Raw genomic sequence first — 112,522 nt, forward strand, 5'->3', positions numbered from 1 at the left:
GGGTTAAAGCCTGGGAATTTGCATTTCTAGTAGTTTCTCAGGTAACACTGATGCTGTTAGTCCTGAGTCCACACTTGGAGAACAAATGACATGGTGAACTTCAAGGAAGCACAGACAAGTAACCAGTGGAATGAACCTTTTTGAGGGCCTTTTCTTTTTTATAGTTTAGCCAGATGCTTACTCCAGATGTATCTTATTTGTTACCTGTTGTTGATGTTAACCTTTCATTGTGATGAACTAGACTACTAAGACAACAGTTTTGGGGAATTTTGTATCAAGCAAGAACATTCTAGTTGTTCTCAGTAGCTAACTGCTTTTATGTTTTTGAAATGAAAATGTCACAAAGACATGAAATGTTAGAGAATAAGAAATTAAAAACCTGAAAATCAGAATAATTGACTGGGAATACTTTTGCTTCCTCTGGGTAACTCAAATATACTTCAGACACAAAATGTTAGGTAATATCTGCTGAGAAGCAAATGCCAATGTATGAATTTACTCAAGACAATAACTGATCATTAACTCTGTTTTGGGGACCTGGTAGATTAGCTATATGAGAACAGTAACTGTCTTGTGAAATAATAGTTATCTAAGGGATACATAAATTTAGACACAGGAAATACTATGGAGGGAATAATATGGGCTCAGAACCCTAGTCCAAATGAAATAGTGCTTACTAAAGACTACAATCAAAGAAAGGCAATTTGATTCAAATTTGACTTTTAAAACTTTTCATAATAGGTAATTTTGCTAACGTGTCAGTGGGCCCAGAGCCTTCAGCTGTTCTTCTTTGTCCAATTATAAATAATGGCCAAATGCCAATCATAAGAATGTATCACATTAATTGCTATACTTAGCTTCATATTTAAGAAAACTTTAGAGTACAGTTGCTACTACAGTGAGAATCTCAGTAACTCAAACTTTATGATGAAAATTATTGCAGCCTTTCTCAAGATCATTTTTTTTTTATTTTTTCATACCTTTTTTTCCATTTTTCTTTTTTTCTCCTTTATTTGTTGTATTTAAACTTTAGGAAGAAAGTTTAGTGCTAAACATTAACGACTAAACAATGCAGGAAAATGAAAATAAAGGACCCCAAATATCAACAGAATTTAAGCTGACTGGCAAAGGGAAAGGCAGTGGCCCGTCAGCCACTGAAATTTGCAAACTTCTTTTTTTAATTCTGTTGTTGTTGGTAATTTACACCTGCTAAAGTAAAAGAGTCACACAGTTTAGAATAATAAGTAAAAAACTAAATAACTCAGTAATCAGAAATAACTATTGTTAATGTTAGATGAATGTCATTCCAGGTATCTCTACATACACAACCCCCACAGAGAGAGAGAGAGAGAACTTTTTAAAAAAGGATCATCGTGCTAGTTTTAATTCTTTCAGTTTAAATTTGCTTGAATTTAACAGAAATAAGAAGAGAAGCAGAATAAATCACCAAACCTCAGGGAAAAAAGCTTCTTCACCACAAGAAATATTAGTTCTTAAGAGGTTCCTATAAAGTTAAGGAAAAAGAGATTTTGATAAATACTAATTGTTGTAAATAAGGAATGCAATTTTAAACTATTAATTGGCCTTCTGTAGTCAATGATGCTGAAATTGGCACTTCATACTTCTACCTCTTGATTAGTTCATTATATTTGCATTCTTTGTTTGTTTTTGAGACGGAGTCTCACTCTCACCCAGCTAGAGTGCAGTGGAATCCTCATAGCTTATTGCAACCTAAAACGCCTGGGCTCAAGCAATCTTCCTGCCTCAGCTTCCCAGATAGCTGGGACTACGGGCGTGCACCATCACACCTGGCTCATTTTTCTATATTTAGTAGAGACATGGTCTGTGCTCTTTCTCCACTGGTCTGGAACTCCTGACCTCAAGCAATCCTCCTGCCGTGGCCTCCCAGAGTGCTAGGACTACAAGCAGGAGCCACCTCGCCCGGCCTATATTTGCATTCTTAAGGTTTATAAAGTCAGTGTTCAGGTTAAACAGCTGATTAGGTAGAGTGCAAGAGAGAAGTGGTGAAATAGAAGATACCTGTGAAGAAATTACCCAGAATGTAGCACAGATGGTAAAAATCTAGAGAACATGAGAAAAGATATTAGAATGGTCTGACATACATAATGTCCAATAAGAGTTCCTGAAAGAAAGATAAAACTGGGAAGGGGTCATTTATGGACTAAACATTTGTGTCCCCCCAAAATTCATATGTTGAAATCCTAATTCCTAACGTAATGATATTAGGAATTGGGGCCTTTGTGAGATAATTAGGTCATGAAGGTGGAACTAATTTCATGAATGAGATTAATGCCCCTATAAAAGAGACTCCAGCAAACTCTCTCAGTCTCCTCTCTGCTATGTGGGAGTACAATGAGAAGTAGAGAGTCTGCAACCCAGAAGAGGGCCTTTACCAGAACCCAACCAGGTTGGTACCCTGATCTCAGACTTCCAGCCTCCAGCACTGTGAGAAATAAATGGTGTTTAAGCTATCCAGGCTGTGGTAATTTGCTATAGCAGCCTAAACTGACTAAGACAGGGTCATATTCAAAGATATTATCTGAAACTATTTCTGCATCACTGAAAGACATGGATTCTCAAATTTAGGTAGCACACACATCCTAAATAAGATAAACAAAACAATTTTGTAGAACAGGTTATGTCGTTTTGAGATGCATATTTAATTCTACAGCACCGTGCAGCCCTAGAAAACATTTGCTCTGCATCCTCTTCTAAAATTTGTCAAATATCCCTATTAGAAAGAAGGAAAAAGGAGTAGTGGAGGTGGAGACACCTCATGAATGGCACAGGTTCACATTCAGTAGGGATGCAGTGTACCAGGTGACTTAATAACCAGAAAATGAGTATAATGTAGTAGTATATACCCTTGAATAGCACCAAACGTGCAAGAACTTATCAGAGAGGGTTTCGGCCATCTTTGGGCCCCAACTACTTAGGGACTGTGATGAAAGGAACATACTTTAACACATTTTCAGTAAGCAATACTTCTTCCAACCATCCCAAGCTCATTGACTCCAGGTTAAGAAACTCTAGTTTACTATTTGCTAGAAACTTCATCTCACTAATTCTCAGAATTCTCCCAGATTGCAGGTGAGGAAGCTGAGGCTAAAAGATGCTTAAAACCAAAAAATGTCATAGGACTTAGCAAGTAGCAGAGCTCTATGACTCAAAAGTCTGAAATTTTAGCCACCATCAATGTTTCCCAAAGCACAGACCAAATAACCAAATATCTCCTGCATTAGAATCACCTGGTATTGTTTCTGAGGCTGTATTTGACTTCCTCATTACCAACACGGGGGAGCAGGGTTTAGAAAATGAAACTGTAATGAGCTTCCCCCGTAACCATGGAACTACCTACACTATCTTTTTAGGTCTTATACTTTCATCAATTCTTTGGAAAATAATATTTTTCTGACACATATGCCCATTTTGAGAATGCAAAAAAAAAAAAAGCCCCACTGGAAAGTTTTAAGAAGATTATTTAAATCACCTGTGATTCTACCAAGTAACAAAAAGCATTTATAATATTTGGTGTATTTTCCTTCCTTCTAGTCATACATATTACAAATTCGTATTGTTCTATTTTGTAATTTTTGCTTTCACTTAGTATGTTGAAAATATTTCCTCATACCATTCAAAATAAGGATTCTAAACCTCTGTATTCTGTTACATGATAATCAACCTAATATTGAATGCCCCTTTCTAGGAGAAAAACAACACTTTTTTTCAAGTGAAAGGGACTGAATGTGAAGACAGTCTTATATGGCTGGAGAAGGGTGGGCAGGACTCCAAGGGAAGGAAACGCATAAAGGGTGGGTTCTGATTTGAAGGAATCAGCCCCTACCAACATAGCTAAAAGAGAAAGAAAAGTGCAGGGGGAGCTCCTAGAATGAAGTCTGCCAGCAAACTCTAGGAGAAGTGATTTCTAATGCTCAGTTTTGAGTTTTCCTTTTTTGTGATAGCCTGTTGAGCCACTAGAATCTAGCATTAACATTGCTCTGTGGGTGCTCTCTGGGGCATGACTGTGAGGACCTGCCACAGGTGGTCTATGTCAGGGTGGGAGTTTGAGGATCCTGGTTTCTAAGCAATTTCTCAATGAACTTTTATCATGTCACATTGCTGGATTCAAGGAGTCTTTTATATCTTTTATTAAAAAAATGTAGTTTCACCCTGTATTTTATTGCTTTAGAAAGAAAATATAGACTGATGGCACGTACCATTTTAAAGATTACTCTTAAAAAAAACTTCTCTTTCCTTTTGAAGAGAGGACCTCCCTTTAAAAACAAACCTTTCTCACAGAGAACCCTTATCCTACACAAATAGATAACCACTCTTACAAGCCAAGGAAGTGATCCTTTCAGGTTCTTTTAGTTTTCTTGACAATATCAATGGCCAGTGCGTGGAGCTGTCCAAGGTTTCATTTCTAGCCCTTCCTGTTCCTGACCCCTTTAATCATCACACAAGGAGGCAGCACAGAGTAAGTAGTAAAGAACAGCATTGACTGGTGTCAAACTGCCTGAGTTAGAGCCCCAGCACCAGCATTCGACAGCCGTGTGATGTTGAGCAAGTCATATAACCTCTCTGGGCCTCAGTTTCCGTATCTGTCAAAACAGGGATGATAATAACAGTATCTAACTCATAGCTGATTGTGAGGATTTAATCAGTTACTCTTTGTAAAAGTATTTATTACAGTGCCTGGCAAATAGCAAAAAAGGAATTTTTGGGTTCTCTAATTTCTACCATAAAAGGATTTTAAACAAGGATTATTGTACTCCTCAGCACTTTTGCTTTTGTAAATATTGCCCTGGCAATCATGAATACAAGATGGGGAGCATGAGGAGGTAGAAAGATTGCTCATAGAACTACGACTTAGGGCATCTAGTCCTGGCTCTGTCATTGACCAGCTGTGTGACACTTGCTAAGTTAACTGACCTCTCTGAACTCAGTTTTTTGCTCCCTAAAAGAAAGGGCTTAAGCGTCAGTAAATAACCTCTATGCCTTAGTATTCTGTGAATCACATTCCTGGAATGTAAACTGGAAAAATAATATTTGGCGCCTACCATTAATCGGAGGGTGATAGCTGGGAGTGGGCAGGAGATTGGACGGCCAGTAAGTGGCACCGGGAGAACCAGGCCTGATGTATGCCAGGAATCTAGGCAGGGGGTGACATTGGCACTTCTTGTTGCAGAGCCTAAGCCCTGCCAGACTCACCCTGAGGAGTTGTCACGATGGTTTGCTGGAAACCCCCTTTCTGTTGGGAGGATTACTGGGTCACGGTCTCCCAAGGACACGGAACACCTTGCTCAAGAGCTGGAGCGGCTCAGCACCAGGCGTAAGTTGATGGGAGCTGCGTGAGCCGGCTTTCGGCGGTGTCGCCGCTCGGGATCCGTGCTCTAGGAGGGGTCCTCTCTGCAGCAGGCCCAGACCCCCTCCCGGAGCGTCAGCAATGGGTGTCCCCGCGCCGCGCCTCCTCCCTTCTGTCTCTCCCTCCTGGCTGCCATGGAAACCGGCCCACGAGGTCCAGGCCAGCGTCCCTGAGCCGGACCGGCCTCCCGTCCCCTCCTCCCCCGGGCCGGCCCTCAGCTCTGGATTGGTCCTTCAGGAAACGCCGCGGGGCGTCTCAGTCACCTCGGCAGAGCCGGGGCCGAGGCCGGTGGGCGGGACTTGCCCGGCCGCCGTCTGTCAGGCCGGCCGTCCCCGACAGCTCCGGGAGAGCCAGGCGCGACCGCGGCACCCTCGCACCCGGACACCCACGCGCCGCCCCACAGCCCGCGAGCCGGCCTTGCCGCGAAGGTAAGCGAGGCGCCGCCAGCACCCCGACCCCGCCGGCCTCTTCCTCCGCCAGGCTGCAGATCTGGGCGGCTCTTCCCTGCCACCCGAGGGAGAAAGGCAAACAGAGTTCTGGCGGAGGGTGCGCGGGAAGTGGGGTCAGGGGAAGGTCAGGCGCCCCCTGGCGCGTCCCCCCCCCCCAGCCCGGGCCCAGCAGCGCGTTAGAGGAGCGACGTTAGCGCCAGGGCGAGGGCGCGCCCGCGCGAGTGCCCCTGCCGTGTGCAGCGCCCTGTCTGTGTGCGCGTGCACCCGCGTCCCTGTGTGGCGTGGGCACCCGCGCCTGAGTGCGTACCCTCGCGAGTGCCCCTGCCGTGTGCAGCGCCCTATGTGCGCGTGTGCACCCGCGTCCCTCCCTGTGTGGCGTGGGCACCCGCGCCCGAGTGCGCACCCGCGCGTGAGCCGAGAAGGGCAGCTCAGCACCTCGCCGTGCGCACACTGGGTGCGCGGGACCCAAAGCACGAGTCCAAATCTGCATAGTTTGCAACAAGGGCTGAGGATCTGCGTGACCTCCCCCACGGGCCGGGGCTGGCGGTGGAGGGAACTGACTTCTAACAGCTGGGACCCTGGGAAATGAAACCAGCCGGCACACCCCACACCACAACGCCCCCAAAGAAAGGTACTTCTTTTGAAAGACCGCGCGAAGTAAGGGAGAGCCTCTTTTCCTCTTCTGGGTATCCCTCCAGGAATATCAGAAGCTCGAGGACTCCACGATGTGACCAAGAAAGGATCACAACTGGGTCTTTAAAATGCCATTTCTGATCAGTTTCTGCGTGCCTGACGATCTGGGCACATGGAGAGGTCAAGGCAATAGATAAAGATGCTCTTAGCTCTAATACGGGCAGCAAAGATTCAGCTATCTGCAGTTTTTTCCTTTTCCTTTGCTTTTTTCCTTTCCTCCCTTCCTCCTCTTCTTCCTTCTCCCTCTTCACTCGTCCCTCCTCCTTCGTCTTCTTCCTCCCTCCTCCTCCTCCCCTTCTCTCTCACTTTCTCCCTCTCTCTCCCCCTTCTCTCCCCTTTTTTCGTCCTCCTGAGTATAGTAGACAAGAGGGCTCTCTGTCTACCCACCCTCCCCCACCCCATTCCTCATCCCTTTTCAAAATAAGGGCGAATGAATCACATTCTATGCTCTCACCCGTACAATTCAGACAAGTTTGGAAATTAAACAAATCTCGTTTGCACACGAGGCCACGGGAATCCAAAAGGGAAACAAACAAAACCAGATGAAAAATTTATTTCAAGTTAAGATTTCAAATGAGAATCCAAAATGAGTATTTGCTTATGGTAATATGATTTTTTAATGATTGAAAAATATGTATCACACAAGCTTGTACCATCAGTATTCAATGTGCTTCACAGAAGCACTTCAAAAGATGGTTTCTGTTAGTGTTGCAAAAGCACTTCTAATTTTGGTTGCCATGGTAACTGAAGAAGTTGCCCTGCTATTGAGAGGGTTGCCTGGCTGGAACCAGGAACTGTTCTTGAGAAGACTCCTCATGTCCTCTTGTGTCAACATGGTAATAATTGAGCTTATAAAAAGGTACTTGGGTTTTTTCCATAAAGTACTAAAATCCCAAGGCATGCTGTTTTTTAATTTTATCTTTTTAGAGTTTGCAATTTGTGCCACGGATCTTCCCTCTCAGACAAATGAGAGTAAACATTGCCCTCCAGCAAGTCAAATAGCCCCAAACAGTCATTACCCAGCTCTCTTCCCACAGCTCACTGCACTAACAGAGGACAGAGGAGAGTATTAGATGTTCCAGGAATCCTGGCCCAGGCCCAGATTTCCGTCTCCATTTAGCATTTAAATTTGGAATCCTAATTAGCTTACTAATTAGGAGATGGGGAGATGTGGGTGGGGGTCCTGGAAGAGAATATTGGGGGAAAAGCCGAGTCCAGCTCTCCATGGACTGGTGTTTGGTATGTTATTGAATTTGCCTAGTAAACCCTCATGGGTTTATTTTTGGCTTGACCACTGTTAAGTGGGTAAGCCTGGAAAAACCTTCAGAGAGGCCTCCTTCTGTGTTAGGAAAAAATGTGGATTGGATATTCGGTTTGAGGTGTGTACTTTTTTCTAATAACTAAACTGCTTTTAAAATAAAGGCGAGTTTGTATGAAATCTAACTTCCCCAGTAATAACTACAGATAGTCCATAGAGCCCTTTGTGTTTTCAGTTGAGCCTTAAGTTTTTAGTTAAGAAGGTTTAATTTGGGGCAAGCAATGGTACCATTTAAAATACTTTTATCAGCAAATGTTGGTGTCTTTGAAGAACCACACTTCTTTACATATCTACAATTCCTGAGCTTGGAATCCTATAAATCAATTTTACACATTGATAGCATGTGATTGGAAAATTTGAAAGCCTCCAGACTTATACTTTCTTTTGTTTTCGGTTTTGTCTTTTAGAAAGGGGGGTCTCACTGTGTTGCCCAGGCTGGTCTCCAACTCCTGGGCTCAAGTGATCTTCCCGCCTCAGCCTCCCTAGTAGCTGGGACTACAGGTGCATGCCAGACTTACAGTTTTAAAAAGAGAAAAGCAAATTTTTTTGTCTTAGTAAGTTAATGTTTTTAAACACAGATATAGTTCCATCTTAAGAAACTTAAAAATTGAAATAAATATTAAATCCAACTTCATTCTTTGAACATGATCATTGTATTTATCTAGGGATCAAACAGCATTAATTCATTGGCTGGTTTTCTTTCAGTTATTGAAAAGACAAACTTCATAAAATACATTTTATTCCATATCTTGTCATTTCCTATTGTCATTCTAGAATAAATTCTCCAGCATTTAAGTTATAAATTTCGGGAGAAGAAGAAAACATTAAAATTACTTATGAAGATAATAGTCTACAACTTTAAGCACATCATAGTTCTTAAATTGCTTTCTCTAAAGAACTTCAAAATTAGCTCAGCCATTATTATACAGCATCCTGAGGAATGTTAACCAGTTCTACAGATGGGCAAGTTGCATTCAAAAGACAAATGATTTCAGCTAACCACTTGGAAAATTAAGAGATAAAAATCTAAATAATTCGGCAGGTCTATGAACAGGAGCATTAGCCAAGACTGATAAACTAAAGGTGGGAAGAGAGATGGGGTGCAGATGGTGCAAAGAATTTAAGCTTAGAGAGAAAAATAAAACTTTAATGAGAAAGAGCCTCAAGTGAGGAGAAAAAAATTTAGAAAAAGAGTATAAAAGAGGCTGGGCTTGGTGGCTCACACTGTAATCCTAGCACTTTGGAGGCTGAGGTGGGAGGATCGCTTCAGCTCAGGAGTTTGAGACCAGCCTGAGCAAGAGCGAGACCCTGTCTCTTTACTAAAAATAGAAAAATTAGTCAGGCATTGTGGTACACACCTGTAGTCCCAGCTACTCCAGAGGCTGAGGCAGAGGATCTCTAGAGCTCAGGAGTTAGAGGTTGCTGTGAGCTAGGCTGACGCCACTGCACTCTACTCAGGGCAACAGAGTGAGACTCTGTCTCAAAAAAAAAAAAAAAAAAAAAAAAAAATTAAAAATAAAGGTTAGTTTCTAATTTGACCTTTGCTCAAAAAAAAAAAAAAAAAGGAATGTAGAAGAGAAAGCATCACGTATAAAGAATTGCACAGAAGAAAAATCAAGTTGCAGAACAAGAAACTAAAAAGAACTTTACTCTTCATCTTCCACAGAGAACATTGACGCTTATCCAGAAAGCCCTAGGTACCCTATTTAGCAAAATCGTGTAACTTAGAGAATCCCTGGGAGGTCTGAGCAGACCTTAGTGCATTCTGGCTCCCTGCCACCTGTCCCAGTGGTGTTGGCTAAGGCAGCTTTCCCATCTCCAGGTCTGCCAAATTAGCTGCTCACTAGACCTTTTCTGTCCAATCCTTACGCCAACCAAGAAGTTTTCTGCATCTCTGTTTGTCAGGGTCATTTGCTTGGGATAATATAGAGACACACTTGATTATGTAATTGTATCTTAATTTTTTTTACTTTTAAAAAAGTGTTAAATTATTATCAAAATCATATATTCATCTAATTTTATGAATCAGAGCATATTAAAAAATTATAACTAAAATACAGTCCCGTGCCCCAGGTACAATTACTTTCTTGGCTGTTTGATCTCTTACCTGCCTATGTCCAAATAATTAGCTTATGTTACCAGTTCTTGATTTATCAACTTTAGACAGAATCTATTGATTTATTATAGTGGAGAATACAACTCTGTTACCCCACCCCCACCCATTTCCTCCATTTTTGCAATATAATGTTTGGAAGGAAATCAGCCTGAGCACCATTAGCAAAGCTCTATTCATTCACAAATGCCAGGCATGAGAAAGCTCCTATGAGCATCTACTTTGGAGAGAGTGGGCTAAATGTTTCATAGGACTTTAGCCAGAGCAGCTTTCAGATATAGTTGTTCAAGGATGGCTCTTAGATGAGGGAGGGATTGTTTTTGGAGATTAGCAGTCATTGTTTGGGTAATTTGGATTTTATGGTGGTGGGGAGGAAGAGTTAGGGGGTAAGATCATGTGCTAGGATAGTGAGGAAGAATAGCTGCAGAGGACAAGGACTTGCATGGACTATCATGGAAAATATTCAGTCCTTCTGTGTTTCTCATAGATTATATCATATTTTAAATTAAATCAATATTGAGTTTACATTGCCATAACTGTGTAATTGTTCACTGCAGATCCAAGTTGTGAATTATGATTATATTTTTTGTGCAACTTTTTTGGAGAAAATAATTATTTTTTCATTTGCTTAATTTTTAGGAGCCTAATGCTACTTCTTCCCACATACAGTATTGTAATGGCTCTGTAAAACACCCGTCATTAGTATTTTCTTCAAAATACATGAGGCAATCATTAGTTCCTTCCCTACCTCAGCCTTCCAAAATGGAGTTTTCAGTTCTCCCATCTAAACTGTTATTTTCTAGCCGGTGCACATTGGCATTCTGAGATTTCTGTTCTCTTCCCCTCTGTGTAGACTCCCTGTTCTCTTGTTTTCATCTTTCTTGATTTACTCCCTCATTTTATGGAGCACATGCTCTAGTAGCATCTCAAGAAAGGGCTATGGGAAGTAAATTTTTGAGACCTCGCTTGTCTGAAAATGTTTTTATTTTACTTTCTCACTTAACTGATACTTTGCCTGGGTATAGGATTCTAGGTTGGAAATTAATTCCTGCAAATTTCTGAAGGCGTCGATTCATTGTTTTCTAGCTTCTAGTGTTACTGAAAAGTTCAGTGCCATTCTCATTTTAACTCTTTGCATGAAATTATTTTTTTCTCTCTGGAACTTTGTAGGATTCTTTCTTTTTATGAAATTTCACTAAAGTATGGATTCACTTTGTATGGATTATGTTCATCTACCTAGTGGGCCTTTCCAACCTGGAAACTCATGCCCTTCACTTCTGGGGATTTACGGATAAGCATACTTGGAAAGTTGTTCCATTTTGTTAGTTATTTTTCCTTGTAGCATATTGATTGTTGTTGATTGGATCAACTGAGATCTTTTAAGTTTGAATGACTTGGTTGCTGCCCTTTGGAATCACATATACTTGCCAGACCATTTTGCATCCCCATTCTGTTTTCTCATTAGATTATGTCTTTAAAAAAATTATTTCTACTCTCATTTGTATAGGAATCATACCCTTAGCCTTACTAATAGTTTCAATACTCTTAGTGGAGTTGCTTTATGGTACATGTTAGTTGTAAAACATAACTCAAAGCACAAAGACAGCAAATTTGCTATAGACTAATCAATAATGTAATGACCAAGTCTAAAATGATGATGCACATTTCATGACCTTTCATGCTAACTATTGGTATTCTAAAGAGTAAATATTTCTCTGGAACATTGGTGTGTTCACCCTCTCATTTTACAGTTGAGGAAATAAATCCAGAGATGTTAAGTTTAGGGTCACTCAGCTACTCAGTGAGAACATAATCATCTCTCCTGACTCCTTTTTAAACACTCATTCTTTCTCCCTGCCTTTTCTCCTTCCTTGGCTATCTTGTCTTACATTTCTTTTGTTTTTTTTAGACATCAATTTTTCTTTATTACAAAGAAATATTATGTTTTATTATAAAACATATTATAAAATATGTATATTACAGAGGCTGAAAGTAGTAGTGGTTAAGCCCTAATTCTGGAATTAGCTTGCTGGGTTTAAATTCTGGCTGTATAACTCACCTACTGAGTAGTCTTGGGCAAAGTATTTAACCTCTTTGTGTCTCAACTTTCTTGGGTGTAATAATAGAACCTACCTTCTTAGATGTTGTGAGAATTCAGTTAATTCATACAAAGCTCTTAGAATCCAATAAATGTCATTATTGCTGGTATTATTGTCAAAAATACAGAAATAAATATTAAAATGAAAAAACTAAATAAAAGAAAAGAATAATCTACAATTCTATCTCGAATACCATCTGTAATCCCAGCTAGAGAGGTTAACATGGTTAACATTTCAGGGGGTTGTGTTTTAGTAGTTAAAAATAAAGGAAAAAATTGGGATATTGTACATATAGGTTTATTTGTTGCATTTTCCATTTATCTTTATATTTTGAGCTTTTCTCTATGCTATTGAACATTTAGTATTCTTCTGTATGGTATATTCGTTTTCTGTATCAATCATAACACAGAGCTTAAAAATTAGGTTCTCAATAAGTACTGATTAACTGGAAAGCCAATTCTTTTTTCTGGACCCTTTGGGCTTGGAACAGGTATAAAGAATGTGAGAAGCCCCCCTACAACTAAGACAGGTCCTAATTTTCTCTGTATAATAAAAGCATTCCAGAGATGGCACCTGAAAACTGTGGACTATGACAGAATGAGGGAATACTCATGTGAGCAGGTGATGGAGGAGCATAGGGGAGGTGTAGGCCAGAAGCAGAATGGGGCATGACTCACTGGGACCAGCAAGTCTGGAGGTGTGGGTGTCCCCACCCACACAGCAGAGGCCAAATGGAATGCAGGTCTGATATTTTGGCTTTTCCTTGGAACCTCAGGGACTGGATAAGGCTGGGAAGCCACTGAAGAGCCTGCTGTGTGCAGACATCTCCTAGAATATTGGGCTGCTTCCATCTTTCCAGTCTCCTCCTGGGAGATCTGACCCGATCTGACTCTTCTACAATAGGTGATAGTTACCACCTGCTTCACTCACATAAGACATATGTGGCCAGAAACAGCTGCTTGGTGATGTTTTCAGGATTTTAAACTTAAACCTTAAGCAGCCCCAGTGAAGATGCATGCTTCTTGAAAGCACTGCATGAAACATTGGGACAAATTTCTATTAGTGGGTTTGTGTTCTGTCGTACTGCACATGCTACAGAACTACCATCTCCCCAGGAACCAGAGCCGCTCCTCAGAGGAGTGTGGCCTAGGAAGCGGGCTTTGGACTGAGAGATTCAGAAGGTGAAGAGAAGTACTTCTGTCTGGCCTGAACTCAGACTTCCTTAGGAGCCAGCCTCTCTGTGCAGCAGACCACAGCCGTGTGAGAACTGCTCTGTGTGGTTTGGTGACTGCTGTCTGCCAAGTAAAAATTTACCAGAGCTCCAAAACAATTGAATTGGTTAACATATGTAGAAAACAGGATGCAAAAATTTTAAAGGTTGCAATATAAGAGTTGATTCTTGGCTTCACCTGTTTGTCTCAGTACTAGATTATTCAGTGAGAGTTGCAAATCAGTTGCTTAAGCCTTTTTGTTCAATGCTAGATTATTTGGTGAAAGTTGCCTATCAGAACAGAGACTAAGATTCAAATACAGAAGATTAGTTCCATTCTTGGCTAATAAAATACATTCCACGCGCCTGTAGTCCCAGGTACTAGGGAGATTGAGGCAAGGGGGAATCACTTAAGCCCAGGTGTTTGAGGTTGCAGTGAGCTATGATGACACCATTGCACTCTAGCCAGGGGGAAAAGAGCGAGACCCTGTTTCAAAAAAAAAAAAAGAAAGAAAGAATGAAAAACAAATGATTTTTAAAAAGCCTTTAAAACTTTTCTGAACTTCTTATTTAGTCAAATACCCCTTCAGATAATAATTAACAGCACCAGCTCTTGAGCTCCTGTAGAACATAGAGGTACAGAATTTTCTACCCTGTATATTGCCCCAAACTCAATGGTTCCTAACCCCTGGCCTCCCCCCACTTTACTTTCTATTTCCCTGACCTACATTTCTGCATTTTTCAGAACTTGTTTAATCACATTTGCAAATTCCTTCAGGCCTCTTCTCCTTCCAAGTGTTCTCTTTTGGGCCCTACACTTTCTGTACCTATCTCTAGCTTAGCCTTTGTCCATTATATTTAAATTATCTGTTTATGTATCTACCTGGCCCCACTAGCTGTACATTTAGTCATCTCTACGTTGTTCATAGGGAGTACTTGTACAATTAAGCATGAAGTAGGCAGGAGCTTGAAAAAACTGTTTGCTGAACTGAATGTTTCATCTTGACACTGGAGGAGTATTGCATTGTAGAGTGAGAGGGTAGCAACCTCACATCGCTTAGGGTAGGAGTGAGGGCAAGGAAGTAGGGGAGAAACTGATTTATGTTTTATCCTCCTACTTTCTTGCAGCATCTATTGAGTGAGGATTGCTGGTGATAAGCACGGCTCCTGCTCACGAGATCACGTGAAGCTGCGTCATCTGATCTGTGCAAAGCAAAGACTCTGAGGTCAGATAGGCCTGAGCTTGAAATTAAATATTTATCACCTGTATGAGTTTGGACAAGTTACCAAGTCATTCTGAAATTTATTTCTTCATCTGAAAAATGAGGACAATAGCAGGTACCTTTTAGGGCTATTGTAAAGATTGAAGAAAATATGTATACGCTAATTGGAATAAAATAATAATGGCTATTTTTCTAAGTTAAGAATGCTTCTGGCTGCAAGTAACAAAAGAAATTTCCTATTTAGCTAAAAGTTTATTTTTCTTGCAGAAGAGGTCTAGATAGGCAATTGATAGCTTTGTTTTACCTGCCATCAGAGCCCTTATTTATTCCTGTCTTTCTGTTCTGCTATCCTTCCTTTTGCCCTCATATTTACCACTTCATGGTCTTTAGGTGGTTGCTACAGCTCCAGACAAGTTCCACATGGGAAGAAAGAAAATTAAAGGAGCTATGCTAGCTACAGCCATCCCCTTTTAACAGGAAAGCACAAATGACTGTAAACTCTTCACTAGTGTCTCACTGGCCAAAACTGTTTCTCATGTCCGTCCTTATCTGGGAAGGAGAAAGAGAAATTCAGCTTGGCAGCCTCTACAGAAGAAGGCAAGACAAGAATAAGAGAGATAGTAAAGGTGTTGAGTGAGCCAGTGTACAGTAATGTCTACTGCCCTATCACTTATCAATAGGGTGCCATATGTTCTTCAACCCCAGTTTGTCAGGATAGCCCTGGTTTGCCCCTGTTTTCCCAGTGTGACTATTAATAGCACCCTATTCTACTCTCACAAATGCCTTGGTTTGAATGATAGATTCTATGTGTACCCCACTTATTGAGCACTTGCTATTTATCATAGGTTCTCACTAAGTAGTAGTTATTAATAAGACAGAACACAACCAGCAGATAAGCAACAAGCCAAATTTACAAGTGGTGAATGCCTATGTGGTACAGGCAGGAGGTGTGCTGAGTTTACAAAGAAGAGAAGTGAGTGTGGATTGACAAATGAATTGGAGTGAGCGGGTCTGGACAGAGAGGGAGTGTGTGGGGAGATGTAACACCAAAGCCTGAGAAGTAACTGGGTCAGCACAATTTCAAAAATGAAAAAGTACACAGTTTATATGCCAGGGACTTTTCTTTGAGAAGACTAACAACAAATAAGCTTTAAGGCCCCCATTGTTTGAGTGATGAACACTTTGTAATATGAGGTATAATATGCTAAGATGTGATTTGTGTCTGATGACTGATGACACAAAATAAAACAGACAAATATACTATTTTTTGTCATCACAAAACTTATCACAAAAATTTCACACATGAGAAGAAAAGTGTTTTTCTAATTATTCTCTTGATGAGCATATAATAGAGTGTGACCTTGAGCTCTCTGGTAATGAATCCTCATTGATCAAGAGGAAATATTTACATCTTCCAAATTTTCTTTTGAGTTCATCTCAAACTCACTGGGATTACAGGCATGAGCCACCGCACCCCACCCCTATAGCTTTTATTTTTGAAATGAAAGATTTAGAATCTAGATAATTTGCATGTTCAGTCTGAACCAGTTTTTGTTTAGATTTTCCCCTTTGAAATAATTTTATTAAATCGCTGAAAATATAAGCATTCCAATGCCATACTGCCACTTTAAGGAGCATCCACATCATGGATGTTGATACTTAAATTGCCTATTGAGATGGTAATGCTGGACTGGAGTCTTCAAGGTGCCAAGGGATCTATTCCTGTCCCACTCTAGGATCCTATCCCTGACCACTTTTAATGTGGTTTGGAATTCGGAGGGAATGTTTTCTTCCCTGTAAGTTTTCATCTCCTCTGATCACTTATCTTCCTCATTCCTAAAATCTCATTTATTTTTATAAAGTCTTCCTCGGTAGATTTTGATTTCCTCAAATTTTCACTTACCAGAAGATAGAATCATCTGCTGAGCACTTCCTGCTTCAGCTAACTGATAGAAATGTTGGATAAGATTGCTCCCAGTTTCAAGCACAGGACAACCCATTGCCTTTTGGAAAGTTGCTTAAAACTCTAGCCTTCTGTGGCTGTTCTGAATGACTCATATGTGACAATTTTGCTCATACTTCTTGTAGAAAATATGAAAATATTTGCAATCCCGAAGTTTAGAGATGAGAGCAAGTGTGTACCAATCTACAGCTTGAAGTTGAAGCAGGTCTATTTGTGTGTATGTGTTATAGAACACAAGACTAAATATACCATTTTAAGCATATACACACACAAAAACAAATAAACAGTTGAGATTTCTATTGACATTCACAAAGTTTATTTGGGGGAGAGTTTATGTCTTTATGCTATTGAGTATTCCCTTATTAAACATGCCATGTTTTTCCCTCCATTAGATCTTGTTTATGTTCTTCAATAAGCTTTCATAATTATCTCTATGTCTCTCTTAGCTCCTTTGTTAGATTTATTCTTAGATACCTTATGAATTTTATTGCTACTTATGTGAATGGGACATGTTTTATTACTACATTCCCTTATTTACCAGATTATTATTGGTGAAGACAAATGTTACAGAATTTGCACATTAATCTTGTCTGCGGCAGCACTTATTGAACTTATTTTATGAATCTCCAGGGTTTCCAATATTCAAAATCTTTGAGGATAAGAACAATATTATTTCTTCCGTTTCAACATCTAGTTCTTGTCTTCTTTCATTGGCTGGGAGCTCCAATAAATATTGAATAGAAGCAGTGGTAGCAGTTGTTCTTGTTTTCTTCCTGACTTTACAGAAAATGCATTTAATGTTTCACCACTTAAAAAGATGTTTGCTGTAGGTTTCTCGCAGACAGCCTTAACTACGGTGAGCAAGTTTCTTTCTATACCTAGTGTGCTAATATTTTTATTAATAAAGAGTGTACAGTTTTTTCCAGTGTTTTTTTCTGCATCTGCTGAGATGACCTTTTGTTTTTTCCTTTAAATAATTCATGTTGAGGCCAGGCGTGGTGGTACATCAAAGCCTGTAATCCTAACACTCTGGGAGGCCGAGGTAGGAGGATCTCTTGAGGTCGGGAGTTCGAGACCAGCCTCAGCAAGAGGGAGACTGTCTCTACTAAAAATAGAAAGAAATTAGCTGGGAAACTAAAAATAGAAAAAATTAGCTGGGTGTGGCGGTGTGTGCCTGTAGTCCCAGCTACTTGGGAGGCTGAGGCAGGAGGATTGCTTGAGCCTAGGAGTTTGAGGTTGCTGTGAGCTAGGCTGATGCCATGGCACTCTAGCCAGGGCACCAGAGTGAGACTCTGTCTCAAAAAAAAATAAAATAAAATCATGTGTTGAATTAAATTCATACACCTTCTATTATTAAGCCATGCTTACATTCTTAGGAGAAATTCTGTTTGGTTATACTTTTATAAATAGACTGCTAGATTTGATTTAGTAGTATTTTATTTTACACTTTTGGTATCTATATTGGTGAGTGAAACCAGCTTTTATTTTTATTTTCCTGTACAGTTTGTTAAAGTTTCAAGAAGTATTTTATTCCAAGATGGCCTGAGTTGTAGTTCTAGCTTAAGGTAAAGCTTGTTTCTTCAAAGATGTGTACATATATACTAAGCATTGTTATGTATTTTATTTATTTGTAACTTCTATTGAGACATTTGGACTCATTTAGCAATAATGATATTAAATCAGGAATCATTTTGGACTTTAGCTGGACTTTAGGTTGCCATACAGTCGCATAAGGTTACATAGAGTTTCATCAAGTCAGTTTGGATACTTGCAATGCGGCTAACAAGTCCATTATAAAGTTGGAAATAAAAGGTAATTTGTGTATTTACTATCACCGATGGTCCCAATGGTTTATTAGAAACAAAGACTGGCAGGCACAGTGGTTCACACCTGTAGTCCTAAAACTTTGGAAGGCTGAGGCAGGAGGATGGCTTGAACCCAATAGTTCTAGAGCAGCCCGAGGAATGTGGCAAGACTCTGTCTCTACAAAATACAGGAAAATTAGCAGGGCATCTTCGCGTGCAGGTGTAGTCCCAGCTACTCAGGAGGCTGAGGCAGGAGGATCACTTGAGGCCAGGAGTTTGAGGTTGCTGTGAACTATGTTGATGCCAATGCACTGTAGCCCAGGCAACAGAGGCGAGACCCTGTCTCAAAACAAACAAACAAGCCCTTTAAATCGGTCCTCAACCTTTCTGGCACCAGGGGCCGGTTTCATGGAAGACAATTTTTCCCTGGTTGGGGGTGGGGGGAGGCGGAACTCGGGTGGTGATGCGAGCGTGATGGGGAGCAGAGCAGCTGTAAATATAAATACAGATGAAGTTTTGCTTGCGCCAAAGCTGCTCACCTCCTGCCGTGCGCCCCGCCCCACTTCCTAAGTTTCATGAAAGACAATTTTTCCACCGGGGGTGAGGGTGGCCGGTAGGGTAGGCTGAGCTGAGGCAGTGTTGCACAGGCGCAAGGGAGGTGAGTGGCGGTTGGGGACCACAGCTTTAAAGAATCTTTCTGATTCTCCTGCCTGCCCTTGCTACTCTTGCCGATTCATGCCATGCCCAAGCTGAAGCCAAACTTCACGGCAGAGGCCTATGTCGTAGAGCATTACATTCCACTGCAAACCAGGTGGAGGCAGCAGCTGGAATCAGACGGACTGAGGCCGCTCGCCAGCCTTGGCTCGTTGGCTCTCTGAATTCGGACAAATGCCTCAACCTCTCTAAATTTTAGCACATCATCACACAGTGGGAATTTTAATATCTGTCTTACAGAGCTTGTTATAACGATTAAATCAACAGCATAAGAGTATTTAGCACAATGTCTGGTGTATAGGAAGTGCTTAATAAAAGTAGCTTTTAGTATACTTTTCCTGTTGTGTTGAATAAAATGCTAGCGATATTACTCTAACACCAACTAAAAGAATAGCTACTCCAAATGCCCTTCAAAAGTTGCTATTAATTTGTGGTTTATGTTATAGCACCTTTCATATATTATGTTTTGTTTTTGTTTGTTTGTTTTTAGTAATATTTATTTGGTGCCTGCCATATCCTAAGTTGCACTAGATGTTGGGGAATATTGAAGATATGCAGATCAATACGCAGCAGAAGATCAGTCTTAGAGAGGCTAAACATAATTAGGATATGAGCTTCTATTCTATCCATTCCTATCATTGAAGAGTGAGCAGAGTTCAGTGGGAATACTGAGGCTGGAGCAGTTAACTCTGTGTGAGTAGAGAGGAGAAAATACAAAGAAGGTGATACTCCAGGATGGTCTTGAAGGCTGAATAACAAAAAGCAAGTGTGGTCCAGTCAGGGCAAACTGGTTTTGGAAAGCCACCCAGGCATGATAGAGGAGGTAAACCTTTAGGAACAAATTGCATAATTGAAGCAGATCTCAGAACTTTTCTTCAGGGCCTGATATTTAACTGTATGTCTTTGATCTTTGGGGGAAAGGGACTAGGATGCCTTGGAATCCTGGGCAAACACTGACCCTTTAGTGTCCTAGAGGTAGGGTTTAACTCACTGCTAATTAGTGTTGGCTTTGGCTCCCCTGGGGAAGTGTAAACATAAAGAAGGATAGCCGCAGGGAGAAGGGCAAAGGCAAGTGCATGGGTGTGTATATTTGCAGAACTGTTTGGAGGTTTGAAAATAGAGCAGGGATTATTTCTCATGTTTTAAAATAAAGCAAATTCTGCTGGAAACTACTAACACATCACACCCTAAAAATAAAAACAGAGGGAAATGGAGCCTCTTTTACTCTTGGTGTGATCATTTTAACCTCGGCTGCCTTCCAAGGAGAAACCATAATCAGGTTGTTTTTATTGTCAGTGAGCTGGAACAAATGCTGGTCAGTAAACATTCTGATGCCTCCAACTCACATAGCCTTCTTAGGAATGTCTGTGTACCCACATTTGGGGTGTGCTTCACTGGGAACCTTAGAGTGTTGTACAAAAGCAATGGGGCATCTCACCAAACCCACTATGTTTCAGAAATTTTCCAGCCAGAGAGGTGCTATGGTTTAGGGGCACTTATAACAAGCCTGCCCTTGTTGCAGCAGAAAACACTTGAAAGGGTTTTGGGGTTTTTGTTCGGTTGTTTTTAAATTTTTCCTTTTTCTTTTTCATCATAGAACAGTTGTTTGTAGTGAGCATTTTTCTTTTGGGGGGCAAAAAAGGATGTTTATGAGAGAAGAGTCTATTTCTGTATCTTCTGGGATCCATGCAACCTTTTTAAGTATCTGTACAGTTCAAGTCAATTCAACCAGCATTTACAGACTCTTCCTGGGTACTTGGTGCCCAGAATCCTGAAATGAATGAGATCGAGGGCCTGCCTGACAGAAACCCACATTACCGTAGGGAAGGCAAGCATGTATGCAAATATCTGAAACACCACACAGGATTTGATGATGTTGGAGGAAAACACAAAGTGTCATGGGGAAATACCAAAGGGAGAGCTGAATTCTGCATGGGGTATCAGAAAGAAAAGAGAAGAGAAAAGAAGAGGAGGGGAGGGCAGGGGAGAGGAAGGAGAATTTATGGTGAATTTTTGAACACTAGGTAGAATTTCAAGCATTAGATGGTTGAGATTTTAAAAAGGAATGGAGGTAAAACAAGAATTTAAAATAAATGTTGTACTTAGCAGCAAAGAAAACCTGTTTTAATTCATTTATGTTTTCATGTATTCCGTAAACATGTATTGAGTACCTATGTTGTGCCAGGCACTGAGTAGAGATGGAGATGAATAAAGCATCATTCCTCCCCTCACTACCCTCTTCATCTAGACAAGTGGACAGAGGTGTGTATACAAAAACTTATGGCACAAAGAGACAATTATCAACAGAGGGGCATAAAAGACTCTGGGGGCACCATGAACTTAAGGGAGTCAAAGAAGACTTCACAGAGGGCTAGAGATTTGGAGGTTCAGTGAGTAACGGTTTGAGAAAAATAGTCATGCAGAGGGAATGTCATGTACAAAGGCATAGAAGCATGAAACTGCATGGGATGTCTATGGGACCTCAAGTATCTTCATATGTCTCAAATATAACGTATATAGAGGAGGGTAGGTGCTATCAGGGGGGAAGAGAAATGAGGCTAGAAACAAAACCAAGAACTAGATCTTGAAGAGCTTTTTAGACCATGCAATGGAAATTGAATTTTATCCTGTAGGCTTTTTAATGAAGGGTTTTAAGCAGGCCAGTAATGTGGTAAAATCTGCATTTTGGACCGATCACACAGGTGGTTTCCTGGAGAATAAAGTTGAGCTTGGCAAGACTAGAAGTAGGAAGGCCTGTTAGAAGGCTCTTCTAGCCATCTAGGTACAAGGTGGGATTAAGACCGTTAGAGGCCATCACCCCTCATCATGACCACATGCAACTCAATTCAAGGAAAGCATAAAATCAGTCTAATAAAACCCAAGTTCTGACTTTTCTCAGGATGATTATCTAGGTGCATTGAAAAACATATTTCAAATGTCAAAATGTTTGCAGACTTTCTTTTCCCACCCCTTGGATGCCCTGGTCTGCTGGTGCCCTAAAGCATGTGCATCTCTAGCTGTTGTGGGATCCAGTCCTGCCTAGTGGAGAGCAGCTGCGGGAGAGGGAAGGCTGTGAATAGGTAAAAGAACGGGGGTATATTGAAATGGGAGGATCCACAGGATCAGGACTGGGTAAGGGGAAGAGAGACACCTGGGAGGGGACCTGGGTTTCCCACTTGGCGGACAGGTTGGTGCACCGCTTCTGGATTTCCACTACTCATCATTCCTGACCCCCGGCAGAGTCCCCCTGCCAGGCAAACATGGACCCAACATGCTCCTGCTGCAGAGTCCCTCCATCCTTGGCGCTTAGTCCAGGCTCTGGTGGGTATTTTAAAATGCCCTCATCTGAGGGCCCAAAATAAATCCCTCTGCAGACTTTAAAATCCTCAGGACCAGATTCAGCCTGTGACATAACCATGGTTTCAGCACTGCTCTGTTGTGAGGTTCCTAACTCAGCCTGGTTCAGGCTCAGGATAGCCAGGCCCAGCCCCCCACCCCCCCATTCCTCTCTCCCATCTCTCGGCCTCCCCGTTTTAGTGGCTCCTCCATACAAATGTACCCTGGTCCCCTCACTCACTCTGGGACTGTGGCTCAGTGACAAAAAGAGAGGATGCAGCCTGACAGAGACACGAGATCTACCAGTCTGGGAACAGGTCCCAGGCAGCAGCTAAATATATCTCTGGGATTGCTCCTGAATGTTCTGGAGCATGAAGGACCCTGTTGGGAAATGCATTTTCATCATGATCCTGGGTCTAGTGTTCGTTACACTGTTTCCTTTCAGCATTCTCAAAGCCCTGACTTCAAGAGAAACAAACAAAAACAAATTTAGAGTGTATACCAGATATATTCTCAATTTATAGCTTTGGCTTCCTCTCCATGTTGGCCTAGGGCACAGGCTGCTGTAAGTGCAATTTATTGTTTTTCATCATCAATATTTGAGCCTCCATCTCTGCCTGGGGGTGTATTCTATACTCAAGTGCTAACTGTGTCACCATTTCAACTACTTGACTTACATGCTATCTGATACCATTTCATCCTAAGTCATCCTATTTCTGGATTCAAAACTTGGAAAATCTCAGTTTTGGAGTGCTGAACTCGGCCATCCCAGGCAGCTGGGCCAGTTGATTGTATCAGGGACAAATCGTTTTATATACATGGTCATCAGAGACAGGCCACATTCCCCAATAGCAGTAGAGATAAACGTATATTTTTACCCCTTAAGCCAAGAAAATCTCTGTTGTAATTATAAATAGTCAAAACAACAACAGCAACAGCAACAAAAGCACACACAGAAGTGTACATCCTAAAATGTAAAGAGCTTCAGTTCTCTACCTGTACCCCAATTTCATTTCCCTCCGCCCTGGCAATGGTTGGGCACTCACTCATGCATGCAGAACTTTTCCTGCACTTTGCAGATATCTTTCCCTATGTATGAATATATATGTCTACTTATGTGAATACTGATTCCTATCGTGAAGTTCTCAGAAATGTGCCCACTTCATGGACCTCAGGGTTGTTTTCCCTACACACCCCTTATCTTCACAATTATAAATAATTCTTAAACTTTAAGCTACAGTTGTAGGGAGGTGGGGGTGGGAGGTAGGCGTGGGCTGAGAATCCACAGCAGAATCCTCTCCAGGCGCACTTCCGCATCTTTTCATGTTCAGTCGGTGATCTTTTTGTAGTTTTTCTGCATTTAAAAAATGTCTAGTCTCTAGAGCTCAAGCTTTGCTCACGAGCTGCCCTGTGAGATGACAGATCCTCATTATCTACTTTCACTTGCCTCCTTGGGGAAATTTTTTTCAGTCAGAAATACCGGGTCAATTAGCAAGCACCGTGGAACAGTGTGTAATTCTCAGAACTGGCTCCGAAAGCCCTCTGGCTCCCTGGTGGGCAGCACTTAAACTGCCTCCCCAACATTGTGTAATCACTTCTTCTTCCATCAGCCGCACTTGGGCTCCCGCTCTGGGGAAGAAAGCATCTCTAATTACATTTGCCTTTCTCTTCCTCACGCACACGGCGCTCCTCTGCTCCTCTGTGCAGATGCCTGCGCCCAGCCGTTTGTGGAGCAGTGAAGTCGCAGCCAGGGGAAGGCCTTTCCTCTGCTTTTAGAGAGCAGTTCCTTTTGTTTTTCCAAGTCAGGTAGGCCTGTGTGATCTTTGACTTCATGATTCATGTTCTTTAATGGGTTTACGTTATTATTTACTAATCTCCCTTCAGAGGTAAGGCCAGTTTGGTTTTGGCATATTTTCTCTTCATGAAAAGTCCAGAGTGACTGCCAGCACCTATACGATTTATGAATTTCCTGCCTCTCTAGAGGTTTTTCTGTTTCCCATCAAGATCAGTATTTGATTTAAAAAAAAGCAACTTTGCTTTGGTATACTTATTAGGTATAAACCTATAAAGATAAAGATACCCTTTGTTACCATTTTCTTTCCTGAGTAGCATTTAAAAATGTAGAGATGCTGTGTTTCATGTGGACTAAGTACCTCTTTTCTGAAGACCTCAGGAATGGTTGTCTGTGAGGCAAATCAAGGGAATGTTGTCTATGGAAACCAGTGAGTTTGTTTCTGTGTTAGCTCATGGCTGGTCCTAAGTGAGCCCCCTACGAATTTTGTACCTTTGTTCATGACAGTAGAGGAAAGAAAAACTACAGCAGCCGAGAAATCAGACACAATGGCCATGAAGACAAAAGGGCTGCCTTTTCCCGCTGGGATGCAGGATTTGAGCTCACATGTGAATCCCTTGAGATCAATGCATTTGATACCTTTCAATAATGCAATAAAGAAAGGCATCAGAGATTGGGTCGAAAGATAAATATTGGCACTTGATGCATGAAGCGTTTTTGGAAGAGGTGAGCCAGGACAAAGTGCTCTGATAACCATTGACAAGTCACGTAACCTCTGTGGCCTTTGTCTCCTAATCCATAAAGTAAGGGGGTGGAAGGAGAGGAGTGCTGAGGTGTCTTCCATTTCTAACACTCCATAATTGTGTAAGTCTTTGTTCTAGCCATTTTGGACAGTTTGGGCAAAGACCAGTAGGCAGGATCTAAATAAAAGTCAGAAAGTCATCACAGTGGTTAAGAATGCCAGTTGGATGGAAGATGAGGGCAGAGGTATGAATGGCAGAATGGGAATATGGATGGTCTGTGATCAGAAGGTTATATTTAATCCAAAAACATGGTCAAGATAGTAGGGAAAGGATTTTAGGAACAGCTGGCTGGGTGGTTTACATTAAGCGAATATTCTCTAGTATAAAATTTTAATTCCTTTAGTTATTTTAAATGTATTTAATGGCTTTATTGAGCTATCATTCAAATACTGTATGATTCACTCACTTAAAGTATAACATTCAATAGCTTTTAATATATTCACAGATTTTTTTTCCCCTCAGATTAAAAAAAATGTATTTTGTCACTTAAAGGGATAGCCAGTAGAATGGTAAAGCTGATTAAGTAGGATTTGGGGAACAGGGGTTTATATATTCCTGTCAAGAAAGGCATTTTTAAAAATCCTAGAATAAGATTACTGGGTTAGATACAAAATTGGTTAATGTTTTACAGGCTAATAAACAGTAAATTTTGGGGTTATCTTTTCTGTAGAACAGAAATAATTTTACTTATATTGGTAATGGACAAGAATCATTTGCATTGTTATCAGTTTTTTTTTTCATTTTTAAAAAATTTTTTGTTTCAGAGTATTACAGGGGTACAAACGCTTTCTTTACATAAACTGCCTTTGCATTGCCCAACAAGCATGCTCAACCCTAGACAGCATGCACCGCTTCCATTAGGTGTGGATTTACCCATACCCTCCCTGCCCACCTGTCTGACGCCCTATGAATGTTACATCCCATATGTGCACACTAGTGTTGATCAATTAGTAGCAATTTAATGGTGCCAAGGTCATGTAGATTTATGCCTATGTTTTCTTCTAAGAGTTTTATAGCTTTAGCTCTTACATTTGGGTTTTTGATGCATTTTGAATTAATTTTTGATTATGGTGTGAGGTGGGGTCTAACTTTATTCTTTTGCATGTGAATAGCTTTTTATTTTTAATTATGTATATTTTTTATTTTCTTGACAGTTGCCCTAAGGTTTACAATATACATTTTAATTTACCAGAACATAGTTTAGATTTATACTAATTTCATTCCAGTGAGATCTGGAAACTTTACTCATTTGTAGCTCCATTTCCTCCTCCTCTTTTTTGTGCTATTATTATTATATGTATTACATCTGTATGTGTTAAAATACAAAAACCCATTGTTATAATTACTTTATATGATTTTATATCTTTTAAATAAGCTGAGAAAAGAAAGGACAGCAAGCATAAGCAGACCTGGTGGCCATTCTAGGCCCAGAGAGTGCACAGATACTCTCCACTTTGCCCCTCATCAGATCTCCTCACCTGGGACAGTGTCTGTCCCATAGTGAGTGTTCACTTGATATACAAATAACGTCTCCATACAGAAGTTAATAAATGAACTCCCAGTGAGTGCCAATAAGATGTGGAGATGTGGAGATAAATGAGGAAGAGATTAGGAGAATATGTTGTGGTGATGTTGGGGAGAGGCGATATTCAGAGAGAAAAGTAAAAAGAGAGTGTCTTTCCAATTTAAATAGCCCCTTGAGGATAGGGCCTATGTCTTATGCATCTTATACCTAGAACAGTGCCTGGCACTTAGTAGATGCTTGATAAATGCTAAATGAAAGAATGAAGCATGCTACGGTTGGTGCAGGTCTTGGAGGATAAGGCAAGAAAGTTTCAGTCTCAGAAGTACCTCTGCTTCCCAAATGGATACTACCTACCTCTGCCTCTTCTCAGTGCCTATGGCTCTACAGTGGTGCTTTTTCTGGGCTCCTGAAGGCCATCTATTTTGTTTGTGAAAAAGTTCTTCTGTCCTCACCTTGTGCTTCACACCCCCCACTGGATTGTCTGCTCCCTTTGTGAGTTCTGAGCAGGATGTCCAATCACTGAAGGATAAGAAGTACTCTCCTGTTGGTTAGGACAGAACACAGGGAAGACAGGATGAATTTATCATTAACCAAATTGGTGCGGTGGGGAATGGTCAGTGAGAAGAAGGGGAAGAAAACTATTGGTGATAGACTAAGGCAACTGAGAGAAAACCTGTGATATCAAACATTTATGTACTCATTCATTCACCCCCACAAACACTTATTGCTTTGTATCAGGCTAGAGATGGCATATAACAAAGTGTTTGACTTTCCTTATACCAAATATTAAATTCTGGACTTTAAAAAAAATGTTATTTTGTTGTAAAAACATTCTGGAAGTACCTATATAGCATACTGTGGTGCTTAAGAATCCTGAGGCTGGCGCCTCCTCGCCTGGGCTTGAATTAAAGCTGGGTGGAGTCACCTGACACAGCATCTCCCTGTGCTGACTGAAGCCCCCTTTTCTGTAAAATTGAGATATTTGTACCTACCTGAAGATTAAGTGTTTAATACACGTAAAGCATCTAGAATAGTGCCTACAGCATAAAGTGTTATATGAGTAGCTATTATTAATATAATAAGTATTATTAACACATTGACTGCCACACACACACACACACACACACACACACACAACTTTTCCTTGGGGCCAAGGTGTTTTATTACAAAAATAGAAAAAAAACTTCAAAAACAAAATGATCCTTTCTAATTTAATGAAAAATTTGTTATTTTTTATTGTTTTCTGTGCATGAGTTATATGCAATTAAATTGTCAACATTAGTTGTAACAATAAGAACTTCAACAAGAAAGACTTTCATGAACCAACTGCAGGGTTTTGCCCAGGGGGCCACTCATCACATAACATGTATGCCACAGCTCAGCAATATGAGGTGCCTGCACACCTTGCGGTTCCCAAGGTAAAGAGATGTGTGAGTTACATATGCTTCATGAAGCCCAAGGCTCAAAACTAGTGTGAGTTAAATACAACTCACATGGCAGTTAATGTGTTAAACAAAGACCAGAATAGCTAGTTAATTGAGATTACCCAGTAAATTTCAATAAAACTTTAGATTTTCTGTTTTCCACACAGCCTAGCTACCTAGACATCTTCTGTAGTAGCAGCCTTTTGTGTATACATGTATTAGACAGCTTAGCCATTAAGAACCAACAACTCCCCTCTTATGTATGTTTGTTTTCTTTTGCTAAATGATTACTGTGGCAAAGAGCTGTTTTCTGCCTTAAAAAAACTAGCTCTACTTCAGAGGTTACCAGAACAGAGATAAAATTTTAAAGGTGGAAAACTGAACCCCCAGATGGATAATTCAGAGAGAAGGAAAGCAGTTGCTTTTGTTTCAAATTAGGTTGATATGAATGAATTCCTGCCTGAAATGTCAGAGCGCTGGCATATCAATGGGCTTAGGATTCAAAGGCACCAGTTAGAAAGATACAATAGAAAGGTTGAATATATTGTTTTATTTTTGTGACTGCATACAAGAACCTACACCCTGTCCCCTGGTTCCCACCCCAATGAAAGTGTCCCATAACCCACTTGCATTGCTTGGACCCCTGAGGTACAGTTTGCTTGCACAACTAAGATTTGTCTTACTGTAGAACTACAGGTCTCTTTGAGTAAATTTCTTTAGTAGAAACATAGAATATACATTTATTTCTTGCAATCCATGGGGGATTGGTTGCAGGACCCCCCTTGGATACCAAAATCCATAGATGCTGAAGTCCGTCATATAAAATAGTGTAGTATTTTCATATAACCTGCACGCACCCTCCTGTATAATTTAAATCATCTTTAGATTACTTACAATACTTAATACAATGCCTATGCATCACTTCATTTGCATGAATTCAACATACTACTCAAAGGGCGGCAAATTCGTTTTGTATTTTGGAACTCTGTGGAATTTTTTCTCCCAAATATTTTCAGTCTGTGGCTGAACAAATCCATGCATGGAGAACCCACAGACATGGAGGTGTTGACCTAAAACGAAGAGGCTGAGACACGAAATATGATTTATAGTTTACTTGAGCCAAAGTGAGGACAGCTGCCTGGAAGACTCAGACCCAAGTAACCTTAGATATGAGCTCCCTTTAGCCCTTGTTACAAGTAGGTTTTTATTTTTATTGTATTTATTTTTAGAGATGAGGTCTCTCTCTGTACCCCAGGCTGGAGTGCAGTAGCCCAATCATAGCTCAGCTCACCGCAACCTCGAACTCCTGGGCTTAAGCAATCCTCCTACCTCAGCCTTCTGAGTAGCTGGGACTACAGGTGCATGCCACCACACCCAGCTAATGTTTTAAATTTTTTGTAGAGACAAGGTCTGGCTATGTTGCCCAGGCTGGTCTAGAACTCCTGGCCTCAAGCTATTCTCCTAAAGTGCTGGAATTACAGCCACCACACCCAGCCTCAAGTAGGTTTTTAAAGGCAAAAATAAGAGACAGGGAGTGGGCAAAGTTGTTTGTTAGGAATTCTTACTGGTTTACAGAAATAACATTGATTAATGATTGGCTATACATTGTTAAGCTAGGTTGTGGGTTATAGTGTCTGGTGAGGCATTGCTAGGTTAATTTACAGCTGCTTGTGGCAATAGCAAGCAGTTTCAAGAAATGTAAACGTGGTTCAAGGCAGGGAGTAGAATGTGATTGCTGTCTCATTTTAATGCCTCTCTGGGCCTGATAATTTAAAAGGACTTTCATTCCTCAGATAAAAGTTCTTTTCTTTTCCCAGATAGCCAACCATATGTGTGGGTCAATTTCTAGACTCCAGTCTGAGCTATTGATCTATTTGCCTATCTTTACATACTGTTTTGATTATTGTAGCTACTGAGAATATAGTCTTAATAAGTCAAACGTGATCACCACCCTTAAGAAAGCTGACAATCTGATGAGAGAGACAGCCTGATATGTAAGTCATAACTGTCCAAAGTGGTGGAGAAAATCATGATGGCAGCACAGATATTGGAAGTACAAAAGAGAACCCCACCTGGTTTATGGTGAGTGGGGGAAGCTTCCTGAAAGAGATATCATGAAAAGAATTGTAAAGGAGCAGCAGGGGTTTGCAGAAGGTAGAAGCATGTCTGGTGTCTTCAAGTAAGAGTGAGGAGACCAGTGTGGCTGGAGTGTAGTGTCTAAGGGGGCGATTGAGAAAATTACCTTAGGGAGGAAGGGGACCACATTGGGCAGAGCCTTGAAGGCGCTTTTAAGGGTTTTAGCTTTTACTGTCATTGAGATGGGAAGCCATCGAGGGGTTTTGAGTAGAGAGGAGACATGATCTGACATCTTTTAGAAAGACCTTCCAGGATGCTCTGTTTGAAACAGACCCTGTTAGGGTGGGCAGGGGGCAGGTAAGGACAGAAGCTCTGAGACCAGCTACAGAGGCTGTAACTGTAATCCGATCAAAGCTGGTGGTGAGGGGTTATAGCTCAGTGGTAGAGCATTTGACTGCAGAGCCGATGGTGGCTTAAACTTTATGGTAAGTTCTTGAGTTCTGGATATATTTTGAAGGTAGAGCCAATAGGATTTGCCAACAGATTGAAAATGAGATATAAGATAAAACGAGGAGTGAAAGTTTTTGGCTTGAACTAAAGGATGTGTCGCCATTTACCAATATGGGGAAAACCGTGAAAAGAACAAGTCTGGAGAAGGAAATCAGAAGTTTGGTTCTCCTACTTTAAATATGAGAGATTACTCCCCAAAGAAAAGGTAAATTCCCCTAAAGAGGAACTAGTTGCAGGATGTGTGTGAAGATAAAGTTATCTTCTGAGTATCCAGTACAATGTACTCAGCATGATGCTAGTCAAGGGGACTGCAGAGGTTGCATGGACCCCTCAGTGCATCAGACCTGCTCTCCAGGGCAGCTTGTGAGGAGGCTTGACTCTCACAAATGAAATAGACAAAAATATGAAGTTAAGGACCAGATTATGGGATACAGATCTCAAGTGCCACAGGATAGTGGCAGAGGGAAATGTGTGTGGTGGTCTGGAGTAGTCAAAGAAGGTTTCTAGAAGGAAACAGGACAGGCCCATCTTCACAGGATGGGGAAGACTTAGCCAGAGAGGAAAAGGGGTAAAATTATAGGGATAAGCAGGCACCATGCAGGACACGGATAGTCCATGCCTGACTGGAAGAATTGTTGGGAGCACTTAAAAAGAATTGGTTAAAAACAAAAAAAGAATTGGTTCCTGGCACATGGTAGGCACTTGATAAAAGACAGCTAATAATATTTCTTATATTGGAGGCATAGATAAAACTGTGTAAAACTCTCCTGACTCTAACCCCACCTAGCATGTCAACATGTCTCCTACTCCTGCGATGCCCTTTGCCCTTTCTCCTTTCCTGGGTTGTCTTCTAACAATTCTATTAGAACACTTTCAAATTTGACTTTCTAAGTTGTTTGAGAGAAGAAAATGGAATCGGGCTATAATATTTCAGCATGTCCATTGAGGTTTATGGGTTTTCAATAAGCTCATCCATGTGGATTCTACAAAGGTCCAGAAGGGGGCAATGTGACACTTGGACTTCGGGGTTTTTTGTTTTTTGTTTTGCACAATGTTTTGGAATTCACCCCATGTTGTTAAATCCAGGACCTCCGAAGGGCAGGGCTAGAATGATCTGTAAACATCATGGGGTCCAACACTCTCACTTGCCAGTAAATATACTGAAGCCCAGAGAGGGGAAGGGACTTGCTCAAGGTCTAAAGCCATTTAGTGGGAAAGCTAAGATTCTAACCTTGTTGTGACCCTAAGCCAGTATCATACCACAACATCACTTGGTTGTTTGATTTGGGGGAATCTCCCTCAAAAGCAGAGTTTCTTAAGCTTATGTCATCTACGGATAACTTTTAAAGGAATAAAATTCTCACAATTCCTTGGTTGAGACTTAAATTATTTTACTATAAATAAATATAAACAAAAATTTTACATTAAAGATACTGGAAAACATACAGATATAAAACTCTATTTAAATTCCTTTTCCTTAGAGCTTCTATGGAACCATAAAACAAAAAAATTTACCAAGTAGAAACAAAACTTCAAACCAATGAAATTTAGATTAATGATATTACTTGAAAATTATGGATGATATTGCTTTGTTGAAATTAATTTGTTACTCACAAGTGAATATGGTACTTTTTAAAACAATGACATATTTATTTATAGCACCTTATTTTCTTTCCCATGACCAATAAAGATTTGTGAATTTAATTTGCATGAAGGTATAAATAATTTAAAATATTTTGAGTTATCAGAAAACCAGAATCTGAAGTCTCTGCAATTGGTATTCTATCATTGGCCAGCTGCACTTTATGTCTATCTAACCTCTATATCTGTCTCTTTCTATAACTATAGTTATCTATATCTATCTATGTATGTCTACTTATATTGGTCTTTACCTATATAGATATAAATTTTAAATTATAAAACTAATTATACATGTTATAAAACATTCAAACAATATAGAAACATATGAAGTAAGAAATTAAAGCCCTTTTGCATGAACATTAGGTTGCCGTAACAACAGTCAAAACAGCAAAGGCTTAAAGAAGATAGCAACTCATTTCTCTCACATCATAACCTACAAGGGAGCATCCAGGGATGACCTGGCAACTGTGCAGTGATGGGGTCCAGGCTCCTTCTCTCTGTGGTGCCGCCTTTCTCAAGACATGGCTTCTATCTTGATCTAAGATGGCTGTTTCCATTTACCCAACCGTGTCCACATTCCAGCCAGAAAGAAGATGGGAAGAAGGAAGGAGAGAAGGTGATCCTTCTTTTTTTTTAAGGGCACAACCTGGAAATCACATTTATCACTTCCGCTCACAGCCCATGACTAGAATTCAGACACACAGTCAACTCTAACTATAATGGAAACGGGGAAATATGGTCTTCAGTTGGGTAGCAATGTGCCCAACTAAAACTTCTTGGTTATACAATAGAGGTTTTCAAATCTGGCTGCACAACAGAATCACCTGGAAAACTTAAAAACAAACAAATAGGCTGGGCACTGTGGCACATGCCTATAATCCCAGCACTTTGGGAGGCCAAAGTGGGATGACCGCTTGAGCCCAGGAGTTCCAGGCTGCAGTGAGTTATGATCACGCCACTGTACTCCAGCCTGGGTGACAGAGCGAGATCTTGTCTCTTACAAAAAAATCAACAAAAAAGCACCCTACCACCCCACAGATGAATTAAATCAGAATCTTTGGGGGCAGGACCTGGGCTTCTGAATTTTTAAAATGTTCCCTGGTGACTTTGATTCAGATCAAGGATAAGAACCACTGCTATAGAAGAAAGAAAGAACAGATAGGGAGGGACAACTAACAATCCCTACCACCACCACTTTTCACTGCCCCCAGTTCTGCACCACCCACTACCTCCCAGTTGTCACCCACTAGTTCAATCCGTATTCTGCCAGGTCTTTTTCTATGAGTATGCACTACATACATACCCATGCACATGGTCTATCCTGACACCTAATAGTGACTTCAGCATTTCTATATGAGTGGGTCTTGGGATGCTAGTATCGTAGAATAGGCATGAGTCTCTGTGTTTGCATGACACTGTACATTAATTTAAGAAAATATGAACTATCTACATGAAAGTATGAGGTATGACAGAGAATTTTTGGTGATAGGAGAGCTAAAGCCTATGGAAGCCATCTCTCGGTTCAGGCCCTGCAAGCATCACATATTAAATCATTTATTTTTTGCCAGTGGTTTGAAATGCAACCTTTATTACCTATTATAAATTTCTACATCTGTGAAGATTTTTTAAAAATCCTTTGTTCTTTGTTCTGTTAGTTCAGATTGTTATTGTGCATTTGTTCACTTTTTAAGTACTTCATAGCTTCTCTCCTGTCTCCTGCAACTGCCACCTCTTACTTCCCTCCACTGCTGGGTAAATATTTAAGAATTCTCAGATGCGTTGCTTATTCTGTGTGAAGGGATCACTTATGAGGTATGGGAAGCTCTTAATAAAGCTTTCAAATCCACTTAAGCGTTTTATGATGATAAAAGTAAGAGCTTTTGCTCTGCAACACTCTTTTTCTTATCCATGACCACAGCCTTGCAGCCTGTTGCCATGATAGACTTTCTTGAGTTTTGCTCAAATATAACCAGAAGTTTTTCTAACATCCCCTAAGGCCATCACTCAAGTGTTGTTCTCTGCTTCTTAGTGAGCACACTCCATTAGAGTTGAAGAGAGCTATAAGGCAGCAAAAGAGCAGTTTCTGCTTTGACTTGCAAATATTTTTAATCCCCTAAAAATAAGCCATGAGCTGCAAATAGGCATGAGTGTTCCCTCACCGTTTCCTAAATTGGTTATTTCTGCGGAGATGAAGAATACATCTTGTTTTTCTGCTCAGGGCCACCTGCGTGTGATTCAATACGTGATTCCATTCAGTATCTTAATGCCATTCCTTGTTTGGAGGTGGGAATAGTCCCTCAGAGAAGATGGAAAGATTTATGTTTTGGAAATAAATTATAAATGAGATGAAATCTTTATGGGAAGGGCCTGAGTTTCTTCTGAGTCTCTATTGTAACATGATTCCAATTCTCTTCCTCATGTGTTTGTAACTCCTGATTTCACACGTTGTAAGGTTTACTTAAATACACAGTCTTCACCTTAATGGAGCTAACAGTCAAGAAACCAAGGGCAACTTTAACTTCAGTTGGCCTTAGTTTTTTTTTTTTTTTTTGTATCTGTGAAAAGGGAATGACAATACATCAGCTTATAGGGTTGTCATGTAATGTCATTCATTCATTCATTCGTCAGTCATACATGCATTCAACGGGCACTGTTGGCTATTGTAAAATGTCTAGCACTGTAAAATTGCAAATATTATATTTTTAATGTAGCAAATTTTAGCAATTGTTTTAAAAATTGTATTATAGAAAATTTTAAACACGTATGAAAAAGGTGCAAAGAACATTGTAAACCTCCATGTGCTCATCACCCAGCTTTAAAAATTATCAGTTCATGGCCAAACTTGTTTCATTTAAATCCCCATCACTCCCTCCTGTCCTGATCATTTTGAAGCAAATTCGAGACATATCATTTCATCTAACAATCATTTTTAAAAGATTAATGTTTCATCCCATACAAAACTTAATTAAATCCTTTAAAGCTGCGGTCTCCAACTCCCAGGCTGCAGACGGTACCGTACCGGTCCCTGGCCTGTTAGGAACCTGGCCTCACAGGAGGAGGTGAACAGCTGGCAAACAAGGGAAGCTTCACCTGTATTTGCAGCCACTCCCCATCACTCACATCACTGCATAAGCTCCACCTCCTGTCCGATCAGCCGCAGCATTAGATTCTCATAGGAGCCCTAACCCTACCGTAAACTGCATATGTGAAGGATCTCGGTTGCATGCTCCTTATGAAAATTTAATGCCTGATGATCTGAGGTGGAGCTGAGGTGGTGATGCTGGCACTGAGGAGCAGCTGCAAATACAGATTATCATTAGCAGAGAGGTTTGACTGCACAATAAATGTAATGTGCTTGAATCATCCCCAAACCATCCCCCACCCCCACCCCCAGTCCATGGAAAAATTGTCTTCCATGAAACTGGTGCCTGGGGCCAAAAAGGTTGGGGATTGCTGCTTTAAAGCATTTTAAACTGCATTTATAATTTATTTCATTTCGTTTTGAAAAACTTTATTGGATTAACAAAAATACTTCCAGAATACTAGTAATTCGTGTAATAGTTTAAACATATAAACAGAGTAAACCTTAAGCTCTTGCAAGTACATTTCAATACTATTTTAAAACAATAAAATTTCAACTTGAAATCTCATATAAATCAATTATTCAGTTCTTCATTTTAAATTAGAATCACAAAACTGTTTTGTTATTTTATCATGCCAAATTCTCTTCACACAAGTACATTAAAATACCAATTTTGTGCAAGTTCATCAAAACAAAAATACTAATACTACAGGGTTTGAGTCTCTTAGACATTTTTGTTTTTAATGCTAAACCTTCCCAAGATCAAAAGATACTTATCACTGTGAAACTACTACATCATCTCAGACCCCACAGATGTGGGTGGGTCCTACCCAGTCTGCTGTATTTGTGGGTTAAACTCAACTATCTGTTTTCTGTTTCATTCTATACTGAATTGTTTTCATAATCTTACTGTTGGGATCCAAATTCTTACAGATATTTAATTGACAGTTGAGTATTTTGTAGTTTTGTCCACCTCTGAGGTTAGAGTTACAAGAAATATGCCCGTGACAAAAAGGTATTCTATAAGAATGAAGTTGATGGTTAAATAAACTTGGGGGATGCCAAATTGAACAAATAGACATTCATTAAGTGTGTTCTAAACACTACAATACTGTAAGGTACTAAGGCATATATCTAAGAGGGGTATAATATGCCACAGTCCCAGATATATGTGACTACCAACCTACAGACCACTCCCTTGTCGCCCTTTTTTGGATGATTCTCCTATAAAATCTAGAGCTGAGCCTGCAAATTGGCACCTGAAGGCCAAATCTGGCCTGATAGTTCAGTTTCACTTGGCCACACAGTATTTTTAAATACTTAATCCACCCTTTAAAAATTGAGAGAGTTTACCAAAAAATTCTTGATTGCCAGTGTTTTTTCAAAAATTAAAAGGTCTGGCAAATGTATGGCTACCCTGGCTGAAGCTGAGCAAGGGCTGCCTCATCATGTGAGGCACAGGCACTGCACTAGGTCACCAACAGAGAACACCTGCACTGTCCTCCTAGGTCTTTAAGTCTGTGGCCTTCGTGTTCAAGGGCCCCCCAAGTGTGGTGGAACTCAATATGGGAGAGGCTGATGTAGGCCCATTACACTGGGTGGACTGGCTGCAGATGGTGAGTGTGAGTGGCTGCAGACAGTAGGGGAGAGGTGCTGTCACAGAGTAGTGTTGCCATCCTAGGGCAGTACCAGCCCAGCTGCTTTTCCATTTGCTTCAGAATTCCTGCTCTGCCCGCCATGTGGATCTTGACATGCATGTTGAGAAATAAAGAGCTGAAGCCAAAAGCTAGGATGGTGCAAATAATTTCTAAATGGTAAAGTAGACTTTTGAATAAAGTAAGTGTGATAATTATTCCCCCTGAAGGTGCACCATGCCTCAGAAGGATTCCAATCTGGGTTTGGTTGTCATCAAGTCTTATTGTCACACATAAAGAAAACCCAGCTTTCCCTCTAAGCAAACCAATGCCTGGCCTTGCCAACCAACGAAGAGGTTATCTGAGAGTCTTACCCAGAAGTTTTGTAATTTAAACCCAGACAAAGAGAACAAAGGTGAGATGGTTTCTACTGATATTATTTTCACAGTGGGTTGCAAGTCAAGAAAATAAATTACCAAGTAAGCTCTGTTTTCTTTAATCTTATGTAATGCCTCGCTATGCAGCAACAGTAAGGTAATAATTAAGGACCATTCTGCCTCCTCCTGAGGCTTTGATCTACAATGATGTGACTCCATGTTTTTGTGTGGTTGGATTTCTAAGCTTTCATTAATGTCCATAAAATTTGGACAAAATCAAAAGGGCAGAAGGCATAACAAAACAAGAACTCCACCTGCATCTGAGCAAAGGGGAGATTTCATTTGCAATTAGGTAGGCCATAACTTCCATTATTTGTTTCTTACTCAACATGATGTAGCTTGATGTTTTGGGACACTACTAGAAAGTAGTCAAAATATATACTATTTATAGCAATCCCACAACCTGCACTCAGGATTTCTATTTCCAGATATGTAAGAGAAATCTCTAGAAAAAAAATTCTGCAAAGTAGAAATAAGTATTCATACACCCATGGAAATACACATTCAAACAGGATTTATCATTTCTTTTGTTTTTTTTTTCTTCTACTTTTTTATTCTATTGGCATATATAAGAACCCAGGGTCTTTTCTCATTTATCACTTTTTTTTTAAGAGACAGATTCTTGCTCCATCCCCCAGGCTGTAGTGCAATGGTGTGATCACAGCTCACTGCAGCCTCGAACTCTTGGGCTCAAGTGATCCTCCTGCTTCAGCCACCTGCGTAGCTGGGACTACATGCAGGCGCCACTACATCCAGCTAATTTTTCTTATTTTTTATAGAGCCAGGGTCTTGCTATGTTACCTAGGCTGGTCTTGAACTCCTGGGCTCAAATGATCCTTCTGCCTTGGCATCTCAAAGTCTAGGATTACAGATATGAGCCACTGTGCCTGGCCTCCTTTATCACTATTTCTGAAATTTCTTAGATTTGTTGGCAATTCAGGTATAATAGAAAACACATGTTTTACTTTGTTGGGTGTACAATTGTGTAACTGGAAATTCTAATAATTAGATATTGGACTTTTTGAATCGATTATCCAGTTTTCTTATCTTCTATATGGTTCGTCTCTTGTAGATTTCATGAGTCTTCAGTTGAATTCTTTAATTTCCAACAGAGCCTTTCTTGTCTGAGTTGTCTCTTATTTATTTATTTTTAGCATTTTGTTCTGGTTTTATGGATGCAATATCTCAGCTTTTGTCTTCGGCTTCCTTATCGCTCTCGGTTTTCTTCAAGTTCCTTTTGGTTGTGGTGGTTGTTGCTTTGATTGGGTATGGTTTCTTTCTTTCATGTTGGAGCCTTTCCTCACGTGTCTGGTGCCTCGTGATTGTACATTCATTCTAAGAGGAAGGTACTACAATCTGATAGGAAGCTCCCCGCATGTGCACGAATCTGGCACCTGGAAGATTGTGTGGTAGGTTGCTGGGTACCTTTTTTGTTGAAGAACCTCCAAATGTAGGTTTCAGAAGGACTTTTCTCTTGACCTAGTTAGTCTATTCAAAAGAGGAATCCCCTGCCTGAAGGTTTGTATGCGTGCTTCGCTTCATTCTGGAAACCGAGTGCAGGGAGAAGAAGGGAATAGGGGGTTCCATCACTCAGAGTTTTACCTAATCCTCTCTCCCGTGCCTTGTGTTCCTGAGCTAGGCTGTAGGTGGGATGGGAAAAGTAACAACCTGGCTTTGAGGAGGGAAGGGCTACGGGCTCTCACTGCTCCACCTTCAAACAATTCCCATGTTTTTGGTCCTGCTTCACTCCTCCAACCTTTGAGGTACTTGGTCTCTTATCGTTTGAAGTCTTTTTGAGCACGTGGAAAGGTGAATCTCATTGGCATGCCCTTACATAAGAATTTAACTTGTGGTTTACTCCACTGCTTTTGCCAAGGTGCTTTCCACTCCTCAATTTTCTTTCCAGCTCCCCTAAAATTTGTTGACATTTATATCTGCTATCACCTCTTTTATTCTCTTTATCCTTGTGGGTTTATACCTTTCCTCCTCCTATTTTGTCATTTTGTGGGTTTTTGGAAGAAAGTAGAGAAAAATGAAAGCATTAAAGTCTCTATATTTCACCAGAAGTCCCTAGTCATTTTTTTTATTTTAAAAGCCACCTATTAGATACTAGAGAATCAGGTATGGTAATTTCCCTGTATAACCAAAAGTAAAGCAAACTTATTATATACCAACTCTGTGAGGTGGCAACACATTACATGATTTTAATTGTTTTCTTTTTAATGGTAAATACGTGCACATGGAAAAAATACATAGATCGTATAAAAAAGCAAGCAGTGCAAGTATACCTTTCTCTCACTCCAATCCCAAGTCCAACAGTTCTCCTCCCCAGATACAATAACTGTGCTTGTTTGGTAGGTATTCCCTCCTCTTTTTCACACTTACGATAGCACATTATGCACACTCTTCCCACCTCTTAACAGAATATCTTAGAGATTGTAAATCGTTATTTTCACAAGTGCATAGTAATCCATTATATACTTACACATATGTGTGTCTATTACAATTTACTTAACCAGTTCCCTGCTGATAAACATTTATTTATTTATTTAATTGTTTAGAGACAGGGACTTGGACTGTCACCCAGGATGGAATGCCGTGGCACGATCACAGCTCACTGCAGCCTCAAACTCCTGGTCTTAAGCAAGCCTCCTGCCTCAGCCTCCCAAGTAGCTGGGATTCCAGGTGCATGCCACCACATCCAGCTAATTTTTCTTATTTTTTTTGTAGAGACAGGATCTCGCTATGTTGCCCAGGCTAGTGTCCAACTCCTGGCCTCAAGTGATCCTCCCACTTAAGCCTCCCAAAATGTTGAGACTACAGGCATGAGCCACCTGGTAAGCATTTAAACAGTTTCTTAGTTTTTGCAACAAAACAATGCAGCTGTGAATATTGTTTATCCGTCTTTATGTAGAAATAATCGTGTCTTTGTGCATGGGTGTGAAAGGTAAATTCTAGAAGTGAAATTGTTGAGGCAAAAGACACACACACTTATAATTTACTAGCTATAGCCAAATTGCCCTCCAAGCAGTTGTACCAATTTGTACTTTCAGCAGCAACGAATAAGAGTTCTTATTTCCCCATATTGTCTGTCACCAGTGCATTATCAAAAAAATTTTTTGTAGTTTCCAAATTTAATATGTGAAAAAAAAATCTAATTTTATTGGAGTTTTTAAGGGCATTTCTTTGGTTATAAGTGGGGTTGAGTGTCCTTTTATATATTATAGAACCATTTGTATTTTCTGTGAAGTGTTTGCTCATGGTGTTTATTCCTTTGGGATATTATCCTTTATCCTTTTGGGATAGTAGAATATTTCTTATCAATTCATAAAATTCTTTTTTTATTTAGAAAATTAGCCCTTTGTCTATCATATATCTTGGAAAGTTTTCCCTACAAGTTTATCATTTGATTTTTGTCTGTTTGTTTATGATACTTTTTGGCAAACAGAAAGTTACAATTTTATGTGCTCAAATGTAATGTTTTCTTTTATGGCCTTCTCTGAGATCATAAAAAAATTATGAATTTCTTCTAGTATTTTATGATTTTTTAAATTTTACATTTATTTAGGTGATTTATTTGGAATTTATTTTGGTATAGGAGTGAGACAGGGGTTCAATTTTTTCCCCAATTGGCTTGCTAACTGTCTCAATAAGCTGCACTTTGTCCTTAATACAAACCACAGCAACATTTGCACAAATGTGAAAATGTCTTTATTTGATCTATACAGAAGATTTACTATCTCCTTGATCATTAAGACAAGAAAATTGGGTCAAGACCATTTCATAAGAAATATAATTTGTGGGTGCAATCCAAGATAGAGTCTGACCACACTTGGCAATTGTGTCTGCTCCCTCCCTCTTTGTCAAATGAGACATTCCTGGGAGACACCTGAAGTCTAAAACCACATTGTAAATCCCAGGTCTTGAATGGAGTTCAAGATATAGAGCCCAAATCAGGAGAGCTGGGAAACCAGGAAAGCAGAGAACAAGTGCTAGACCAATAGCTGGGCAGAAGTTGGGGGTGGGGAGCAGGTGCAAAGGGAGGCATGAGGCCTGAGCATTTGGAGAGAGCAGATCCTTTGCAAGACGAAAGGTTGGGGGAGGCTGCATTTCTAAGCAGCCTCAAAGCAGTTCTCGGTGGGAGGATGGACTTCCGACTAAGCTTTCACTTCCAAAAGAAGGAGGGGCCAGGAATCCTAATAGCTAGTAAAAGGTAGCCAAGGCCTTAGAAATGTGGGCCGAAATAAGCTTTCTGACATAATTAAAGTAAATATTGGGATTAGCTTAAAAATAAAATTATGTACCTCTACTAAATCACACCTGAATGTAATCGTGGATAAATTGGTAAGCTGGTTCATTCCTCTTCAACAAACTTTTATTGAGTAATGTTGGGCACTGTGCAGAACTCTACGAAACAGAGAGAAAAATAAAGCACAGGTTCCTGCCCTCCAGGTGCTTATCTAGTTGGGATACAAGTAGATCAATGACAAGGACAAGACAGTGATGACGTACTCTGAGAGGTCACAGAGCTGAGAAGTTCTTCATAGAGTCTGCTAGAGTACAAGGTGATCAAGCACTGCATGCTGTTGAAAATCCTTATTCTCTTTCTGAGTAGGTTAAGCTAAAGTTTCTTTCAGAATTATGATTAACGCTACTTCACTTCTAGTCTCTCATAAGCTTTCATGGTGTCTTTTCGCCAGGAATCTGAGGAGATCCAGTGACCGTTAGCCTCGCAGAGATTCTTAACCTGAGGTACAGGGATAGGTTTCAGAGTGTCCATGAGCCTCTTAAAATTGGATGCAAATTGTGTGGGTGTGCTTTTCTTCTAGGAATTGGGCCATAGATTTTGTTAGCGGTCTCAAAGCAGCCGGGCTCAGTGGCATGCCTGTAATACCAGCAATTCTGAAGTAGGATTGCTTGAGTTTGAAGTTAGCCTGGGCAACATAGTGAGACCCCAGCTCAAAAACAAAACAAGAAAAGAATCTCAAAGGAGTCTGTGACCCCAGGATGATCAAAAAATCGGTGACTTTGATTTTCCTCAACCTAACTGAGGATCTTTTATCTTAAAAATGTTTTTTAAAAACATTCTAATTTGTTTTTAACCTAGACATTTATTTAGTTCCACTACCTGGCCCCCCTTAAGCCTCTGTCCTTCATCCTTTCTCCAGATTCCTCTCTCCCTATCCAGAAATAGGAATAATAGTGGGCATCAACCTCCTCTTTACTTCCCTTTTTTATGATTATTTGGCAAGCCCATAATTAACCCCATATAGGCAACCCTACACTTAACTGTAATAATGTGATATCATCAATCAGAGTTGGAAATGCACATTCCTAAGACGATCTCTCATGTTTTCAGTCAAGTTTTTGGTTTGGAATGCTCAGTTCAAAACTCCAGTTTAACACACATTTATTTAGTGAATACTTTCTATATGTAGGACATCACACTCCACGCAGAGGGAGAGAGGAGGGGAACACGACATACAGATGAATTAGACCCAGTTCCTGCTTTCATGGAGATGAGCCATTTTGGAAAATGCATGAAGTGCCATGTGAATTCAAAGAGGAGGGATTACCTTCCTAAGGAGAATGCAGAAAAACAGTCCAAAAGACACTGTAGGTGCGCAGTATTTCATATCACTGACAATGCTGTAGACTTGTTTACCCTCCATTTTCACATCTTCAAAATAAAGTGCTGGGCCTAGAAGCTGACACTTGAACAGAAAAAATTTAAAAATAAGCATAGGAGAAAAATTAGCCTTTGTCATAGAATGACATAGAAAGAGAGTAGAAGCAACTAGTACAAGGAAAGTTGTGCAAGAACATAGAGCAGTAAAGGAGATAGAACATGATTAATTGAATAAATATAAGAAATTTTGAAAGCTGATAGCAATTAATAGAGAATATTATTATCAATGGAAAAAAAGGCCAAACGCTGTAAAATAATTTTAAAGAGATTTATTCTGAGCCATATTTGAGGATCATGACCCGGAGCCACGCCCAAGAGGCCTTGAGCAAGTGGACTTGCTGTGGCTGGGTTACAGTTTGGTTTTTATACATTTCAGGGAGACACGGGTTACAGGTAAAGTCATAAATCAATACGTGGGACTCATACATTGGTTTGGCCTGAAAAGGTGGGCCATCTTGAAGCGGGGGCTTGCAGGTTATAGGTGGGTTTAAAGATTCTTTGGCTTGTAATTGGTTAAAGACATGAAGCTTTGTCTAAAGGCTTGGAATGTTTTAACATAGTTGCTATTTATCAGAGATAAGCCACTGGACATAGATTTGTTGTGTAAATTGAGGACCTGCAGGTTTGTCTTGCATATCCTTAGGCTTGTTAATGGATTACAAAGGATGTCCCCAAGAAGGGAGAGGGGCTTGATGAGGCATGTCTGACCTCCCTCCTCCTGGCAGGCAATTTAGTTTTAGGATATTCCTTTGGCCACGAGGGGGGTCCATTCAGTCAGCCGGTGGGGGGTGAGCCTTAAAATTTTATTTTAGTTCACATTACCATCATTTCTATCATATTATTATTTTTAAATCTGGCTTTTTAACCCATGGCAATGTGAATATTTTCCTAAACTTTAAGAAATTAAAAAAAAATGTTTTGCGAGAAATATGTACAGACTGTAAGGGTTTTTCTAAAATGTAGATTGAGGGGTGGGTGTATATACACTTTTCTTCTTGCTAAATCACGTAACCAAGCATCTACTACTAATATGAGTCACACCTGAAATTTGTGGAGTGCTTTTAGATCAATGCTTACAAAGCAGTTTTACATTCATTATAAATCCTGCACAGTGCAATAACATGGCTATTAATTTTCTTACTCTATATTCTTAGGATGAACCAGCACCTGCCAAATTTTTGAGACAGCTCACGGCTTAGAGGAAGGCTCATCTAAATAAAGGCCAGCTAAAGTGACATTGCAGGGATTTAATCCTTCTCTGGCTGCCCGTGTGACCAGAAGGCTGATTTGCAAGTTTCTTCTTTCCTGGGGTCCAGATTATTAGGTCTCCAGGGCTCTGCAGCTTGACAGCAAGAGAAGCAAAAAATGAAGGTCAGAGAAAAGCACCGGAGACAGGGCCTCGGGGGCCTCCGAGGGGCTTTTACACGCCGGAGTGCAGGATCCCCCAGCCATCAAGGGAAATAGCACACTGGAGCCTTTATCCCGGGGCACAGCCACCTCCCGCAGAGCATCAGGCTGCACGTCGTTGGGCCACAGAGTTCCTGGGATCCCATCAGGGACCTGGCTACGGTGACTGGATGTGTGCCTCATCGTGCAGTTCGAGCCGCAAGTTCAACGTGAGGGAAGGCGGAAAATGTCCCGAGTGAGCCGGGCGGCTTTGGCTTTCGGCCGGGCCGGGCCGCGCGCCTGTCGCTGAGGCCCGGGAGGCTGCTCGGCAGCGTCCGCCCGGCCGTCCCCGGCTCGCGCCCCGCACCCCCCGGGCCTCCCGCGGCCCTTGGCGACCTGCCCTCGACCTGCGGCTCTCGGCTGAGATGGAGACGTGAGCCCGCGGGGGACGATGACTGCAGTGTGCGCGAATGGAGGCGGCCTGGTGACCCCCCACTACGCCAGGTGGGATCGGCGCGACAGCGTAGAAAGTGGCTGTCAGACGGAGTGCGGCAGGGAGGGTGAGGAGGGACGGCCCCAGCTGCTGACGCCCTTTGAGAAGCTGACCCGGGACATGTCCCACGATGAGAAGGTGGTGAGGGAGATCACACTGGGAAAACGGATAGGTTTCTACCGAATTCGAGGGGAAATCGGAAGCGGAAACTTTTCCCAAGTCAAGCTCGGAATTCATTCCCTAACCAAAGGTAGGATCTGACTTCCCAGGGGCCATCATCCCCTGCGGAATTGGAACCTAGTCTAGGGGCGGGGTTAGGGGGCCAGGGCCAGGGAAGCAAGTAAAGTGACCTCAGCTGAGCCCCTGCTAGCCTGAGCCCTGTGCCAGCTGCCTTCCAGTCATCTCAGTTAATTTTCACAGTCACCGTGTGAGATCAGTCTTTTTATTTCCGTTTTGCAGTTAGGGAAACTGAGATCCAAAGAAGTTAAATGTGGCTTCAGCAATTCAGTCTTAGATGTTTTTGAGTCCAAAACCACTCCCATACTACCATGCATATAAACCCCCTCAAACATGAGGGGACTCTGCCTTCTCCAGTGAAGCCTTCAAGAAAGCACAGTGGAGTCTGGCTTGGTTCCAAGGCAACTCATATCCCAAGCCCATTCTTACAGCTTCTGTATATATTTGTACGTCAGTAACAACGGCACAGAGTGGCACAGGAGACTTCCTGAGGCCTAGTGTTTCTGGATAGCAGAGTCCAGTTTCCCCTTCTAACCAGAGGCTGCTACTTCTGTAATATTTGGGAGAAAGGGATTTGATCTCAGGACCTTTCCTGAGTCAGTCAGCCTGTCCTTGTTCTCACTGTTGTGTGGCTCCTCACCCCACGCTTGATTGGCTACAGTTCACTCTGGGATTCTGAATGAGCAGTGCCCACCACTCTGGAGGAACTGTATGGAGAGCCCAGCACCCCTTTGCTGCTCCAACCCCATTGTGGGCACTTCCCCAAGGTACCTCTAACTTAGCTGAAGCGTGGAGATTATCATAAGGGAGTTACAGAACTGGAAAAGAACACTCGCAACTCAGCATAATTTAAAGCCCTATCCTCTCCCAAGAATCCCTTACTGACATTTTCTCTCCTTGGACCCACCCTGCCACCATGTATACAAGGTCTCTCTTTTATTATATTAGAGTTGTCTTTTGTTTTCTTCTCCAACCACCAATCCCATGCCCCTCCAATCCCTGTGCTTGGCCCCATACACATGCACACATACACACATCACCCCTCACCCCTCTCTGCCCCACATACACACTCCCAAGTCACCGGAGTTCTAAGTCCCCTTCCATCTTGTTCTGAAGCCTGAGTGTCTGGATTCACGTCTTCACATCTTGGCTACTCTACTTATCTGGGTAAATTAAAGTACTTCTCTCTGAGCCTCAGATTCTTCTTTTATAAAATACAGCCAATAAGAGCGCTTACTCCATAGGGTTTTGTAAGGGATAATGCACAGGTGCTCAATAAATGTTAGTTATTGCTGTTTTGCAGAGTTGCTTTAGCCTTGTCTTGCCTTTGTATAACCAAAGATCAACTAAATTATCTTTATCAACAAAAATTCCCATCCATCCCATACACAAACCGAGATCAATTCTGCTGCCTTTCCCTGCTGCCATAGATTCTGACTGCACATTAAAATTACTTGGGAAGGTGTAAAAAAAAAAAAAAAAAGATGCCCAGAATCCACCCTTAGAACTTTCGATATACTTGGTCTGGAGTGAGACTAGGCATGGGTATGATTTAAAAACTCTTCAGGTGATTCTAATGGACATGCAGATCTAAGAAACACTTGCCTACAGCAGTTTGGATATACTGCAGGTCACTTTTAAAATAACAAATTTTTGGTATTTGCCACAAATGGATAATCCAGGTATCATTTATATTTTAAAATCAATCATGAGATATTGTGTCAGGTTTGCATGCTACCTTTAACTTTCAAATTTCATTTCACTTGGGATAATAGTCACTTATTATTCATTTAGGCCAATAATAGAAGTACTAAATTAGGCCTTGGGGGATATAAAGATGAAATAGATACAGCCTCCACCCTCAAGGAGGATAAGTGAGAAGACATATACAAATGAGTACAGTACAAACAAGAATTTGAAAAACATAGAGGAAAAAAGCTGTGGGTTTAAAGGAAGGAGACTCTTCCATTTTAGAAATATTGTGGAAGGCTTTAAGTGGAGATAGAATTTGAGCTACACCTCAAGCAGGGATAGGATTTTGGATAGGCAATGATTATAGGACAGAGAAGGGCTAGAAGTTTAGTTAGAAGAAGAAAGTGAGCAAAAGCATAAACATGGGGAAATGATATGTAGTATAGTTTCCCTAAATGCCAGGAGAGTTGGGAAAAAGAACTGGAAAACCAAGTTGAGGCTGAATCATGGTGGACTTTCAACATTAGCCCAAGGAGCTTGGATTGTTTTTCTTAATGATGACGAATTATCAGGATTTTTGTGATTAAAACAAGGCTTGTGGCAGATTAACCCAACAGTGGTGAGAATGAAGATTGGGAAAAGACAGTCACAGGAGGTAGGGAGATGACAGGAAGCGATGGTGACAGTCCAGCCAGTGGAGGGGAGGTGCTGAGTTAGGATGGTAGCAGTCAAAATAGAAAAGAGGAGCTGAGTTAACAAAGAGAAGAATCTAGACAGTTGGTGTATTAGGGTTCTCCAGAGAAACAACACCAACATGTGTAGATATATGGGGGGAGAGAGAGAGAGAGAGAGAGATTTGTCATAAGGAATTGGCTCACACAATTATGGAGGCTGAGAAGTCCCAAGATCTGCAGTCAGCAAGCTGGAGACCCCAGAGAGCCACTGGTGTAGTTCTAGTCCAAAAGCCAGCAGGCTCAGGAGCCAAGAAGCACCAGTGTTTCAGTTTGAGTCTGAAGGCTGAAGAAGACCAATGTCGCAGCTTAAAGCAGTAATGCAGAAGGAGCTCCCTCTTAGTCTTTTTGTTCTGTGCAGGTCTGCAACTGCTTGGATGAGGCCCATCTACATTGGGGAGGACATTCTGCTTTACTCAGTCTACTGATTCAATGTTAATCTCTTCCAGAAACATCCTCACAGACACACTCAGAAAAATGTTTTGACCAAATGTCTGGGCAGCACATTGCCCTGTCAAGGGACAAACAAAATTAGCCATCACAGTTGGTTATTGATTGGATTCGGAAATGAAGATGAAAGGATGGACAAAGGCAATAAATTTGTCTTACTTGACTCTGTGAACCAAAAAAAGAGTGATGCCTTTAAAAGAAATAGGGAAGTTTAGGGAAAGAGCAGACTTAGGAGGGAAAATGATGAGTGAAAACACTGATGTCCTGGAGGAGCTGTCTACTGGGCAGTTGCATGCTCCAGTCAGGGACAGGGGTGTGAGGTCAGACAGGGGTCCGTCCACATTGAAGTGATTGTGAAAGAGATGGCAACCACCAAGGGGGATGGTGGAGAAAGGTGATGAGCACCCTTTTTATACCTAAATACTATTTTACATCCTGGCTGACATTTTTTTTTTTTAAGACAGAGTCTCACTCTGTTGCCCAGGCTAGAGTGCCATGGCATCAGCCTATAGCTCACAGCAACCTCAAACTCCTGGGCTCAAGTGATCCTTCTGCCTCAGCCTCCTGAGTAGCTGAAACTACAGGCATGCGCCACCATGCCCGGCTAATTTTTTCTATATATTTTTAGTTGTCCAGCTAATTTCTTTCTATTTTTAGTAGAGATGGAGTCTTGCTCTTGCTCAGGCTGGTCTTGAACTCCTGAGCTCAAATGATCTTCCCACCTTGGCCTCGCAGAGTGCTAGGATTACAGGTGTGAGCCACTGTGCCCGGCTCCTGGTTGACATTTTATGTATACATAAGCATGCATATGTATATGGAGTGGTTTTAAATATGCCAATAGGATCATTCATTCTTGCTCCATGAAAACTATGATTTTTCAATGTCATTAAATATAGGTATTTTCCAATGTTAATGTATATGTGTGTATGTATATTTATATCTATCTACTTTCAAAAAGATACATCATCTTTTAAACAGCATATAGTGTTTCATTATATAGCTACAGCATAAATTATTTAACCTAATCTCCACTGATTAATATTTGGATCATTTCTAAAGTTTTGCTGTTATTTATAATGCTACAAAGATTATCCTTTTCTATACTTGTATGATTTTTCTCAGCAAATATTCCTAGAAGTTAGCTCTCTTCTTGATCAAAGAGCATGCACTGAAAAATTTTAATATACAGTGCCAGACTGAAGGGGCAGCTTTTAAATTTTTACTCATAAAAGTAGATCTAGATCTGTAACTCAAATCTCATTGGGACAGATGTTGCTTTTCAGTGGTCTAGAGCAAGAATGGAAGACAAAGATAAAACACATATGGAGATGAAGGACCAGAAATTGAGACAGAAGACTTGATTTAGAAAGGCACAGGAGAAGTTGGGTAAAGCCAGACCAAGAATTCAGAAAACAGTGTCAAATGCTGCAGAAGGGTCACGGAAGCTAAAGTCTTAGTAAAGGCTACTGGATGTGGCCAACTTTGAGCAGTTTCATATGAGTGTGTGTTCTGATGTTAGATTCCAATAGAGAGGAAGCAGGATGGGGCAGTGGAAAGAACACCTGACTTATTTGGTCCTCAGTTGCCTCAGCCATAAAATAGAGATAATGATTCTTATCTTAGAATTGTTGGAAAAATTACAAATAACATGTAAAGCACAAGACACATAGTAGCCACCTAGTGAACGGTAGCTATCATTGGTACAACTTTATTTTTTACTTAAACTTATTTCAAAAGGAAATGTAATATTATTACAGTAATGAAAAACCAACATGACTTGCTGTGAATAGAAAGGTAATGGTAAAAAATAAACCCAGTGCATTAACAGTTTTAGAGGAAAATTACCAAGTAATAGTAAGTAATTTTAAAAACATGCTAACAACCAATCTCAGACTTTCTCTTTGCCTTAATTAGGAGAATTGAAATGGGAATAATGTTTTTTATGCCATGATTCAGTGCTATTTAAGGCTGTTTCCATGTGCCAAAATCATTTCTGCCTCATGAGTGTTAAAGGTTTCACTTTGGGAAACACTGACATTGTCTAGTCTTCCTGTGTTTTATAAATGAGGAACTAGAGGCACACAAGTGGCTGTCCCAAGGTTTAGAACCAGTTTACAGGAATTCACAGGAAAGGGGCGTATTCAGTACATACAGGGAAATCTACGGACGCACAGCAGGGAAGTAGGGCCAGGTGTCCTGATGTTACTCTTGCCATCTCCTTAGCTTTCTCTCGGGCCCATGGTTTCTCATTTCTACTTCCCTTGATGAATCTGTTCAATCTTTCTACTTCTTTCTGTAGAGTGGCTTTCTATGCTTAATCATCAGAAGGCACATCGTGGCCAGGAATGGTTACTGCCAGCCCCGCTTGTCCATAACCTCTCAGCTTTATCACCCGTCTCCATCCCACTAATTTCATTCTATTTCAGTTCAAGTTTTAGAGAGAGAATATGTCTGCTCACTAGCCAGCTGGCAATGAGCCATCTCTGAGTCAAGGGCATGCCGTTGTCAGTGAGCTGTCTCCCTGAGGGTCACGCGGCCCACTGCTCTCTCTGCAGAGCCCGAGGTTCAAAGAAGTGTCTCTGAGAAAGGAGAGTAGAGAGGGCAGCCAATTGACGGACATATCTACCACAGAGACATTAACCGGCTAAGCAGAGAAATCTCTACAGGCCAGGAGCAAGAACGTGCCCAATGCTGTAGATAGGCTACCATGTGAAAAGACAGAAAGAAAAGGTATAATCATAATATACCATACCATACCATAAATAACAATGGGTATTTGTATAGTGACTGACTTCTTGAGTTCCAAACGTTTTTTGTCTGTTGTGTGACAAAATTAACTTCATACTGGTTCCCCTGAGTTTCAGAGAACATGGCACTTTCCTGCTGGGGAGATGGGTGCCTTGTGTGGCCTCATTGACATGCTCTCCTCTTGTCTCTTCTGCTACAGAATAGCCCTGTTGTCAAAGAGACAGTCTCACAGCCTGGTTCTGGGATGGATGGTATGTGCAAAAGAGGGCAGGAAAGTGGGTAGTGGTTTGTACAAATACAGACTCCCATACAAAGCCAACTTGTCCAGAATTGTCATCAGGTTTTCTAGGAAATATGAACAGTCTGGAAAAGATAATGGAGGAGATTCCTAAGAAAGCAAAGAGTCTTCAGTGCCAGGGAAAGCTCCCAGGACAGTAGTTTAAAAAAAAAAAAAGACACCTGCTCCTCTGTTTCTCTAAAAGGTGGCTCCAGTATGGGGCCCTGCTGGCTGGGGTTTATTTTTATAGCTAACAGCTTAGATTTCCTCGAGCCCTGCAAGTTGATAGGGCAGGCTGAGAGCCATCATGAACCCTCTTTTAGGATGATTGGAAATTTCTCAAAAGAGATGATGCACTCAGCTTCTGAATATTTTATGTCCCATCTATTGTCACAAACAGAAGTAGAAGAGGCGGCGGGTGTGTGTGCTTTCCTCTATGGCTGCCCCTTCTGACCTCTTCCTCCCTCTCACTCTAGTCTAATGTTTCTAGGATCCTTTCTTCTTCTCTCTCACTTTATTTATTTATTAGTTCATTCATTTCTTTTTTAAAAAAAATAATAACCGGCCTGGCGCGGTGGCTCACGCCTGTAATCCTAGCACTCTGGGAGGCCAAGGCAGGTGGATCGCTCGAGGTCAGGAGTTCGAGACCAGCCTGAGCAAGAGCGAGACCCCATCTCTACTAAAAATAGAAATAAATTATCTGGCCAACTAAAAATATATATACAAAAAATTAGCCGGGCATGGTGGCGCATGCCTGTAGTCCCAGCTACTCAGGAGGCTGAGGCAGGAGGATCGCTTAAGCCCAGGAGTTTGAGGTTGCTGTGAGCTAGGCTGACGCCACGGCACTCACTCTAGCCTGGGCAACAGAGCGAGACTCTGTCTCAAAAAAAAAAAAAAATAATAATAATAATAACCATCTCCTGAGCACATGCTTTGTTCCAGTTCTTCCAAAGATGAGTAAGATACACTTCTTCCCTGTGATAGGAACTCACAGCCATTTGTCACAGAGTAAGGCACCAAGGGTGTGCCCCGCTGTGTCTGCTGGAATCGGGGAAGGATCTATTGAGCAAGAAAGGCTTGCAATGGGTCTTGAGGTTTGAGGAGAAATTTTACAGGACACAGGGGAAAGAGACTTCCAGGAAGAGCGATAGGATATAAAGAATATGGAAGTATGAACCAGTGAGCGAGGGTATTTGGAGATTTAAAAGTAATTCAGTGAAGCTAGAGCATCGGGTACACCCTCAGAGTAGTGGGAGGGAAAGAAGGTGGGTGATGTAGGCAGGGGCTTGATCATGGAAAATCCTCTTGTATATTTGGATTTTGTCATTTAGTTATTGGGAGTTATGGAAGAGCTTTACACAAGTCATTAATAACAGTGATTAAATATAATTTGATTTCAGTGAGGAAGATGAAGTTGAGGAGTCATAAGAGTCAAGGAAGTCAGAAAAAAAATATTAGTCTAATGGTGAATGATGATGTCCATCTCCACTAAGGAAGTGGCAGTGAGGATGGAGAGAAGGGGATGCACTTGAAAAATGTTTTGTGATATTAGGAAACCTTGTGATCAATAGGACGGGTGAGAGCAGGAAGGGACAGGGAGAGGAAGAATTGAAGATGATTCCCAGTTTCCAGGGTTAATGACTTACTAGTGAATAGTAAATTACAGAAGAAATATTAATAGATTTGAAAGTAAAGATTTAGAAGCACTGACTTGGAGGTACATGGAACTCATAAAATGGATGTGTCTAACAGCCCTCTTGGAGCCCAAGAGAAAGTATGACAGAGAAGTAAAGATTTGGGGCTTAATAAAAGCCTGGGTATAGTGAAAATCTAATTATAAGCTCCTTGGTGTCAGATATTGTATCATATTGATTCTTAGAGTTCCCCTACACGTGTTATACATAATACACACTTGATAAATATTTGGCAAATTAAGTTAGTATACTAACTTCTCAGAGGTGAGGGAAGAGATATTAGAGGGAGCAACGCATGGTGGTACCTTCTGGTAGGTGCTCTATGCTGTGATCTCTCCGGAGGGGAACTAACTCAGTTTGTAGTAGAGCTTACTAAAGAATGACCCTTAGTTTTAAAAAAGTGATCCCCCGTCTTGAATACATTCATTAAAATAGCAGTTTAACATTGCATTTTCTTACTTTAAAAACCGTTAGTAGCTTTGGGGAATCTACCCTAAAAATAAGTCCTTATATCAGAAATACTATAACTACTGTAAGTGTTATTCATAGTGTCAAGATTGTGTAATAACTTATAGGCGCTGACGATACAGGAGTGGTCAAATAGATTAAAGCTATATAATGGACAGAAGGCCACATGGCCATCAGAAAGCATGGTTATGAAGACTGTACATGGAAGATGAGTGGGACATATGAGTAAGTGAAACGGCCAGGTACAAAATTGAGCGTACACTGTGATGATGATACCCTGGGTTCTTGTGAGGATTGAATGAGATCATTCATTCAACAAATATTTGTTAAGCACCTACTGTATAACAGACACTATTCTAGGGACTAGTGATACAGCACTGAACAAAACAAACAGCAATCTCTGTCCTTATGGAGCTTAGATTGTAGTGCGGGAGACAGACAAAAATAAGTTTGTAAAATATTAATCATGTCATGTAGTGATAAGTGATAAGAAAGAAAATGGAGCAGGAGGGGACATAGGAAGCATCGAGGGCTATAGTTTTTAGATAAGTTAGCGAGGGACAGCCTGACTGACAGGTGATAATTGACCTGAAAGAAACGAGGGAACCTGCTACAAAGCAGGTACATGGGGGAAACCATCAAGCGGAAGGCACAGCAAGCATGAGAGTGCCCAGAGGGGAGGTGCCTCCGGTATTCTCAAAACAGCCAAGGGGGACAAGGGCAGAGAGTAGCAGGAACCAGATGGTGGAGGGCCAAGCGTGCCAAAGTGAAGAATCTGGCTTGTCCTAGCAGTGAAGCAGGAGCCATTTGAGGGAGCAGGGAGTGACATGATCTGGCTTAAGCTTTAACAGGATCACTCTGGCTGCTCTGTTGAAAATAGACTGCAGGAGGCAGAAAAAGAGAGATCAGTTAGGAGCCTCTTGCAATAACCCAGGCACGCGGTAATGGTGGCCTGGAGCAGGAAAGTAGTAATGGAATGTGGAAAAGTGGCTGGAGTTTGGCTATATTTAAAAGGCTGACAAGGCCAGGCGCGGTGGCTCACGCCTGTAATCCTAGCACTCTGGGAGGCCGAGGCGGGTGGATCGCTCGAGGTCAGGAGTTCAAGACCAGCCTGAGCAAGAGCGAGACCCCGTCTCTACTAAAAATAGAAAGAAATTATCTGGCCAACTAAAATATATATATAGAAAAAATTAGCCGGGCATGGTGGCGCATGCCTGTAGTCCCAGCTACTCGGGAGGCTGAGGCAGTAGGATCGCTTGAGCTCAGGAGTTTGAGGTTGCTGTGAGCTAGGCTGACGCCACGGCACTCACTCTAGCCCGGGCAACAGAGTGAGACTCTGTCTCAAAAAAAATAAAATAAAATAAAATAAAATAAAATAAAATAAAAGGCTGACAATAACAGGATTTGCTAACATATTGAAAATGGAATATAACAGAGAAAAATTAAATACTCAAAGGTTTTTGACCCAGGCAAGCACAAGAATAAGTTTACACTTACCGAAAGGGGGAAGATTGTAGAAGGAGCAGGTCTGGGCCAGGGGAGATGAAGAGCTCGGTATTGAGCCTGTTGTGTCTGACATGCCTGTTACACATCTGTGACACTGCAGAGCAGTTGCTGTTGGTGCCCCACCCGCGTCTCCTTGGACCTTAGCATTTCAGCACAGGCCTTACCTTCAACTGCCGGCGTCTTCATCTCTCTGCTCTGGGCTTTCTCTAGCTGCTGGAGCCTGCTCTGCCTGCATGCACGGTAGGCCAGAAATATACAGCTCCCAGGAGAGGCCAACAACCAGTTACTGGCAGGGGGTGACACACAAGTACCAGCTCTCTCACGCTCCTCATGACGAAACGCAAGCACAACTCTTAGCAGGATTCACCGGAGGCTTCCTTAGTAACACACCCCTTTCCTTTCCTTTCCCATCCCACTTCCTCATTATTCCTCTACTCGTGTTTCCTGGGATCACCTCCTTCGTAAACTACTTGCACCTGAGTCCCTGCCTCAGGCTCTGCTTCTGGCAGAACCCAAATTAGCACAACACCCAAGTGGGCGGGTGTATTTCTGTATCTGGAATCACCAAGGAAGTGTCATAGAGAGGAGGTCTAAGAGCTAAGGTTCAGGTATCCAATATCTGGGGGCTAGGGAGATGAAAAGGACACAGAGAAGGAGGCTTAGAAGAAGTGACAAGAGGAAGAAACCCAAGAGTATGTGTTGCCCTAGAAACCAAGTGATAAGGGTGTTTTTGGGGATGAAGCCTGAGAACTGCCTATTGGTTTTAGCAATTTGGAGGTCATGGGTGACCCAGAGGAGAGCATTTTTAGCAGCATTATCTCTTGTTCAAGAGATAATGAGGGGAGAATTGGAGACAGTGAGATAGAACAAGCTCTTTAACGGAGTTTTACCATAAAGGGAATGAGAGAAAGGGGTCTGGTGCTGGAGAGGGAAGTGGGGTCAAGAGAGGGTTTCTGGTGATATTTTAGAAAGATTTTTTTGATGTTTAACATATATTCACACACAAAAAGTGTGAAAATCATAGGCATGCAGAGCAATGAATTTTCCAAATGGAAAAGACCTGTGTAACCATCATCAAGATCAAGAGAACATTTCCAGTGTTCAGACCCTCTTCCTGCCCCCCACCCCCCTTCACTGCATCCTCAGGTGTAACCACTATCCTGACCTCTAACATCATAAATTGCTGTGTTAAACTTTACTTAAATGGGATCATACAGTATGTGTTCTTTCATCTTATTTCATTTGCCCAATATTAAGTTTGTGAATACCATCCACATTATTTTATGTATTTTAGATGCTTCCTGCTCATTGCTATATAGTCATCCATTGTATGAATATACCACAATTTATTTATCCATTCAACGGTTGGTGGCATGGATAGTTTCCAGTTTGGGGCCAATATGAATAATGCTGCTGTGAACATTCTAGTATAAGTCTTTTGGTAAACATATGTAATGCATTTTTATGGGGAAGATTTTTTTTAAAACATGGGTAAACAGCATGAATGTGTGCTGATGGAAATGATCCAGCAGAAAAGGAAAATCAATGATGCAGGAAAGAAGGAAAAATTTTTAGGAGGCTGTTCTTTAGTGGATGAAAATGGATGGAATCTATTCAACATGTAACAGAGTCTTAGCTAGGCCTTAGGAAGGGGCAGGGACTTTTTCTCCAAAGTAACAGGAAGGAATACAGTATTTATGGGCACAGATTAAGGTAAATTGGAAGACGTGGTAGGAAGAACTTGAGGAAATTATCTTCTATTGCTTTCTTTATGCAATAAAGTAGGAAACAAGGTCACCAGCTATGAGTGAGGGGTAGGAGAGAAGGTATCAGAGAGTTAATGAGAGGAAGGAAGCCATGAAAGAGGTATATAAAAGTTTACGAGGGTCACTGGACTAGGGAAAGATTGTATGTCTGCCAGGAGCTTTAAAGGCCCACCAGAGATTAGTGATCGTAAATCAAAAGTGAGACAAGCCATCACGTTCAACCGCAAGGGTGTAGGACTAGAGTAGGCAGGGAGCTGGACTGAACCAGGGTCCTGGTTTAGCTGAGTGAACATAACAATGTGGGAGACGGGGAGGGGAACTGAGGGAGTGTACAAAACCCTGATGACAATAGTGAAATACTCCTCCAGTGAATGCCACCATCCTCCCAGCTGCTCAGCCCAGAAACCTTGGCTTCTTCCTCAACCCCTAAAAGCCAAACACCAAGTCCTATTGATTTTGCCTGCTACATATCTAATCCTCATTGGATTAAACCTCTGTAATTTGTCTCCAAGCTTATATCGTTTCCCCCACAGCAGTCGAAGGCAATGTTTTAGAAATTGCAAGCCTGATCACATAACTCCCTGCTTACAACCTTCCAGGGGCTTCTCACTGCTGTAATGTGAGGTCCAGAAAATGACTCGCAAGACCTTGGCCCTGGCTGCCTCTCCAGCCTCCTTTGCCTTATGTTTTCCTTCATTCTTGTGTGCCAGCTGCGCTGTCTGATCTCAATCCCTCAAAGGCACTTATCTCAAAAGTAGGGTGCACGTACCCCAGGGGGCGCCCAAGATGATTTGCTAGAATGAGGGGAAAAATATTAGAACTTCCATTTATATTTGTTTGTGATTTATTTTATTATTTATTTTTTAGTGATGGGGTCTTGCTCTGTTGCCCAGGCTGGAGCGCAATGGCACAATCATAGCTTACTGAGGCCTCAATATCCTGGGCTTGAGTGATTCTCGCATCTCAGCCTCCCAGATAGCCGGGATTACAGGCATATGCCACCACACCCAGCTAATTTTAAAAAATTTATTGTAGAGATGGGGTCTTGCTATGTTGCTTAAGCTGGCCTAAGTCTCAAACACCTGGCCTCAAGCAATCCTCCTGTCTTGGCCTCCCAAAGTGCTGGGATTATAGATGTTAGCTGCCACACCTGGCCTCTATGATTATATATATTGAAAATGTATATATTAGTGGTACATGCACATAATTTATAAATAAATATGCACATGAGAGTAATGCTTAAAAATGTTCTATTGATAAAGGCAGCCAATCACAAAAGGTTGTACTCCATAACTCTAAGGTATCAGGTCATTCCTCGAGATTTTCTCTCTTACGCATTCCTACTTTTAAAACCTCTCCCTAATTTTCTCCAGCTTACTCTTAGGGTCCAGAGAAAGTGTCTAAAATCTTCCCTGACCCCAGACTAGGGAAACATCGCCCTGTTTTATACCTCCATTGCCCCTGGCACATTCTCCCCACACCCACGGTGTCTGATACTGTCTATCCGCCCCTCCAGATCTGTTCTCCACCCGTCTTCGTTCTGCTCTCAGCCCAGACTGCATCGTGTCTCCTTAGTCTTTGGGGTTCCAATTGGCTTTGGTCTCTAGGGAGCCCTCGCAGGGTATCAAAGGAAGACGGGGCCCTGATCTCTATTTCCACAGCCCCTCGCTGTAAGGTTGACTCGGGCCAGCCCTGTGTCCAGAAGGAAGTCTCAGCTCCTCTGAGGCAGCTTTCCCGACACAACACTCTCTTTCTAGGTTCTAATATCTGCTCGCTCCCCTTGTCCCCGTGGTCCTTGGACATATTTTGCTTGGTCTGATTTAGGTTTGAAAATTTGAATTAGTTACTGATACTTAATAATTGGAAGATTTTACATAAAATTTCAGATATCCGGCTTCTCTTGAAAAAAAAAAAAATCAGGAGATTTGACAATACTGAGCCGACATTCCAAATAGTGACATATGTGGTGTTGAGTAGCAGTTGCCCCTCACATGGGGTCAAATGCTCCTCAGGACGCCACTGTCCCCCCTAACTCCCTATTGCTTCCAATAACCTTGCTTTGCTAAAACCACCCTGGCCTCTCGAGACATTTGTGTTTGTGAGTCCAGGTTGGAAGAGTGTGTTGCCCACTAGGTAGGACCTGCGTCAGACTCCTCATCAGATTTGGAGAAAGGAGAGGTTGACCTCTCCAATCTGTCTACTTTTCTCTCTCTCCCCTGCCACCACTAAGAGTCCTCCCTCTGGGGTTCCTATAACCCCTCCAAAACCACCACCTGCTCTCAGCTTGCTGCTCTTCCCACGCTGCAGCCAAAGTGGTTTTTCTCAAATGGGGATCAGACTATAGCCCTCTCCCTTAAAACCTTGTTATGTTTTCCCATTACTCTAAAGATAAAGGCTGCATTCCCTACAACAACCTCCAAGGCTCCGGCTTCTCTGGCCCCTGCCCACCCCCACAGGCTGATTTGGGGCCACCCCTCCTCCCTGTGTGTTTCCAGCACAGGGGCTCCTCTCAGGTCTTCAGGCACACACCTGACGTCTCACCCGAGTCCTGCACACATGCCAAGCCCGCAGGCCCAGTGTGGGGCCTGTGTCCTCACTTCCTGGTCACAGCGCAGTGTCCTTACACAGGGAGGCCTTTCCATTCTCTACCTGTGTCCCTTCCCAATAGGTAGGACTTTCTTCAAAGTCTGTCTCTCTCATTGGACTGTGAGGATAGTGCTTGTCTTTTTCACTGCGTGGTGCATAGTAGGTACTCACTGAAAATTTGTTGCAAGAGTAGATTTAGAGACCTCGTTCTCCACGGAATAGCAGTTTCTACCACTTAGTGACAATGTGGACTATCAGGGATTTTAAAATATTTAATATGATTATACATTGTGTTATGCGGCCTGGCTGTAACTGCACACAAAGTCTGGCAATCGAGGCACCTAAGGCACAGAGTTTAAGGAAGCATTCATCTTCACACCTCTCCTGCCACACTCTAGTCCTGGGCCTGGGAGGGAAGCCCTTGCTCAGAACCACAAAACGAAAAGAGAAAAACAAAATTAGGATTGTACTAAAGGGAGCTTTGTCACGGCAACCTGACACCGGCCACCTCAACCACGCACCACGTGAGGAACGGTGGCCGCAGGGGGGAGGGGCAGAGGAGTGTAATGAGCACCTTAACGGACGTATGAGTCGGTGATGGGGAGAACCGAGGAGAAGCCGCGGGCTCTTCTACAGGCAATACACAAAATCAAAGGGTGGAATTCATTATTCTTGCCCTTAAAATAACTCACCCAACATTGATCGGGTGTCAAGGAGATGTGGGGGGGAGGGGATGGGTGTGTACATACATAATGAGTGTGATGCGCACTGTCTAGGGGATGGACACGTTTGAAGCTCTGACTGGGGGGAGGGGCAAGGGCAATATACGTAACCTAAACTTTTGTACCCCCACAATATGCTGAAAAAAGAATTAAAAAAAAAACAAACCTCACCCAATGAGCTACACAAAACTGAAGTTTCTATTTCAGGTAAATAGCTGAAGGGATTCTTAACCCTAAAGACTGAAAAGTAGAAAAGATGTAACCAGGGAAGAAGAATGCCCAAGGATGAGGAGTGCCATTGGAGGTCCATTTGCCGGGGCCGGTTGCCCCCCGAGATTATCCAAACCCTGATCCCTCCTCCATGCTCAGTATTGCCTCCCCCAGAGGAGGCACTGGCCACATCAGACACCAGTGAACCCTGCCTCTTTCCATGCCAGAAGCCTTAATGACCTACTTTAATACACCAATAACACTCCTATTTTAACCTAGTGCCATCTATCTTCATGCCAGTAACCACTGTGGCAAAGTTCTTCAAAGCAGTTGTTTTGTAAATAGGTCAAACAGGTACTCTGTGATCCCATTCTGTTTACTTGCCTAATAACTTCTTTCTTTTCTATTAATAATATTAAGTCTGGTCTACGGCCATACCACTGTGAATGTGCCTGATCTCATCTAACAGAAAGTCTGGCCTAGTTTGAACCAAAAAAATAGATGATGTGTTAAAGTCGAGATTCATTCATTTTGTAATATTAACAATTTTCTAATATTAATCATTTTCATTACACAAGTAGTCTATATTCATTGTAGAAAAAACAGAAAATATGGATGAGCAAAACAAAATTTAAAGGAAGACCATCTGTGATTCCCCAATTAAAAAATAACTATCTATTCTAAACATTTTGGTGAATATCCTGCCAGATTTTTTCCACACAAATGTGTATTTGTATTTTTACTCACTTGTACATTGCACATCTTTTCATATCAATAAATAGAGATCAACATCATCATTTTTGATAGCTACATGGCATAGCATTATAAAATTATATAAACATACCTTATATGAACCATTTCTCTTGCTGGATACTTAAGCTTTTCTCAATATCACAGAAGTCTTCTTACACATATATCCTTGTACATGTGTCAGATTTCTTAAGATTAGTTGTCAAAAGTGAAATGACTGGGTCACAGGGTGCAACCATTTTTAAGGATTTCGACACATAATACCAAAATACAATCCAGAACTATCTGTACCTTTTAATCCTCCCACCAGCAGCATATTGCAGTACCAATTTCCTCATGCCCTCACCAGCACTGTCAGCACCGAGTTCTGGTGTGCCGTGTACATGACATTGTATGCCAGGCACTGACGAAGTCCAATAAAAGAGTCCACGCTGGGAAGGAAGCCAGAGAGGGAGAGAGATGAGGGAGTCGACATTGACAGGCCATCGTGCTGAGAGTGCAGTACATTGATTGCAGCACTCTGAAGGTACAGCATCTGGATGTCACAATCATCCTAGAACAGGTGTCACAGAAGGCTCCCTAGATAGGTTAATTCTGAGGCTATTCTTGAAAGATCATCAAGAGATAACTGAGCAAAGAATAGGGAAAGAACAATGGAGAGAATGATCCAGGTAGAGGAAAGGTCCCAGGCATGAGTGTTCACTACCTTTTCAGGGAACAACAAAAAGTTCTGTAATGGTTGGACTAAAGGATGCATGGGGAGTTGGGGATGGTGGACAGGGATGATGGACAATGAGGCTGATCAAGAAGGACTCTCTGGGTTGAGCGAAAGAGCTTTAACTTTATCTGGAAAACTCCCGGGGGAGGCAGGATTTGGCATCAAAACCTGTATGTGGAAGACTCGGTGCTTATCCAAGGGAAGAGCACGGGCACTAAACTCAAGAATTGCTTTGTCATTACCACTGATGCACCCTATGAACTTGGAAACAGCCACTCAACCTCTGTGTCTAGTACAATAAAGGGGCTGATTCAAGTCCCTTCCAGTTCTAAATATCTATTCTCCCATGAATTCTGGCACATCCTTTGACTTTTTTTTTTTTTTTTCCAGAAAAGGTGGCCATTAAGATCCTGGACAAGACCAAGTTAGACCAGAAAACCCAAAGGCTACTATCCCGTGAAATCTCCAGCATGGAAAAACTGCACCATCCCAACATCATCCGCCTTTATGAAGTCGTGGAGACCTTATCCAAGCTCCATTTGGTGATGGAGTATGCGGGGGGTGGGGAGCTCTTTGGGAAAATTAACACTGAAGGGAAGCTCTCTGAACCAGAAAGCAAGCTCATCTTCTCCCAGATCGTGTCTGCCGTGAAGCACATGGTGAGCAGGGCTGGGGAATGAGAGTCATACTCCTGTTCGACCCGCATTGGGAGTGTGGGACTTTAGTTTGCCATCACTAAAGCATCCCAGAGGGTTGTAGTCCTACAAGAGCAAAGAGTATTCCCTTCTGTGAGAGTCAGGGGTCTGTCTGGGATCATGCTCCTTGCCGCTGAAGCAACATCCGGGGATCTCCGGTTATACAGCTGCCTCCTGGCTTCTGCGGAAGTTGGCAGGAGTCGCTGGGTGCAGCCACCGAACATCCCCCACTCCCCAGCCACACTCATTTCTCCAGCCTTATATTCTACTACCCAGGTAGCTGGCTCTTCACTGCTTCTTGGCTTTGCCTTCCTAACTCTACCTAGGATGCCTTCTCGCCTCTTATCATGTCTCACGTTCTAAATCCCATCCACACCTCATGACTGGCTCAGTTGTCTCTCTCTGTGAAACTTTCTTCTTGCCCTCAGTGAGCTCCCTAGCTCTTACTGCCTCTGTGTCTAGATTAACACTTGATTATGTCATTCTTATTTTAGTTCTTTGATAATGTCTTTAGATAAGTCTGGACTCCTAAAGCACACTCCCTAGTTCTTCCAAGAACTGGCTGTTTTGTGACCTCTGTTTTCTTGGCCATGTTGCTGGGCACACAGGAGGAACTTGACTTGCAGACCTGACTCCCACTTTTACTATCACGTTAGAGCAAAATTTGTGGCCACACTCTTTTCCCAGACCCCAGTTGAATGGGTCTGTCCAACTGCCGTAAAAGAGACACTTGTCTGGGGTCTGTATTAGTTGAGAGGCAGTTTCTAGTTCATTCCTCTGCCTGGATGGTTATGGGGGCAAAACAGGGATTGGTGAACTCCTGGACAAAGAATTTGCAGGGGATTTAGTGACCCAGAGGGAGGGAGAGGAGGAGGAAAAAGAAGTGAGGCAGAGAGAAGAACTTGCTTGTAAGGGTGGTGGGTGTTTCAGACCTGTAGTATATCACCAGTCATCATTTAGGTGGCTCTGTGCTGCGGTGAACTTTCCCAAGGCCGAGGAATAAGCCCATTCCAAGTAATAGAACAGATGGACGATGAGTCTTCCACATTCTCCTTGGAGTAGTAGTCTGGTGGGAGACCAGCAGTCGAGGGTACAGATGTTAGTCCTTGAAAACTCTACATCCTGCCGTTTCTCACAGTTCTCTGGTCTCTGTAAAGAGAAAATATGAATCATGCACAGATCCAAATTTCATTGAGTTTGTTTATGTGCCAAGACTGTGCTAAGCCCTGTTGATACAGCATCGTGTATAGTTCTCATTACAGCGGTATGAGGTGGCTATCAGTATCACATTTTACAGAGATGAAAGCTGACTCACAGCGCATGGCTGGTAGAGTTGAACTTAGAACTGATGCGGCTGTCAGGCCCCAAAGCTGGGATTCTTATCCAGGAGGCCCATGATGAAAAGTGACATGAAGCCATTTCTTAAGCACCCTTGGGACTCACTATGTCAAGGGTCCTCAGAATATTGTCATTCTGGATTTAGAATGCAAGTGTGGGAGGGGACAGGTGCCCACAACACACTGGAACCTTGTTGCTAGAACCTGACCAAGTGCAGCTTCCTCCCTTCTACTGAATTCTATAAAGGTAAAGGAGTCCACCCAAAAAATCATGGCTGGAACATTGTGGGAGGGCTTTAAGCCTTCCTGGTCTTGGCCCCCATCAAGAGATCCCTCAGCCAGAAAAACTCACATGTGACCTAACAACGAAGGATCACTGTTTCATTGTGCTTCTGCAGGTATAGTTTCGTAAGATCTGAGATTTATTTCTGGCACTAATTTTTGCGTCCACATGTGTGGAACAGATTCCTACCCTCATCCCACAGCAGTATAGAACTTTTGGTCTGTTTGGGGGGTGTGGGCATTACATTGGACTGAAGGTTATGGCAAGGTTTGCTATCATGATTTAAGTAGATTGCCAATGAATTTCTGGTTTTATGCCAGTGTCAGCTCACTGTTTCAGAGGAACTGATACATTTTTTATTTCAGAATTTTACCTTGAAAATAACTTTTCCCTATGTCTTCTTCCACAGCATGAAAACCAAATTATTCATAGGGACCTGAAAGCAGAAAATGTATTCTATACCAGTAGTACTTGTGTAAAGGTGGGTGATTTTGGATTCAGCACAGTAAGTAAAAAAGGTGAAATGTTGAACACTTTTTGTGGGTCTCCTCCCTATGCGGCCCCTGAACTCTTCCGAGACGAGCACTACATCGGCATTTATGTGGACATCTGGGCCTTGGGGGTGCTTTTGTACTTCATGGTGACAGGCACCATGCCATTTCGGGCAGAAACTGTGGCCAAACTGAAGAAGAGCATCCTCGAGGGCACATACAATGTGCCTTCGCATGTGTCGGAGCCCTGCCACCGGCTCATCCGAGGAGTCCTTCAGCCGACCCCCACGGAGAGGCACGGGATCGATTACATCATGAAGGATGAATGGATGCAGGGGGTCCCATACCCCACCCCTTTGGAACCTTTCCACCTGGATCCTAAACATTTGTCAGAAACCAGCACCCTCAAAGAAGAAGAAAGTGAAGTCAAAAGCACTTTAGAACATTTGGGTATTACAGAAGAGCACATCCGCAATAACCAAGGGAGAGATGCTCGTAGCTCAATCACAGGCATCTACAGAATTGTTTTACATAGAGTTCAAAGGAAAAAGGCTTTAGAAAGTGTCCCGGTGATGATGCTACCAGACCCTAAAGAAAGAGACCTAAAGAAAGGGTCCCGTGTCTACAGAGGCATAAGACACACGTCTAAATTTTGCTCAATTTTATAAATTAGACTGCTGGTAATTAACCAAGATCATTATTGCTTTTAAATTTTTTCATGGACAACTTGGATGGAGACATTTTTGTAATTTTTAAATAAATTTAAATTTGAGATATGGGTTTTTTTTTCCTCATAAAGTTTATTAGCTCAGATTCTGGCTTGATTTTGGATCTTGTCTTATTGTCAAACTCCAGCATTCATTCATTTAGTCAAGAAATATTTGGTCAGTGCCTCCTATGTGCCAGGCACTGTTTAAAGTGCTGGAGAAACAGTAAAGAATAAGATAGGCCAGGTCCCTCCTCTCACATGCAGAACATTCTAGAACAAAACAAAGGCACTAACAACTATATTTAAAGAAAAAATAATAGAGATGATAGAGATGCCATGCAGAGAATTCAAAAAGGGTGATCTGATATGAGATATTGTTGGATGAGTCATTAAGGAAGGCTGCTTTGAGTAGATGTCCGTCTGAGATCTGAATGAGGAGCAGGAGTGACTCTTGCAAAATGCCAAGAGCATTCCAGGCAGCTAGGGGTTTCAGGCTGGGGCTCCCCAAACACAGCCTAAAACAAAGCCTTCCATGTAGTTTATTTGGGAACTGATCTCAGAGCCCAGGAGTGAGGGACAGAGGAAGCAGGGAAAGCCAATACACAGACACACTGGCAAGTTGGCCAGTGTTACAGGTGACCGGTGTTCAGCTTTGCAGGATCCTATGGGGAGTCTTAAGAAGCACATCTCAGGTGTCTGCCCAGGATATGACAGGGGAAAGCATTTATTCATAAGCTCCTATTCACCACTGTTCAAGAGTGGCCTTGCATTTCCAGATTGTGCTGTGTGAGTGCCAAGTGGGTTCCCTGTGGTTCCCATGCCTTCATGTCAGAGAAGCCTTGGAGCAGTAAGGGAGAGGTACACAGCACTGGCCTGAGATAAGGTACAGTCAGATGGGATCTACATGAAGCTGTACAAACTTACGTGGAAATGGTCACTGCGTCAGTGGCTGGAGGAAGCAGCGTGGCTAAAAGGATCTGAGGCCTCTCAAGTGGTGCATAGAAACCGTGCGACACAGCCCACTCTGACCCTGTGCTCTCCTGTTAAGTCCCCTCCTTCAAGGTGGTGGGACCTGGAAAGACTTAATGCAGCAGGTTAGCAGAACGAGCTGCAGCAGCAATTCTCAAGCTCTAGTGAGTCAGAATCACCGGGAGGGCTTGTTAAAACAGACTGTGAGGCCACGCCTCCAGAGGTTAGGATTCAATACATCTGGGGTGGGGCTCAAGTATGTGCATTTTTAATAAGTTCCCAAGTGATACTGATGCTGCCAGTCAAGGGCCACATTCTGAGACCCACCAAGCTGCAGCCAATTATTGCAGCTGGTCCTGAGGCTATAACTGGATCCTTCCTCCCTCCTCCACCACCCATACTAAATTTCCCTCACCTTTGGCTAGCATTTCAGCTGGCCTAGATTGGGTCATTCGACCCAGACTTTCACCATCAGAGGATCTGAGCCCTTAGTTGCCTTGTCCTCCTCAGGCTGTGATTGCTGCAATCACCTGTTCACCATTATCATGAGTGAATCTCCCAATGTAATCCTCCTTATGAAAATCAGTGTTAATATCCCCACCAGTATAATACCTCCTTCGTTTGCCTACATATCCACTGGCATGGGGAGCCCAAAGTGACCATGTGACGTGTAGATTCCAATTCACTGGATACCTTACTGGGTCCCCTGGTGAAAGCATCCCCCACCCCCTGGTAACCAAAACCTCTAAACTAGCCGAGCCTAGGCTGCAGGAAAGAGAAGCACAAATTCATCAAGTGAGTCACTGATTGTGATGATGAGAAGGGCCAACCCTACTTCCACTCGCTAGTTCCTAGACCTGTGTATTTTAATGATAGGGGATGTATATCTGCCACCGTTAAGTCACGTATGTCAAATCCCAGAGGACAGCATCCCAACCCTGCAGGTTATTGTCTCATATCTGTGGCCTTAGGTGGCTGCTTTTGGTATGTGGTAAGATGAGAGGATCCTGTGGTCATGTGTCCATTGCCCCACTTCCTTTATCAAAAATGTAGTCTTTGAGGCAATGTTGTGTGAGATATCATGACAGTGAATCAAATATTCTCCATGTCTTAGCATGATTGTGTTGGAAGACACACTGCAGGCAAGAAAGACAAACTTATACCCTGAAATGCCAATTCCAGTAAGGAAGAATTGTGGCTGTGCTTGTCTGAATTTATGACCCCCTTAGATCTGGTAATGTCCAACCCATAAGTTGACAGTTCTGTTTGCTTATTCCCTTGGTATCCCACAACCAGGTGCTCAGTCTCTGCTGGGGCCCAGTAGCACACAAGGAGCCTGAGTAGTTCTCTGTTGCAGAAAGCATGGCCTTACTCCAGCTTCCTACAGGGCTGTGCTTCTACTGGTGCTCGCCAGAAGGTCCACACGTATGCTTAACTGCGACGTAGACAGCCTGCATAGTAACTAGTTTGCTCAAAAGTCTGAAACTGCTGTGATCTTTCTTTTGTGGGATCCCCTTGAAACTGGCAGCCATGATAAATGGGTTGGAGGAATGTACCAAGTACAATATATGTGCTTTCAAAGTCCAGAGGGACCTACTAAATCCTATGCCTCTATTTTAGTGCTAAGAGGTGGAAGGTGTGTGAAATTATTCTTTACTAAAGAAGGACTATCTAAGCATGGGCCAGCTCATTGGTCTTCTAAACACTTTGTCAATGTGGCATGCCCCAGCTTCTTCATGGAGTTTATCACCCACGCTCTGACACACTAAGTGTTACTAGGGCATCTGGAAAACTTGCCTCTTCCTGATGGCCAAACCCACCAGGCATGCTGTCACAATATAGTAGATTAGCATGATGTTCTGCAGAATATCAAGATGATTGAGATGACAGAGCAGGAGATTTAGCACTGCTTTGGGGCAATAGAGTAAAAGAGAGCTGCTAATTCATCCCAGAGGAGTGTAGAATGGCTTTTGATTCTCCTTTCTGATGGAAACTGAGAATGCATTTGCCCAATGAATAGCTGCATAGCAAATGTCGGAGGCTTGCAGTAAAGATACCACATCCAATATGGCAGCTACAACTGAGATCAACAGTAGTCCATCATCCTCTACTATTCATCTGCTTCTTTTCAGAAGTCTGAGTATAAATTAAATGAGATTATGATGGAGCCCATTACTCTTGCATCCCTAAATTTTTTTTTTTTTTTTGAGACAGAGTCTTGCTTTGTTGCCCAGGCTAGAATGAGTGCCGTGGCATCAGCCTAGCTCACAGCAACCTCAAACTCCTGGGCTTAAGCGATTCTACTGCCTCAGCCTCCCGAGTAGCTGGGACTACAGTCATGCGCCACTATGCCCGGCTAATTTTTTCTATATAGATTTTTAGTTGGCCAGATAATTTCTTTCTATTTTTAGTAGAGAGGGGGTCTCGCTCTTGCTGAGGCTGGTCTCGAACTCCTGACCTCAAGCGATCCACCCGCCTCGGCCTCCCAGAGTGCTAGGATTACAGGCGTGAGCCACCGTGCCTGGCGCCCTAAAATTTTTTGATGGTGATACTGATGGCTGCCTTTCCTCATGTGATTGCTCATGATTTATTAACCTGGCTGAGGAGAGGTTTCCATGTGGCTCTTCTTCCCATAATGACTCTTCCTCCATAGGTCAGGGGTCTAAGTATATTTATGCCAAATATATACTTGGAGATTGGGGAAATAATCCCAAGATGGGACCAATTGTGAGATAGACTTTGGCCAGAACTCCCTTCATCACCTGGTTTCCATAAGCCCCCATCTACATATAAAGCCATTGTGGTATCCAACAGTCCTGAATAATTCTGGGTATGTACATCATATATACTTGTGAAAGTAAGGCCTTTCCTCGAGACCAGCTCTCCTCTTCGTTGTGTACTAGATCTATAAATTCACTTAGATCTGGAAGCTGATTAAAGGACCATGATTTTCCCATTGTGACAGGCTACCTTAGCTTTCTACCCATTAGTTTTCTTTCTTTTTTTTTTTTAGTCATGTAAGTAACACTCTAGTTACCTGTCTCTCAGAACTCCATGATCTATTAGCCATTGTCACAAAGCCCTGACGATCAAGGCAGCCTGATTTCCACTCCAGCCTTACTTACTATTCATTATATTATATTCACCTTGCCTCTCACATTTAAGTACTAATACATGACCTCTGCCACTCTAGAATCCTATCATCCCCACTGATGCTCGCATGCTCAGTTCCATGGCAGCATCTCCTACTGTCTATCCCTGCCTGCAGTGGGCAGCCACCACTGAGCTTTTATAAGTGCTAAGGTACCTTTCATCAGTGCATTCTTTAAAAAAAAATTTATTTTTTATTGATACATAGTTGTACATATTCATGGGGTACATGTGATATTTTGATACCTGTATACAATGTATAATGATAAAATCAGGGTATTTAGGATATCCCTCACCTCAAACATTTATCATTTATTTGTATTGGGAATATTTCAACTCTTCTAGCTATTTTGAAATACACAATAAATTATTATTTACTATAGTCACCCTACTGTGCTATTGAACACTAGAACTTATTCTAATTGTGTGTAACTTCTCTTCATCCTTCACCCTACCTCTCCCCACACCCAACACCCTTCCCAGACTCAGGTATCTATCATTCTACTTTCTACATCTATGAGATCAACTTCTTTAGTTCCTACATATAAGAACATGTGATATCTGTCTTCCCTTTTTCTGGCTTATTTCACAATATCATTCTTTTTTATGGCTGAATATTCCGTTGTGTATATATGCCACATTTTCTTTGTTTTTCTTTTTTTTGGGGGGGTCGGGGTGGGGCAAGGTCTTGCTCTGTCACCCAAGCTAGAGTGCAGTGGTATTATCATAGCTCACTGCAACCTCAAACTCCTAGGTCAAGCAATCCTTTTGCTTCATTCTCCCAAGTAGCTGGGACTACGAGCACCCACCACCACCCCTGGCTAATTTTTCTATTTCTTTATAGAGAGAAGTCCTGCTCTTGCTCGGGCTGGTCTTGAACTCCTGGCCTCAAGCAACCTCCCACCTCAGCTTCCCAAAGTGCTAGGATTATAGGCATGAGCCACTGTGCTCTGCCCTACAACATTTTCTTTATCCATTCATCCATTGATGGACACTTAGATTAATTCCATATCTTGGCTATTGTAAATAATGCTGCAATAAACATAGGGTGCAGGTATTCCTTTGATACAGTAAGTGATTCCCTTTCCTTTGGATAAATATCCAGTAGTGAGATTGCTGGATCCTATGATAGTTCCAATTTTAGCTTTTTGAGGAAACTCCATACTGTTTTCCACAATGACTGTACTAATTTACATTCCCATCAACAGTGTGTAAGAGTTTCCTTTTCTCTACATCCCTGCCAGCATGTTATTTTTTGTCTTTTTGTTCATAGTCATTCTAACTGGGGTGAGATGATATCTCATTGTGATTTTGATTTGCATTTCTCTGATTAGTGATGTTAAGCATTTTTTCATTTACCTATTGGCTATTTGTATGTCTTCTTTTGAGAAATGTCTATTCAGATCCTTTGCCTACTTAATGGGATTATTTTTTGCTGTTTAGTTTGAGTTCCTTGTCTATTCTGGATATTAGCCCCTTGTTAGATGAACAGTTTGCAAACCAGTGCCTTCTGTATGACATTAGTGAGGGCAAAGTCCTTCTGGGGAACGTAGTTAGGTGGTTGTTTGGTCTTGCATAATGAATCCATTCTAACATTCACACCTCCTGGAACTTTCTGAACCTTTCCTCAATACTACGCCAAGGCAGTTCCACTGTCTTTACCTCATTTACTGTGTATCTCAGTCATGTTCAAACCTCAGTAGCCATCCAAGCAGAATATTAAGACCAGCTTTGGGTGTCCTTCAAGTCATGGGTAACTGTTCCCTAAAACTCTCCCTTATCCTGCCTTATATTCTTCCCTCAATCTCAACCATTGGCCTAACACCCTCAAGATCCACACATTTCTTCCCAGTTCCTGAAAATGTGTATTAGCCAGGTTCTGCAATTCCTTCAGTGTCGACGCTATTTTCTCCCAGAGAGGGGACTGTATTTCTTCACGCAGGCTGTGTTGAGACCTCACCCTGGTTCTTGGTTTGGAGACTAATAAGGTATTGGAAGAGGATCTAGAAGTCAAGAAGCATCATCTTGCAGGCATCTGCCTCACTAGAAGCATGGCTGGGTTTTCAGGCAAGGAGGAATGAGCTGCTTATGCCAGCTCCGTATCAGGGAACTCATGTTTTACACGGTTTTGAAGCTCATCCACTGTATTACTAACTTAGGTCTCAAGTGTCCCACTCTCTTCCTATCAAGCCCTAACTTGGATAAAGGAGAATTGTCAAGACTTAGTATTTTCCAACCTTACAATTAGATCCTGGGCCTATTTTAGGTAGTTTTCCCTCTGCTGCAAAAGATAAGGCTCTCCTTAAACCTTGCCTTAAAGGCTCTCTGGTGTTCAGTGTGCCTTGAATTGACAGCTGGCTGACTTGAAGCCTGTTATTTTTGTTTGTTTGTTTTCTAGACCAAAGCAGGTAATAAAAGCTAGCCAAATCCACAATCTTTACCATTGCCTCATACTGTTCAAGTGCCACAGGGACCATAGGATCCAATGCTTCATCTTCCAACTATACTTACACCTATAGATGACAGTCTCAGCAGTGACTGTGCTGCCCCCGCATGCCATGGTTATCACCACCTTGCTTACCGACACTGCATTAGTGTTCTCTTGATGTCATAATTAATTATCACAAACTTAGTGACTTAAAACAACGCAAATTTATTATTTTACAGTTCTGTGAAATAGAAGTCTGACACGGGTCTCATGGGCTAAAATCAAGGTGTTTTCAGGACTGTGTTCCTTTCTGGAACCTCTAGGGGAGAATCCATTTCTTTACCTTGTTCAGCTTCTAGAGGCTGCCCATATTCCTTGGCTCATGGCCCTCTTGTCCATCTTCAGAGCCAGCAATGCTGCATCTCTCTGACCAACCTTCTGTAGTCATTCTCCCTTGACAACAGCCAAGAAAGATTCTCTGTTTCTAAGGACTCGTGTGATCAGGCTGGGCCTACCCAGACAATCCAGGATAAACACCCCATCTCAAAGTTCTTAACCTTAATCACATCTGCTTTTGACATGTAATGTAATATAATCACAGATTCTAGGAATAGTTATCTTTGGTGGGGGTATGGGGCCATCAGTCTGCCTACTACAAATAGCAATAAGGTTTTTGTCATTTGGTAAATGAACCTACTCCAATATACCATCCGGAGGGTCTGCTTTCTCGGGCCATTCTGGGAAACAACTGTCTTAGCCTGGAGTCTCTGAAAAACAGCCTAAGACCCTGAGACAAAATCTTGTGTGCAAGTAATTTATTTGGGAAATGATCCCAGGGTATGGGAGAGATGCACAGGAGTAAAACAAAAGAGGAAAGGCAATATAAGGATGTTATTACCAAATTGGCCATAAGCAACTGCTAGTTGATCCTGTAGGATCTTCTTAGATTTATGAAATGCCTTTCAGAACTATCTGCCCAGGGGATTAAAGCAGTAAGCATTTATCCACCAGCAACTTTCCACCATTGGTCAAGGGTACCCCCATGGGCACTCAACTCCCCTGTACTTCTGGGTTGTGAAATTGTACCAAGAGAGTCCTGCAGGTATTTCACCTCAGTGAGGCTAAAGTGAAAGGTATGTAGCAAGAATCCCCAGGGAGGTGCTGTCATATTCTCTGAGAACCTGGTCAAACACCATGGAATTAGTTGCCATAGCAGCACTGGAGTAGAAGGCAAGGCAGAGATCTGAAGTGGGGCCTAAAGTTTCTGATGCACACAGATCAAAGGCTTTAAGGCTGGAAAACTTGGCATGTTTGAGGAATGGAAGAAGACATGGTAGATGAAAACATATTAAGCCTTGGTGAGTTTGGTACTGAGCTGAAGTAGGCAGGGACCAGATTCCATAGGAATCTGCAAGCCTGAATGACAAATTTGATACATAGGGTGAAAAGAGCTTACTACTAAGTAAGGTAGTCCAGGAAATGCATTATTTTTCTTATTATAAGCCAGAGCCCTGATATATAAACCATCTGAGAATTTATAGTCATAATTTTAGCATCAAATTATTGCCTTTATTTATTTTGGGAGGGGTAAAGAAATCACAGGTCTACTATTTTCTCCCATCACCAATTAAGAAGAAATGGAGAATCTATGACTTAAGAGCAGTTGCCAGAATTTTTAAAGAAAGGGTTCACTTTCACATCAAGATTACACAGCTTTAAATTATTTAAAGATCCTGTTATATTCCTGCTCTATTGACTTCCACTTCAGTGTTTCTTTTAGGACACTCCAAACATGAAAAGTGTTTCAGCAAAGACACGGGAGGATCAGAAGTAGCTGTTCCCATCTTTGAGTTCAGTCTAGTGTCAATCTCAAACTTAGTCATTAGTGTCCATAAAAATAAAACACTAGAAGGAAAAAAAGGTAAGTACACAAACAGAGAAAGAACACATTCCATAAAGGAGGGAGGGAAGGATAGAAAACTCTTAAAGCTATAGTAATTAGGCTCCTCGAATTTCCAAGTAGATGTAACCTTGGAGAACACTGGTCTCTAATTGACCCAGAAAATAAATTACTAAGTATCAAATCCATACATGACATGATGATAAAACATGAGCTAATCAATATTAGAAAATATATAATCTGGTTTAATTTCTAATTCATAGAATCCTCAGAGTCAATAGGATTCTTAAGAGAGTACCTAACCCAATATTACTGCCAATGTAAGAACTTCTATGAACCCCCTGGGATCACTAGCTACGTGGGACTGACTTTTAGGCTGTGGACTATAGCTGGGAGTGGGCAGTTCTATATTCGCTATAAATTCTGCTTTCCTTTAAATGTCAGCCCTTCGTCTTAGGTGTTTTAGGAAAATAGTGATTCACTTCATAAATATTTATAGCAAAGCTTCTATGTATGCTTACCACCCAATTTAGGAATTAATATCTTTATCTGAACTGTAAGAATAGTAAATTATCAGTATAAATTCCTCATAGGAAGGAATAGCTCCTATTCATACTAGATAAATATCTTACAGGAAACACCATATATCTTGTGAATCTTTTCATTTCTGGCTTAAGCAGAGTGTCTTGTTTATATTACGTTTTCAAATGTTTGTGGAATGATGAATGGATGCAACGAGTGAGTGACTGAATGAACTAAATAAAATGAAATGAAATGAATGTCCATACTGAAAAATAGCATATTAGCTGATTTTTTGCCTAAATTGTGAGTTCAGAAAGGAAAAAGAATACTCAAATATCTGACATATTTCTCTAAAACTTTATTTCAAAGTTATTCACCTCACCATTAATAAGGTGTATGGTTAATGCTCTGTGCCAGTATTCCTGGCCTGCCCATTGCCAGCAATGGACTTTGAGAAAACCCATTTCCTGGCACCCAAAAGTTAAATTACTCTCTTCAAATCAAACTCTCAATACTTGCCAAAGTATCACATGCACCATTTCCCCACCATTCTTTAAATTTGAACTTACACATTATTAATCTACATCAGTAGATGTTAAAATGAAGTCATTTTAACAAATTATCACTGTACAAATCAAACTATTACTAGTTAATATTAGACAAGCGTATCTTACAAACACTACATTACATATTACCTTGCAATCTGAAACATTACATTTTGTATTTGTATGTTTATTTTAGATAACTGAAACTTCACAGAATTCAACAGCAAATGACATTTAAAAAATTTAGTTCTGTACATTAGTTCCAACTATCTCTATTTTACAATCTATAAGGCTCATGTCATAGTTCAGCACCAAAAAGATCTACAAAACTGTCTATCCAATCTTCTTATTCATCCCATGTCATAGGTTTTGTTTGTTTTTTGAGGTTAAAGTCTGAGAAAATTCTTTACAAATCCTACCTCCAGACTTTGAAGTGGAATACTTATTTTGGCTAGTCAGACAGACTATGTAAAAACTTGGGTTGTGTCTTCTCATTTTCATTGAACAGATACGCTTCTGCTCTCCCAAAAAAGGGGGAAAAGAATTCTTTTATCCCATGAATTTAGGTTGTCAGTCTGTAAGTTGAATTTATAACATCAAAGCATCAGAAGTAACTTGATAATGACCTGCTCCATCCTTCCTTTCCATTTTAAATTTTTAAAAAGACAGCCAGAAAAACGTTTGTATTTTAAAATAAGGTACAAAGAAGGATTGCAATAACAAACTTCCTCATTACACACCTTCAGTAACATCTCAATGTTGTTCAGTACAATCCACCATGAACTGAGGAGCACACCCAGAGCTATAACCACAGCTCCCAAATGCACCATGTTTCCTATACCAGAAACCTGCTCAATGGTAGTATCTTTCTGTTCAGAAGTCATTACAATAATTTTTGTCACTGCTGGTCTAGATTTAAAGCAACATTCTGGATTCCAGAACCATTATTATCATCCCAAATCTTCTTCCTCTTCAAGATTTATCAACTTTAGAAAAAGGGCATGTTTGTCTTCTTGCCATTTTCAAACAAGGTCTGCGCATATCACATTTTAAGACCACATTCCCCAAGCTAGCAATGTTTGTAAAGAACCACAGGTACTTTCAGTAATCTTGTTTGTTCAAAGTATAAAATTCTTACACATTTAAAAAAATTTTAATTAGAGACTAGTACCTCTGTTTTCTTCTGACAGAAGCACACAATTCATTATACCATGTTTAAAAACTAAACTTCATGCATACAAATGGCCAGAGAGGTATGAAGTTTTACAGAGCCCTTAACATCATTCGAGCACATATGGCATTGGCTAGACCAAACAGGAAGCACGTCAGCAAACTGAGCAAAAAGACTTTCCCAAGAACACAATAGTTTTCCAGGCTCCATGTCAGTCACATAAAAATTTAAGCAACAGGTAATCTTTTAAAATTGTCCCCAGACATCCCATTCCTCCACCCATTCCCATACACCCCACCCTTACCCACCCCTACACTGAAGTCTGACACCTCACAGAATATCTTAATGTTCCCCATTACTAATGACAGCTGCTTCAGGTTCTGCTGCTGTGGCAGGTAGTCTTGGCACCTTCTTAGCAGGGCTTGGAATATGCTAAAATGAAGAGAAAAAAGTGGTTGGCCCTTATGATTTTTTTTCTCCCAAGAATCATGGCACCAATTAAATTTCCTGTAGAGAAACTAATAAAGGACAACTTAAGAGAGGTTTCTGCTAAATTTATATTCTATATAACTTTTCATGAAGGGAATTAAATATCCATTCCTCACCTTATAGTGAATTTATTATGCAATTATCCATATAGCAAGAGAGAGGAAGGACACACAGAGACCCACCATACAGAGCATTTTACTTATTACATCTTATATTTGCAACTCACACACTGGTGGCTTGACTTGCTATCTAATTTGTATAATAGCAAGGAGCAAGACTATGCATTTACCAAAGTTGTGATAAGCAGATAAAATAAATAACTTCAAGGCTATAAAGTCCTTTGTTTGAAACCTGGCTTCACCATTTATAAGCTATGATCTTGGGCAAGTAATTTAACTTCTTGGAGCCTTGTCTCCAAAATGGGGATAGTATCATTTATAAATCTCAAGGAAGGTATTGTAAGGATTAAATGAGAGTTAAGTAAAAAGTGCCTAGCATGTAATAGGAATTCCAACCCTAGCTATGATTGTTACTTCTTGACAATGGGAGATAAATCTAGTCCCAGAGCCCTTGCTCTGAATTCAGTAAAGAATTTCTCTGCTTTACTGACATTCCTTTAAGTTGGTAAATTGCACTTAGGTCTCCTAACCCTGAGATCTGGGGATGGAAACTTTTTATAATGCCAAAGAGTAAGACCAACACAATGAGCTTTATTTACCTCAGCTGCTGTGTTTGAATGCACAAGTCCTACTCCTTCATCCAAAGTGTCATCATTTGGAGATGGGCGTCGAGCATAAGTTCTTCTGTGCTTTTCATCCACTCGAACTAGGTACCATGTTCCTTCAAAGAGTGAATCTATTGAACTCTGGGGAATATAGTTGACTAAAAGAAAAGCAAAGAACATCTAAAATTAGTTATGACATATAATTCATCTGGTAATAAAACTAAAGAAGTTTCATATATCCCTATAATTTTTTCACTGCATCAGATTACTACTGAATAAAGCCTTGATATCCTTATCTCATAGGTAGCATCTTTAATGTTATTATAGCCCTACAATAAGCTTTTGGGCTTATTTAAACACAATTTAGTATTTTTACCCAAATGATGGGTGTCCTCTCTGAGCTTCATGTTTTCAGCAAAGACATCCGGTGCCACACAAGTTCTCGAGTCCAGCCTTGATTTAAGATCACACAAACTTGCTGTTATTTTATCAAGAGCAGACCCTAAAATAGTAAATAATTCCAACATTAAAAGACTAAAAAACACTGCATGCCCAAAAGAAGCCTAAATAAAATGTTGCCAAATGAAAAAAAAAAAAACAAAAAAACACCAATTTTTCATTTCTTTTAAAACTACTGGCTGTAGTTTAGTTAAAAGATAAGATGGCATCTATTTGACAAACTCCCTATGACCTCTGACTAGACATTTATTCATTACTAGCCAGTAGAAAAGTTAGGAGATACATGGAACCTGAAACTATAAATAACATGTCTATAGTCAATCCATCCACGGTATAATTTTAAAGTAATGCTAAATTTTCATCAGTTTTTCTCTATGTTTTTGCTCCTTTCTCCTCAGGGAAGGCACAAAAGTTTCCTTAAGTATAGGCAAGACCATATACCTATGAAAATTAGATAACAATCCTACTCCTTATTCTGTTAAAGCAGATTTTTAAGGTAGAGAGTAAAAATATGGCTATTTTGAAAGAAGTAATGAAGATTAAAATGTAATGATCTATGAGACAGATTCAAATGTTCACTTGAGAAATCCACTAAATCAACCTCACCACAGTAGGTTCTCAATACATTCTTACTGAAAGACTTAGCACTTACTTACCTGGTGTGGCGTCTTGTGTAACTTTCAGAGAGTACAGGGTGGCAGCCAAGCCAGAACCATAAGAGAACACTCCAATTCTCTTCCCTGCCAATTGCTGAGGTGAGTACCTGTGTAGGGGGCAAAAACCGTTAAGAAGTTTAACTGAGCCAAAGCTACAATGTGTGGGAAGCTATACAGGTCGGAATAAAAATTCAAACTATAGGTTAAAGTAGGGATCTAATTTAAAGTTTTAATATTATGGAAAGTTTTGATATTAAGGTAAGCAGACTGAAAATAAGGGTTTTTATCTTTTGGGAAATGATGAGGATTATGAAAGTTATTATACCACAACATAAGTTACTTTGGCAACCAGGGATTTATGGTTCAACTATAGGTCAAGAATAATAAAACCTTGAAAACAGGTGCCAGGAAAGCCAGTTTGCAATCAACAAATACTTCTGGAAGAACTGTAACATCAACCCATATATCTTTCAAGTTAATGAACAATAGCAGATTAGAGAGGCTGAAGATAAAACATTGTGATCTACCAATAATGCTCCTGACATGAGATTTGGTCTTAGAAATCTAACATACTCAAATGAGGGGAATAAAGCAGGTAAAATTTATACTTACTGTGCTAAAACAGAAGCAAGGGAACCATATACTGAAGATGTGTACATATTCCCATTTTGATTTGATACAAGCAAGGATGCCTTTGTTTTCTGATTAAAGAGTTCAGAACTAGCCTTCATAAATGCCTTTTCCACATCTCTATCAAAGTAGGTATCTTCTAATTTAACATCTCTGAAAGATTTACCAAAAAAAAAGACAATTTGTTATATTACATTAGATAGTGGGCCTAATTAATATTCAAATATGTAAGTGTGTATGATTCTATTTTCCCATTTATTAAAAGCCAAGTAAGAGCATGCTGATTGCTATAGAAGACATACAGTCGTATGTATATGGTCTTTTTTTCTCAAGGGTTTTTATAATCAAATTAAGACTACTTGATTCAAATGAGTTAATGGATCCACTAAACCTTTACTGTCATCAAATAGAATACTATTTCAAGTTCATAATAATGTCTATTTAGTTAAAAAAAAAAGTCATGACATTATAGGAGCTGAGTTTTAAAAGTCAAGTAGAATTTTATCAGACGGAAAAGGGACATAGGCAGGAAGAAACAGAATGAGTTTAACATGCACAGCATGCTAGGGAGCCTAAAAAGTCAGAAAAACATCAGTGGAGTATGAAAGCAGACTTCAACGGTGGCAGTGTGCAGGACGGATATGGCACCGGGGCTAGGGAGAGGCTGCTATTGTGAATATAGGGACCTGTGCAGTTATTTTATCATGGTGACAACTGGAACGGAGATAAAAGGAGGAAATCAGAAAATCTGAGTAGAAATGACTGAAGAATTCACACAAGTAAGCTACCAATTCTCTGGGACTCAGTTCCTTCACTGATTAGACCAGATGACTTCTAAGATCCTTTTGATTCCAAATTTTTTTCGGGTCTGTACAAATAATAGTTTAACAGATATAAAAATGCTCTAATATACAAGGGAAAAAAATCATAATAGCTCCTCTTACCCAAAGGCTTCCAGACCGCTATAGATACTATTTTTATCTCTGTTCTGATCATTAAGGAAGTCATTCAGCAGCATCCGAGCTAGAGATTTCTGAACCAGTTTACAATATGGTGAGTGAAAGATCATAAAGCCAAAATCATTCAAGGTAAAATCTTTATCATTTCCCTCTGAAAGAGAAAGAGAAGTCCAAGGAAACTATGAAATTCTTTTAAGTCATAAAATTTTTAAGTTTAAATTTAGAACAAGGCTAGGATGTTTTTCTCTTTAAACAGCAACCAAAAATACACTGTATAATGAAATTTCTCTGCAGTTTAAATATATATTAAAAATGACATCCAGGTCGGGCGCGGTGGTTCACGCCTGTAATCCTAGCACTCTGGGAGGCCGAGGCGGGCAGATACTTTGAGCTCAGGAGTTCGAGACCAGCCTGAGCAACAGTGAGACCCCACCTCTACTAAAAATAGAAAGAAATTATATGGACAGCTAAAAAAATATATATATATAAAAAAAAATTAGCTGGGCATGGTGGTACATGCCTGTAGTCCCAGCTACTCGGGAGGCTGAGGCAGGAGGATTGCTTGAGCCCAGGAGTTTGAGGTTGCTGTGAGCCAGGCTGATGCCATGGCACTCTAGCCCGGGCAACAGAGCGAGACTCTGTCCCAAAAAAAAAAAAAAAAAATGACATCCAGAGATGGAACAATATATACTACCATATCACTGATTTTAAAATTTAAGAGTCATAACACATTAACAGGTTATATAATCAATTGAGTGGGTCAGGCCAGTATTTTTTTTTTAAATAGAGCATTTTAAAAAAATGAAAGAGTAGAAAAATAGCAAACTACATAACTTGCAGCATGGGTAAGTAATTTTATGACCCTTGTTTTACTTTAGCACACATATATAATGAAAAATGTATGTCTTACTGTGGGTCCTAATAAAAAAGTTACAAAAAAGTATAAAAAGATTATTGGCAAAGGGGGATCACATAAGTAGTTTATTTTCATTACAGTTTTCTCTGAATCACAGTTGTAAACTAAAACCTTGTTAAAATAACCTCTCTCAAAAGATGAACAAAATCCAAGTTACTTCCATTTACTCCACTTTGACTTTCTAAGGAGGGATAAATCAATCTATGCATTTTTGCAGAGATATACCTCATTTCCAAAGTTTACCTCTTCTAAATTATACATTCCCCCAAAACTATGGGAAGAGTTTGGTAGATGAGGAAGAAATGGTAAAAGGACACTAATGAAGGATGCCCACAAAGTAGTTCTTCACCAAAGACATCCAGGACATTACACCATCCTCAAGAGATACCAAAACCAAAGAAAATGGGTAAAACCCACCTTTCTGCCACTGGGCACGGATCTTTTTGCAGTAAACAGAATAGCAGCGGTCTAACGCACTGAGGTAGCACTGTATGGAGAGTTTTCCATCTACTATAGGATATTCAGAGAGCATATCAGGCTTGTAAAAGTCATAGGCATGTTGCATATGTGTCCCACGAAGCCCTAGTAGAATCAAAAAGGAAGATGTCGAAGGAGGTGGAAGCGAAAGTAAAAACAAACAAACATAAATAAATAAATAAATAAATAAAATAAAAAAGGAAGATGTCTATGTATTTCTGCTTCTTGATGTTTGTATGTTAGTATATTGTGTTATCTAAGGATCTTCCTTACATATTTAATAAACTCTCACCCCTTGCAGTATAGAAATCCCAAGGTGAAGCCAATATAATTGATTTTTAAAAAATTTTATTTATTGGCCAGGCTCAGTGGCTCATGCCTATAATCCTACCACTCTGGGAGGCTGAGGTGGGAGGATTGCTGAGGTGGGAGGAGCTCAGGAGTTGGAGACCAGCCTGAGCAAGAGCGAGACCCCCATCTCTACTAAAAATAGAAAAATTAGCTGGGTGTGGTGGTGCATGCCTGTAGTCTCAGCTACCTGAGAGGCTGAGGCAGGAGGATGGCTTGAGCCCAGGAATTTGCGGTTGTAGTGAGCTATAACACCACTGCACTCTAGTCAGGGTGACAGGACAAGATTCCATCTATTAGTATTATTATTATAATAGATGGAATAATAATAATTATAATAATACCCAGTCTGTCCACAGAAAAAGCCAATAAATTGAAATGAAACATAACAATATCCATGGACAATCCTCTGACTTTGATATATAACTTTCCATGCAAGTCTCACAAATCTAACTAGGAGTTCATAGTAGTTCTACTGAACTGAAGACAAATTAAACTTCCCAGTGACTATGAGCAAGTTACTACAGAAATTATTCCTTAAACTCTACTTTAACCCATTTTATTCCTCTGTAAAGTGGGGATGACATCACCTACCCTATAAAATTGTTTAAAAAAGATAAAACACAGAAAGCACTTAGCAGATAGTGCCTGCATTTAATGAACACTCAATAAGTCCCCTATTTCTATTTTCACATTTCTCAGTATATTGTGCTAATAATAAAAAAATGCTTTCCCAAACACTCACCTCGTTCAAAAATTAAAGGAGCATGTGGCCCAATCAGCATAGCTACGGCTCCAACTCCACCTGTAGGTCTAGCATTTCCTGTGGCATATACAGCAATATCTCCTGCAACTACCAGGGCATACCGTCCTGAAAAATATTTTTTGTTATTTCATAAGTTGGTTAATACTATAAATCATATATGTAAAACTGAAGACTATTACATTTTCCCCAGAAAATGCTTTCCCCATCTTTGACAAAGAAAGAAAATGTTCTGACTAAATTTTGAATAACATAACCAATTCACAATTTAGATAAGTTGAAATCGTAGCTATCCTTCTGAATATAGTCAAACAAGTATAAGTAGCAAAAGTTTGCATATTGCATTAAAAGGTCCTTTGGGTCTATTCATCCTCAAAAAGATTTTTTTAGGGGAAACAGAGGCATGTAACATACCATCCCAAGAGCTGGACTCAATCCAGTTAACAGCATTAAAGACAGCAGCCGTGCCTCCATAGCATGCATTAGTTGTATCAATTCCTTCTATATCTGTATTCCCAGATTCCTCAAACAGCTGCATCAAATTAGTCTTCACTGACTTTGATTTATCGATGATTGTCTCCGTTCCAACTTCTAGTCGCCCAATGCAATCATAAGAAAGGTTATTTCTCTCCATAAGATTCTGAACCACAGTCATGCAAAGAGAGTTGATATCTTCTCTATCAGTGCAGAAGCTCATCTTGGCCTGGCCCAAGCCAATGGTATACTTTCCAGCATCTACGCCATCATATTTTTCCAACTCTGCTTGATCAACATATTGAGAAGGAAAATAGATCTCAAGGGCAACAATTCCCACATCTTTTGGCCAGCAAGCTTCTGCATTCAAAGGAAGTGACCCAGGCATGGTGAAAGAGCTTTAGAAAGAAAAACAGAAAAAAACATTGTTTTAGGTTATAAATTGCTGATTTTTCAAGTTCAAAACAGAAAAACAGATATTAAGAGTTCAACAATCACGTGAAATATTAGTTTTGTTTCTCTAAGTTTAGTATTTAGAGCAGTCAATTGTAAATATGTGAAGTGGCAATTATTAATGTTATATAAATGGAATACTAGCATTTAAAAATTAGTCTTTTAGAAAGGCTTCCACTTTATTCTAAACTGAGTATCTTTAGATTTAAAATATGAGTAAACAACATGCAAATAAGATTCTTCTATATTGTAAAGAGCTCTAAGATAAAATACAATGATAATTTAGAAATACGGCTGACAAATCAGAATTCAATTACATGACCTATTCCTGACGGCCCAAAAAAGTTTATATAAATCATTTATTCATCATAGTTATATTGATTATTCAGTTATTGACTTTATGGGACTTTAAAAATAATTAGATCAAACAATATTGCATTCTTTACTGATCTAAACAAGTTCAGCAAGTAGAAAAGCCGCAATATAAAGGTCTACCAAGCCAATCTGTACAGGGCTCTGGCTATCATAATTCTGTCCTACACCACACACATATACTTGGTTGCAATATAAAGTATATTTCTTAACTAGGAGGCACAGTCGAAAAAGTCTGAGTGCCATTGTTTTATAGTCACTGGTGCTAGAGAATGAATTTGAGTTAGGAAGCTGATACTGCAGTCCAGATAAGACATAGGTCATGAACTAGAGCAATTACACATGGGGTAAAGAGCAACAGCTTCAAAAAATATGGAAGCAAAAAATTGGCAGAAATTGTGATTGACTAGATGTTAGGAAAAGGGGAGTGTTTAGGATGACTTTCGGATTTCTAGTCTCATCTGTTTTATAACTTGATAGGCACACTGTCAGATACACTAAGTGAACAAAGAGGCACTCTCTATTTTGTTCTACTTTCTCTTCTTCCATGCAAACCCTGTTTCCTTTTGCTCCTTCTATCCTTTCCCTGATAAGTGCAGTTCAGCCAAACCAGTACTCAGAACTACCAGTGAGAAAGTGAAGAAGAGCACAGGTTTAGACAAGCTGCCTGTGTTACTGCCATTTCGCCACCAACAACATACATTTTTCCAGTGAGGCCTTCCTCTCTGCTTCTGTCCTATATGACACTTTACACAGATTCTTCACTTTGGCTTATGACTACACTAGAAAACACACAAAGAGAATTACCCTAAAATCAATAATCAAGGATAAATGCTAAATATTACCAAATCTTTCCCCATCCCACAACTACTTACCTACAGAACCCTCTCTCTATTCTCAAACTATTCTGTTCACTATCTCAAAACATTTAGTGCTTTCTTCAACAACCCACCTCTTGCTTCTGCTTATTCAAATCCTGAATAGCCCTAGATCATATAGATCACATTTCATTCATGAAACCTTTCTAAACCAATAAACCTGAGAGTGTTCTCACCCTCTTCCAAATTCATAACATTATTAATTGGACAATTACAAATTATTGTTGGCATTTCTTGCATATCCTTCTACATGATCATATTTCATCAATGAAGAGTCACACTTTTTTCCTTAACATTTCTGAAATCAGCATTCCTCTCACAATTGCTATCAGACAGAAGGCAGTTATGATGCTGTCATTGCTTATGCATGCAAAAATAAGAAAACTGCCAGCATCAACACTTGCAGGTGATGGTCAACAGCCTGAAAGGAATTCCCAGAAACAATACTGGAGCACTCTTTTCATCCATAGGAACCAAATGGTCTGGGGAGGGAGTAGAAGGTGGTGAATACCCAGCAGGAGTCAAAAGTAGGCTGGCTTTGCATAATTTGCATAATTACAAAGCCAAAGGCCTGCACCAAAGCCTTTTTGTTCTTTTATGGACTCTTCAGATAACTGCTGTATTACCAATACTCTTGGTGGCACAGAGGATGTTGTACGGAAAATTACAGATATCAACAACTCTGAGTCAAAAAACAATTCAGAAGAGGCAGATTCTAAATATGGAAAATTTAGTGATTCCCTCATGTGTTTTTTTGACTTATAATTTCCTTTTTATTGAATGTGCAAGAGAGACATATGACAAAAATCTATGTTTAACTCTAAAAGAGCTCTTTTGATAAGTACAAATAAAAATTCTAAGTAACCAAAAAAAGCACATTGTATCTTAATTTACTTGGCAATGAAGCATTTTGAATTTATTGCATCCTAAATTCTTTAGATAGTATGAAATACAGCATTCAGCGCTTCTACTGTTTCACTTTCCAAATAATGTCTGTATTATGGACTGAATGTTTGTGTCCTGCCAAAATTCATATGTTGAAGCCCTAACCCTCAATGTGTTGGAGATGGAGCCTTTGAGAGATAATTAAGTTTAGATGAAGACATGAGGGTGGGGCCCTCATGATGGGATTAGTGCCCTTATAAGAAGACACCAGAGAGCATTCTCTCTCTCTCTCTCTCTGCTTCATGTGAGGACAAAGCAAGAAGGCAGCCATCTGCAAGCCAGGACGAGAGCCTTCACCAGGGACCAACCATGCTGGTAACCTGACTTCTAGCTTCCAAAACTGTGAGAAAATAAATACATCTGTTTAAATCACCCAATCTATGGTTTTTTGTTATGGTACCCAAGCAGATTAATATAGTGTGGTCACCTCACCTAAGTGCAAGCTCCCTGAAGTCTCCTCATGTCTTATTTTTGCATGCCCCATTTTACCAAGCATAGTATACATACTGCTACTACTCAATTCCATAATGTGGAGGGGGAAAAAAAACAAACTCTAAGCTCAACAATCTATTATATTTGCCAATTATATCCTCTTAACCCCAAATTATTGGCCATACTTCTGTACTCAATACAGGAAAAACAATGTCATCACCAACATTCAGGGACTGGAGCATAAAGAAGGATTAAGGGAGGCTCATTCTAGTTAAAAGCCTAAAGCTGGGGAAGGTAAAGATAAGGCCCCTACATCCTTATCCCCTTCATCTTCAACTCCCTTTCTGTGTCTCAAACTACTAATAAAATGGAAGACTACTGATTTTCTGGATGGGAGGCACTTGAAATGCTTAATATCTATCCTCACTCTGAGCCTCAATAGAAACTCTCCCCATCAATTTTATGGTAATCTAAAGTTGGTATCCACTTTGGTACAGTGAAGTTGAAATAAAGAATAAAAGGGCTGTCTAATGTCACTAGGCACAGATGCTAAGTTTACAGTAAAATAAAATTAAGTACTGCACAGTCCACAGGAAAGAGCTCTATAACTAGCATTGAAAGAAAAAAACCAGTCCATATATTTATAAGCTAGGTGCTCCTCCTACATACTACTTCCTACATACCAAAGTAGAGGAAGCAGCAGTAACCACCTTCCCAGCCTTTCCCACAACTAAAGAATCCTTTGGAATTCTTTTCAACTCTTCAAACATGCTGGGGACACTGTGATTTTCCCTGCCTAGCCCAACAGCTTGTAATGCCTTTGGAAATAAAATGGACAAAAGCATATATCTTTCTAAAGGTATAAACCAGTTTGTAATATACTTGCTCACTAATAAATTCAGTGAAGACTTTCAAGAGTATCATGCAGCAACACTGGCTACATATTTAATCATCCTTACAATGCTTATAAAATTCACTATAAAAAGATATAATGCAAGGTTTCAATTACAGAATTAATCCATATTTGTCATAGTCATTTCTTTGCATTATACTACTTATAAAATAAGGTTTAACTCTATTACTCTTAAATCTCCTAGAGGTTAAATACGTGACTTGTTTCATCTGAAAACAAACAAAAATATGTGGGTTAACTGAAACAATCCACATACATCAAATTCAAAGTGAATCATGACTCTGACCTTAATGTGGGAAAAAAATTTTTTACATTGTCTAACTGAGTTAACATTACTCATTCTCTCAGAGTTTCTGATAGCCAACATGTTATCAGGTTCTTGGTAAAAAGCCATCTAATTTGAAAAGTTTAGCTGTTGGTTGAAATTGAGGGAGAAATTGATTAAGTAGAGAGGAAAAGTAATACAGGGAAGTAATTGCTTCCATGGCATTTAGAGGAACAGAAAGCTGATAGCACTATTCTAAAAATAAACAAATCATAAAAATTTTCTAAATAGAATATAATTTTTAAAATCTTACAGTTAAAAAATTACCCACATATATTTTTAATTTTTTGCTGATAATGTATTTCATTTTTCAGAGTATTGTATTCACAATAAAAAGTCTAAGCATGATAATGAAGATTCTGTTATTTATAATAAAATATATAAATTTTCTTTTTAAATTCTATCTTTAAAAAAGGAGGTGAAGGGTACACGGTTACCACAGAACTCTGTAAACCTCTCAAATCTTTCAACAAAGAAGTACCAACAGATGACTAAAATCCTCTCTCTCTAAAGCGAAGGCTCACCCCCTCTGGTGGACAAAAGGAGCTCCATGCCTTATTTCCAGAGAGGGCAAAGCAAGATAAGGAAGCCTTATTATCATTTTTTGAGTGCTTCCTGCCTAGGACACAAAAAGGATGAACATAATCCTCTGAAAATAAATCTTGAAATGAAAGAGAAAGAGAAAGGCAGGCAAATTAGCTGAGGATCCAGGTACAAGGGAAGTCCTGACCTTGCTTCTCAACAGCCATGCAAGGGAGGGACTGACAGTCACCTGGACTATTATGCCAGGCTCCCAAATGAGCTCTGTCTCTGCTCTGTCTCCTTTGTCATAGGCCAACAGTTATCTTTCTAAAATATACATCTGATTGTTGTCAAGCTGCTTCTCTAATCCAAAAATCCAAAATCCAAAACGCTTCAAAATCTGAAACTTTTTGAGCATCAACATGATGCTCAAAGGAAATGCTCATTAGAGCATTTTGGATTTTAAATGTTCAGATTACAGATGCTCAACAACTGGTATATTTTCTATAAATATTCCAAAATCCAGAAAAATACAAAATCCTGAACACTTCTGGTTTTAAGCATTTCAGTTAAGGGATACTCAACCTATATTTCAAACACTGTCAAGTTTCTCCTCTATTGTTTAGGCTCAGCCTCTCTGCATTAGACAAGGAGTTCTGGAGAGCAGGAACTACGCTTTGTTAATCTTTATGTCCTTGGTACCCAGGACATTGTTTGGCAAATTGGTATGTGCTAAATGTTGAATAAATGAAACCCTACTAGTCTTCTAATCTAAAATCAGTAACAAACATAAGAAATCATCATCTAAAATTTAAAAAAAAGCAGTATCATAAGAGAAGTGCTCCATGGCAATATGAAAAAGCCTAATCTAATAATTAGAAAATAATTTAATAATTAGAAATCTAATTAGAAAAATCTAATCTAAATAATTAGATTATTGGTTCAAATACATTTGCAATTACTATCTATTCTCACATAATTTTAAACATTCATCCATAACCCAGATACGTATCTTTTGAGGTTGTGATTTAAAAACCACTATTGGCAGACATGCTTACCTGTGATTGTTTCTGATTATGTAGTTTATGCTATTACATTTTATTATCTATACTTTTTCTCTTATAAGTGAACACTAGTTTTTAAAATTAGTTTCTAGATTTTAAACATTAGTCTAATAAACATAAATTTAGTCTCCTGCAGCATTGTGGCATTAACTAAAATTGAAAGATAAGGTATATGAACCAAAATAAAAACTTAAGGCTTCCCCCCTACTGGCTGACTGAAGGAGATATTCTATATCCAAAAACTAAGTTGCCTGCCGTGGGAATATATCCTTTGTAACTCATTAACAGGCCTAAGGCTAAGCAAGACAAACCTGCAGGTCCTCAATTTACACAACAACCATGTCTGGTAGCTTATCTCTGATTAACAGACTTACTTATCTCAAAACATTCCAAGCCTTTAGACAAAAGCTTCATGTCTTTAACCAATTACAAGTCAAAGAGTGTTTAAACCCACCTATAACCTGTAAGCCACCCCCCACACTGGCCAAACCAATGTATGCCTTCCATGTATTGATTTACGACTTCACCTATAACCTCTATCACCCTGAAATGTGTAAAACCGCACTGTAACCCAACCACTGCTAGTCCACTTGCTCAAGGCTTCTTGGGCATGGTTCCAGGTCATATTCCTCAAATTTGGCTCAGAATAAACCTCTTTAAATTACTTTACAGTTTGGCTTCTTTTCCATTGACAGGTATAACTCTGAAAAGGGTTTTAAGAATGTGTGGCACATACAAATGCTTATTGCTCTAGGATAAAAATCAAATTTCCTCCTTCCATTAAAGAGGAACACTTCCCTTAAGCAGCATGACAGAATGCCATACCTGTGTGAAGGACAGAGAACTGCAGTCTCCAGGTCTGTCACTCTGTTTCCTCCTTCCGGCACTAGGAATTTCAAATAAGAACTTCTTTTAAAGTCATAAATCACTACTCGAATTCGAATATTATGACTTCAATTCAAAGTGAGTTAAAATAAGCCATTTCTTTATCCAATTACATTACATAGAACAGAATTTGACATTTGCTTAAAGCTTATAAAATCTTTTTTGCCCCTTTTTTAATTAGTCCTTATAGTGGTAGTTTCAATTCTGGTAATGAAACAGAAGCCCATTATCACCGATTCAGGGTTTTTTTTTTTTTTTGAGACGGAGTCTAACTCTGTTGCCTGGGCTAGAGTGCCACGGCGTCAGCCTAGCTCACAGCAACCTCAAACTCCTGGGCTCAAGCGATTCTTCTGCTTCAGCCTCCCAAGTAGCTGGGACTACAGGCATGTAGTCCGGCTAATTTTACATATATATATATTTTTTAGTTGTCCAGCTAATTTCTTTCTATTTTTAGTAGAGACGGGGTCTCATTCTTGCTCAGGCTGGTCTTGAACTCCTGAGCTCAAATGATCCACCTGCCTCAGCCTCCCAGAGTGCTAGGATTACAGGCGAGAGCCACCACGCCCAGCCCGATTCAGGTTTTAAACCAAGGTTTTCAAGAATTAGCAGGAAGGAATATAAATAAGTTATACTGGGGTAGCAAATTTTTGGAGCAAAGAGACCTGTACATTTAAAAGCTTGTTCTGCATTTACAAGCTTGTGGCTTTAGCAGCAATTTTGGGCCTCAAATTCCTCATCTATAAAATAAAGCTAATATACTTGCCCTCCCCAGCTCATTGTGAAGGACAGCCTCGAGAAGATAAAAATGTGAAAAATGCTTTGTAATATAAAGCACCAGTACACTATTATTATCCTAGTTCTTACTAGTATTTTCCAAACAAAATAAAGGTATCTTTTTAGCAAGAACTAATTTTCATCTATTTATTCTAATGCTCATATTTACAACACTGCCATCTTTACACTCTGCAACCTTTCAGAAAGTGTTTTTTCCCCCTCAGTGTTAAAGTTAAAAAAATTAAGCATTTAGACAAAGGGGCATTAAGCTTCATTATCATTTAAATTAAATGGAAGTAGTTCCTTTTACTTCATTAACTAAGTTGACTTTCCCTCCCAAAAAAGAAATAAATCTTGAGTTCTACAGGAAGACAGACTACTATGTTCCAAGAAAGTCTCTTAGATTACAGCATTTATATACTTTGAGAAAATAACTTATCTTTTGTTCTTTATTATGCTGTCGTCCTCTGCAAATTAAGGAAGACCACAGGACCAGTTCTCACTGGTACGGGGGAAAAACAAGATTCCCTCTCCATCTTGAGACTACTTAAATAACTTATTAATATTTCTTCTTGAAGTCACGTATGTATATGCATTTGATGCTACTTCTGTCAAGGAAATTTCCCCTGAATTGCCAATATTGACTCTTTCTATTTTGATTATTTAAATTGGAAAGGGAGGTTAGGTGGGAGAGAGACAGAGAAACAGCACTAGAGCAAAGAAAGAAATAGAAAAGAAGATTCAGAGAAGACAGCTATGCTACCTAAGGATAATATGCTCAGAGCTCAGTGATCACTTGTGAAAGAAACTCAGAGGAGAAAGAGGCTTGGAGACCAGAAAATGAAATGGACGCAGTAAACGGCACTTTGGGGAAGAACCATTCAGAGCTGGATTAGGCTTTCCGTTCTCTTCTGCAGTTGCTGGGAGGGTTCTCTATTCTTACTAAACCAGTACTGCCAAAGTCTCAAACAAGACATAAGCTTATTTATAACAGGTCTTGTCAGAGCAAGTGATGGAAGGAAGCAATTACAGAATTCCAAATAGTCAGCAGGTTACTAAAAAGGATGTTTGGAAACTCCTAAGACTCAATATCGGCATTTTGAGTTTGGCAAAGACTAAAACTCAAGAATAGATGAGACTGCCTGGGGCCAATTGGGTTCATGCAATGGGGGTTTCTTCCCGAGTTTACTCAGTGTTCTGAATTCCTCCTCTGGCTCCCTCTTTAGCCTTGATTCAAACAAGTGGTTGGAGAAGTTCATCCAGTACACATTTTGGGACATGATAAACTGTAAGCAGGTACCTGCTGATCTCTCTGTTACAGGAGAGAAATCAAGGAAATCGAGAATAAGTTAGCAACCCTTCCTCCTTAGGAGCAAGCAAGCAAAAACTGTTAAAAAAAAAAAAAGACTCGCCTATACCTGCATACTCTGGTGTAGTTCCCCAAGTAAAAGATATGGACATCCCTGCCTCCCCCTAGAGTTACTAGTCTGCCTATCAGAGATTCTGTTCATACTTTAAGACCTTATTCTAAGCTGCCTCTTCCAGGAAGGTTTCCTAGATAAATCACACAGAAAATAAGTTTTCTAATCAAGAACCTAAACTCCTCCTACACAGATATGTCATTCACACCCAAGTCTTCATAGCCTACTCTCTATGGAAAACAAGAAGTCTTTTTACCTATACTAGATTCCTAGACTACTGTTGGGAGACGGGCTGCATTTTTATTCTTTTGAAATTCCTTTGAGATCTTGGAGTAAAGTGCACTCAATGCCATTTTTTGAGTGGTTGAATTTGGAGTTATAACAACTAGAGGACAAATCTCATAGATTCAAGGACTTGTAGCAGCCCTCATTAGTTAAGTTCTTTTTGCTTATCACTCTTGAGATGAGCTGCAGCACCAGATAGTATCAAGGAGTTTAAGGAAATTCACTGTTAAAAGTAAATGGTAGATTTCAATTGTTTCCAGATCCTAACTTGAAAAATGTAAAGAGACCAAATGGAATCAAAAGAAGCATTTGTTGGTTTTACAATCATTCCCATATGCACCCACATATAACCACAAACCCTGCCAAGATGAAGACTGTGGAGCTTTGAAAGATTAGCTTCTCCTTTTATGGCTCTAACTACACTTAGCTGACAGACATCAAGTGAGCATCAATACATGCCAAAGCATTAGAATAAATAGATTAAGAATCTAGTCCTAGTACCCTCTCATTAGATTAGCTAACATATTTCTCAACCTTTTTAAGTTATGCGTTCTTGAGAAACAAAAATATCACACCCTTCTATGATATTGGTTTTGTAGTAACCCAGCATACAATTATAAGATTATATTCCTTTCTCAACAAAACTAATTAGAGATTCTGATATATGTCCCATCAAGCTTCCCCAGCCACATCTCCCCACATCCAGTTCTACAGGATTATGGAAGATCCAACCAGTTTTTAAATCATTCTAGAGGACCCAGGAAACCCATGTTACAATAATACCTGGGGTTTTGCATTTTTTCTGAGAAAAGTTATCTAAAATCTAAGTCAAAAAAAATCTCAAAATCAATTCCACAGTTAATGCCATTAATCCTAGCACTTTAGGAGGCCAAGGCAGGAGGATTGTCTGAGGCCAGGAGTTCAAGACCAGCCTTAGTAAGAGCTAGCAAGACCCAATCTCTATAAAAATAGAAAAAATCATGCATGCTTGTAGTCCCAGCTACTCAGAAGCCTGGGGCAGGAGGATCGTTTGAGGTTGCAGTGAGCTATGATGATGCCACTGTACTCTAGCCCAGGCAACACAGCAAGACTCTGTCTCAAAAACAAAAACAAAAAACAAGAAAAACAAAATTAAAAGCAAAGCCCAAATGACAAGGCCTATGGCTCCCAAACATCAAGTATCTTTTTACACCTCCTTCCCCCAGGGCATTGGACACACCTTCAGAGAACTAGGGTTACTGACAACACTGAATTGAACTGAACTGATCCAGAATTAAATAAAGGGCAAACTTACAAAGTTAGGAAAAAAATATCTACAAAGGTAGACACAAAGAAAGCCTTTCCTTCTTCCCACAGGATGTTATCCCTCTCCTCCTCCACACAAAAATAACTGAAATTTTAAAATAATGTTTTGATTAAAGAACACAAGCTGCTTAGATGTCTCAGGCTACAAAGAACCACTGACACAGATACATGTTAAGGACTTTCAATCTACCTCCCCTCTAATAGAATCTGTGCAATAAATGTTCAAAACTCATCTCAGAAGGATAAATCTGTTAACTATAGGAGCACTCCCATTTCTCTTAATTTTGTTTTAATATTGTCATTGATTTTCATTATTCCTCCCTGAAACAGAGCAAATGTTAGTTAGCAGCCACCAAAACACATCATTCGACTGCAGCAGGTTGGCACGAGCCATCAGTGAGAGGGAGGGAGTGCAGAAGAGGTAAGCAGTGAAAGGAGCCAGTGATGCTCTAAGGCCAAGCATGACAAGCAGGGACACCCTCACATTACCTATTCCCCAAATCTCTGCTCCAGAGTGGGTCAGAATAATCTGTTTCTACCACTAGTCAAAGCCAGAGGCAAGTTTTCCAAGACCCCATATAATTAGCTTTGAAATATCATTAGCTTAATCCAACACACCTCAGTGCTTGAGGGCTCTATGGGTCCCTGCCCATTACAACATTATATCACCTCAGGCTGGTCCTGAAACTTATGAGCAGGAGAGAGGTGCAGTCGAGGAAACCTGTTTTTAAAAAATACGGAGGCAGGGAAGTGAGAAGCAGTGATCTGTGAGATCTGAAGCAAACACAGACCGAAACTGTCCAGAGCCCCAGTGCTCAGCCAGGTCTAAATCACGGTTGTGACGCTAGGGAACCTGAGCTAGGGAAGAAAAGTAATGCTCTCCACCTCCCTTCCATCAATTCTCTCTATGTGGCAGCAGGAAGACACACCCCATGCCAACCTACCAGTCTCCATCGAAGGAGGATCTTCCCCGTCCTTCGGTGCCCACCCTTAACACAAGGCTCTGTGAACGCCCAGGCAGCCGAGCTCGCTTCTCTGACCCTCCTGACGCCCCCCAATCCCCTTTTGGCGGTCACAGCCACCTCTCTGGCACCTGCAACTCCTATGTCATTAGAACACCTAGCCCTCAACGTCCTTTCCCCTTCTCCCCTCCGACTCGCCTGTCCACACCAGTGTCCTCGGCCCCTTCCCAGACCCGCCATGGTCGGCCCAGGTCCCCGGCAAGGGTGGTCCCGCCTGGTCCCCTCCCACGGCACCCCGTCCTCCTGGGCCAGGTCCACGCCTCCGCCCTGCCCCGGAGCCCGAGCTCCTTCGGGCCTAGTCAAGGACACCGCCTCCTTCCGGCGCACACCCCGCCCGCCGGCGCCTCAGCAGCCCGGCTCTCCTCGCCCGCACGGGACACTCACCCAAACGTGAACGAGCGGCGACGGAGCAAAGCAAGAGAGCCGCGAGCCGAGAGTACGCGGCACCTTCCCTCCGCCACCAGCTTTATAGCCGCCAACCCATCCAACTCCGGCACCGCCGAGCCGGTGGGAGGCGGGACAGTGGCTCCAGCAGCCAATCGCGGCCTGCAGAGTAGCCGGGCAGCGCCCGCCCCCCAATCCAGCCTCTACCAATAGTAAGGAAACTAGAGGCGGTGACTCGCTGGAGTTTTCCCTCGTGGCTGAAAGGGCGGGGGAAGGGGCGGGGACAAAGTCGGAGGGCCGAGGAAGTGGGGTGAGAGAGTGACGTGAGGTGGCACGAGAGCCCACCTGCCAATGACGGAGCGGCGAGAGACGGCGAGAGCCAACGGGAGCGGAGTGAGAGGTTCTCCGACCAATTAGAGCGAAGTGAGAGGAGAAGAGGGCCAATGGGGACTCCGCGTCCCACCACTGGAGATGGTCAAGTGTGGCAGGCGAGTTGGTCCCTGCCGGAGAGTGTGTCAGGTTGCCTAGCAACCGGAGCTAGGCTTCACCTGAAAGATATCTGAAATACTGTACTTGATTTGATTCAATCTTAACGTTTTCTAGCAAAGTGTACCTGGATTACAAGTTGTAGCCGGATACTTCACCTAGAATTTGTAAGTTTGTAAATATTCTGAATGCCCGATTTGTAAATATCCAATATTGTCACCTCTACTTAAAACTCCCTTAAGTTAAAAAAAATTGCTGTTGGGACGATTATTCCTAACTAAACCTAAAACAAGATAGTTTAGGGTTAGGCATCAGTGAGGAGGGTGTAGAACATTGCCTGAGAAGTGATGTTGACCCTGAATTCAAAGATTTTTGCCATCCATGCACTCTGAGAAAGGGACTCCATGTGGCCTGTTCCCCATTGTATCTTCTGAGCTTGATATGTGGTAGGTGCCAAATAAAAGATTGTTGAAAGAAGGAAGGGGCCCCATAATCCTCAGCATAGCAAATCCATAGGGTAAGGACTGCCTAGATCCTCTAGAAAACAGAGAGGAAATCACTGAAATACAATTGGGGGAATCCAAAGGAGGACAGTTATGGCCTTACAATTAACTCCACCTCTGCCTGGTCTCCTAGTCAGAGAGAGAAGCCATAATACTTAGCTTTGGGGGGGTGGAGGGGGCATGAGCAAGACTCAGAGTTGCTTATTTCTCTCCCCATCTCAGTTTCTTTTCTTTTTCTTTTTCTTTTTTTTTGAGACAGAGTCTTGCTCTGTCACCCTGGGTAGAATGCAGTGGCCTCATCATAGCTCAGCGCAACCTCAAACTCCTGGGCTCAAGTGATCTTCTTGCCTCCTGAGTATCTGGGACTACAGGCTCCTGTCACAATCCCTGGCTAATTTTTCTATTTTTAGTAGAGATGGGGTCTTGCTCTTGCCCAGGCTGGCCCATCTCTTTCATTACCAAGAATGCTGTTGATAAGGGGTCATTGATAATTCTGTGCTTCATACAACTACTGTTATGTGAAATTTATTATCCACCATAGATGCTAACCTAGTAAGAGACATTCTCAGTAGCAAAGTGGCAAAGTATGTTGGAAATGGAACCATTGTGAAGTGGTGTTAAGTTACTTGGGGGAAGAGGACCACTCATTAATGGTTATCACTCCACAATATAGCCCATGACACTCATTATGTTCCAGAATCAATGTCATTTCATACCTATAAAGCAGATAACAAATAGAGAGATGTTGCCTGACTGTGATCAACAGTAATTTGGGGTGAGGGTGGGGGATTAAAATTCTTGACGTATTAGAATGTGTTAAAAGTCAACAAGGACAAACACAAGAAGGAAAATAGAGTCCTCAGAAAGAGACAGCAAATAATTTAAACTCCAGGAGTACAAAATAGGAAATGATTAGCCAAATAGTCATGAGGATGACCATCTTATACAACTGGAAATTTCCACAAGGCACAAACTGTCTTTTTGATCAAATTAATCTTTAATTAAGCAAAGTACACATTACTGATTTGGGAAAAGCTGAGCAATGGACACCAAAATGGGTAAGTAATTAGATTTAGAACATCTCAATTGAATTTTAAAACACCAGACTCTGGGATCCTGTGAAATATAAAAGTAGATTATATCAGGCTACACAAAAGTCAGCTACAGCCCATGTAATTGAGGATAAAATATACATATATTTATGATGCAAGGGACTGCAAGTTTTTACAGCCATGATTGATACAAACACAGTGAAGCCAATGTCATACTTGAATGTGCATCTTAAGACATATTAAAATATATGTTTTATTGTTTCTAAATTTAATGCCAAGTATTATTGGTCAAGCACTATAGATGCCATACATCAAAGGTAAAGTATAATTTATTGTACTGCCCTACTTTGAAAGAAAAAAAAAAGAAGCTTCTTAAGAGCCAGGAATATACTATAATGATAACATTTAGTATTATAAATTCATCTGTTGCACAAACATTTACTTTTTACCTGCTTTACAGCAGGGATTACAAGAGACCCAGCAAAATGCCCCAAGACAAGTGCAAGCTACATGTGGGATTTGAAAGGTGGACAGCCCAAAGTGAGATGTGCTATAAATGTAAAATACACATCAGATTTTAAAGACTTAGTCCAAAAAAAGTTTTTAATCTCATTAATAATTTTTATGTTGATTACATGTAATGATATTTTGGTTATATTGAGTTAAATAGAATATAGTATTAACATTAATTTTACCTGTTTGCTTTGAGTTTTTAATGTGCCTGCTAGAAAATGTAATGTGGCTACTAGAAAATGTGGCTTTCATTTGTGCTGGAAAATAGGAATCAATAATTGGAAGACATAGACTCTGTTCTCAAAGAGTGCATAGTCTAACGGGTGGAGGAGAGGGAAGAATAGAAAAATAAATATGGCAAGGGGCTGGATTTCATATATTAATAAAACTCAAAAGTAAAAAGGCACCAATCTTTACTTTTTGTAAGGAATGTAACATTTACAGTCTCTATCTCACTAGATAATGGGTGGGAGGGGGTGGAGTGGAAAGAACCTCAAATTTGTCAATTAAAGATATCTCTGCCTCTTCCAGTTTAAACAGCTTAATTTTGCCTAAATATTCAGTCAATGCAAAGTTTAATTCCCTGTCAGGGCAGAGAGAGCCAGATGGCATCTGGGTTTTACAGAGCTGACTAGGTTGATTTTATATCAGAAGAGAGGGCTCAGCCGTACATGTGGGCTCCTGCATCGGCCCTTTGCTGACCAGGACCCTGCTTTGGCTCTCTCTGTGTTGTGGATTCCTAAGGCTCACAACAGTTTTCATTTCATGCCCTACCCAGCAGTCAGCCCTCAGCTAGAGGCTCACTGAACCTTTTTTGCAGCAAAATCCCTCAACCCTGCTAACCATGACATGAGTAACTTCTATAGTCCTTCCATACCACTCAGGAGCTGAGGGGGGCTCAGGGCCCAGTCCGACACCTGACTGCACAATGACACCATTCTACCCTACTGCTATTCCAAAGCAGGCTTGTGATTCCCAAGGAGATATTCTCCTCTCTCCAGACCGCTGGAAAGTTCTGAGTTAGATGTGGATTGAAAAGCCCACTGATTTAGCATTCCCACACTGACAACCTAGTATTGTTTTCAACACTGCTCCCCTCTAGGGTTTTACCTCTTATCCTTCCTCTTTCCCATGATGCCTCTGAAAGGATCACTACCATGGGAAAATGCATAAGAGGTATTTTTAAAATAGCACAATTAGCAAGTACACTATAATTCAAGTGTTAACACCAAGAAACATACCCAAAGGACAATGGAAGTTCAAAGGAAAAGTATCTAATCCAGCCTGACAGTTAAGGAAAGCTTCCCAGAGCAGGTGATAGTTACTCATTTATCACGTTCATAAATCTTTATTGAACACTACTGTGTGTCAGGCATTGTTCTAGATTCAAGGGTTAAGTGTGGTAAAAAAAAAAAAAGAAAGAAAGAAAAAGTAAAAGAAAGACAAGATCTGATCCAGTCAAGCTTAGTGGGAGAAGACAGAACATTATGTAAGAAAAATAATAAATGAGCTGACGTTTCTTCAGGTAGTGATGATCCGATGAAGAAAATAATGCAGTTAACGAGATAGAAAATGACTGTGGGGTGAGTTGGATAGGAATTCTCTCTCTCTGCAATGGTGACACTTAAGCTGAGACTTAAAGGATGAGAAGTAAGTAGCCAGTCTAGGAAGCTCTGGGGGGCAAAGTGATGCAAGGGAAGGGACCAACAAGGGCAAAGGCCCTGAGACAGGAACAGGCTCAGCCTGTTTGACAGCAAACAAAGTTCCATGTGAGTTTTAAAGGACAAACAGGAATTATCTGGGTTGTGTACCAAGGGCAGGAGGAAAAAGAGGGGGATGGAAAGTCATTTCAGTGAAAGGGATCTATAAGCTGCACAAAATGGGAACTGAAACGTTATTTTTTTATTTTATTTTATTTTTTTGAGACAGAGTCTCACTCTGTTGCCCGGGCTAGAGTGCCGTGGTGTCAGCCTAGCTCACAGCAACCTCAAACTCCTGGGCTCAAGCGATCCTCCTGCCTCAGCCTCCCAAGTAGCTGGGACTACAGGCATGCGCCGCCATGCCCGGCTAATTTTTTCTATATATTTTTAGTTGTCCAGCTAATTTCTTTCCATTTTTAGTAGAGACGGGGTCTCGCTCTTGCTCAGGCTGGTCTCAAACTCCTGAGCTCAAACGATCCACCTGCCTTGGCCTCCCAGAGTGCTAGGATTACAAGCGTGAGCCACCGCGCCCGGCCCAGGAACTGAAACTTTAATTAAGAGTGATAAAGTAAGTCAAAGTTGTGTTAAGTAACAGTGAAACCTCCTGTATGCGTATGCTGGGTTTTTCAGGTAAAAAGGAGTGTTAATGGAGTAGGGTACAATGTTTTCTCTGTGCCATTGGCAAGAAAAGGAGTGAGTTCAATGGAGTGTCCTCTCACACTGTGATCCTGAGAGTAATCTACTTCTCACTTGTCAACATTTGTAATGAGTGTTTACTGAGCATCTACTACTTTCTGGAAATTGTAATAAGTGTCTTATATACATTATCCCTCCCATCAGCCCCACTGGGTAAGCCCCAATTTGCAAATGAGGATACTAAGGCACAGAGAGGTTAGGTAACTTGTTCCAAATTACTAGTTACTCAACTACAAAGTAGCAAAACTGGGATTTAAACCTAGATCTTCAGATGTCAAAACCCATCTTCCTTCCATTGTTCTATGTAGAAAAACATACATCTTTGTGCTTAAAGATAGGGTGGACTGGATTGGGGAGGTAGATGTTGTATAAAGGAAGGTAGGTAACTTCTCCCAAAAGGCCTCAGAGGATAGCATTTATTACCCTGGGGAATCTTACCATAGAAAAGGTTGGTCCTTGGCACATGAGCTCGGAAGACTTTTTCCAGCTTGCTAACAAGTCCATCTTTGAGGGACACACTACCTTAACCAAGTTTATGATGATGATGCATAAACTCAGAATACCAGTTTACTAATTAGGTTTGTATTCTCTAGGTTAACCTACGTAGGAAGGCAAGTTATCCTCAAAACCTTGGTTGGTAAACATGAATTTGAGAAGAGAGTTAGAAATACAGCTCTTTCAAGCTGTCATGTTGATATAACAAGATGCAACGATTTCTTAATAGGATGGTCTTCCCAATAGAGTAGATACATGTCAAGGTCATAAAGCTACCAATTGCCTTCACCCATGCTACTTTAAGACTGGCTTTGCTAATGAGATCAGAGTACTTGAAGTCCATCCCTAAGCTCTTTTCTTTTGTGGACCATACTTATTTGGACACTGGCAGTATTGATATCTATGACTCTCCTTTTTTTATGGCTATTTCCACTTCTAGCCTTCAATTTGCTAAACAAGTTATCAATCAGGTTAAAGTCTAGTCTTAACTGCCTGGGTAGTACTTAGCTTTTTTAAAGTGACTTTTTCTATATCTGTTCCAGTATGTGTCAACTTTTAAAGCTTAGTCCTTAGCAGATGATCCAGTTTCCAGGACATCAGCAGGACACTTCACTGTAGACTCAATGCACTAAAAGCACATACCACTTTCACTTTTCCTCACGTGTAGTCTGTGGGAGGGATGTGTTAGAGCAGCAGCCAGCCCACAAACAGCATGAATTATGCAATGTGGTTACAAGTGAGTCATCCTAGATTATTTGGAGGACATAAGTAGGCAGGAACGTTGAGGCTCAAAGCTGAGAAATAAAGAGGCACTAAATAAATACCTTAAAACTGTGGTCCCCATCCCCTGGGGGTGGTACCAGTCAGTGGCCTATTAGGAACTGTCACCCAACACCGCCTGAGCTTCTCCCCTTTGCCCCCTTTCCTCCTTTGAGCAAGGACAGAGTCTTCCATGAAACCCACCCCTGGTGCCAAAAAGGTCAGGGACTGCTGCCTTAAAAGAGCAATGCTGGGGCCAGATATTCCTTCGCAAGGCGTTGGAATTGGTAAAAGAAAAACCTTTCTATAATCAACCACCACCTGCTCTACCTCCACAATCTAAAAGAAGTAGCAATGGTAAGGGTGTGAAGGGAGGGAGGGAGGAGAGTCATTAGTCCTGGGGAGAGGGCGATTTCTTCCTGCCCAGTGGAAGAACGGAATCTGGTACTTTCCCTGTTCCCCCCAGGGCAAATCAAGGTTTGGAACTTTTGCCCAGAAGTTGAGACTGACATTTCTCTCCCCCACTGGCTGATTGCTGAGCTGCAGGGTCTACAGGCCCATCCCACTGCTGCCTGAGAAGCACCGTGGGGCAAAAAGGCCAATTCTTGGAAGAGCTTGACAAACATACCCCAGGGAAGTAGAGAAGCACATGTAAACACAGGGATTGGTGCCTGCTTTGGGTCTGTAGATTTTTGAGAGAAAAACCTGTTGCAATGGCCACATGAGGAAAGGACGAATGAACTGTAGTTCATCCTTCCAGTGCCTGGGAAGAAGATAGGGGAAATACCTCCCTACAAGGACAGCACAATACTAAGAGAGCATGAAAGAGAACTTCAGTGCTTCCCCTGCCTCAAGGAAAGGTGCCCATACCATAGTACAGGAGGAGCAAGAGCTGTGGCTGCTAAGTATAGACCTTGCTATGATTCTGCTTCTTTACCCCCATGGCTTTATTTGACTTTTGTCTTAGGCTATTTCCTCACATCACAAGATGGTTGCAACAAGTCTAAGCATTGTTCTCACACAACAATGTCCAAAGGCTGGAAGAGAGGAAAAGGGCATCCTTCCCTAAATTTCTTTGGAAGAACAAAGAAAACTTTTTCGGAAATTCCCTGTGGACTTCCCCTCCTATCTCGCTGGGCAGAATCGCATCACATGCCCTTTCCTAAATCAGTCATTATAGGGGAAACACATGTATCAAGATTAGCTTCAGCTTTCCCTAAAAAATATTCAAGATTCTGTTTACAAGGAACATGGAGCAAATGGCTGAAGGGTAGGTGATAACTATCAGTCATGTGGAGGAGTCCCCTGCTGGGGCTGTTTCTTTTCTGCAGCCTACTTCCTATGTTGCATGTGGATGCCTGGAGGGAGAGGAGTGCATAGAGGTTCAATAATCACAAGACTCCTCTGCCAGGCTTGAGATTTTATGGTAATACACTCCCTTGAAACCCTAACTGGTTGCTAGTTGATTTAATTTGGAGATTCCATTTACTGGTATATTGGTCAATATTCATGGCTGCAAAGAAGAGAAATCAACACAAATTAGCTTAACCAATTGGTTCACAAAATGAAAATTCCAGGAAGTTGGTTTTGCTTCCATCGTAATTAGATCCAAAAAGTCAGTTGATGTCTTTAGTGCGCTATATTAAAACTTGCCATCTTTCAAGAATGTCTTCCTCTATGTTGCCATTTTTCTCAGGAAAACTCTATCCTTGTTCAAAACGCTTATCCTACAAGGTTAGCTATCAGAAGCAAGACAAAGAAAGTCCTTGTTCCAATATAGTTTACTTGCTTGTAGCACGGAGAGGAGCCAGAGAAATGTGTAAACAAATATATACATAATTTCATAAATAAATTAAATATTTCCAGACAGTATACTATTAATATTGGGAAAATAAAGCAAGATAATAGGATGGAAGATGATTGGCTGGGGAGGAGGATGGTAATACGTGAGGTGGTTAAGAAAACATCCGTTTCTTGTGACAGTCAAGCTGAGATATGAATGGTGGAAAGAGCCAGCTGTCTGAGCTTCAGAGAGTTGAAGTAATTTGCCCACAGTAAATGGCAAAGCTGGGATTCAAACCCAGATCTTCTATGCCAAAACTCATGCTCTTTCCAGTATTCTGTATACCATAAAAAGCATAGTGTGTTCAGAGATTGGAAAGGGAAGATGGGCAACGTCTCCAGAGAGGCCTCACAAGACACACTCATTTCTCTGAAGAAGTGAACACACACAAGGATTTGGTGCTTGGCCTTGTGGGCTCAGAAGTAAATTCACATCAACCAAATTTATTATGCTTATTATGATATAATCAGAATGCCAGTTTCAAATATGATTGCCTGGAAGAGTACAGATAAATAAAATATGTAATCAAGAATATGGAAACTCAGTTCACAAACATTTAAAAAAGCACTTTTTACTTGAAGATATCTTTGACACATGCAGGTTTGTCCTGTCCAGGATTAATAGTATGTTTCCCATATGTGGAAAAAAATGTGGAAGCTCTAACTCATGGCTTCCAATCTAGTACACTAAATGCTATTATGCAAAAGTTGTTTTAAAATGCTAAGTAAAAGAATTTTTTTTAGAGACAGGGTTTCACTATGTTACCCAGGGTGGTTTTGAACTCCTGGCCTCAGGCAATCCTCCTGTTTCAGCCTCCAAGTTGCTGGTATTACAGGCATGAGCCACAATGCCCAGCTAAAACACTAGTTTTTTATATTCCAGCCTACCTCACTCTCAAAATGAGAGTCACAAATTGTAGCAAATATTAAAATAAAGAATAATTAATATGCCCAGTACTGTTATCAACATTGTCACTAAAGCTAAATACTGAAAAAAAAGATAGGAAGAAAAAATATGGAAAGCTTGGTTCCCATTTTGAATATTGGCTTGAGGCTCAATTTCTGAGCTGAGAAAAGGATTCTAAATCACTACACTCACATATTAAATACTTCTAGTTAAAAAGGTAGTAAAAAGGTATACTATAGTAAACATGAGAACTTTATTATTAATGTTTCTCGGTTTAGATATTTCCTTACTTTGTTGTTCTCCTAGTTGGAATGAAAAAAAAACATTTATTGCTGTATTAACTTTCTGTTTTGAGGACTGTAATTCTTTATAAGTAGAACTTTGTGTTTTATCTCTCTGGTAAGCATAAAAGCACTGCAGAATATAAAATTGTGGGTTTAGGCATGACTATTTTAATCCATGCAAACATTTGGTTATTTGCACTAAAACCAAAAATAGTTGTGCACATGTGCACATTTCTCTTTTTGTTTTTTCTCTTGACTTCTTAGCATGTGGACCTCTTTTCTATCTTTAGAGAATTCCCCATGACTGGTCCTTGCTGTCTTAATCCCATGATCAGAAGATGGGAACACCAGATAAACACTTTCCCAGACCACCTAACAGTTGGAGAGGAAGCACATGACCTGTGTTCAGTATGTCAGACGCATCCACCTGGGACTGTGGATCTGAAGCTAGTGTTGCAAAGAAGCAAGGCAAGCGGACAGTTGTTTCTGACAGTGGCTACCATGGCTGCACTGTCCATTTTCCAGAGGCAAAGGCCCAGAGTGTGTTCAGGACTGGTGGTGCAAGCCGTAGCACCAGTGTCCTGCAGAGCCAGCAAGTCCTTCCTGACTGGTGTGATTGTGGCTGCTGTGCTGACTGACCAGCCATCCTTCTTTTCTGTGCATTCTCCTATCCTGGTTCTTCAGCCTTCCCTGAAATTCTCTGAGATGTCCTGTCTCATTTTAGTAAATCCCTTTTCTGTTTAAATCAGCAAGATTGGTGTCTGATACAATTCCTAACTCCTGATAATTGTACCTTTCTGAAATGTCAGGATATTTTATGTTAAAAAAAAAAAAACAGGCCAGGCGCGGTGGCTCACGCCTGTAATCCTAGCCCTCTGGGAGGCCGAGGCGGGTGGATCGCTTGAGGTCAGGAGTTTGAGACCAGCCTGAGCAAGAGTGAGACCCTGTCTCTACTAAAAATAGAAATAAATTATCTGGACAACTAAAAATATATATAGAAAAAATTAGCCGGGCATGGCGGCACATACCTGTAGTCCCAGCTACTCGGGAGGCTGAAGCAGGAGGATCGCTGAAGCCCAGTTTGAGTTTGAGGTTGCTGTGAGCTAGGCTGACACCACGGCACTCACTCTAGCCTGGGCAACAGAGTGAGACTCTGTCTCAAAAAAATAAAAAAACCTCTAATGTGATTTCATTACTGGTATTGGTACTGGGAGATTATAAATATGGACTTTTATCTGGTATGTGTTATAATCCAGTGTGCCTATGTCTTTTTGTAATTGGTCCTTGTAAAGTCCAGAAAAGTAACATAAAAATGGTGTGGACCTTGTTGAAGGGAGAGGCATGTGTAGGGCATCACTGTAGAAGAATTTTTCTTCCTTTCAGATAGCTGGTTATGCATTCAGAAGATACTGACAGGTTCTGCTAGGTATTTTTGGTCACTCTTTTATTTCCTTTCCAACAAAATTTTGTTCCTGTTGTTCCTTTTCTTAGGCTTCCTATCATTATGGATTTATGACTTTTAAGAAAATCCACTTACTATCATTTTAGTCAGTTTTCACAAGGGAGCAAATGTCAATGTATATTCAGTTCATGTGTTTACTTAGAAGTCTCTGTCCTGGTTTTAGGTGGCTCGTTTGCTAAAGGAGAGCCCACCAACCCTCATCCTCAGGAGTTGTTATCAACCCATGCTGCCCTCAACTTCATGGACTACATGTCCAATTCTTAATGGATCCCATTGGAGCCCCATGTCATTTAAGGGAAGGAAATCAAAGCTTACCTTTCTCCAAAGAAATCTTCCAAACTAAACTGTCTCTTGAACACTCTTCTTTCAACTAATTCAGGGTTCAACCAGAGAAACAGAACCAATGGGAGATATATTAATATATTAAGAGATTTACTGCAATGAGTTGACTTACATGATTGTGGAGGCTGGCTGGCAAATCCAGAGAGAAAAAGCCATCAAGAAGGGCAGGCTGGAACTCTGGCAGGAGCTGAAAAGCTGCACTCCACATGTGGAATCTCTTTTTCCTCAGGGAATTCTCAGCTTTGCTCTTCAAGCTTTTCAACTGATGGAATCCACCCCACCCAGATTACCTAGATAATCTCCCTTAACATCAACCAACTATGGACTTCAATCACAGCTACAAAATACCTTCTCAGCAACATCTAGATTAGTGTTTGATTGAAAAACTGGGGCCTGTAGCCCAGCCAAGTTGACACATAAACCCAACCCATCACACCCTTTTTATGGGTTTGGTGTTTTTAGAATTGTGAAACCAAACCAGTGCTTGAGTGTTTCCTTTGAAAATCTGCATTTTATTCTAGCACTTACGTTGGAACTTTTTATCTATCATACCAATTTAATTTTTTTTTTTGAGACAGAGTCTCACTCTGTTCCCCGGGCTAGAGTGCCGTGGCATCAGCCTAGCTCACAGCAACCTGAAACTCCTGGGCTCAGGTGATCCTTCTGCCTCAGCCTCCCGAGTAGCTGGGACTACTGGCATGCACCACCATGCCCGGCTAATTTTTTTGCATATATTTTATTTGTTTGGCTAATTTCTTTCTATTTTTAGTAGAGACGGGGTCTCGCTCTTGCTCAGGCTGGTCTCGAACTCCTGAGCTCAAACGATCCGCCCGCCTCGGCCTCCCAGAGTGCTAGGATTACAGGCGTGAGCCACCGTGTCCGGCCTTATCATACCAATTTAATTTCCATGTGTTCCACCTTGATGATCAGCATAAGAGATTAGTCCATACTAATGAGCCTCTTGTTAGTAGAGTTTCCAGAATATCCTGGCTCACCCTCCTCTTGTTTCATAACTCACTGCTTAGGACATCTCTTGGCCTCCCTGGTTCTTAAACTGGCTGCAAGTTTTGCAGTTAAGGCCTTATCCTGATGATGTCTGATCCCTCTTGGCTCACACATTTAACAATTCTCCTGGCTATGCTCATGTTGTACCACTTTAGCCCCACATTCTCATAGATCACTCTGTCTCCCAGTCTGTTCCCACCTCATTCAAGGGACACGCCTTCCTCCAATCCATCTCATGCAATGCCTTCACATAGAAGGTAAAGGGTGGCTCTACCTTCTGGCCACTCTGCACTGGAAAACACCAAGCCAGGCAAAGTCCCACATCTTCTCTGCACAAAGCAGGCATTCCTCATTACTTAGGGAATTAAATACCAAAGCCACAGACATCTAAAGTCCTTCATCTGTAGTATTCTGCCCTATTCTGGCAGGATTTTCTCACCAAACCAAATGATTTTCTCTTCATCAAATGCAATCTATATATTCCCACATTTCTGACTTGACTTTTGCTTCCTCTGTCTTGAATGTCTTATCCTCCATCTCTACTCACCCAAATCTCACTCATCTTCAAAGTCTGTGGCAAATGGTACTCATTCCATGAATCCTTTCTTGATATCCTTGACTGACTGTCATGTCTCTATCCCCACCACCTATAGCTCTATGGCACATATATTACTCTTGCTTATATTATAGTTACCTCACATATTGGTATTATTTTTCTCCCATCCCTAGGTTAGAAGCTCCTTGGGGACAGACAGTGTTCTTGCTCATGTTTCTATTGCCTCTAGTATCTAACACAATGCTTGCCCAGAAGTAGATGTGTAACTGTTTTCTGAAATAAATGTAGTTGATCAGGTCTTTATTCCCCTAAAAATTTTGTACAATGCACTGCACATATGATCTCTAAATCAGGAAACATGGCTTTAAGCCTATGCTTGTTAACCTTACTTTTCTTGGCTCTTGTTCTTTTTGCATTTGAAATGAGAGGTTTGGGACAGATGATTTTCGGAGTACTTGGTATGTTCATAAGTTCTGTGATTCTTCAATGTCTAAGACAAGAATGCTGGTGTGTTTCACAGCTCCTTAATTTTACTGTGATGAAGAAGACATGTTATTTCTGGTGACTATTTGAATTGCTGAGGTGATAGTAAGTTGGCAGGTCTGCCCTGCCCTGCCCTGCCCTGTCTTGCTCTGCCTGGGGAAGCTTGCCAACAGGATAATAGCAGGTGACATACAAGCAAGTGAAGGGTTGGAAGAGAATTGAAGACACTATCTCAAAAAGAGTTGGGTGAATTGGATTCCTAGGCCTGGAGGAAAGAGAGGGAGAAGCCATCGATGAGTGAAATCAAAACAAAAAAGCCTTTTGGGGAATGTGAGAATTTGGTTAAGAAAATCTACTTTTTTCATTTGTTGAAATAAATTTTTAATTTTAGAGTAGTTCTTCTAGGTTTACAGAAAAATTTCAGATATTGTACAGAGTTTTCATATACTTCACACCCAGTCCCCTATTGTTAATGTCTTACATATGGTATATCTGTCACAACCAACGAACCAATGTTGATACTTATCATTAACTAAAGGCTATACATTATTTAGATTTCCTTGATTTTCATCTACCATTCTTTTTGTGTTGAGGATTTCATCCAGAATACCACATCACATTAAATTGTTATGTCATCTTAGGCTATGACAGGTTCTCAGACTTTCCTTGTATTTGATGACCTTGACAGTTTGGAGAAGTCCTGATCAAACATTTTGTAGACTGTTCCTCAATTGGGGTTTGTCTGATGTTTTCCTCATAGTTTGACTAGGGTTCTAGGGTTCCTGGAGGAAGACCACAGAGGTTAAAGTGCCATTCTCATTGAATCATATCAAGGGATATACTATCAACATGACTTACTACTGTTGATGTTAACCTTGATCATCTGGCTGAGGTAGCGTTCACCAGGGTTCTCTGTGGTAAAGTTACTCTTTTCCCCACCTTCCATACTGTGCTCTTTTAAAGGAAGTCACTTGGGGCTCGAGGCTAACCGTAGCCTCGAACTCCTGGGCTCAAGTGATCCTCTGCCTTGGCCTCCCCTAGCTAGCACTTCAGGCTCATGCCACCATACCTGGCTAATTTTGTTTTTAATTTTATGTAGAGACAGTGGTCTCCCTAAGTTGCTTAAGCTGGTCTCAAACACTGGCCTCAACGGATCCCCCTGCCCCGGCCTCCCAAAGTGCTGAGATTACATGATTTTTTAAAGAAATTTCTTTAAATAAGAAACCCTCCTATTTCATTTACAATTTAATTCAATTTGTAAAAATATTATTTGCCCCATAGTTTTCAGGTATATTTAGTTTATAAACAATAGATTAATATACAATTTCTAAGTTGTGTATGTGTGTTTTAAATAGTAATTTTTAACTCTACAAAGACTCATGTAAGATTATTAGAACTAATATTTTACTTGAATTATTTACATAGCAGTCATCATAAGTGTATTAGCTCCAGATAACATATACTGTCTGCTGTGTCTTCACTAGCTCTGATTTGTTAGACAGAAATATGGAGAAATTGGCCTGATTTTGAGATTTGATTTGGCGAACTAGAAATGCTGAGTTTCTCCTTTTATACCTGAAAAGTATTAAGTTATTAACTATGAAGTATCCAATTTCCTTAAGTACTAAGTTTGACAGTTGATATCTCTGACATTTCACTTTGACACTTCTTACTTTATTTTTATTGTGAAGGTATTAATGCATCCTGAGTCTTTCAAATGCATGTTTTGGCTTATGATCATCTGTCAAATTTTTTTAAGAGCAATTTTTATGAAAACATGGATAAGTAAAAATTCATGTTATTTTCGAATATGAGTTCCGTTGTGGAACCAATGTAGTGCAGATGGCTCAAAATATCAATGGAGTATTTGGGAAGGATGTGGCTAATGAAGGCACAGTACATTGATGGTTTGAGAAGTTCCCTTCTGGTGATTTTAATCTTGAAAATGAGCCATGTGGGTGACCTGAAACCAAGGTGGATAATGAAGAGATGAAACCTGTAGTGGAAGCAAATCCATCTTAAACTTTGCATGAATTAGCAGCAAGGTTTGATGTTACTATTCCAACAATATTAGACCATTTGAAACAAACTGGCAAGGCAAAGAAGCTGGATAGATGGGTTCCGCATGAATTACACCAGTGTCAGAAGTCATCTGGAAGCTTGCCTTTCTTTGCTGTCATGACATAAAGGCAAACCATTTCTACACCATATTGTTATGTGTGATGAAAAATGGATTCTTTTTGACAATTGCAAGCATTTGGCCCAATGGTTGGATAAAGATGAAGTGCCGAAACACAGTCCAAAACCAAATATTCATCAAAAAAAGCTAATGGTGTCTGTTTTGTGGTCCATTGCTGGTATTATCCACTACAGCTTCATGAAAACTGGTCAATCCATTACAGCAATGTCTACTGCAACCAATTGGACAAAATGATGAGGATGCTTGCGATTATGCAGCTGAGATTGGTCAATACAGACAGGTCAATCCTCTTGCAAGGCAATGCTTAAGCGTATGTCACACCAACAACGCTACTAAAACTACAGAGGCTGGAATCGGAAACTCTGTGTCATCCATCGTATTCACCAGACCTTGCAACAACAGACTACAACTTCTTCTAGGCTTTGGATGACTTCTTGCAAGGAAAAATATTCAATTCTCAAGAAGTTGTGGAAAACGCCTTTCATGATTTCATCACCACTCACTCTCCAGGCTTCTTTGCTGCTGGCATAAACAAGCTACGATCAAGATGCCAACACTGTATAGATACTGTAGGCACATACTGTGATTAACTGTACTGCTTCTTGTTTGGGATATAATGAACTACACTTTTTACTCGAAATCAGACATTTCATATCTAATGACCTACTAAATTGAGCCCATTTTGGAGATAAGAGCTATTTCTAATGTAAAAGATTGATGTAGGCTGGGCACAGTGGCTCATGCCTGTAATGCTAGCAGTCTGGGAGACCGAGGCGGGAGGATTGCTTGAGCTCAGGAGCTCGAGACCAGCTTGAGCAAGATGAGACCCCATCTCTACAAAAAATGGAAAAATTATCCGGGCACAGTGACGTGCACCTGTAGTCCCAGCTACGTGGGAGGCTGAGGCAGGAGGATCATTTGAGCCCAGGAATGAGGTTGCAGTGAGCTATGATCACACCACTGTGCTCTATCCCAGGCAACAGAGAGAGACCGTGTTTCAGAAAAAAATAAAAAAAGATTGATGTATAGGTATTAGTGGCTCAAACTCAATTAATATTTGTTCAGGCATGTCCCTCCAGGGAATCAAAACCTTGAAATTGTCACCTGTGATCTATGATTCAGATACCTGAATTCATGCTGCTGTGTGTATGTTACAGGAAATTTTGGTTGTCTACCACTTTGTTAGCCCATAAAGTCTAGAAATGGGCATTTCTGATGTCTTCTGTATAAATCTTCAAGTCACTAACCAGTACTGCCAGTGAAGTTAAGCAATACAAATAAGGTAGGCCTGCTGGAGGGCTGCTTGCTAGTGTATATGATATGAGTCAATGAAATGGTTGGGCTTTAGCACCAGACAAAATTCTCAGTTGGATTCTAGGATCTACCACTTAATAGGTTCAGCTCTGGGCAATTGTTTAATCTCTCTGAGCCTTGGTTTTCCCTTTTGTAATATGTAGGGGAGAGGGTAAATTTTCAGAGTTACTGTGAGAACTAAATAGAACATGTCTGGTATAGTAGGTTGTATTCACAACAAAGAGCAATTATTTTTGCAGTTTGGAGAAAGAAGTTCTCTGCTTCATAAGATTTTTACAAATTATTATATAATGTATCTGAAGCTGCTAATTGCCCCCAATACCCATTCTCCCCTTCTTCCTCTAATAATAAAACATTAAGAATTTTAGCTGGGCATGTGGCCACTAGCTAAGAACTATATTTCCTTTTTCTCTTGAAGTTGGGTGGTCATGTGGTTAACTGCTGGCCAATGGCATGTGAGGAGAGGTGCTACATGCAACCTCTGGGTCATGCACTTAAAAGCGCATTTCCTCCCCCATTCCCACTCTACTCATCCTCCCTGTTGTGGGTTGGATTGTGTTCCCTCAAATTCACATGTTGAAATCCTAACCCCCAGTACCTCAGGGCATGAGTTTATTTGGAAGTAAAATAAAATAAAGTTGTTGCAGATGTAATTAGTTAAGCTAAGATGAGGTCATTAGGGTGGCACCAATCCAGTATGACTGATGTCCTCATAGAAGGGCAATGTTTGGACACAGAAAAGACAATGTGAGGAGACACTGGGAGAAGACAGCCATCAGCTATCTGTAAGCCAAGGACAGAGGCATGGGACAGATCCTTCTCTCACAGCCCTCAGAAGGAACCAATGCTGCTGACACTTTGATTTCAGCCTTCTAGACTCTAAAACAGTGAGACAGTAAATTTATGCTGTGTAAGCCACCCAGTTTGTGGTACTTTATTATGACAACCCTAGGAAACTAATATAGCAAGTAAACCAAGAAGACAGGAGAGGGGGAGAGAGAGCCAGTAAGACAAAGTCACACTCTTTTATAGTTCATAAAAGAACCGGCATCCCCTCACCTTTGCTATATTTTATTCGGTAAAAGCAAATCACTAGGTTCAGGCCACACTCAAGGGGAGGGGATTGCATAAGGTCATGAATACTGGAAAGCAGGGGTCATTCTAGAAGGTTACCTACCAGACTCATATTACTTCATTAATTTCCAGTATACCTAAAGCTGATTTAAAAAAACAAATCCCAGGCATCACAGCAAGACTCTGTCTCAAAAAAAAAAAAAAAAAAAATCTCTGCTCAAAGCATGGACAGATATCCAGAGATAAGATTGCCCTGAAGGAAGTTTTTATGTTTTGTAGCTGTAGGGCACATTCAGTAGTGATGCTGCTGGAGAGGGTGCTGTGAGACTCTTGTCACCTGCCCATGCACTTTACCTGCCTCCAGGTGTGCTTGAGCTCACACTGATGATGGACTAATGGCGCAAATACCGACTTTATA

General features: G+C 40.9%; 2 protein-coding genes across 6 annotated transcripts; one reads left to right on the plus strand and one right to left on the minus strand.

Annotated features, from left to right (window-relative positions):
• The first annotated feature begins 5,708 nt into the window (after nucleotides 1-5,708).
• NIM1K (NIM1 serine/threonine protein kinase) lies at nucleotides 5,709-64,940 on the plus strand. Of its 3 annotated transcripts, none has more exons than XM_045565915.1 (4): nucleotides 5,709-5,814; nucleotides 44,077-45,051; nucleotides 61,747-62,015; nucleotides 64,081-64,940. In XM_045565915.1, the coding sequence occupies exons 2-4, from the start codon at nucleotides 44,760-44,762 to the stop codon at nucleotides 64,828-64,830; spliced, it is 1,311 nt and encodes a 436-aa protein (XP_045421871.1). In that variant the 5' UTR covers nucleotides 5,709-5,814; nucleotides 44,077-44,759; the 3' UTR covers nucleotides 64,831-64,940. The 3 variants fall into 3 exon arrangements, with proteins under 3 accessions (XP_045421871.1, XP_045421870.1, XP_045421872.1); XM_045565914.1 differs by lacking the exon at nucleotides 5,709-5,814 and adding an exon at nucleotides 40,052-40,070; XM_045565916.1 differs by lacking the exon at nucleotides 5,709-5,814 and adding an exon at nucleotides 42,792-42,853.
• A 9,238-nt stretch (nucleotides 64,941-74,178) lies between these two features.
• On the minus strand, nucleotides 74,179-94,581 carry HMGCS1 (3-hydroxy-3-methylglutaryl-CoA synthase 1). 3 transcript variants are annotated; one of them, XM_045565921.1, is made up of 11 exons: nucleotides 94,432-94,511; nucleotides 89,181-89,241; nucleotides 82,392-82,849; nucleotides 81,960-82,085; nucleotides 80,807-80,971; nucleotides 79,459-79,624; nucleotides 78,497-78,667; nucleotides 77,885-77,991; nucleotides 77,146-77,271; nucleotides 76,764-76,927; nucleotides 74,179-75,988 (listed from the first exon to the last, which is right to left on the minus strand). In XM_045565921.1, exons 3-11 carry the CDS (start codon nucleotides 82,837-82,839, stop codon nucleotides 75,899-75,901), a joined length of 1,563 nt encoding a protein of 520 aa, XP_045421877.1. In that variant the 5' UTR covers nucleotides 82,840-82,849; nucleotides 89,181-89,241; nucleotides 94,432-94,511; the 3' UTR covers nucleotides 74,179-75,898. The 3 variants fall into 3 exon arrangements, with proteins under 3 accessions (XP_045421877.1, XP_045421873.1, XP_045421874.1); XM_045565917.1 differs by lacking the exon at nucleotides 94,432-94,511 and adding an exon at nucleotides 93,644-93,662; XM_045565918.1 differs by lacking the exon at nucleotides 89,181-89,241 and having other exon boundaries at nucleotides 94,432-94,581.
• Between the last annotated feature and the right edge of the window lie 17,941 nt (nucleotides 94,582-112,522).

The sequence above is a fragment of the Lemur catta genome, chromosome 12, assembly GCF_020740605.2.
Source record: "Lemur catta isolate mLemCat1 chromosome 12, mLemCat1.pri, whole genome shotgun sequence".
Classification (NCBI taxonomy): Eukaryota; Metazoa; Chordata; class Mammalia; order Primates; family Lemuridae; genus Lemur; species Lemur catta.

Excerpts from the sequence above, each read along its gene's own strand:
- HMGCS1 (XM_045565918.1), bottom strand. The coding sequence starts at position 82,839 with ATGCCTGGGTCACTTCCTTTGAATGCAGAAGCTTGCTGGCCAAAAGAT. Across the intron at positions 79,625-80,806 it reads CCGTGCCCAGTGGCAGAAAG|AGGGAAATGATAAAGATTTT; the intron begins GTGGGTTTTACC and ends TTTCTCTTTCAG. Across the intron at positions 77,992-78,496 it reads CTTGCTTCTGTTTTAGCACA|GTACTCACCTCAGCAATTGG; the intron begins GTAAGTATAAAT and ends CCCCCTACACAG.
- NIM1K (XM_045565915.1), top strand. The coding sequence starts at position 44,760 with ATGACTGCAGTGTGCGCGAATGGAGGCGGCCTGGTGACCCCCCACTAC. Across the intron at positions 45,052-61,746 it reads AATTCATTCCCTAACCAAAG|AAAAGGTGGCCATTAAGATC; the intron begins GTAGGATCTGAC and ends TTTTTTTTCCAG. Across the intron at positions 62,016-64,080 it reads TGTCTGCCGTGAAGCACATG|CATGAAAACCAAATTATTCA; the intron begins GTGAGCAGGGCT and ends CTTCTTCCACAG.